General features: G+C 37.8%; 4 protein-coding genes across 13 annotated transcripts in view; 2 read left to right on the top strand and 2 right to left on the bottom strand.

The window, feature by feature from the left end:
• ATP7A (ATPase copper transporting alpha) overlaps window positions 1–9,722 on the bottom strand; it is a 153,915-nt gene extending 144,193 nt beyond the window's left edge. For both annotated transcript variants that reach the window (XM_025882227.2, XM_025882296.2), the window contains exon 1: window positions 9,589–9,722. The gene's annotated coding sequence lies outside the window, so the exon portion shown is untranslated. The remainder of the gene's footprint in view (window positions 1–9,588) is intronic.
• Window positions 9,723–13,460: 3,738 nt separating this feature from the next.
• On the bottom strand, window positions 13,461–19,491 carry COX7B (cytochrome c oxidase subunit 7B). Its single transcript, XM_025882556.2, has 3 exons — window positions 19,336–19,491; window positions 16,251–16,375; window positions 13,461–14,987 (listed from the first exon to the last, which is right to left on the bottom strand). The coding sequence occupies exons 1-3, from the start codon at window positions 19,373–19,375 to the stop codon at window positions 14,910–14,912; spliced, it is 243 nt and encodes an 80-aa protein (XP_025738341.1). The 5' UTR covers window positions 19,376–19,491; the 3' UTR covers window positions 13,461–14,909.
• A 5,122-nt stretch (window positions 19,492–24,613) lies between these two features.
• Window positions 24,614–74,970, top strand: MAGT1 (magnesium transporter 1). 2 transcript variants are annotated; one of them, XM_025882786.2, is made up of 11 exons: window positions 24,643–24,776; window positions 30,221–30,351; window positions 35,798–35,967; window positions 39,410–39,527; window positions 56,550–56,690; window positions 57,297–57,437; window positions 58,499–58,588; window positions 59,228–59,291; window positions 67,637–67,711; window positions 70,522–70,612; window positions 72,933–74,970. In XM_025882786.2, exons 3-11 carry the CDS (start codon window positions 35,798–35,800, stop codon window positions 72,946–72,948), a joined length of 906 nt encoding a protein of 301 aa, XP_025738571.1. In that variant the 5' UTR covers window positions 24,643–24,776; window positions 30,221–30,351; the 3' UTR covers window positions 72,949–74,970. The 2 variants fall into 2 exon arrangements, with proteins under 2 accessions (XP_025738427.1, XP_025738571.1); XM_025882642.2 differs by lacking the exon at window positions 30,221–30,351 and having other exon boundaries at window positions 24,614–24,776.
• Window positions 74,971–95,543: 20,573 nt separating this feature from the next.
• Window positions 95,544–132,500, top strand: part of ATRX (ATRX chromatin remodeler) — a 297,464-nt gene continuing 260,507 nt past the window's right edge. For 6 of the 8 annotated variants that reach the window (XM_073880898.1, XM_073880897.1, XM_073880894.1 and 3 more), the window contains exons 1-2: window positions 95,544–95,790; window positions 103,558–103,619. In XM_073880898.1, the coding sequence (XP_073736999.1) occupies window positions 103,564–103,619 (56 nt within the window). In that variant the 5' untranslated portion in view covers window positions 95,544–95,790; window positions 103,558–103,563. Of the gene's footprint in view, window positions 95,791–103,531; window positions 103,620–132,500 lie in introns of all 8 variants that reach the window. The other 2 variants (XM_025882907.2, XM_025883129.2) reach the window with 2 other exon arrangements.

Here is a 132,500-nt window from a genome sequence, read left to right as displayed (position 1 = left end):
AAGAAAACTGATAGAACTCCTTAAAATCCTCAAAGATCTAAATTTCATCTGTTGTTATACAAAAGAACCTTAAGTGGGAAGTGAGATTCAAGTGATGAACTTGGGACTACCATGGCTGCTGAATGTTGTAGGTATTGAGAAGAGAAAGGGGCTAGAAACAGAAGTGGTTTGGGTAGGTTTCAGGATGGCCATATTGTATAACTGCACATCATAAAACATTTACAGACTTATATATATAATTATAATATTTATAGACTAACAATGTGACTGCTGCCCCCTGGAGTTGTGTAAGACAAGAGCCCTAGATGAAATAAAGTAGAAGTCTCCAACCTGCAGATCAGGATCTACTGGCAGGTCCAGAAACCTTGCTTCATGGAGCTCCAAGATGGTTTCCAATAATGTTTTCTCCACTCTGCTATATCCCCTTTCTGCCACACATCCCAGCTAACATTCCCAGAGTGAAAGCGAGAACAGTACAGCCAGCAACTACTTCTCAGGAACTACAATGACTGTATCTGCCCTGATCTCAAGACTCAGATTAAAAGAAGGTCCTCCAGGGGCACCTGGCTGGATCAGTCGGTAGAGCACGTGACTCTTGATCTCAAGGTTGTGAGTTCAAGCCCTATGTTGGGTGTGGAGCCTACTTAAAAAAAAAAAGCAAGCAAAAGAAGGTCCTCCGTATAATTAGGTTGGAGATCACCCTCATAAAGGATTGGGATGAGACAAAAATGGTCTTGTGTGATCATTTCTACTTACCTAGTAGGAAAAAAATTCTAGAAAGTGCCAGAATAATACTGTTAAACCTTCTTAGAACATGATCGTACTTACATTAAATCCAAAGGTAACAAGAAACAAAAGGCAGGTCATAACAGGCATTCATTTGGCAATCCACTCATGCCTTGAGAGAATACTAACACAGATTATATACAAAACTCACTATATAAGCTTTTGACCAAGTTGTGAGTAGGTAAATAAAATACAAAACTAGGACACAATGGTATAGTCAGATGCTTCAAATATAGAAGATAAGCTGAAACTGAACAGATGCTTCAAATGTAGAACAAAACCTAAAATGACCACTGGAAGTCTTCAAGTGGCCGAGTCAAATAACTGCAGTTAAGTTTCTTTTCCTCATATTTGAACAAAGGAAACACACTATTCATAAAAAAAACAACTGAAAACAAAGGCTAGGCAAATGTACTCTATTTTGCTTGAAGATATTTCTGATGGCATTCTACCAACCATCACAGAATGTATTTCTTTCTCTTTCCTTGCCTAACCTCCTTCTACTTCTGACTTCTTGGACTTCCCACTGGCACTTCATGTACACATTGCTCTCTAGGGCTACTTAGTGCTACTAGGGTTACTGATCCCAGCAGCTCTGTGTAAATATCATTTTATTGCTTACATAGCTGTGTCACTAAGAAAACTTAATACAAAATTCTAAACTCGGGGGGCATCTGAGTGACTCAGTCAGTTAAGCGTCGGATTCTTGATTTTGGTTCAGGTCATGATCTCAGGGTCATGAGACTGAGCCCCGCATGCAAGCCTGTTTAAGATTCTTTCTCTCTCCCTCTCCCTCTGCCCTGTCCCCCACGTGCGAGCTCTCTCTCTCTCAAAAAATAAAAAATTCTAAACTCAGGGAACAAATTAGAATGAAAATGGGATCAAATCGAGGCCTATGACTCCAAAGCCCATGCATGCTAACTCTCTCCAAAACACGGTATCCAAGGAATTTACCACAGATTAAATAGCTGCTCAAAACATTCAAAGGATGGCTGTATCAGAAAAACCGAGTCTTCCTTTTCATATTTCTCCTTAACTCTCATACTACTACCATATTCACAACACTTCTGGCACCAGATATGTGGCAGTTTTCTCCTACCAAGCAATTCTCTGTGACACCAGCTAGATGTCTTAAAATTTAACTCAATTCTGAGTTACTCTACCTGGAGATGGGGTCAGATCCTACAAGTAAAGGGCTTAATCCCACTCCACTTTCCACAGACTTAAATAGCTATTCAAAGGATTCAAAAGATGGCCCTCATCAATATTCTTCCCCAACATAAAATCTTTACTACAATCAGGCAAGTACCCTCACTGCCATATAGTCCATGCTTGCCATTTCTTTCTATGATTTTGTTTAGACTGGTCCCCTCACCTGGAATGCTCTCTTCCACATATTTAAATCCTGTCACCTCACTCATCTGTAAGTCCAGAAAAGCAAGACCATATCTGTTATATACACAATTATATCCCCAGTACCTTGCAAATGGTAGCTACTCAAATAATTGCTGAGTTAGTAAATGAACCCACCTCCTCTATGAAAAACATGTCAAGGGCGCCCGGGTGGCTCAGTCGGTTAAGCAACTGCCTTCGGCTCAGGTCATGATCCTGGAGTCCCGGGATCGAGTCCCGCATCGGGCTCCCTCCTCGGCAGGGAGTCTGCTTCTCCCTCTGACCCTCTTCCCTCTTGTGCTCTCTGTCTCTCATTCTCTCTCTCTCAAATAAATAAATAAAATCTTATAAAAAAAAGTCAAATACTCATAGCCACTTTCTTTCTGAATACCCTTGGAATCAGTTTCATAGCTGAGTACCTAATTTCTCTGCAACTGTTTGGTATTAGATTTCTTTCTCTGGTTAGACATTGCAGCATACGCCTTATGCTTCTTTGCATATCTTACAGAACCCACATAAACACTAGATATACAACAAGCACACAATAAACATGTATTCATTGGCGTGCTGATGTAATTTATAAAAACTTGACTTACATACAACTTTGTAAGAATGCAGCTATTTTGGGCGCCTGGGTGGCTCAGTTGGTTGAGCAGCTGCCTTAGGCTCAGCTCATGATCCCGGAGTCCTGGGATCGAGTCCCACATCGGGCTCCCTGGTCGGCGGGGAGTCTGCTTCTCCCTCTGACCCTACCCCCTCTTGGGCTCTCTCTCTCACTCTCTCTCTCAAATAAATAAATAAAATCTCTAAAAAAAAAAAAAAGAATGCAGCTATTTTGCAGAGTAGGTCAGACCTACATAAAGCCTTTCCCTCTGCCTATATTTTATATTTCAGAAATCATTCAAAAGTATGTTTCAATATTTGGCAATTAGAGAAATAATCCAGAAATGCTCAATGGCCCAGAGTCTGCAGCTCACTAATTATACAAGTAGACTGAGTTTTCTCAGTGCTGAAGCAGAAAGAGTATGTACATCAGGGTGATCTGACTTGCTAGCTGTCAAAATGAGTTTTGAGATGGGATGTTAGCATACTGTAGGTGTAATGTAGGCTACTGTGCCCTCCCAATCTGAGTTTTCCATTTTCTGTGCTGTAATTTGGAAACTAAATATTGCTTGCAGGTACTGAGTGATTAGTATATTCCTCCTACAGTCCACCCAATTTATAGTACTGCAAAACTATAATTTATAATTTTATTATATGGGTTGCTAACATTACTTTTACAGTAAATAATTTTTAAAAGAATAATGGTGGGGCGCCTGGGTGGCTCAGTTGGTTAAGCATCTGCCTTCGGCTCAGGTCATGATCTCCGGATCCCAGGATCAAGCCCCACATAGGGTTCCCTGCTCAGCGGGGAGTAGGCTTCTCTCTCTCTCTCTCTCTCTCCCTCTTTCCCTCTACCCCTCCCCACTGCTCATTCTCTCTCTCAAATAAATATTTAAAAAAACAAAAAATAAAAGAATAATGGTAACTAAACTTTATTGTGTGTTCATTATCTGCCAGGCACTGCTCTTAGGGCTTCATTACATGTATTAACTCATTGATAATCCTCTAAGGTAGGTACTGTTAAATCGTTTTGTATTTACCTAATGTCTGAAATACATGTATTGAATAAACATTTTTTTTTTTTGGAACATTCTCTCTTTTACAAAAAAAGATAGAAATACACACACAGATCATTTCTTTTCTCTTCCTGGGAGACTTAGAAAATACAAACAAAATAAGACTAACACCATTTTAAACATTAGGTCTTTTAGCATATCTTTAAATAATGTAATCAGCTAAAAACAAAACTATGAGACCTTACTTATGAATTTAGTTTGAATGTACCAAGGAAATTTTGAGCTACCAATACTTTAATTTTTTAATCATCAAATCTATTTGCCCATTCATACTTTCAAAGAAGATTAGTGAGTATTTTTCCCTTTAGGACAAACCAGGAACTTAATTCCAGTAGAGCTAATTTTGCTCAAATGCCTATGTACTTTAAAAAAATACAGTTCCTTTAAGTAAGGTAACACAGGTTCTAAAACCAGACGGACTGGCTTTAAATCTCAGCTTAGCCACTTGCTAGGTCTAGAAATAAAATTTGGCCCTATGAAGGAATATGTCAACTCCTACCAAAGTGCAAACTATAGACAAAGTACCAGATTTATTTTTTCATACCAGAGGAAGGATCAGTTCTAGTCTCCTTCATTTACATGCACCCAAAAAAAGAAAAAAAGATTCAAAATCCCATGACTTAACACTTCCCCTAAAGTTAAGAAACAGGCAATTGTGGGTTATTTTTGTAATAAACACCATGGACACACTCTTATGCAATCCTAATCATACCCTAAATTCAAGGTCAAATAATATACTGCACTAAATACTTTTTTCCACTATCATACAACGAATTTAAGGCTACTAAAATTCATCCTACTAGCACCTAGCTAGAAAAAGAGGAGCCAGATAAAACACTTTGATTTAGATGGACAATACTTGGAGACAATTTGATTACTAATACATAAAAACCCGCTTACAGGTGTGATTAGAAATTAATACCAAGGGTGCCTGGGTGGCTCAGTCAGTTAAGCGTCTGCTTCGGCTCAGGTCATGATCCCAGGGTCCTAGGATAATTCCCAAGTCGGGCTCCCTGCTCCACAGGGAGTCCACTTCTCCCTCTGACCATCCTCCCACTTGTTCCCTCAATCTCTCTAATAAATAAATTTCTTAAAAAAATTAATACCAAAATATTGTGGCTATAAGTCTGAACTAAAAACTGATATTTAGAAATAACAGTGAAATGGCATAGTAAAAGAAGAGAAAAAGAATTTACTGGCCAAAACGAAACCGGTTGTATACAAATAACTTAATATTAATAGTAATGTTTTAATAATATATTTATTAATAATCAATACAATATACTTTATATTAATAGCCTTATTATTTTATTTTTTTCTATTTTTCCATTTTTCTGTTAGGTTGTTAATCTTTCTTTTTTTTTTTAAATAGGCTCCATGCTGGGCATGGAGCCCGACACAAGGCTTGAAATCACAACCCTGAGATCAAGACCTGAGCTGAGATCAAGAGTTGGACGTTTAGGGGTGCCTGGGTGGCTCTGTTGCTGAAGCGACTGATTTCGGCTCAGGTCATGATCCCAGGGTCCTGGGATCAAGCCCCGCATCGGGTTCCCTGATCCTTGGGGAGTAAAAAAAAAAAAAAGAGTTGGATATTTAACCGAGTGAGCCACCCAGGAACCCCTTAATGGCATTATTATTGATTGATTTAATAACTCAATTAGAATTCTTAGAGCAAAAAAATCTTATTATCACCAAAAAAATAGATACCTCCTTTCTTTTCTTACCATTTTAAGTGCAAGGATCAACAAAAGAGATAACACTTCAACAAAAGAGATAACACTTGGAACTCCTTTACAACCAAGCTCTTTGTAACCTTTTGTTAGCTCAAGGATCAGCTCTTAAATATCCTCATGACACTAGAAGTCAGCTACAATTTTATCCTAAACAATCCCACGAATTTTCTTTAAAGGGCTCTCCACTGTGGAATTCTTTCTCTCTGTTCTTATATCTCTGATGACAGTTTTTCAGGTCTTCAGGTGAACACTCAAGAGAGCAAAAACCATCTTCTTCATAATTCCAGAAATATACAATGCCCTGCAAACTTGCAGGTCAGAGTAGAGGAGGGAAGTAATTCCAGTATTATTCCCTCCCAATCTTTGGCTGGGATACCAAATGCACAAGCAGGATCACCAACAATTACAACAGCATAAAGCAAAAAACTTTTTTAAAACAAAACAAAATCAACTAAGGTTAAATGGCCAAGTTAAAATAATTTCCCTAAAATGTGAAATAATCCATTAATTTCAATTAGTAAATTACAAAAATGTACTCCTGAGTATAGGTCTGAAAAATTGGACTTTTGCACTAGAGAATTATAGAGTAGAAAGAGGTTTTAAAAAACATAGCTGTGTAATTCTAAATGTGGACAGAAAACATGAAACAAAGTGCAACTAACTGGCTCAAAATGGGGATATTTTATCCTCATTTCCTTCAAGGAAAGAAATATCTGTGAAAACTAGTGTAATCTACCAATATCCCACACATTTAATCCCACAAAGATAAGAAAATCACTTCAATTTTCTAACAGTGCTGGAGAAACTAGGAACATATTTATGAAACCAGAAACATCCTACCCTTTCACTTTAATGAAACACATTCTAGAAGTATTGTGATAATTTTCTTGCCATACTACTTCAGCAAATAAGTTATATCACATTAAATCAACCTGAAGACTGAGATTTATAAGTAAAAATCATGATCGCTGGGATGGTAAATTGAACCAAAACAGGCCTGTTGCCTGTCTCTCCCACCCACCTCCCCCCTCCATCCACATTTTGATTTATGTCCTAAGAAAGATCACCGTTTAAAAACAAAACTCTGTAAAACCTTTAACAAAGATGAGTAGAGGGAATTTTAAGACAAAACTCCCAAATATTCTCACCTCTTCCAGGGCCTGTATCACCTCAGACAAATCTCTCCTCACAATTTAATTTCCCAACTGGCAAATAAACATTATTTTCACTCACTGGGATGTTTCAAAAGTCTTGATTAAAGTTTGTCAAGTATTTTTAAATATATAGATAAAAGAAACTATAATGAGGAATTTACAAAAGGAATGTGTTGCCTTTTTTTTTTTAAAGATTTTATTTATTTATTCATGAGAGACAGAGAGAGACATAGAGAGAGAGAGAGAAGCAGAGGGAGAAGCATGCTCCCAAGGAGCAGGGAGTGCAATGTGGGACTCGATCCCAGGACCCTGGGATCATGACCTGAGCCGAAGGCAGACGCTTAACCATCTGAGCCACCCAGGCACCTGGAATGTGTTGCCTTAAAGCCCTCACAGAAGTAAAGATTGTAGTGTGTTAGTTGGGGTTATTTTTGCTCATCACTCCCTCCCATTTTCAAATAAATTCTACTACTTCTCCATGCATTTTTCAAAGAAAAACAACCTTCTGCATTAGAGATCAGAGATGTTAACCTATCCTTTGAGGGATTAGTGTTTAATCTAACCCTACCTAGAGGCCAAGAATCAAGATCTTTCTAAGACTAAGATTGGAAAAGAATAGTTTCTATCAGGTTAAGAAGCCTAGTTGAGAAATCAATTTGGAGGAGAAAAGGAAATGCAAAAATTCCTTGAGGAAATTCTGTAACAGCTTCTGGTTTCAGACAGTGATGTTATTCATTCCCAGCAATTTAAAAATTGATTCCAAATTACATTTAAGTCATAACAATCAATCAGAATTCAAATATAGCAAGATTTAAAAGGAAAAAATAGGGGCAACTGTGTGGCTCAGTCGTTAAGTGTCTGCCTTCGGCTCAGGTCATGATCCCAGGGTCCTGTGATGGAGCCCCACATCCAGCTCCCTGCTCAGTGGGAGGCCTGCTTCTCCCTCTCCCTCCCCCTGCTTGTGTGTGTTCCCTCTCTCGCTGTCTCTCTCTCTGTCAAATAAAATCTTTAATAAAAATAAACAAAAGGAAAAAAGAGAGAGAGAGAGACAAATCAAGAAACAGACTCTTAATTATAGAGAACCGATGGTAACCAGAGGGGAGAAGGTGAGGGGATGGGGTAAATAGACAAGGGGGATTAAGGAGTGCACTTGTCTTGATGATGTATGGAAGTGTTGGATCACTATATTGTACACCTGAAACTAATACACTACTGTATGTTAACTAACTGGAATTAAAAGCTTAAATTAAAATATAGCAAGCTTTATTTTTTTCTCTTTTAAATTTGAGTTTACACCAGAATTAAATCTCATACATTAACATTGTTGTCATTTCATGTATTTTTTCTATATATAAACTTTTTTGTTGGCTGGAGGGTAGCTGGATATGGTTGTAAGCTTACCAGTTTTATATTCTTTATTTTTTTTTCCTTTAATAGTAATATCTTAGAGGCTGTGGGTGTGTTAGAAATAGGGATGTTGATGTACAGTGTGTTGTTGCTTGTCCTGCATCTTTCCAGGCCCCCAAGCCTTTGCTCATATTTTTTCTGCTACGTGGGCTGCCCTCCCCTACCTCCATTCCTGCAAAGTTAAATCCTATCCATTTTCAAGGCCCACCTCAAATGCTCCCTTCCCTGAACTCTCATAACAAGTTCTCTAATATACAATGTTACTGAGATTGGAAGGGTGTATCTGTCTTTCCTACTACATTGTGAGACCCTCTAGTCAAAAAACACCCTCTCGTATCATGAATGTAGACACAAGAAAGTTTTAAAAATAAAATCTCAGTTCAAAATATCCTTTAAAAAGGATGAGAGGGGCACCTGGGTGGCTCACTTGGTTAAGTGGTGGACTCTTGATTTCGGCTCAGGTCAGGATCTCAGGGTCGCAAATGGAGCCCCACCTGCGGGTGGCTCTGCACCCAGCACGGAATCTGCTTGTCTCTCCCCCTTTACTCCTCTCCCTGCTTGCACGTTTGCTCAATCTCCCTCTCTCTCAAATAAATAAATTAAATCTTTTAAAAAATTAATAAATAAAAAGGATGAGATAAGCAGTCTATTTATTCATTAGTGGGGCTGCTAGAACCCACTGTCTTCATAACTGAACTCAACTAACTTGATTGCAAACTCATTTGAGGCCAGGGACTCTGTCCTGTTTCTTGTGTATACCCCCTACCACCCGCACACCTCAATATCACCCTATTCAATGTCCTGCACACATTAAGACTCAATACAAAACCATATTAGTGCAGATGAACAGACTATAAAACAAAAACCAGATGCTAAAAATACGAATTTGTGAAACAATGAAAGAGTTGTTGGTGCTTAGGATAACCTCAACGTCTACAACAAAGTGTCAAAGATACAGATACCACAGGGATGGAGAAAAACTTTACTGGGACTGGGGCAGAATGAACAAAATGAAATGGAAACAAGAGTGTTCCCTCAGTTTAGTTTATGCTCCAAGAGAAAGCAAGAAGCAAAAAAAAAAAAAAAAATTTTTTTTTACATCATTTCATTAATGGTCATCAATCCATATGACTTCCAATACCGGGCACGGACCTTCTTGTACCTTCAACTAATTAGGTAACATAGGCCACTGGATGATCAGGACACTTTCCCAGAAGGGTACAAGAAAAGTGACATGGGTCAGGGCTCAATCTCCCCTCTATTATCCCCTGCTGGGAAGGTAAAACATAAGTGTGGTAAATACCAGAGTTGTGAAGTAGTGAGAGTTTGGAGACTGCCCCTGATTAAAATGACCCCGCTACACTCGGTAGTAGAGACTGACAGTGCAGAACACCTCTCCAATAGAAGGGGACGACAGGAAGCCTATATAGGACTTACCTGGTTTTTTTCCTATGGTTAAACCTCGCGAGCTACGCAGCCCGTGGCAGCGGCAAATCCACGCGCAGGTTCCAATCTCACACACACGGAGAAGACACAGTAGTGGTGGCGTGGGGGTGGGGGGGCGGCGTCGGGGACAGCGGCAGCGGCGGCGGCGGCGGCGGCACTCCCACGGCTTCTCTTCCTCCACTCACCGCCGCCCGGGCCTGCGGCCTTTACCCGTCCTTTCCTCACTCCCCCCACTTCCGGGTGACGCCCAGGCCGGAAGCAGGGCCTGAGATGCAAAGAGAGGGACGCGTCACGTGAAGAGGGACGCGAGCCCCAGAGTTGAGCTTCTCCCGCCCCCTGCTGCCCCTGGGTTGACACGCACCCTCGGGTGGAAGTTTTGGCGCCGCAGAGAACCGTCCTTCCTCCCATGACCAAAAACAAAACAAAATCCCACCAAAACCTGTGTCATCTGTAGTTTCCTAACCTCCAACCATGGAGTTCCATAGACCTCTTTGTAAATCATCTGCTTAATTCAGCCCTTCCCAGCATGAAATTAACGTGGTTCTGTTACTGTGTAGCCTAACTCCAGATACAAATGCCATAACTATGAACTTGCACTCGTCCCTCCATTCAAAAATTATCTCAAAAAAAATTTTTTATTCATGCTTTTAAATTCATAATCTTTATGCATGTGTTGGAGTTGGGGCAGGCATCTCACCTCACACTACCTTCATATCGCCAATCTAAAACTTTGAACTACTTGACCATTTATCCATTCACTTGTCCATCATCTTAAAAACCTAGCGGATTTCAAGGATGCAAAGAATATTAGAGTATCTACCACCATGAGTTTAGAAAGAAATGAGATGCATAAAATGTATACGATGCAATAAATGATACAGAAAGCATTTGAGAAAAGTGTATTTTTAATCCTGTTTCCCCATTTTCATTTTAAAAAAATAGCAAAATCCTAAGATTTTTAAAACAATATTAACAGTAAGAGGAACAGGCTCCATCTCACTAAATTCAAAGTGAGGTGTGGTCTTTTCATATTTCCTTTCATTGAATATCTGTCATGAGATGTATGGGGAAATTAATTAACTATATTTCCAGCTGGAACCGGTTGAACCCAGTTCCCATCAGAAAAGTATCAAGTCGGGGCGCCTGGGTGGCTCAGTCGTTAAGAGTCGGCCTTTGGCTCAGGTCATGATCCTAGGGTCCTGAGTTCGAGCCCCACATTGGACTCCTGCTCGGCGGGAAGCCTGCTTCTCCCTCTCCCACTCCCTCTGCTTGTGTTCCCTCTTTCACTGTCTCTGTCAAATAAGTAAAAATTTTTTTTAAAGATTTTATTTATTTGAGAGAGAGAGAGAATGAGAGTTAGAAAGCACGAGAGGGAAGGGGGTCAGAGGGAGAAGCAGACTCCCCGCTGAGCAGGGAGCCTGATGCGGGACTCGATCCCGGGACTCCAGGATCATGACCTGAGCCAAAGGCAGTCGCTTAACCAACTGAGCCACCCAGGCGCCCCAAATAAGTAAAATCTTTAAAAATAAAGTATCAAGTCTTTTTTATGTAGATTTTGAGAGAGGGAGAACGCGCGTGCACGAGCAGGGGGAAGGGCAGAGGGAGAGGGAGGAGAAGCCGACTCCCCGCTGAGCAGGGCTGGATCCCAGGACCCTGAAGTCGTGACCTGAGCCTAAGGCAGACGCCCCAGGCGCCCCCAAGTCTAATAATGTTGCCAAACTAAAATAATACACGAAGTATAAATATTAAATATTTGTAAAAGGCTTAGAGAAGTGGCACACGCTAACCATATTTTTTAAGTATTTTATTTATTTGATTTTTTTAAGATTTATTTTTTATTTTGAGAGTGAGAATGAGAGAGAGAGAGTACACGAGAGGGGGGAGGGTCAGAGGGAGAAGCAGACTCCCCGCTCAGCAGGGAGCCCGATGTGGGACCCGATCCCGGGACTCCAGGATCATGACCTGAGCCGAAGGCAGCCGCTCAACCAACTGAGCCACCCAGGCACCCCACACTAACCATATTTAAGTGTTAAGTAAACCAATTATATCCCACCTGTTGTCAAATTCCTATTAAGCCTTGACAGGCAACTTTTAAAATTGACCACAGATCTAGATTTTAGGCCTATAATTATTTCAGAAAGAATTATTCCTTCCCCATCTATTCTCATCCACATAAGTATCAAGACTACTAAACTTCCCAGCCATTAAGTTAACTGTCAATCAATGTGCACAAACTTAAGTCACAAATTCAACCCCAAATTTAAAATCTTTTAAAAATCACATCACACGGGTACACCTGGGTGGCTCAGTCAGTTAAACATATGCCTTCAGCTCAGGTCATGATCTCAGGGTCCTGGGATCCAGCCCCACGTTGGGCTTCTCTACTCAACAAGGAGCATGCCTCTCCCTATCCCTCTGCCCCACTCCCTGCTTGTGCACGCGCGCACGCTAATAAATATAATCTTTTTAAAAATCACATCACATGAAATTAAGATGGCTTTTAAGTGGGCTTCCAATTATTAGCAAGTTGACAGTGACTTGTTTTCATTATTTTAGTTTTTTACATCTTACATTTAACAATCTTCTTACAATATTAAGCTTTCAAAGAAATTCACTAAGTCAGAAACCATAAACCTTCGTCAGTTTCAAATTTACCAGCTAAATTTTTATGTAGATTATGAGCTGCAAGACTATTTATTACATACATCCTTAGTCATTGAAACTTTCCCTCACTCTGAAACACTTCACATCTCTAAATGCATCATCCCTAAACCCCCTTATCAATGCACAAGCATACCAAGAGTTGTGTATACTCTATTACCTAAAGGGCTTTCAAATAGAAGGGAATGTCAAGTAATCAGGTTTTCTGGTGTTGAGCATAGTAGGTGCCCCCAAAATGCTTATAAAGTGGTATTAATATCCCCAATAAAGTCACAAGGGTGAGAACTCATTATCTGTGCCTCTACAATTACTATAGTACCTAGTTCTAAGTAAGTTTAATGAATTTATTTTTTTAAAATATGAGAGAGTGAGCACACAAGCGAGCCTGAGGAGGGGCAGAGGGGAGAGAATCCTCAAGCTTACCACTGAGCACAGAGCACGACTTGGCGCTTAATCTCACAACCCTGAGATCACGACCCAAGTGGAAACTAAGAGCCAGATGCCCAACCGACTGAGCCATCCAGGCGCCCCAGTTTAATGAATTTAAAAGAAAAGAAAACACATAGTAACATAACTTACATTTAAGTAAGAATGGGATTTATGACATTCACCCTAATTTTAAAAAAATACTTCATAGCCCTCCAACAAATAACATTTCAAGGACTGGCTATGCTTCTGAAGTCACTTACCTAAATTCTTCAAATGTACGTATTTTTGATAGGAAGACTAACTTGACAACCTTCCCACTCTAGATATTAAAACACTCGATGTGTTTTGGGATAAATTGAGTGCATTTGTAAAAGGATAAAACTTTGACTCTCAGTACATTAGGAAAGCTGCAAGGTCAGAACACTGATGAAACTAATTTAGACTTACACTACTGCTTCATTTCTGGTAGTGGCTGAGGTAGTTTTAGAATTACTCATCAGGTAACTACAAAATTAAGCTTTAAAAGCCTGTTCAAAAATGCCAACCACCACCACCAGGTTTTATCACACAAAGCAATATATATGCTGGCAAATGGACAAATAGACATTTTTAAAGGTCCTATTTTATTGCCTATAATAGCTGACAATTATCACTTACCTGACAGAAGTGGTACAAATCATATTGAAAATTACCTGTAGTCGTCAGGAATGCCAATTCAAAAATAAAAAGGTAAATAATCTAATGGAACATTGAAACTTCCTTAAAGACAAGTGTTTATTTTGCTTAATCACATCTCAGGGTTACATGCATTTGTACACTTCACTATTTTAACATGCTTTCTAAGTATGATACAAAGTGTTCATTCAAATTTTATCAAATACGGGCACTCATGTAGTTACTAATCTTGCAACAGACTTATTTTGCAGGGACATTGAACTTACTTTTCCTACTCAATGAAATTACTTACTAGCTTTGATGCATTTAATGAGAAAACAGGACATAATGCCATGAGAGCATTCCTCTAGTATTTCATGTAATAAGTAAAAATTTTTCAAATGTTTGGTTATGCATAAATCCTTATCTGCATCAGGTAAATTTGGAGTCCTAAAACCCATTTACCTGAAAACTTACTGTATAGGTAAGTGAATTTAGGAATCTCTAATTTAGCTAACAGATTACTCCACTGAAATTTCATTTTCTGCTTATTTGAGCACTATCAACAAATGAGCCTTTTTACACCTTTAGCCAAGGAAGTACTGAAGTACATGGTGTAGATGTTTTCTTCAGTTAGCATCTTACATATAAAATCCAAAGTCATATTGAATTCAGGATAATACATGCATCAAAAAGTTGGTATAATTACAGAAAGTCAACAGCAGAGGTCACCACCGATAGCTGGATAAGTGAAAATAAAACTATTTTTGACAGATCCTTTCGTTAATACATCCTAAATAAATATAATGAAAAGACCCAAAGCTCTAAGATTAATATGCCAAAGGAGCCAAGGAGCTAGCTAATCTTCAGACATCCTAAGAGTTCATTTGATAGGACCACTCTTCCCTTGGGTCTGGTGACACCCCAAGTTCTCTTAGAAGGAGTAAAAACAACTTAATACCAATTACAAATATAAACATAAATTAGAAATGAAATGTAGTAGGCATAATCAATATCTGGATACTCAAAAGATGATCTAGAATAACTCTGTGATTAGTTATTTATGAACTGTAATTTTAGCTTACTATAAAGTTGACTTCCAGGTGACAGCCAAATTTTACTTTCATACTACCTCAGAAAGAAAAATTATTTAAGGGGCACCTGGGTGGCTCAGTCGTTAAGCACCTGCCTTCGGCTCAGGTCATGATTCCAGGGTCCTGGCATCGAGCCCCGCAGCGGGCTCCCTGCTCCACAGGAAGCCTGCTTCTCCCTCTCCCACTCCCCCTGCTTGTGTTCCCTCTCTTGCTGGTCTGTCAAATAAATAAAATCTTTAAAAAAGAAAAATCATTTAAGAAATTATAAAGCATCTCACTTAAATAGTAACACTAAGATTAAATGAAAAGTGATCAAGCTTGGTTTCATTACAAAAGAAATAAACCGACAACGAAGGTTTCAAATGTACTTTATTTCTTCAACCATGCCATACTTTAATGGGTGCACAGTGCTTTTACTTGGCATCAATTATGAGTTGGTTTTGCAACAATTCAGTATTACACCAACTGGGATGTTTACTGATCTCTCCATTCCTTTGGGGTGACTCTGCCAACAGGGGACAGGTTCCACTCTATTCCAATTTGTGTTGCTGTCTGTAAAAATTAAAATGCTATTAGTTATAAATGTTTAAACCAGAGTCCACTCTCCCTTGGAGACTATTTCTTAAAAGTGACAAAGGTATTCTACTCTACAGGTTAAAAACACACAGAAATCCAGCTGGGATATAGTGCCACCTCCACGTAGGCCAAAGCTAATTGCTGTCCTAATTCTCTAGACCAGTACTGTTCAACAGAACTTCCTGAGATGCAAGAAATGTCTAGATCTTCACTAACACAATAGCCACATATGGCTATTGAGCAACTGAAATGTGGCTAGTATGACTGAGCAATTTTCATTAATTCAAATTTTTACTTCACATTTCTCTAGTACCTCCTCAAACACTGCTTCACTCAACCACAACTACCTAAGTACTGCCAAAGAGCACTTTCATAATATCCTTTCATCAAGGAACACCACCTCCAAAAGTGCCCCTGATCACACATTTGTTCAACATCTAATTACTCTTCTAATTAAGTACACACACCTATTTTGACAGTATATTTCAGGTTAAAACAAGAATGAAAAGCCCCACTAATAAATATTTTTGTTTATTAAGGCAAGGTTAATAGGTATCTTTTAAGAACAACTTATATATTTATCCTTTTAACCAATAAGTACATCAACTGGTAAGAAGATTGTTAAATGTAAGATGTAAAAAACTAGAATAATGAAATCAAGTCACTGTACATCTCAACCATCAGAAATGTTGTACTCCGTTCTGGGAGAATTTTAGAAAAGAAACTGATTAAGTGAAGGAATGTGACCCAAGATGGTGAAAACCCTGGAAACCATGTAACAAAAAGTGATTAACAGAACTAAGGATGTTTAATCTGAAAGAGAAGATCCAGGAAACTAGTATCTAATTTTTCTAGTATCTTTGGTTTCTAGTATCTAATGGTTGATACATGGAAATGGGATCAGAATTTCTTGTTGCAAGAAAATGATGGGTAGTGCACCTGGCTTGCTCAGTTGGTGGAGCGTGTAACTCCTGATTTCAGGGTTGGGAGTTCAAACCCGTGTTGGGTGTACAGATTACTTAAAAAAAAAAAGAAAGAAAGAAAGAAAATGATGGGTAGAATGTGAATGCTTAAAGCTATGGAAGAAATTCCTGCACTGGGTGGGTAATTACATCAGAAAATCTCTGAAGTCCCTCCTAACTAAAAATGTATACTACTCTGTGAAATCATTTTGAATACATAAAATAAGTAGGAATGGAAAACATCTAATATAGAAAATTATCAGTCAACAGTACTTACATATGCCCATACAGCAATACAGAAAGTGGCTCCACTAGCTAGTACGGCATTACCATATTTGTCATGGAAATCAGGTGTCCTTTTCTGGTGGCTCTGCCTTGCCATTGTTTGTGGAATGCTTTGAACTTAAAGAAAAAAAAGGAATACAGAAGCATATCAATTATAAGGAAAAAAGAACATGTAATTGATACTGCTAATCAGGAAAGCAACGGATGTTAACTTTATAGTACTTTGCGGTTCAATACAATGTTAAAACATTGTAGCAGAAAGCAAAGTAGTATACTTTAAATGCATCAAAAATAATATAATTTGACACATATATAGATATGTGAGAAAACAAATATATCAAAATGTTAATTGTATCTATGCAGTGCAGTTGTGTGTTTATCATACAATTCTTCCAAATTTTCTCTATGTCTTAAAGTTTTCATAATAATATCTTGGGGGATAAAACAGAACAGGTGATGCCAGTAACATTCACTACAAACCTCTGGAACTTGGCTCCTATTCATTAATTTGAATATCTAGGACTTAAATTTTCACTAGTTTACTCTGTAGTGCTCAGCAACTTACAACATAAAAGGGTAAACTCAAAATGAATTTCAAATTAAAGCATACCAAATGTTTATGACCTTAAAATTACAAAAAAAAAAACCCTCCAAAAACTAGAGTAATGTTGATTTTTTTTTTTTGAAAATTATTAATGAGGGCGCCTGGGTGGCTCGGTCGGTTAAGTGTCTGCCTTCAGCTCAGGTCATGGTCCTAGGACTCAGTCCCAGGTCGGGCTCCCTGCTCAGCGGGGAGTCTGCTTCTCTCTCTCTCTAATAAATAAAATCTTTTAAAAAATAAATAATTACTAATGAGTACAACATTATGCTAAAAGAAATACAGTACACGAAAATGTGTAAGACACAGACCCCGTCTTCAAGTAACCTCCAATCTAGAGAAGGATATGAGACATGTATACACAAATCGCTGTAATACAAAAAGTAGATTAAGCACTCTGAACAGCAGGTAGGATTTGGTTATGTAGATGTAGGAAAGGGAAATCTGAAAAAAAGCAGAGAAAAAAAAGCCCCGTGTTCTAGAAAACAAATTATGTTTGGTTTAAGGATGAGGTGTACAGACAAGCAATAGGGACAAAACTAGACAGGATAATGGAGGGCCACTTTTTTGGTAGAGGCAAAGGTTTTTGAGCAGAATAACATTAAAACTTTGCTTTACTATAACTTTAGTAGAATGAGTTCCCAAACTGCTCTAGAGGCGCTTAAGAGAGCTCGGCAAAGAGCCAAGACTGCAAAATGCGTATTTCCAAATTTTTTTTTCCTTCCTAAGTAACAGATCCTGTTTTATTTTTTTTAAAGATTTTATTTGAGAGAGAGAGAAGGCATGGGGGGCACAGAGGGAGAAGGAGAGTACCCCCACTGAGCAAGGAACGGGGAACCAGACGCGTATGACCTGAGCCGAAAGCACATGCTTAACCCACTGAGCCACCCAGGCGCCCCAATCCTTATTGTTTTAGAGCCTCAAATGGTATTTATGTAATGGAAAGCATGTATCTTTTTAAGATTTATTTATCTGAGAGAAAGAGCAGGGAGAGAAACAGACTCCCCACTGAGTAAGATCCCAAGACCCTTGAGATCACATCCCTAGCTGAAACCACAGATTGGAAGCTTAACGGACTGAGCCACCCAGGCGCCCCTGTAATGGAAGCCATATTTAAAAAACAAAAAAAAAGAAACAGCAACGCTGCCCATTCACTGGCATTTAAGAATATAATGGCTTCTATGTGATACAATGGGTTATTTCCTGCTAGTTATTTGACCATTAATGATTTCTCTTAATTGCCTTACAGGTTTTCTTTTCACCCTTAGACACACTTGGGATGAGCAAATTTACAAACATTTCACAATATATTCTGCTCTAGAGCAGTTAAAAAGTAAAAGTGTGAATTCCACATTAAAAAAAAAAACAAAAAATTCCCTTTCCTAGGGTACAAGGCCCTACCTGCTCAAAGAGCAAATAAATTAAAATTACCAAACAATTCTGCAACATCTCATGACCTCAAAATTCAGGTCACCCAAGTGGATTTCTTTAGACTTCTCTTCTGTAACAAGAAATGGTTTAGTTACCACCTATTGGTAATCTCATATAATCCTCAACAATTGTTTGAGGTAGTAATTATTTGCTAAGCCCCTGTTTTACAAAGCAGGAAAGTGTGGTTCAGAGAAAAATCATTTGCCCAAAGTGAAAGAGATAACAGATGTGGCTTTCGGAATATTAAAAAACCAGTTGGGCAACTATTTTTTTGGTGACTGTCAAAGCTGTTCTGAGTGTTTAGAACACAATCTAGTAATACTACTACTGACTCTGTAAACTGAAAATAAAAAGATGGCTAAAGAAGCTAAATGGTAACTGCTTAAGGTCACTTTCAATGTAAAACAACTGCTCACATTACTCAAGGTCACCTTCACTGCAAATCAAGTACGGAAATGAATTTTCTCTTTCCAATCTAGTGTATTCTCAATACATAAGGCTGGTCTCAAAATTCCCTTGTACCTGCCAAACTTTTAGATAAGAAAAAATTACAATTGTTTTCGAAGAAGCTAATATTTATTTAATAACCAACAAACAACATGAAAGCTGCAGGGCCACCACTTGGGTTGTCTCCTTGCAATGAAACCAAAGAAAGAGCTAGATTTCCAGTTTCCTTCCGTTACAGTTACAGGAATCGGAGAGAAGTTCTTTGGGAGTAAACGTACTCAAAGCTAAAATTTACGAAATTAGAAGGAATGAGCAGTGTCCACCAAGAACCTCCTTCCCTGAAATCATAAGTCAGTGAATTTAAAAAAGCAAAAACAAAAAACAGGGCTATGCTATGACTCTGGTAACAGAAAGTGAGCTGGGAACCAAAACAGAATTAAGTAAATGCTAAGGATGGCTTCCCAATTACTTGGGGCGAGGCGGGAGACTGCGCATTCAGGATTAGAAATAGGGATGCAGGTGGAGGGAAAGGGCAGGAGAGACCACTAAGATAAATAGGTAAAAGGCGGTTGGAAATAATTTGCTCACAATTTTTGCTTACCTCGGAGACGACTTAGAGCGGTTCTGACTATGGGAAACATTCTGAAGCTGAAGATACAACGGTGCAACCGTAGCTGCTTCTTTGCTACAACTTCCTCCCAAGTCTCCTTGCAAAGAGCCCTGAAAAACAAAATGGCTTTCGGCTGGGCTCTTTAATGAGAATTAATGAAATCTCGCGAGACCTGTAAAAAAACCACCCCATAGAAATTGTAATTCTCTTTAGGGACAGGAAAGATAAAGGCTTTTTGGGAAATGTAGTTTCACGCTTTGTAAATGGGGTGTGCTGGTATTTAGTGAAGAATGAGAGAAACTCTCCCCATCCCACCCGCGCCTTGGAGCCAGGTTTAGGGCTCTACAGGAGAGAGCTGATACACTGATCGTAGACTGAATCATCAAAGGCACTAGCTTCAAGTTGGTGTTTCAGAGGCTTGCAGGTTCTTTTGAGCCCCGTGAACTTCCTTCACTTCTCTAATTTTTGTCTCCTATTACTGTATACTAATTTGTTTAACTTTTAATTTTGAAATGATTTCAAATTTATTTTTTTAAAGATTTTTTTTACTTATTTATTTTTGAGAGAGAGAGAATGAGAGAGAGAGAAATCACGTGAGGCGGGGGGAGGGTCAGAGGGAGAAGCAGACTACCTGCCGAGCAGGGAGCCCGGCGCGGGACTCGATCCTGGGACTCCAGGATCATGACCTGAGCCGAAGGCAGTCGCTTAACCAACTGAGCCACTCAGGCGCCCCTGAAATGATTTCAAATTTAGAGAAAAGTTGCAAGAATAGCAAAAAACTTCGTAATATGTGGGTAAATACGTGATGAGTGTAAGTGGAAGAACGGGTAATGGACCTTCTGACTCCACCGGTCTGTGTTCTGTAACATTTTTGAAGAGTATAGGCCACAACATAGGATCACAGCCTGAAGAGTATAGGCTAGTTATTTTATAAAAATTCCCACAAATTGTGTGTGCTTGATATTTTCTCATAATTAAATTCAGTTTATGCACTTCTGGCAAGAACACTACATAACAGATGTGTCTTTTTAGGGTATCTTGTCAGGAAGCACACAATGTCCAATTATTGTCTCATTATTGCAACTTTAATCCTTTGATCCAAAGAGTGGCTTCCAAGTTCCTAAAGTTACTGTTTTTTTCCCTTTGTAATAAAATAAGTAACGTGAAAAGTACATCGACTTATGTGAACATCCTGTTCTTCATCAAAATTTCACCCACTAGTTTTTGTATCCATTGATGATTTTTGCCCAAATTAATTATTAGTATGAAAGTTTCATATGGTGATTTTCTAATTCTATCATTCCTTCTATATATAATAGTGGGTGTTCTACTGTAGGGAGGAATTTTATTCCCTCTCCAATTTATTTGTTCATTATCAATATGGATTTGTGGATTCAGTAGTTATAATCCATTACTATCATGATTTATTTTAGTAATCAAGAGTCCCAGATGTGATCAGTAGGATTCCCTTCAAATTTTTATCTATTTATTTTTTTAACTAAGCTCTATACCCAATGTGGGGCTCAAACTCACAACCCTGAGATCAAAAGTTGCATGCTCTACCAACTAAGCCAGCCAGGTACCCCTCTAATTTATTTTAAAAATTGTACATAACATAGTATTTACCATTAATAATTATTAAGTGTACAATTTAGTAGCATTAAGTACATCTACATTTTTGTACAATCATCACCACTATTCATCTTATTCATCTTTAGAATTTTTTCATCTTGAAAAACCAAATGATTTGGTTTTATATTTGGATTATTTTAGAAATGTTTACATCATTACAAAAGTAAAAACTAGGGCACCTGGGTGGCTCAGTTGGTTGAGCGACTGCCTTCGGCTCGGGTCATGACCCTGGAGTCCCGGGATCGAGTCCCACATCTTCTCCCTCTGACCCACTTCCCTCTCGTGCTCTCTATCTCTCATTCTCTCTCTCTCAAATAAATAAATAAAATCTTAAAAAAAAAAGTAAAAACTATAAAAACTTGTATACTTAGAGAAGTGTCATTCCCTCCCATAACTGTTCCACTCCATTTCCTCCACCTCCTGTAGATAACCAACTTTGTTAGTTTTTGGTTTAACTTTTTCTATGTTTCCTTTTGCAGGTCAACTGGCAGTCAAGTCCTCTTTATTACCTCCTCCAACATACATAAAATGGGCAAATATGTGTATATTTTCCTAATTCCTCTTCTGTTTTACACAAATGTAGCATAATATGTATATTCTTTTGTACTTTGTTTTTTTTTCACTGAAAAATCGATCTTAAAAACCCATATCATTTACACAACTCTTCCTCATTCCTTTTTTTTTTATAGCTGTGAAATACTCCATGGTATTTACGTATGTTGGAGGAGGTAATAAAGAGGACTCGACTGCCAGTTGACCTGCCAGCTGGATCCAGGCAATCATATACTCCTCACCCAAACCCCATTCTGGGAATGTACATTCTTCCTACTTTTCCCAAGTGGGAGCTATTCCAACCACATAGCCTTGGGAAAGTAAGTTATTATTGAGACCACCTGGACAGCATACATGACTGAATCCAGTTAAGGCCTCTATATAAACTTTTGAGATTCTGGTGGGCAGGTGGGAATCTCTAGTCATTTTGCAGCTCCCCAAGACAAGCCTCATGAGTTCCCTTGTTTATTAAAAACACAACCTAAGTGTCCATAGATAGATAAATGGGTAAAGTGTGTTATACACAGTGGAATATCACTTAGCCATAAAAAGAATGAAGTCTTGATACTTGTGACAACATGGATGGGCCTAGAGGGTATATACTAAGTAAAAGAAGTCAGATAGAGAAAGACAAATACCATATGATTTCACTTATATGTGGAATCTAAAAAAAAAAACAAAATAAATTAACAAATAAAAAACAGAAACAGGCTCATAAATACAAGCTGGTGGTTGCCAGAGGGAGGGAGGATGGGTGAAATAGGTGGAGTGGATTAAGAGGTACAACTTTCCAGTTGTAAAATAAATAAGTCATGGAGATAAGGACAGCACAGGGAATTTAGTCAATAATATTTTTATAATGTGGTATGGTGATTACACTCATTGTGGTGAGCAGTGCATAATGTATAGAATTGTAAAATCACTATGTCGTACGCTTGAAACTAATGTAACATTGTATGTCAACTATACTTCAAGAAAAAAAATAAAAATTTTAGGGGCTCCTGGGTGGTTTAGTCTGTTAAGCATCTGACTTTGGCTCAGGTCATGATCTCGGGGTCCTGGGATTGAGCCCCAGGTCAGACTCCGCACTCAGTGGGGAACCTGCTTCTCCCTCTCCCTCTCCCTCTCCCTCTGCCCCTACTCCGCTCATGCTCATGCATGCGCTCTCTCACACAAATAAATAAATAAAATCTTTAAAAGTAAAAAATAAATAAAAATTTAGAAAAACTATCAACTTAGAATGGTCTGCCTCAGTCTCTCCTTGGTCTCTCCTTGCCCTGCATATACAGTGTCCAGTTTGTAAACCAACAATGTACCATAGTATATTCAATCAGTCTCCTGTATTTGAACATTTGGGTATTTTTGAGAATATTTCAATTATAAATAGTGCTAAAATGAATAATTTTGTGCACATATATTCTTATTTTTTGGATTAGATTCCTAGAAGTGGGATTGCTAGATCAGAGGATAAATGCTTATGTAGTTTTGCTGGATATTTTCAGCTTAACCTCCGTAGATATGCCATTTTGCATTTCCACCAGCATTGTATAAGGGTGCATGTTTCCCCACAGCCTTGATGATGGCATGTATTGAATTTTTTGCCAATATGATAGGTGAGATTTCTGTGTTCTTTAAAAATTTACCTTAATTTTTATTCACTCAATTTACATGCAGTAAAATTCATTCTTTTTTGGTGTACCAGTCTGTGAGTTTTGACAAGTGCCTAGGACAATAAAGGACATAACAGTTACATCACCACAAAAATTTCCTTTATGTGGCTCCTCTCTCCCCACATCCAGCCCCAGATAGCCACTGATCTATTCTCTGTCCCTTTGACTTTGTCTTTTCCAGAATGTCATATAAATAGAATCAAACAGCATGTCTCCATATACTTTTATTTTGTATTATTATTATGAGTGTCTGTAAATGTCTTAAAATGTTTTTCATATCTCCAGATCACATATTTTCACTTCAGAACCAGCTATTTTCCCTTCCATACACATATCCTTATCTCTCCAACATAATGAAATTCTTTTTCTCTGTGCATGTGTGTGCATGTGTTTCCCAGCAAGGCCTAAAAGAGTAGTCATATGATGTTTCACACCATGGAAATAAATCCAATTATAGACAACTGATTTTATTTTGTTGGTGTTTTTCCTCTTGAGTATATTATTCTTCTCTAAATTATCCCAGTTTTACAACCCACTATGATAAAACTGGACCAAATAAATGGAAACTTCTTCAGCTATGTAGGATTTTTATTATGTTTTACATAGGGGAATTGAGGTTTAATGAATATGGACTATGACACAAAAACTAAAAAGACAGAAATGCTTCCTTACAACCTTAGCTTCATGCTCATCCTCCAAACAAAATAATAAAAAGTCGGTATTTGCTGTCTATAACCAGAAATTTAAGTCCTTGTCTTAAAGTAATAAATTAATAAGTTTAACTTTAAAAATGTCATAAAAAAACTTTAAAAAATCACTTTTGATGTCCGCTCTGTGCATCGCACATGGCACAGTTCCTGGGACACAGAAGGTATTCAACAAGCTCTAGCTCATTTACTTTTTAAAAAGTCTTCAGTGCTATTAAGTCTGTAACTGTTTTCCTGCTTTTACTTTATTCATCTTGATTTGAAAAACTTTAGAGGCAGAATGAGGGAATAAGATAGCTAACAATCACGTGGCTAGGTCCGAATTTTCTAGAATATTACACAAACGAGGCGGATTACAAGGTACTTCTAAACGAATGGGGAAAATATTCCATTTTAACAACCTGAAGCCATTTTGGACTAGGGGAAAAAAAAAAAAACGCAACGCTTCACAACTACGCATGCGCCTGTGCAAACGCATTACACGCCTCATCTTTGCGTAAATGAAAGGGGCAGTTAATCATCCTTAGCGGACCAATGAAAAACCACCAGATTATCCTTTTTTTATTGGCTAACGGAGACCAATGAGAAGTGAACCGTCTTTCAGCGTGCAACTAGCGGTAGAGCGTCGTGACGTAATGTGAAGGGTCGCCCAGAAGGCCTGAGCTGGACCAATGAGGCGGGACAGGGGGCTGGTTTGTCTGTTCTCACGCCCCGCGCTCAGACCCAGCCCGAGGAAAGTTTGGCTTCTCCGAGAGAGAGAGAAGCGAACATGGCAGCACGTTGGTGGCTTTGGTGTGTTTCCGCGAACATGGCGGTGGCGCTGCTGCTCAGTTACGGGGTTCCCTCAGTCTCTGCCCAAAGAAAGAAGGAGGTGAGGACGCTGTTTGCAGCAACACGGGATTTTCCCAAAGAATGGGGTTTGAGAGGGTCTGTACTCCTTGCCATCCCCTTTCCCCATCGGTTCTGTGTCTTTTGGTGGCTCCAGTTTCACCATTTTTAAGAGTTAGGAGGTTCGCGAGAGAAGAAACTGTAACTCCTTGTCTTCTAGGGATGTAGAGCCTGAGAGGGGTGGGGTAGATGACAACCTGGCTTCTCTAGGCCTGTGCGTGTACATAGCTGAGAGTTTTGACACTACTTTGAGTATGGGCCCCATCAGGTGGTAGGGGAAGTTTGACTCTAGGTCCAGGGGTAGAATTTCTTGAATCTTTCTGCTGTCAGTAGTTGTAACTCCTCTATAGACGTCTGAGAGCTATACATTTGTAGCATTTTCGCTTCAGGAATGTGAGAATTAAACTGAAAAGCTAAACTATGCCAGGTTTATGACATTGTCCAAATAATTGATTCAAAGCAATTTGCTGGGATGGAAGCTCTTAAACCATTTTCAATCATTTACAAATATCAAACATGCCAAGTACTGTTGTAGAAGCTTGGTATGCATAAGTGAACAAAACAAAGATTCTCTCTTTGTGGAATTTACTGACTGTGGCAAGTAGAGGAGATACAATATTCTTTCCTTACCATTAAGCAATCCAAGCAAAGAAATTTTAACATTGTGTTTTGAAACATTTATGACTTAGAGCCGTATGCTCTTAGAGCTTTCAGGATTACTCACAATTATTTATATTATTTATGCTCCCTGATTTTATGGATGAAGAAAACTGAGACCTAAGCTTACACAGTTACTTGTTGAACAAGGACTAAAATTCTAGGTCAGTCAGTCTTATGCTAGTTCCTGTACATTTTGTGCTTCTTCTAGTACACAACACCTGTACACGCACGTTAAAAATACCATTTAGATATTTCAGATGCTTGTCAACTTGAGCTGAATTTAAAGGAACCTATCTTTTCTGTTTCTGAATATTTGAACTATTTGATAAGAAAAAAATAAGCCAGCAAATTAAGATGAGTTCCTTGTTAGGTTGGCAGAAAATAAAATAAAAACATATAGTTTTCAAAGTTATAGCAAACAGAGGATTCCAAGACGTTTTTACATGAATAACAAGATATAGAGCAATACTTTATATTTTAGATGCCTTTTATGCAAAAACACAAAACCACCCATATATAAGTGCATATGTATGTATAGAGCAATTTTTGTAAGGATACACAACAATCTTAAGAGTGGCTTTCTCTGGGTAGTTGGGATTGTTCATTAGGGTAACACTTTCACTTTTTACCTTATGTACTGGTATTGTCTGAATTTCTACAGTAACCACTTTTTTTCTTTAAATTTTTTATTGTTATGTTAATCACCATACATTACATCATTAGTTTTTGATGTAGTGATCCATGATTCATTGTTTGTGTATAACACCCAGTGCTCCATGCAGAACGTGCCCTCTTTAATACCCTACAGTAACCACTTTTTATAAATAAGAAAAGTGAAGATTTTTTAAAACTGCTGTTTTGTCCAGTTTAATTATATTTATTTAATCTTTCACTGGAGTAGAAGCAGAAGGGCCTAGCAGGAGATAGATTATTTTAAAAAGGAATCAGCAATAAATTATATGCTTTAAAATGATTAACATGGTGGATTTTATGTTATGTAAATTTTTTCTCAATAAAATAGTTTAAAAAGAAATCAGATTCCAACTCCTTTCCTATGATGCCCACTTTTCAGACCCTTATTGCTCTTAGAGATCTATTGCAATACTGCCTAACTGGTCTTCCTTGAACCCATCCTTCATAGTATTGCCAGAGATGCTAACATGAAAATCTGAAAACCTTTTAACCTATTTTGCAAAGTATAAAAGGGCTTCTGTAGCCTGACCCTTGTCTGCTTCTTCCAGGCTTATCTCAGTCCAAGCTCCTTCCAATAGGAGTCATACTGAATTACCTGCCTTCCTTGATCTTTCTATATTCTCTTGCAAGTGTCTGTATTTTGTGGGACTTCTGCTGGAGTATTTTCCTTCTCTCTCACCCCACCCTCTCATTCACCTGAGGATTCCTACTCTTTTTAAGATTTTATTTATTTATTTATTTGAGAGAGAGGGAGCACGAGCAGGGGGAGAGGCAGAGGGAGAGAGAAGGGAGAAGCAGACTCTCCGCTGAGCAGGGAGCCTGACAAGGGGCTCAATCCCGGGGCCCTGAGATCATGACCTCAAATGAAGGCAGACGCTTAACTGGCTGAGCCACCCAGGCACCCCTGAGGATTCCTACTCTTCAAGTCTTAGCTCAAACATCATCTTCTTCCTCAACCAAGCTTTTCCTCGTCCCCCGGGTGAACTGAGAGGAATTCAGCACATAATACTATCATTGTTCATTTATCAGTCTTCCCCATTAGACTGTGAGTATCTTGAATATACTTTTTTTTTTTAAGATTTTATTTATTTGACAGAGACACAGTGAGAGAGGGAACACCAGCAGGGGGAGTGGGAGAGGGAAAAGCAGGCTCCCCGCTGAGCAGGGAGCCCGATGCAGGGCTCGATCTCAGGACCCTGAGATCATGACCTGAGCTGAAGGCAGATGCTTAACGACTGAGCCACCCAGGTGCCCCTTGAATATACTTTTTTTAAAATACAGGTACCTTTAAATTCATTTTTGTTTTCCTGGCACCTAGCAGTGTCAAAAAGGTCCTTGATAAACATGAAATTAATTAAATAAATGTGTGAATGTAGGGTCAGGAATCTGTTCTTTCACTTGCAGTTTGTTTAGGTTTCAGAACCTAAAATGGGATTTTCTCATCAGTAAACAAGGAATTAATATAGGATGGTAAACATGGCTTAGTTTTTATCCCTTTCCTCTGTAACTGTGGATGTTTTAGGCTGTTTAAAAAGGATTGCTGTGAGCCACCTAGGTTGCTCAGCCAGTTAAACGTCCAACTCTTGGTTTAGGCTCAGGTCATGATGTCAGGGTCCTGGGATCAAACACTGCTTCAGGCTTCCTCTCAGCAGGGAGTCTGTTTCAGGATCCTCTCTCTCCCACCCCCTCTGCTTCTTCCCCATTCCCCCACCCTGCTTGCACGCACATTCTCTCTTTCTCAAATAAAAATAAATCTTTAAGGGGCACCTGGGTTGCCCAGTCAGTTGAGCGTCTGCCTTTGGCTCCGGTCATGATCCCAGGGTCCTGGGATCAAACACCACGTCCTGCTCCCTGCTCAGCAGGAGAGCCTGCTTCTCCGCTCCCCTCTGTACCTTACCCCAGCTCCTGCTCTCTCTTTCACTCACTCTTTCTCTCAAATAAATAAAATCTTTAAAAAAAAAAATAAATCTTTAAAAAAAAGATTACTGTGAACCCGAAGGCGCCAGAAAACTTTTTTTTTTTTTAAATCCCAGGTCTATCCACCATAGTAGATGTGGCTCTAAATAGGTTGATGCCTGGGCTTATAATCTTTAAGTATTCCTTTTAAAAAGACACTTTTCGAGATGCTTGGGTGGCTCAGTTGGTTAAGTGTCTGCCTTCAGCTCAGGTCATGATCTCAGGGTCCTGGGATCTAGTCTCGCATCAGGCTCCCTGCTCAGCGGGAAGCCTGCTTCTCCCTCTCCCTCTCCCCCCGCCTCCGCTTGTGCGCTCTCTCTCTCTCTCTCTCTCTCTCTCTCTCTCTGACAAATAAATAAAAAAAATTAAAAAGACACTATTCTTAAAATAATATAATTAAAAATCACTCCAGTTCCTCCTGGTTGTCTATTGTTAAATGTAATGCTATTCTACTTACCTGATTATTTATATCTATAATAGTGTTTTCTCGGGAACATTGACTTATTCTCTAATATTTATTCAATACCTTCTACATGCCAGGAACAATGGTTTATATGTATTATCTATAATCCTCACAATAACCCTGCAGAGTATTAACCCCTTAAGAAAGATGAGGGAAGAGGGGACTGATGTTGAACAAGAGGGATTATTGGGGGCTTGCCCAAAGAAGACAGCTCTAGAGACAGCTGGGATTCTGCCCCTGGTCCAACTCCAAACCCAAAGCTCTTTGCTAGGTCACAAAGACTTCTTTTGCAATGACTTGTTTTATTTTTATGATGAATTATATCCCCTGTGGTAGAAGGGAAGTTGTTTGTCCTTGCATCTGGTGTCGTTTTAGGAAGGCAGCATGATAAAAATGAAAAAACAGGGCCTTTGATAAAATGATCTATATATCTTGGTCTACTTCTGGGAATCTGTAATAGAGAAATAAAATGAAATATGGAAAACAGTGAGTGCACATAGAATACTGAAACCTAATAAAAATGATCATAATAATGCTAGGATGATAGATTTCCACCCCTTTCTCAGTTTTCAAAAAAATTTTGTAAAATTTTAAAGAGCATATATGTTAATGCAACCCTAATGATCCTTAGCCAGTTGCTGAGTTTCATTTTATCAGTAGAATGCAAAAATGCCTGTTTGCATATTGTGAAAATTAAATGAGGACTGTAAAGTGTCTAATGCCACCCCTTGCATGTAGAAGACATTAGATGAATATTAGAAGATAAGATTGTGTTCCTCTGTGGTAGTAAAGTATTTTTTGGTTGATCTTTTTGTGATGTTTTTATGGATATTCAGAAAGTAGAATTACTGCATATTTTGACAAGGCAGGTTATTGTTGGAAAAACTTCTACATTTTCTGACATTGCTTTGAAAACTGACAAATGAAATTGTCACATGTACAAAAAAGTCTCTGTGATTCTTTAGAAAATACCTTATTACTAAGAATCAAAGGCCCAGGAACAGTTGCAAAACAAATGAGGTACCCCCTAAAACTAAAACATCAAGGAGAGGGGAGAGAGTGTATTTTATCCCTGTCCAGAAAGTAGGTACACTGAGAATGGAGCAGATAACATTTAAGGATTAAAAATGCTCTCTTCTCTGCTCTCTGTCTCCTTCAGTCGGTATCTGCCAGATATGTTTCCAGACCTGTTCAGTGTCACTCTTAATTTAAGAATGGAGTTGGAAATGGTATTGCTTAACCAGGACTCTTATTTTACTAATGTCTGAAAACTAGTGGATGATTAAGGAAGCTAAAAATACCAAGAATTTTTATAAATAAACCCTGATGGTGTAGAACACAGATACAGTCAAATAAGTTTGGGGAAAGGGGAAGGAGGTGCATTTCAGAGGAATTCATACTGGTGATGTTTAGCTTTATTACTTCTGAAATTCATAAGAAATCTTAATGGCAGGATCAGATTTTCGCTTTAAATGATAATGGATTCCTGTATGCTATTTTTCATGAGAGATATTCAGGGGCAGTAGGAGAATTTGTAGTTGTTAAGACTTAATCTAGTTTACTAGAGCTAATTTAGATAAATATTATGCAAGCAGGTAGAGTGAAATTAAACTATTGTGTCACTGCCTTTTCTTGGCCCTCTTAATCCTTTATAGGCCTAAAATGTTCATCATACTTGATTATTGCTAACAAGATTAGAGATATTAATTGGCTTCCTGTTGGGATTATTTTGTGGTCATACTAATTAAAATGTTTCAAGAGCACAGAGTTCAAGCTTACTTTGCTGGTAAGTATTTTAATTGTGAATAATATTGCTTTTTTTGTTTTGTTTTATTTGAGTCGAAAATAAATAATGTAGTCCGGAAAGGGGGGAAATTGATTATAAAAGTCCTTCCTTATGCATTTAATGTTTTTCCATAGCAAGCCTATATTTTGTTTTGAATTAATATATCTAATGCAAATTAAAAACTGGATGGATATATTTTCATCAATGTTTAGTAAAGCCGTTAGTGGAAAAAGTATTTGCAATAGGAGTTGTTTCCAAATCAATTGCTTTTTTTAGTTGCTGAATAATTCATTTGATAAACCTCTTACTTTTCTCTACTGTAGTCCTTTGTGGTTCTTAACTTTAAAGTACTAAATAGAAGGACGCAAAGGCTATGGGCAACATTTTAATCCTTTACTTTTGAAGGTTATGTCTTTGGAAGATAAAGGGATATCTGGGGAGTGCATAGTGTGACTTAGTGAAGATGCTGTAGAAAAACAAAATTTTTATTTCTGAGCCATAGCTTTCAGTACTCAGACAATGGGCTCCTGACAAAGAATGAAAGGCACCCTAAGGAAGAAGATTCTTCAGTACTAGAGATTTACTCCAATCAGGAAAGCTTTCAACTCAAATGTGAAGAAAAGAGAAATTCCTTTATAAAACCATATACTAGAGAAGACAGAGGACTAGTGAAAGAAGTGGCTAGGACCTGTACTCTAAATAACTATAAAACATTGATGAATGAGATTGGAGATGACACAAACAGATGGAAAGATATTCCATGCTCATGGATTGAAAGAACAAATAATGTTAAAATGTCCATGCTACCCAAAGCAATCTAATGTAATCCCCATCTAAGTACCAACAGCATTTAACACAGAACTAGAATAAACAATCTTAAAATTTGTATGGAGCCACAAAAGACCCTGAATAGAAAAAGCAATCTTGAAAAAGAAAAATAAAGCTGGAGGTATCACAGTTCCAGGCTTCGAGTTGTACTGCAAAGCTATAATAATCAAAACAGTATGGCACTGGCACAAAAATAGACACATTGATCATTGGAACAGTATAGGAACCCCAGAAACAAACCCACAATTATATGGTCAATTAATCTTCGACAAAGGATGCAAGAATGTGCAAGGGGAAAAAGACAGTTTCTTCAATAAATGGTGTTGGAAAAACTAGACCATATTCTTACATAGCATACAAAAATAAACTCAAAATGGATTAAGGACCTAAATGTAAGACCTGAAACTATTAAACCCTAGAAGAACACAGACAGTAAAGTCTCTGACATTGGCCTTTTTTCCTAGATATGTCTAGAAAATGTGTCTGACATTTGGCAACATTTTTCTAGATACGTCTCCTGAGGCAAGGGAAACAAAAGCAAAAATAAACTATTCAGAATTCATTAAGATAAAAAGCTTCTGCCCAGCGAAGGAAACAATCAGCAAACTAAAGGCAACCTATGGAGTGGGAGAAGATTATTTGCAAATTATATATCCAATAAAGGGTTAGTATCCAGAATATATAAAGAATTTCTATAACTCAACACCAGAAAAACACAAATAATCCAATTAAAAGTAGACATCTCTCCATGGAAAGATGCTCAGTATCACTGATCCTCAGGGAAATGCATATCAAAGCATCAATGAGATGTCACCTCACACCTGTCAGAATGGCTAAAATGAAAAACACAAGAAACAAAAGGTGTTGGTGAGGATGTGGGAAAAAAGGAACCCTTGTGCACTGTTGATGGAAATGCAGACTGGTGCAGCCACTGTGGCAGTATGGTGGTTCCTCAAAAAATTAAAAATAGAATTACCATATGATCCAGTAATTGCACTACTGGGTATTTACACAAAGAATACAAAAACACTAATTCAGAAGGATATATGCACCCCTATGTTTATCACAGCATTATTTACAATAGCCAAATTATGGGAGCATCCCAAGTGTCTATTGATAGATGAATGGATAAATATGGATATTTATATACATACAATAGAATATTATTCAGCCATAAAAAAGAATGAACTCTTGCCATTTGCAACAACTTGGATGGAACTAGAGAGTATAATGCTATGTGAAGTAAGTTGGAGAAAGGCAAATACCATATGATTTCATTCATATGTGGAATTTAATAAGCACAACAAACAAAGGAAAAAAAGGTAAACCAAAAAGCAGACTCTTAACTATAGAGAATAAACAGGTGGTTACCAAAGGGGAGGTGGATGGGGGGATGGGTGAAATAAGTGAAGCGGATTAAGAGTACACTTAATTTGCTGAGCACTGAGTAATGTATAGAATTGTTGAATCCCCCCCCCCCAAAAATTGTTGAATCAGTATATTGTACACCTGAAACTAATATAGCACTGTATATTAACTCTACTGGAATTTTTTAAAAGTGTCTCAATTATTAAGATGTTATATTTGAGTTATCTAAAATATGTCACATTCCTCAGTCATTCCAGGAAGATCAAGTAGTGGTTTATTATTAGGAATGAAATATTTTTCCCTCTTATTTATCATTTGAATAGCTTAATGTTTATTTAATTTCCCTGTGTTACACATATTTATATAACATGTAGTCTGTACCCATAAGAATGAGAATGTATAGCAGTAGTTCTGAAACTTCAGTGTATATAAAGAATCACTTGGGTTACCTCTTAAAATTTCATATTCTCGGAACTTACTGTAGACCTACTGAATCAAATTTACTAGAGGATGAAACCTGGCAGTCTTTTTTTTTATAAGTTTTTTTTTAAAGATTTTTTATTTATTTGAGAGAGAGAATGAGATAGAGAGAGAGCATGAGAGGGGAGAGGGCCAGAGGGAGAAGCAGACTCCCTGCTGAGCAGGGAGCCCGATGTGGGACTCGATCCCGGGACTCCAGAATCATGACCTGAGCCGAAGGCAGTCACTTAACCAACTGAGCCACCCAGGCGCCCAAAACCTGGAAGTCTTAACATCTAACAAGCTCCTTTATACCAACCACACTTGGAGAAACACTGGTCTAGAAAGTTTATTACCCATTATGCTGAGGGCTTGCTCTGGAAAGTTTTGGTTTACTTTATCACCACATTCTTCTTTTATATTGTGTTCTGATCAGTAATGAATTAAAAAATTAGATACATAATAAGATGATAAAAACTTAAATCATACTGTGAAAATTCTTTTCAGTTTAAACAGTGGTTCTCAATGAGGGAGGAGGGGAATTTTGCTCCCAGGGGTTATCTGGCAATGTCTGGAGACATTTTTGGTTGTGGCAGCTGAAGGTAGGGGTACTACTGGCATCTGGTGCATGAAGATCAGGGGTGCCACTCAGCATCCTACAATGTGCAGGACACCTCCAGACAACAAAGAATTATCTGGCTCAAGATGTCAGTATTGCCACTGTTGTAAAACCCTGGTTTAGAGTGATCTGTTTCCTCAGTATCATTGTTCCACAAATCTTGTTAATTATTTGTTATACTAATCTTTTGAGAGTGTATATATTTCTCTATGGGCTTAGAGTGTATATTTGGTTTTCCATTTGTGACATATTTATTTTATGGCTCTTACCAGAATTATTTTGAATCTGCCACAAAACTAATTTTTGTGCATTCTTTCTATGTTGTTCATAGGTATACTCAGGAAATATTTTTTTTTCAGTATTGGCTGAATTCAGCCATGCTTTAAAGGTAAATCATGCATTTTTAGAATCGATGTTACTGTTCCCTTCCTGGAAAAACAAGTTCCATTTCTTTTTTTTTTTAAGATTTTATTTACTTATGGGCGCCCGGGTGGCTCAGTTGGTTAAGCGACTGCCTTTGGCTCAGGTCACGATCCTGGAGTCCCAGGATCGAGTCCCATATTGGGCTCCCTGCTCAGCAGAGAGTCTGCTTCTCCCTCTGACCCTCCCCCCCCCGTGCTTTCTCTCTCTCTTGCTCTCATTCTCTCTCTCTCAAATAAAATCTTTTTTTAAAGATTTTATTTACTTATTTATTTAGAGAGAGCAAGCACGTGCATATGAACAGGGACAGAGGAAGAGGGAGAGAATCTCAAGCAGACTCCCCACTGAGCACAGAGCCCAACATGGGGCTCGATCCCATGACTGTGAGATCATGACTTGAGCTGAAATCAAAAGTCAGATGCCTAACCAACTGAACCACCCAGGCATCCTGAGTTTTGATAGTTTTTGAAAGTATAACTACTAATCTTTTGTCGGATATGTGGTTTGAAAATATTTTCTCCCACTCTAGCTTTTCTTTTCCTCTTTTTTTAAGATTTTATTTATTTATTTGAGAGACAGAATGAGAGAGAAAGCACATGAGATGGGGGGAGGGTCAGAGGGAGAAGCAGACTCCCCGCCGAGCAGGGAGTCCGATGCAGGACTCGATCCAGGGACTCCAGGATCATGACCTGAGCCGAAGGCAGTCGCTTAACCAACTGAGCCACCCAGGCGCCCTGTCTTTTCCTCCTCTTAAGATGCTCTTTCCTAGAGAAAAAAATTTAATTTTGGTGAGTTTATCTTTTTATTTTCTTTTTTATGAGTCATGCTTTTTGGCTTCAGGTCTAAGAACTCTTTCCCTACCCCAGGATCCTAAATGTTCTCTCTTAATCTTTTTCCTAAACAAAAATTTTTTTAAGTAAGCTGTATGCCCAGTGTGGGGCTTGAACTCACAACCCCAAGATCAAGAGTAACATGTTCCACTGACTGAGCGAGCCAGGTGCCCCTTTTTTCTTTTTTTTTTCTAAAATTTTCATAGTTTTCATTTTTATGTTTATGTGATCCAGTTTGAGTTAATTTTTGTATAAAGTGTGAAGTTTAGTTCAAGATTCCTATTTTTGACTATGGATGTCCCGTTGCTCCAGCACTATTTGTTGAAAACCTAGCCTTGCTTTACTGAGTTTTTCACCTTTGTGAAAAATCAGTTGGCTATACTTAATGTAGGTCTGTTTCTGTGCCATTGATCTGAGTCTGTTCTGTCATCAGTACCACTCTGCCTTGCTTATTATAGCTATATAGTAAACCTTAAAATCAGGTAGAGTGATCCTCCCATTTTATTCTTTGTTTTCAAGATTGTTTTAACTACTCCAGTTTCTTTATAGGTATGTTTTGTTTTTATTTTGTTTTGGTTTTGAGAAGCAAAATCGTGTACAAAACTAACTGGTTTAACTCAACGTTCTTTGGAATCTTTGGCAAATGAAAAGTTTTATGATTTTATATTTTATTTGTTAGTATAAATAAGTAATTCACATCAACAGGGCAGTATCTGATTAAATCTCATCATGGAATAATAGAATTTTAAGAATAATTATCATTATCAGGCCCAATTATCAGATTTTATTTCTAGGTTTCTCACATTTTCTGTGTACCTCTGCATGTTAGTCTTGGTTTTAGGTAAGTTGCCTAGTTTAAAGGAACTTCAAATGCCATGCTGAGAGCATTAACACCACGTTCCTTCCTTTTTTTTTTTTTTAGATGGTGTTATCAGAAAAGGTTAGTCAACTGATGGAATGGACCAATAAAAGACCTGTAATAAGAATGAATGGAGACAAGTTCCGTCGCCTTGTTAAAGCCCCACCAAGAAACTACTCCGTTATTGTCATGTTCACTGCTCTCCAACTTCACAGACAGTGTGTCGTGTGCAAGTATGAACTTTCAACTACACTTTAAAATTAAATAACATTAGATTTTAACTGTTTCTCAATCCCAGAAGAACCAAATTAGTTCAGTGGGCACATAAACAATTATTGAATATATCTTACTTAGGATGTCTGTAGTAACACATACTGCCCTTTTTTACAGTCATTCTTGGTTTCCCACATTAGTCGGGGTATTGTGGTAGCCATGATAGGAATAACTTAAAAACTGAATAATCATCATGTAAATTGGTATCAATTTATATAAATGTATGCCAATAGGATTAATGTAGTATTTTATCATTTGTAAGTGCTTTCAGTTTCATACTCTTATTTTATACAACCCCAGAAGGTAAGTAAAGCAAATATTCTCTCATTTATGAAGAAATAGGTTCCAAAATCTTTTAACTGGTCTTTGCAAAGCTAGAGATAATTATTAATGCAATAATGGTAGCTACATCCAAATTTGGAATTACAGGAGAACATTTTTAGAAAATAAAGATGTATGATTTAGAGATGTTTTCTTTTTTCTAGATTATTTTGTAGTGATTGAAAACCTTGGAAATGGAGACTAATCTCAAACTTTCATCGAACAATGGTTTGATTTTATTTTACTGTTTCTGAGTAATCTTAGGAACAAAGATTGATATTTCTTTAAACAAAAGGACTATATTTCTTTATTTTATTTTATTTTTTAAAGATTTTTTTTTTTATTCGTCAGAGTGCAAGAGTGAGCACAAGCAGAGGAAGCGGCAGGCAGAGGGAGAAGAGGCAGGCAGAGGGAGAAGTGGCAGGCAGAGGGAGAAGCAGGCTCCCCACTGAGCAAGGAGCCCAATATGGGACTCGATCCCAGGACTCTGGGATCATGACCTGAGCCGAAGGCAGATGCTTAACCAACTGAGCCACCCACGTGTCCCAGGACTATATTTCTTTAAAACAAAATTTAAAATAGTGGGTACTAAAAAACAGAATAGCTTTTCCTTTTTGGTATTTTTTTAACTTACATATTTTTTTAAAGATTTTATTTATTTATTTGAGAGAGAGAATGAGAGATAGAGAGCACGAGAGGGAAGAGGGTAAGAGGGAGAAGCAGACTCCGTGCTGAGCAGGGAACCTGATGCAGGACTCGATCCCGGGACTCCAGGATCATGACCTGAGCCGAAGGCAGTTGCTTAACCAACCGAGCCACCCAGGCGCCCCATTAACTTATATTTTTAGATCAATATGTGTGATCTGGGAATTCACATTAAATAAAATGACAGAGCTACCCAATGAAGAACTAATTTAGTAAAATCTTGAAGGCTTTCCAAGTTCTGACAGCCTGTGGGTCCATGTGAAGGATTAGACAATTTTTTTTTTAGAATATGCATTACGTTACCCCAAGACTTACTAACTTTTCTTAAAGGATTTTCCCCTCAGAGGTAGGAAATAGTCAAGGTATTTGATCCCAGAGTACTTATTTTTGAGTACATATGCTGGATAGTAGGTATTAATTATGCATAAACTTAAAATCTAGAATCACTTTTAATTTAGTCATTTCACTCAGCAATCAGGAGTATACAAAAATGTTAAGGAACAAACACAAACTCCTTCATAATTCTGTACTAAATGCAAATTAAATACATTCTTATTAACCTAAGTTTTTATTAGTATCTTACTTTCTATAAGACCGAATTTAAAATTAGCTTGCATTTTCCTAAGCTCATTCAAAAAATAAAAATTAACAGCAATGTGTATAATACTATATATTTGGTGCTATCAGGATGAGAAGTATAAGATGGCCTACCCTTATCATATGGCTAGGGAAATGAGTTCCACACATGAAAATTTACCTGGCAATATAAGACAATTTATAACTAAGTACCAAGTGGGTTATGTGCATAATAAATACTATAAAATTTCAGGGAGGACATATAACAGGAAGATTAGGGTTGGTCTAATGGAGAAGAAAGGATTTGTATTAGGGCTGGACAGATGGATCAGATTTAGATAGAAGTAGGATATTTTGGTTAGAAGTAAAGATGTGTGCAAGGGTACAGAGATGGTGGTAAATAAAATGCCGGAATTAAGAGATCCTGTTCTATATTTTTTTTAAAGATTTTATTTATTTATTTGAGAGAGAGAGAGAATGAGAGATAGAAAGCACGAGAGGGAAGAGGGTCAGAGAGAGAAGCAGACTCCCTGCTGAGCAGGGAGCCCGATGTGGGACTCGATCCCGGGACTCCAGGATCATGACCTGAGCCGAAGGCAGTCGCTCAACCAACTGAGCCACCCAGGCGCCCGAGATCCTGTTTTATATTGATTCGTAGTAAGGCTACGTAAAAGTTAGATGCCTTATTGGAACTGGATGATAAAGAACCTTGAATAACCAGTGAAAAAGGGTGGAGACTGTTCCAAAGGTAGTAGAAAAACAACAATGGCTTCAGAGAAGAGTAGAAGTTTCAGAAAAGTAATGATTTAAGAAGACATGTATATTGCAGCATAAGAATGATTGGAAGAGGAGAAACTAGAGTCAGTATTTTAATATTCTAATGTCAGATATTAAACATCTGCCTTTAGCTGATAGCAATAAAAATAAATGGAAAGGGTTGGAGTTAAAAGATAATCACAAATGAAGAATTATTACATCTTGGAAACTGAAAGCATATGGGCAATAAGGGAAAAGTCAAACATGACTTGAGGTTTCAGTTAATCTCAATTCCCTAGATTCTTCTTATCTTTCACCCTAATAATTCATCTGACTGTATTTTTATTTACTAAATAATAGCATGTTATATGTTAGATTTATAAAATGGGTTACTGTTATAGTCTACTTTCTCTGAAAATACTTCAACCTTGTCTTTGAACGCTTAAAAGAAATTTAGGGTATTAAAAATTGTTGTACAGACAGTTAGCTGGATTTTTCCAATGACTACTTAAAGAGCTTTGAGATAAGAAACAAGCACAAAGTGTGAAACTGAGTCAAGTAACTACTTTCTGTTGAAATCCCCAACACTTAGGATAAGGCTTCTTTTATGCCAAAACAATGGCAGTATTTTCCAAGGTTCTGTCAGCAGAACCTGACTGGTGTTTCTTTCTCTCTCTCTCTCTCCCTCTCTGTCTCTATCTCTCTATCTCTCAAAATATTTCCCCCATTGGAAAAACTGCTATTGCTTCTTTGTTTCTGTTTTTTTTTTTAAAGATTTTTATTTATTTATTGAGAGACAGAGAGAATGATAGAGAGAGAGCATGAGAGGGAGGAGGGTCAGAGGGAGAAGCAGACTTCTGCTGAGCAGGGAGCCTGATGTGGGACTCAATCCTGGGACTCCAGGATCATGACCTGAGCCGAAGGCAGTCGCTTAACCAACTGAGCCACCCAGGTGCCCCTCTTTGGCTCTGTTTTACTGCTGATAAATTAGATTGCTTTTAAAAGTGTTTTATATGTTATCTTCACAAATCTGATTGTATCCAGGCAAGCTGATGAAGAATTCCAGATCCTGGCAAACTCCTGGAGATACTCCAGTGCATTTACCAACAGGATATTTTTTGCTATGGTGGATTTTGATGAAGGCTCTGATGTATTTCAGATGGTAAGATCTTTGGCTTATTTTATTAAGTAAGGATAAGTTAACTATAGATAAAATGGAATATATCTTTTTCAATAGCCACAAGAAGTTTTATTTATATATTCATTGTTATCTAAGTATACTGGGTATATAATGTTATATTGCTTTCAGGTGTACAACAGTGATTTGACAGTTCCATACATTACTTAGTGCTCAACATGATAAGGGTAGTCACCATCCATTACCACACAAGGTTATTACAATATTATTGACTGTATACCCTGTGCTATAGTTTACATTTCTGTGACTTACTTATTTTATAACCAGAAGTTTATTCCTCTTAATCCCCTTCACCTATTTTGCATATCCGCCCTTCCCTCTGGCAACTACCCACGTTTGTTCTCTGTATTTCTGGGTCTGTTTGTGGGTGTGTTTTTTAGATTCCACATATAAGTGATATCATATGGTATTTGTCCTCTGTCTGAACTTACTTCGCTTAGCATAATACCCTCTAGGTCCACCCATGTTGTCATAAATGGCAAAATTTCATTATTTTTTATGGCTGAGTAGTGTGTGTGTGTGTGTGTGTGTGTGTGTGTGTGTGTGTGTGTGTACATACATGCATACATGTCATATCTTTTCTATCCATTAATCTATCGATGGACATGTGGGTTGCTTTTATATTTTGGCTATTATAGATGTCTCTGCAATTAATAGGAATGCATATATCCTTTCTAGCTAGTGTTTTCATTTTCTTTAGGTAAATACTCAATAGTGCAATTCCTGGATCATGTGATATTTCCATTTTTAATGTTTTGAGGAAGCTTCATACTGTTTTCCATACTGGTTGCACCAATTTACATTTCCACCAACATTGCACAAGGGTTCTCTTTTATCCACATCTTCACCAACACTTGTTATTTCTTGTCTTTTTTATTTGAGCCATCCTGACAGGTGTGAGGTGATATCTCATTATGGTTTTGATTTGCCTTTCTCTGATGATTAGTGATGTTGAGCATCTTTTCATGTATCTATTGGCCATCTGTATGTCTTCTTTGGAAAAATGTCTATTCAGGTTCTCTGCCCATTTTTATTTATTTTTTTAAAAGATTTTATTTATTTGACAGAGAGACAGCGAGAGTGGGGCACAAGCAGGGGGAGTGGGAGAGGGAGAAGCAGGCTTCCCGCGGAGCAGGGAGCCTGATGTGGGACTCCATCCCAGGACCCTAGGATCATGACCTGAGCCAAAGGCAGACGTTTAACGACTGAGCCACCCAGGTGCCACCGTATTGATCTATTTTTATTGATTTTTGAGGGGTGTTCTCTGTGCCTCCTGGACTTGAATGCTTGTTTCCTTCCCCAGATTAGGGAAGTTCTCAGCTATAATTTGTTCAAATAAACCTTCTGCCCCCCTCTCTTTCCCTGCCTCCCTCCCTCCCTCTCCCTCCCCTCTCTCCCTCCACTCTCTCCCTCCCTCTCTCCCTCCCTCCCTCTTTCTCTCTCTCTCTCCCCCCCCTTCCTCTCTCCCCTCTTCTGGGACCCCTGTTACTTTGCTTTATGGTATCGCTGATTTCTCGAATCCTCCCTTTGTGATCCAGTAGTTGTTTTTTCTCTCTTTTTCTCAGGTTCCTTATTTTCCATCATTTTGTCTTCTATATCACTGACTCTTCTGCCTTGTTTATCCTTTGCAGTTAGAGCTTCCATTTTTGACTGCATCTCAGGAATAGCATTTTTATTTTGGCCTGATTAGATTTTAGTTCTTTTATTTCTTCAGTAAGGGATTCTCCTACGCTTTTTTCAAGCCCAACTAGTATCATTATAATCGTTATGCATTCTAGTTCTGACATCTTACTTATATCCGTACTGATTAAATCCCTGATAGTGAGTACTGCCTCATGTTCTTTCTTTTGGGGTGAGTTTCTCTGTCTTGTCATTATGTCCAGAAAAGGTTAGATGAAAGAGAGAGCAAAGTCAAAAATAGCAAAAACAACACCAGAAAAATACAAACAAAACAAATCAGAGGGCGCCTGGGTGGCTCAGTTGGTTGAGCAGCTGCCTTCGGCTCGGGTCATGGTCCTGGAGTCCTGGGATCGAGTCCCGCATCAGGCTCCCTGCTCGGCGAGGAGTCTGCTTCTCCCTCTGACCCTCTTGAATCTCGTGCTCTCTCTCTCTCTATCTCATTCTCTCTCTCAAATAAATAAATAAATAAAATCTTAAAAAAAAAGAAGTAAACAGAAACAAAACAAAATAAGAAAAAATGAAATGAAGTAAAACAGAACAAAACAATAAATTAGATCCTGGGTGTATTTTGGTTTGTGTATTAAAAAAAAAAAAAAACTAGATCCCAAATTAGGAAAGAAAGAAAAACATATATATACAAAAATAAAATACAATGAAAGGAAACCAAAAATAAAATATATATGTATATATAATGTAAATATAAACATAAAAATTAAAGACTTAAAAAAGAATTGATTAAAAAAGGAAATAGCTGAAAACAATAATAGAACTGAAAGACTAAAGAATTAAAAAAAAAAACCCACTAATGCTATATACTGTTTTCTCTAGAGCTGAAGTTTTGCAATTCTCTATGATCGGTAACCTTGGTGTTAGCTGGTTGTTCTTGTTGGTCTTCTGGGGGAGGGGCTTGTTGCACTGATTCTCAGGTGTTCTTGTGTTGGAAGTGTCCCTCCCTTGCGAGGGGGCCTGTCTCAATGTAAGCGGCTCCCAGATTGTACTATGTGGCGCTGTTTTGCTCCCTGAAGGCTTTCATCACCGATGGGGGGATAAAAATTGCAGCACCCCGATCTGTAGCCCTGGAGTTGAACGTTCGCACCTCCCATTCTTCAGTGAGCCCTCACAGAAAATCAGTCAATCACTCTTGTTTCCCTGGTTCTGTCTGAACTCTGTATTCATTCAGCTTATGACTGAGTGTTTTACTCTCAGGTACACGACCCTGTTTTGAGTCTCCAAACTTTACAGACTCCTGTGGTGCAGATCCGTGCCGTTCCTCCCAGGGGAAGGAGGGACATCTTGGCATGCTTCTGCCTTTTGCTGGGCCCTTTCCTGGAGAGCAGTTACCCGACCGTGCAGTGGTTCTGCAGTGGTTCGTGGTTTATGGCAACATCGAGCAGAAAGCCGCCTCCTTGGGATACCTGGGTGGCTCAGTCCCTTAGGAATCTGCCTTCGGCTCAGGTCATGATCCCAGGGTCCTGGGATCAAGTGCTGCATCGGGCTCCTTGCTCAGTGGGGAGCCTGCTTCTCCCTCTGCCTGCAGCTGCCTCTGCTTGTGCGGTCTCTCTCTCTCTCTCTTTCTCAAATAAATAAATAAAATCTTAGAATAAAAAAAAGAAAAGAAAAGAAAGCCGACTCCTAGGCTTGCTGTTTGCAGCCGGCTTCCTTGCTCTGATGCCTGGGAACTCTGTCACAGTCAGGCACCCCCATTCTTTTTGTGACCCTAGGAATCCTGAGACCACCCTTTCCCATCTGGGATTCTGCCCCGCTTCACCATTTGAGCACCTTTAAGGCAGGGATGTTCCCCACTGGAGCAAACTTCTAAAAGTTCCGATTTTGCCCTCCTCTTCTTATAATACTTTCTGGTAGCTGGATTAAGGCAGCTCCCTCCTCTCCTTGGTTTTATCTTCCAATATATCGCCCTGGATTCACGTCTCCTCATCTGCCTTACAAAAAGTGGTCTCTTTCCTATTTGTAGAATTACAGCAATTTTTTTCTCAATTCTCTGGTTGATTTCTCTGGTGTTTAGAATGATTTGTTAACTATTGAGCTGAATTCCAGGAACCAGATGAAATTAGGGTTCCCTACTCCTCTGTCATCTTAACTTCTGGCCACATGAAGTTTTTTCTTTTTCTTTTCTAAAGATTTTATTTATTTATTTGACAGAGAGAGACAGCGAGAGAGGGAATACAAGCAGGGGGAGTGGGAGAGGGAGAAGTAGGCTTCCCACAGAGCAGGGAGCCCGACGCAGGGCTCGATCCCAGAACTCTGGGATCATGACCTGAGCTGAAGGCAGACGCTTAACGACTGAGCCACCCAGGCGCCCCTGGCAACAAGAAGTTTTAAATAGGACTTATATGAGATCTAGAGTAGTTAGTGAAATAAATCTGAACTTGAGCTAGCTATGAAATGTAATGGTCAATGCTAACCTATTAGAATATAGAAGATGGGTAGTAATCAAGTAGGTTTTATATTTTTTTATTATTTTAAACAACGTATAATACAAATGTTACCATTTTAACCAGTTTTAACTCTACAGTTTATCAAGTAACTTTATTTATTTTTATTTTTTTAATTTTATTATGTTAGTCACCATACAATACATCATTAGTCAAGTAAATTTTTAAATCACAGTGTGAATCCCACCATTATGCCACATTGTAGTTCTTAGTAGAACTAGGTACCTGTCTGCCCTCTTGTTTCCTGACTTGGTGGAAAATCTCGTTCAAAGCTTAACCTTTTCCTGTGTTCTGCATCCCATACCCATTGGCTCTATCAGTCATGACTTCTCACACCTGTATTTTTTTTTTACAGCTTTTTAAAAAGATTTTATTTATTTGACAGAGAGAGAGAGAGAGAGAGAGAGAGCACAAACAGGGGGAGTGGCAGGCAGAGGGAGAGGGAGAAGCAGGCTCCCCGCTGAGCAGGGAACCCGATGCAGGGCTCCATTCCAGGACCCTGAGATCACAACCCGAGCCAAAGGCAGATGCTTAACTGACTGAGCCACCCAGGTGTCCCTTGCACCTGTATTTTTTAAAATTAAGATTTTTTTAGAGCAACTAAGGTTCATGGAAGAATTCCGGGACAGATGTGGAGATTTCCCTTGTACCCCTTGCCCCCACACATGGGTAGCCTTTCCCATTATCAGCATTCCCCACCAGAGTAGTACATTTGTTACAGTTGATGAACTTGTATTGACACATCATAATGACCAAAAGTGTATAGTTTATATCAGTATTCACTCTTGTTCTTGTATATTCTCTTGGCTTAGACAAATATGTAATGATAAGTATCCATCAGTATGGTATCATAAAGAGTATTTTCACTGTCCTAATAATCCTCCATACTCTGCCAATTCATCCCTCCCCCAACCCTTGGTAACCACTGAAGTTTTTACCATTTACATGTTTTGCCTTTTCCAGAATGTCGTATAGTTAGAATCATACAGTATGTAGAATTTTCAGGTTGACTTCTTTCACTTACTAATAGTACTTAAAGTTTCTCCATGTCTTTTCATGACTTGATAGCTCATTTCTTTGTAGTGCTGAATAATATTCTATTGTCTGGATGTACCACAGTTTCTTTATACATTTCATGTATTGAAAGACATCTTGATTGCCTCCACATTTTAGCAATTATGAATACAACTCCTCATAAACATCCATATGTTGATTTTTGTGCAGACATAAGTTTCCAGCTCCTTTGGGTAAATATCAAGGAGTGTGATTGCTGGATCATAAGGTAAGAGTATGTTTAGTTTTGTTAAGAACCTGCCAAATAATCTTCCAACCTGGCTGTATCATTTTTCATTTCCAAGAGCAATAAATGAGGGTCTCCGTTACTTCACATATTCATCAGTATTTGGTGTTGTCAGTATTCTGCATTTTGGCCATTGTAATAGTCATGTAGTGGTATCTTACTATTGTTTTAATTTGCATTTCCCTGATGACACATCATGTAGAGCATCTTCTCTTTTTTTTTTTAAATAGGTAAAGAAGACTTTTTTTTTTTTCAAATTTCTAATTTCTACTTAACATACAGTGAAATATTGGTTTCAGGCGTAGAATTCAGTGATTCATCACTTATATACAATACCTAATGCTGCTCATAACAAGTGCCCTCCTTAATGCCCATCACCCATCCAGCCCATCCCCCACCCTCCTCCCTCCATCAACCCTCAGTTTATTTTCTATCATTAAGAGTCTCTTATGGTTTGTTTCACTCTTTTTCCCCCTTCCCATATGTTCATGTGTTTTGTTTCTTAAACTCCATATAGGAGGGAAATCATATGGTATTTGTCTTTCTCTGACTTATTTTGTTTAGCATAATACAGCCCTAGCTTTATCCACATTATTGCAAATGACAAGATTTCATGCTTTTTGATGGCTGAGTAATATTCCATTGTGTATATACCACGTCTTCTTTATCTATTCATCAGTTGATGGACATTTGGGTTCTTTGCATGTTTTGCTATTGTTGGTAATGCTGCTCTAAACATCGGGGTGCATGTACCCCTTCAAATCTGTACTTTGTATCCTTTGAGTAAATCTGGTAGTGCAATTGCTGGGTCATAGGGTAGTTCTATTTTTAAGTTTTTGATGAACCCCCATGCTGTTTTCCAGAGTGGCTGCACCAGTTTGCATTCCCACCAACAGTGTAAGAGGGTTCCCCTTTCTCCACATCCTTGCCAACACCTGTTTTTCTTGTGATGTTAATATTAGCCATTCTGACGGGTATAAGGTGGTAATCTCATCATGGTTTTGATTTGTATTTCCCTGATGATGAGTGATGTTCAACATTTTTTCATCTGGATGTCTTCTGTGGGAAAATGTCTATTCATTTCTTAACTGGATTATTTGTTTTTTGGGGTGTTGAGTTTGAGAAGTTCTTTATCAATTTTGGATACTAACCCTTTATCAGATAATGTTATTTGCAAGTATCTTCTCTTACTCCATAGGCTGCCTCTTAATTTTATTGATTGTTTCCTTCTTAGGGAACATTTTCAAAAGCTTATTTACCATTCGTACATCTTCTTTAATGAGATGTTTGTTAGGTCTTTGGCCCATTTTTTAATCAGCTCATTTGTTCTCTTATTGTTGAATTTTAAGAGTTATTTGCATATCTTAGAGAACAGTCATTTATCAGATGTGTGTATTGCAAATTTTTTCTCTTTGTCTGTGGCTTGTCATCTCACTGTCTTGACTTTGTTTTTCACCAAGCAGAAGTTTTTAATTTTAAGGAAGTACTACTTATCAGTTATTTCTATCATGGATCAAGTCTTTGGTATTGTATCTAAGAAGTCATCAGTATATCCATGGTCATCTAGGTTTTCTCCTATGTTTCCTCCTAGGAGTTTTATATTTTTTCCTTTTACATTTAGGTCTGTGATCCATTTTGAATTAATTTTTGTGAAAAGTATAAGGTCTGTGTCTAGGTTAGGCGGGTTATTTATTTATTTATTTTAGCTCATGGGTGTCCAGTTGTTTTAACACCATTTGTTGAAAAGACTGTCCTTTCTCCATTTATTTTTATTTTTTTATTTTTTTTTATTTTATTTTATTTATTTATTTTTTAAGATTTTATTTATTTATTTGACAGAGAGAGAGAGAGCGAGCACAAGTAGGCAGGCAGGCAGAGGCAGAGGGAGAAGCAGGCTCCCCGCTGAGCAGGGAGCCCGATGTGGGGCTCGATCCCAGGACCCTGGGATCATGACCTGAGCCGAAGGCAGACGCTTAACCGACTGAGCCACCCAGGCGCCCCTATTTTTATTTTTTTAATTTATTTATTTTTAGAGAAGAGAGAGAGTGAGTGAGTGGGGGGAAGGGCAGAGGGAGAGAATCTTCAAGCAGTCTCCCCACTGAGTGTGGAACCTGACATGGGGCTCATTCTCATGACCCGTGAGATCATGACCTAAGCCAAAACCAAGAGTCCAATGCTTAACTGACTGAGCCACCAAGGCGCCCCCCTTTCTCCATTAATTGCCTTTTCTTTTTTTGTCAAAGATCAGTTGACTATATTTATGTGGGTTATTTCTGGGTTTTCTGTTTGTGCCGTTAATATATTTGTCTGTTTTTTGGCCAATACCACACTCTCTTGATTACCATAGCTTGAACCTGGGTAGTGACAGTTATCCAGTTTTGCTGTCCTTCAATATTGTGTTGGTTATTCTGAGTCTTTTTCCTCTCAGTGTAAACATTAGAATCAGTTTGTCAATATCCATAAAATTACTTGCTGGGATTTTGACTGGGCTGCATTGAAACTACAGATGAAGCTGGGAGGACATCGTGACAGTATTGAGTCTTCCTATCCTTGAACATGAAATATCTCTCCATTTCACTAGTTCTTTTTTTTTAATATTTTATTTATTTGTCAGAGAGAGAGAGAGAGCACAAGCAGGGGGAGTGGCAGGCAAAGTAGGCAGAGGGAGAAGCAGGCTCCCCGGTGAGCAAGGAGCCCAGTGCAGGACTTGATCCCAGGACCAATGGGGTCATGACCTGAGCCCAAGGCAGCCACTTAACCAACTGAGCCACCCAGGCGTCCCTCGCTAGTTCTTTGATTTCTTTCATCGGAGTTTTGTTAGTTTTCCTCATATTGATCTTGTACTTATTTTGTTAGATTTATACTTAAATATTTCACTGGGGGGGATGCTAATGTCAGTGGTATTGTTTTTTATTTCAGATTTCTCTTGTTCAGTGCTGGTATGTATGAAAGCAATTGACTTTTGTATATTGAATTTGTATCCTGCCACCTTGGTATAATTGCTTCTTAGTTACAGGAGTTATTTTGGTTAATTCTTTTGGATCTTTTACATAGATAATTATGTCATCCATGAACAAAGACAGTTTTTTTTTCCCTTCCTTCCCAATGTATATGCCTTTTATTTCCTTTTTATTTTATTGCATTAGCTAGAACTTCTAGGATGATATTGAAAAGGATTGGTGACAAAGACCATTCTTGTACCTGATCTTAGTAGGAAACCTTTGAGTTTCTCATCATTAAGTGTAATGTTAGCTGTAGGATTTTTGTAGACATTCTTTATCAAGTTGAGGAAGCTCGCCTCTAATCCTAGTTTACTGAGAGATTTTATCATGGATAGGTTTGGATTTTGTCAAATGCTTTTCCTGTATCTATTGATAAGATAATATGATTCTTTTTTTAGCCTATTGTTATGATAGATTGCATTAATTGATTTTTAAATTTTATTTTAATTCTAATATAGTTAACATACAGTGTTATATTAGTTTCAGGTGTACAGTATAGTGATTCAGCAATTCCTTACATCATACAATGCTCACCACAAGTGTACTCCTTAATCACCATCACCTGTTTCACCCATCCCCCCACCCACCTCCCCTTTGGCAACCATCAGTTTGTTCTCTACTGTTAAGAGTCTGTTTCTTGGTCTGTCTCTCTCTTTTTTCCTCTGCTTATTTGTTTTGTTTTTCAGATTCCACATATGGCTGAATCATATCCTTCTCTGGCTGACTTATTTCACTTAGCATTATGCTCTCTAGCTCCATCCATGTCATTGCAAATGACAAGATATCATACTTTTTTATGGCTGAATTATATTCCAGTGCATACATATACCACATACATGTACTACACCTTCTTTATCCATTTGTCTATTGATGGATACTTAGGCTGTTTCTATACCTTGGTTATTGTAAATAGTGCTGCTGTAGACATAGGGGTGCATGTATCCATTTGAATTAGTGTTTTTGTATTTTTTCGGTAAATACCCAGTAGTGCAATTACTGGATGATAGGGTAGTTCTGTTTTTAACTTTTTGAAAATATCCATAGTGTTTTCCACAGTGGCTGCACCAGTTTGCACTCCCACTAACAGTGCAGGAGCGTTCCTTTTTCTCCACTTCCTCACTAAGACTTGTTGTTTCTTTGCATTAATTGAGTTTTAATATTGAACCACCTTTGCATGCTTGGAATAAATCCTCATTGGTTGTGGTGTATAATTCTTTTTGTACATTAATGATTTAATTTGATGATATTTTGTTTAGAATTTTTGCATCTGTGTTCATGAGAGACATCAATCTATAGTTTTCTTATGTCTTTGTCTATTTTGGGTATGAGGATGTGCTGGCCTCGTAGATTGAACTGCATGTATTCTCTCTGCTTTATCCTCTTTTTTTTTTTTTAAAGATTTACTTACTTAATTTTAGAGAGAGAGAGCTGGGGGAGAGGGGAGGTTCAGAGGGAGAAGCAGACTCCCTGCTGAGCAGGGAGCCCGATGCGGGACTCGATCCCAGGACTCCAGGATCATGACCTGAGCCGAAGGCAGTCGCTTAACCAACTGAGCCACCCAGGTGCCCCTTTTTGGATTTTTTATTTATTTATTTGACAGAGAGAGACACAGTGAAAGAGGGCACACAAGCTGGGGTAGTGGGAGAGGGAGAAGCAGGCTTCCTGCCGAGCAGGGAGCCCGATGCGGGGCTTGATCCCAGGACCCTGGGATCATGACCTGAGCCGAAGGCAGATGCTTAACAACTGAGCCACCCAGGCGCCCCTGTCTGAGACAGTCTTTATTTCTCCTTCACTTTTGAAGAATAATTTCTCAGGGTGCAGAATTCTAAGTTGGTGGTGTTTTTTTCTCTTCACACTTCAAATATTTCACTCTCTTCTTGCTTGCATGGTTTCTAAAGAGAAGTTGTAAGTAATTCTTATCTCTCTTCCTCTATGAGTAAGGTGTTTTATTTCTCTGGCTTCTTTCAGGGTTTTTTTTAATCTTTGACTTTCTATAGTTCAAAGATGATATGCCTGAGTATCTTTTTTTTTGGAATTTATTCTGCTTGATGTTCTTGGAGCTTCCTGAATCTATGGTGTGGAGTCAGATGTTAATTTGGGGAATTCTCAATCATTACTGTTTTAAATATTTCTTCTATTCCTTTCTCTCTTTTCCTTCTGGTATTCCCATTATGTGTATGTTACATCTTTTATGGTAGTTGACCTATAGTCCTTGGATATTCTGTTCTTTTCTTTTTAGTCTTTATTCTCTGCTTTTCAGTTTTTGAGGATTCTGTTAATATATCCTCTAGCTCAGAGATTTTTTTCCTCAGCCATGTCTAGTGTACTAATAAGCCCATCAAAGGCATTTTTCTTTCTGTTACAGTGTTTTTCATCTCCAGCATTTCTTTTTGGTTCTTTTTTAGGATTTCTTTCTCTCTTTCTACAGTGCCCATTTGTATTTGCATGCTGTATAATTTATCCATTAGAGCCATTAGCATATTAACTATAGATTTAAAAAATTCCCTGTCTGATAATTCCAACATCCTTGTCATATCTAGTTATGATACTTGCTCTGTGTCTTCAAATCGTGTTTTTTTTTTTTACTTTTGGTATGCCTTGTAATTTTTTTTTCATAGCCAGACATGATGTACTGGTTAAAATGAACTTCAGTAAATTGGCCTTTAGTAATGTGGTGGTAAGGGGGAAGTGGGTATGTTCTATGGTCCTATGATTAGGTCTCAGTCTTTTAGACTATACCCCTGGACTATGAACTTCACAAGAGTTTCTCAGCTTTTTTCTCCCCCTTTAGGGGACAGGATAGCATCTTCTTTCATTTGAACTAATAGAGTAGCCTTTCAACTGGTTCACTTACCACCATCCATATAGTACACTCTCCCTATTACCTCTATAACAGTTTCCAGGGTTTTTTTTGGAGAGTATTTTTTTAAGATTTATTTATTCATTTAAGAGAGGGAGAGAGAGTGTGCATGTGAGTTGGGGGAGGGGGCAGAGGGAGAGGGAGAGAATCTCCAGCAGACTCCCCACTGAGTGCAGAGCCTGACACACAGTTCAATCCCAGGACCATGAGATTATGACCTGAGCTGAAATCAAGAGTCGGATGCTTAACCAACTGAGCCACCCAGGCATCTCTCTGTAGAGTATTAATAAGAATAATTGGGGAAAATTAAATTTGGGAAACTTGAGAGTAAACAAAATTAAATTTTATTTTTTACATCAGGGTATCATGATCTATGAAGGATCTGAGAGTTTTATTCTACTTATAAACTAATGAGTTAGCCTGCCATGGTTTCCTAGATACTGGCAGAAGAAATGATATTCCTGGGTCAGAGTTAAAGGACTTTATTATTCACAGCAACAACGGTATCCAAAGTATCAGCACTTTCTTGCACCAGTTCCTTAAGCCCCACTTTCCATAGGACGATGCAATGAAGGCCAATGGTTTGCATTATGGGAGAGTATCTCCAAGCTTTGGGAAATCCTTCTATAAAGGGTTGTAAGCATGCATGCCCTTTGGTTTGGAGGGGGTATATTTCTATTTTCTAAGGCTGTACAAACACCCTTGAGAAAATCATCCAGAACAAAGGTAGTCAATTCCTCGGCACGCAGCATGTGCAGAAACACAAGAAACCTATGGAGAATTGTCTCCCAACACAGGACTTCTCATAGACTTTAACATGCTGGTATATGTTATCTTTCAAATCCAGTAGTGGGCTGTGATATGCAGAATTTCCCAAATTATTGTACTATTTAATGGAGGATTTTGCTTATATTCTATGGAACATACTTTTGAAAATAGTGGCATATAGACTAAAGCCAAAATTCCTTAGTTTTCCATTCATTCACTCTTTACTACAGACACATAACCACCTTTCTCGTATTTATATTACATCATACACTGTCTTATTTCAGCACCGTTGCTTGTTTCCTACAACATGAAATATCCTTACTCCCTTTCTCTCCTCTCTTAAAATTCTACGTACCTTTAAGCCTCATTTCAGATACTCCCTTGCAGCCTTTTCAGATCCTCTAGATGAAATGTGAGTCATCCCTTTTCTTGTGTTGCCATACTATTTTCCTTATATTTCTATTATACATGTATCCACATTCTACCTTATAGTAGAATTAGCCCTATAGTTATTTGACAGTTCCTCTTAGAATGTAGTCACTTAATTAAGAGCAGAGTCAACATCCTGTAGCTGTCAGTGTTGAGTACATAATGGATGTTCAGTAAATATCAAACAGCTTAATGTTCCCATTTTACAGTATGTCATTGTGCCAGTCATATTCCAGTCACAGCCCCATAAATCAAAACCAGTACATTTGTAAAACATGCTACAACCCAAAAGATTAGTGCATTTAGCCTTTATTAGACCACAGGAAACAATTTCTAGAGTTTAAGAGATTGCTTTCTCATTGTCTATTATTCAAGTTGGGATTGTTTTAGAAATTAAAAACTGTAATTCCACTTATTTTAACAATATACACAAAGAATTTCTGTTAGTGATTTATAAAAGTACAAAACTAGTTTTCTTCTACATCAAATAGCTTTTTATAATTGATGCCCATTTTAGAACTATATTTAGAGTTAGTGGTATAAGGATGGTAGTATGTCCATTTGTGGAAGAAATTCAAATCTTGGGACGCCTAGGTGGCTCAGTTGGTAAGCGTCTGCTTTCGGCTCAGGTCATGATCCCAGGGTCCTGGGATCGAGTCCTGCATGGGGCTCCCTGCTCTGCGGGAAGCCTGCTTCTCCCTCTCCCTCTGCCTGCCACTCCCTGTGCTTGTGCATGCGTGTGTGCATTCTCTCCCTCTCTCTCTTTCTTTCTCTCTCTGACAAATAAATAAATCTTAAAAAAAAAAAGAAATTAAAATCTTTCTCCAAATAGTAGTGTCATATGCCACAGTATATGTGGGAAAATATATATAGCATGTAATGTGCTGTCTTTGCCAACCTTAAATATAAAATTCACTAGTGTTGAGTACACTCACATTGTTGTGCAACCAATCTCCAGAACTCTTTTCATTTTGTAAAACTGAAACTCATTACACATTAAATAATTCCCCATTCCCCCTTCTCACAGCACCTGGCAACTACTATTCTACTTTCAGTCTCTATGAATTTGACTACTGTTAAGTACCTCATATAAATGTAATTGTATGGGGCGCCTGGGTGACTCAATCAGTTAAGAGTCTGCCTTCGGCTCAGGTCATCATCCCAGGGTCCTGGGATCGAGCCCCACATCGGGCTCCCTGCTCAGCGGGGAGTCTGCTTCTCTGTCTTCGTCTGCCTGCCACTCCCCCTGTTTGTGCTCTCTCTTGCTCTCTCTCTGTCAAATAAATAATAAAATCTTAAAAAAATAAATGTAATTATACAATATTGGTCTTTTTGTGACATTTGTATTATGTCCTCAAAGTTTATCCATGTTGTAGCATGTGTCAGAATTTTTTTTCTTTTTTGAGGCTGAATAATGTTCCATTGTATGTATAATAGCACATTTTATTTATCCATTCATCTATTGATATAGACACTTGAGTTGCTTCCATCTTTTGGCTATTGTGAGTAATGCTACTGTGAACGTAAGTGTACAAATATTTCTTGGAGACCCTGCTTTGAATCCTTTTAGGTATATACACCCAGAATTGAAATTCCTAGATCATGTAATAGTTCTATTTTTAGTTTTTTAAGGAACCTCCATCTTGTTTTCCATAGTGGCTGCACCAATTCATATTCCCACCACCTGTACACACAGGAGTACCATTTTCTTTACATCCTCATGTAAAGTTGTTTTATTTTGTTTTGTTTGATAGTAGCCATTCTAATGGGAATAAGGTGGTATTTCATTATAGTTTTGATTTGTATTTTCCTAATGATTAGTGATGTAGAGCATCCTTTCGTGTGCTTGTTGCCCAGTTTATCTTTTTTTTTTTTGAGAAACATCTATTCACATCCCTGCCCAGTTTTTAGTCTGTTTTAGGGTTTTTTGGTTGTTGTTGGGTTTTTTTGTTGTTGTTATATTGTGGATATTAACCCTTTATCAGATATATGATTTGGAGATATTTTCTCCCATTCCATAGATTGCCTTTTCACTCTGTTGATTGTATCTTTAGTCTACAAAATATTTTTAAAGGGCTGATTTGGTATAAAGTTGTTATACTAGTAATTATGAAAATACAAGTTACAAGAATGGTGATGTACAATATTTACCCATTATATGAACTTTTTGTAAGAATGTAGAGAAATAGATACCTTCCTAATTGATGGGTAGAAGTATAAATTGGTACAGCCACTTTGGAAGGCAAGTCGACTCTATCCATTTTAATAAAACGTTTCTACTCTATGACCTAACAAGTCCATTTTTTGGAGAAAAACTCTCACCAGGTATACAGGAAGATATATATGTGGCTGTTCATTGCAACATTAATTGGAAAAAACTAAAGTCCAACAATAGCATAGTTACTTGGTAATCTATAAGAGTGAGGTTAATACACACACACACACACACACACACACACACAAAATCAGGGATAGATCCCTCACACATGGCTGCATATAAAAAGCAATTTGTAGAATATTATAGTTAATATGATACCATTTGTGTTAAAGCAGACGCAAAGCAATATGGTGTTTTCTGTTGGTATACACATATGTATATGAATAAATTCAGAAAGGTCTAGAAATAATAGTGGCTACTAGAATTGACTGCAGTTGGTCCTTATAATCCTGTAACTTTTTTTTATTTCATAAGGGAAATGGATTCGTATATTACCTAGATTTTTATACATTTTTTAAAAAATCCAAAAGTGGTATAGTTAAATATTGAGGATTTTGTCCTAAGGGCACCTGGCTGGCTCAGTTGGAAGAACATGAGACTTTTGATCTCAAGATCGTGAGCTCAAGCACCCCCACATTGGGTGTAGAGATTACATACATACATACAAATAAAAAAAAAAGTTATCGACCTAAAATTTGGGTAGCAGTTTGGTGGAGTGAACACTGTCCAGGGTCCGGTTCTTAGCTTTTCAAACTCAGAAATTGAATTTTTAACAATGTAGCCAGAATTTATCTAGTTCTGGAGACTTTGTGCACACTCACCAAACTAAAAATCTGTCAATGAATTGTGGATCACCACATCAAACACTAATGATGTATAGTGACTAACATAACATAATAAAATAAAATTTAAAAAAATAAAAATCTGTGGACATTGGTAACTAAAGGACTCATCTATTAATTCATTAATTTGCTATATTATACTGCCAAAGAGACCAAAATAATCATATCCATTAATCACTATACCCTCCTTCCTTATGGGAAAGTCTAAAAATTTACTGTTAGAGGGTTCTACTGTGAGTATAGAATCAAAGCAAGGGAGTTGGATTGTTTTATTGTCTGATGTCCTTAAATTATAAATGTCTTATACAAGCTAATCTCCCTTATAGGGTTACCTGTTGAGGGGACTTGAATGTTTACGTCTGTTGGTCAGAATCTTTTCCCTGGACTTAGACTTTCTCTTTTCTACAAATACAGTTTCATATCATATCAGGAAAGATATAATGCAGATGAGTCAGATATGGTTTCTTTACCTAAATAATTCCAATGTTGTCTTCTTCAAGCATACCATGGTCACATTATAGAGAATGTGATGCTTATCAGTAAACATTTATGAAACTTTTAGAATTAACTATTTCTGCATATGACTACTATTTTGTATTTTTTTTTTAAGATTTTATTTATTTATTTGACAGAGACACACAGCGAGAGAGGGAACACAAGCAGGGGGAGTGGGAGAGGGAGAAGCAGGCTTCCTGCGGAGCAGGGAGCCTGATGCGGGGCTCGATCCCAGGACCCTGGGATCATGACCTGAGCCAAAGGCAGACGCTCAATGACTGAGCCACCTAGGCGCCCCTTGTATTGGTTTTCACTGCAGTTTTAGAGCACTATCTTGTTTACTCCAGATTGAGAATGTACTCTATTTGGAGCTTACTTCAGCTACAAAAGGCAGTTTTAGTTCTTGCAAATGTATTTTTTTACATAATTTTTGAACAGATTAAAATGTTTGTGATATGGGAGATTTTCCATTCTAAAGGAGTAGAGTGTACATTTTTAGCCAGGAATTAATATTTGGTCAGTAAAGTGTACTAATTAAGGTCACAGGCAGTCTTGGGTTTGAATCCTGACTCCACCACTTTTCATTTTCCTTAGACAAATCACTTGACCTACCTAAATCTGGGCTTCCTCGTCTTTGTAAAATGCCTAAATTTCTTTCTTTTTTTTTTTTTTTTTTAAAGATTTTATTTATTTGACAGACACAGCGAGAGAGGGAACACAAGCAGGGGGAGTGGGAGAGGGAGAAGCAGGCTTCTGCGGAGCAGGGAGCCTGATGCGGGGCTCGATCCCAGGACCCTGGGATCATGACCTGAGCCGAAGGCAGACGCTCAACCATCTGAACCACCCAGGCGCCCTAAAATGCCTAAATTTCAAGGTCATATTTCCTGTTAAGATTATTTTCTTGATAACTTATATTTTCATGGACTTCCTTTTATTCAGCTAAACATGAATTCAGCTCCAACTTTCATCAACTTTCCTGCAAAAGGGAAACCCAAGCGAGGTGATACATATGAGTTGCAGGTGCGTGGTTTTTCAGCTGAACAGATTGCCCGGTGGATTGCTGACAGAACTGACGTCAACGTAAGTTTCCCTACTTTGTAGAAAGTTACTTTTCCATTATCCACTTCCAGTCTTAGTGGGAGGTCCTAATTGGTCTCATCCCCATTTCACTGAGGTGGTAATGGTCTGGCAGCCCCTTCATAAATAGCATTTAATAGAATCATCCTGATGAAAGAGTGAAATTATAAAACATTTTCTATTACCTTATTGCATTCAGCATGAAAACCACTCTTTTGACCTTATTAAGTCCATGGACTATCTAGTGGTACTTGGCAAATACTTCTTAATCTAAAAGGTGTTATGTTGTAGTTAAACAGAATATTGTACCTATCCCGTCCCATTTTGGGATACATTGTAGACTATTTTGATTAGGATGAAAAGAAAAAAGTATGATTTTTCCTGAAAATATAACCACACTAATTTTTTTAAAGTTTTTATTTAAATTCCAGTTAACATACAGTGAAATATTAGTTTCAGGTATAAAATATAATGATTTAACATTTCCATACAGCACCCGGTGCTCATCACAACAATAACCACACTATTGCTTTCATTTTGAATTAGTTTGACTTATATAATTAACAAGTAAATTCCATGCTTAAAACATTTTTCTTTCCTTTCCATTAGATTAGAGTAATTAGACCCCCAAATTATGCTGGTCCTCTTATGTTGGGATTGCTTTTAGCTGTTATTGGTGGACTTGTGTATCTTCGAAGAAGCAATATGGAATTTCTCTTTAATAAAACTGGATGGGCTTTTGCAGCTTTGGTAAGTGAATTTTAGAACAAAAATTGTTTGCATATATACAATATTGTATGTCATATATAAATTAAAATTTTTGTAAGCTTAAAATGAGACTAATAAGATGTATTTTATTTTTTTAAGATTTTATTCATTTATTTGAGAGAGAGAGAGAGCACAAGTAGGGAGAGGGACAGAGGGGGAGTAGCAGAGGGAGAGGGAGAAGCAGGATCCCTATTGAGCAGGGAGCCCGATGCGGGGCTCGATTCCAGGACCTGAGCCGAAGGCAGCTGCTTAACCGACTGAGCCACCCAGGCGCCCCTAATAAGATGTATTTTAGATAACAGCATCCGTATATTTGATTTTTTTCAGTAGAATTTACACATTTCTCAGGAGTACTGTCTTGTGTAAATGAAGACAAAAGTGTTTCAAATACTGATAACAGTAAACTATTTAGGAGATAATGAATTATTTAAAGAACTATGATAATTTAAATAATTCTGTATTTAGATAAGTAGTAAAAAACAATGATTTTTAAATACTTTGAATGTAACAAATATATCTAGAAGGGTAACAACCTCAGAAAATAAACCACCTCAAAACTTTTTAAAAAAATTGTTTGCATATAATATTGTATTGTTAGGTAGCATTTTGTTTTATTTCTTACCTGTGAGAGGGATTTTATATGTTTTTATTTCATGCCTTAAAATCAGTTTGTTTCCTCCAATATCTTATTAGCATGGCTAGAGTTTGGAGGAACTTGTTGTACTGCTTTTTTGTTCAACCTAAATGATAAAATGTTACCCCTAAGAAAATACGCAGTTCTTTTGAAAATATTCTCATAAAAGGCTCTTCAGTTTTCAATTTTTAAACATCTGTCAGCTTATTTATAGTTTTAAAATAGGGGTTTCCTTTCGGAGTATTATTGATTCTTATGAAATATAAGCCTTACTCAAAAATTATTCATCTAAAAATATTTGTTCATGTATTAGTTGAGCAGACATGCTTTTCATAAACCTATTAATCTGATCAGTATAGGAGGAGCTGCACCATGTTATATGAGTATTTCCTTATTTTTTGTTTTCTAGTGTTTTGTGCTTGCTATGACATCTGGTCAGATGTGGAACCATATAAGAGGACCACCATATGCTCATAAAAATCCGCACACAGGACATGTGGTAAGGGAAGTTCAGAATTTCTTTCCATTATATACCAAAGTTAACCTTAATAATTATTATCTTGTGACACCATTGACGAGATGTGAAGGAACTAGGTTTAGTTTTGACTTTTCAGTCTCTCTTGGATGATGGGCTTCAATTACTGAAACGTGCTCTTAAAAGTGGAAAGTTCTTTATCCTTATCACATTTGGTGAGTCCTTTTGACTAAGCTGGCTAAGAAGGAAAGTCAGCTTTCAACTAAATAGAGTTGAAATGCTCAAGTACTTGCACATCTACCGTTTCTAGCCACTGTGCTAAGTATTATTAGATACAGTGATAAACAGGAAAAACAATCTGTCTTCATGGAGTTTACATTATTGTACCTCAAGGTCTTGTACACTGAAATATTAGGTTTCTCATATATTTTGTTGTTGAGAACATAGTATAAGTACAATGAAAAGACAAATGAATAATAAATAACACAAATAATGTTTATTTTTGTCCAGTTTATTTATTGATGAATGCCACAGACTCAGTGCTTATATACATCAGGTGAATTAATAATTTCATAGGGCTCAAAAATAGCCCATTTTAGGATTAAAATACCAAAAGTTAATGTATATTTAAATACTTAATTTTGTCTTTTTTCCTCCCGCCAGAATTATATCCATGGAAGCAGCCAAGCCCAGTTTGTAGCTGAAACACATATCGTTCTTCTGTTTAGTATCCTCTTTTTATAATAAGTCCTTGGTGCTGCATTTTAATTTATCTGTTTTCTCACATTCTCGTATTTTCTCTACAGTGTTTGCTTGACGCTGCTCTCTTATTAATGCAAGTTTCAGTATCTTTGGAATCCTATTTCTATGTCATTTATCTTAGTCCAGTCAGCTAAACACCACCAGAGACAAACCTGCAGTCTAATAAAGACAGGTTTATTGATCATTGCTACAAGGGAGACTGCACACCAGAAGAACCATGGGACATCTTACCTAAGGAAAGATAGAGTTATTATACAATTTGGAGGAAGGGTGAAGCTTAGGTGAAATGTAAATGAAGCAATGTTTTGATAAACTTAAAGCAAAACCAGGCTAAGTGAAAAGGGATCAGCATCAGGTCTGGACTGTGAAGTGGACGACACAGGGTTCTGTCTCCTGGAAACTCTACAGAATTCAGATAAATGTGGGATTTTGTCTTCACAAACTCTTTATTTGAAGCTCTATACTTTAGTTGTAAATCGAGGCTTAGAAATTGTACTTGTATGTTGAATGACTTAGATCTTCCAGGCAAGAATGGATTGTTTCCTTCTTAGTGATAAAATTTGAATCAGTCTACAATTTTCGACATCTTACTCATCGTTGAGTAAGGAAACAGTAGTTACTCAAAGACAGGGGTTATTTTTGTTGTTGTTGTTGTTGTTAAAGATTTTATTTATTCATTAGAGACAGAGCATGAGCACGGCGGTGGTGTGGGGGTGGTGGGCAGGCAGAGGGAGAAGCAGACTCCCCACTAAGCCAGGAGTCTGACATGAGGCTTGATCCCAGGACCCCAGGATCACAACCTGAGCTGAACGCAGATGCCCGACCATCTGAGCCACCCAGGCGCCAAGACAGGAGTTATTTTGACGTTTTACAGCCAGCATGTCCTAGGTAGAAATATTTTTTTTTAAAGATTTTATTTATCTATTTGAGAGAGAGAGAATGAGAGATAGAGAGCACGAGAGGGAAGAGGGTCAGAGGGAGAAGCAGACTCCCTGCTGAGCAGGGAGCCCGATGTGGGACTCGATCCCGGGACTCCAGGATCATGACCTGAGCCGAAGGCAGTCGCTTAACCAACTGAGCCACCCAGGCGCCCCCTAGGTAGAAATATTATCTCCTGGGAACTTTGTAGTTGCTTTTTATATGTTGTCCCATTCTCTTGAATGGCAGGGCAGATTGTTACTTTCTCACATCTGAAAATTGATGCCTGTATAAGCTGCAAGGATAGTTACCAGTGACATCAGATAGGTAAGAGTCTAAATTTCACAGTATTACTGAGCACAGTTTACCCCCCGCCCCGAGTATATAAGCAGTGACTCTGTAGAACAAATCAACAAGGTAAACAAATGTAATGTTTCTAGAGCTGTGCTGCTCAGCCACGGGGTCCTGACACTGACATATTGGAATCAGTTGTAGCCCAGGCTGTTAGAGAATCTGCCCAGTGGTTTGATGGTAAAGTCATTTGCCTTGCCTTCTCATCTCATCATCTAAGGAATTTAGAGGTCATCTAGTTCAACATTTAACTCTATTGAAAATGGGTTGTACTATGTAAGAATTGGCTAAGAAATTTGAAGGTGATTACAATCAATATGAGTAATTTAATCCCTTAAAATGTTTTTTCTGATGATAAAAGCAATATAAGTTAATTAAAGGAAATTTAGAAAATACAAGTACATATAGACAAAAATCAGAACCCCTGGAAATATCATCCTTAGTAAATCTTTGTGTATGTTTCCCCGTTTTATTTTACTATGTCAGTGATTTAATAGAGATAATTGAAGGGAAAGATTCTGAAAAAAAATTAAGCTTTTGGTTTAAATGAAAGACATTTGGGAAAATGATATTTTCTCAAAACAGTGCTCATGTATAATATGGAAAACAGATTTACTGCTTAAAAGCCAGCTCAGAGCCAGGGGAGTTCATCTATTCAGCCATGGAATGGTGAGCTAAAAAATTAATAATAAATACCTATTGGGCGCCTGGGTGGCTCAGTTGGTTAAGCGACTGCCTTTGGCTCAGGTCATGATCCTGGAGTCCCTGGATCGAGTCCCGCATCGGGCTCCCTGCTCAGCAGGGAGTCTGCTTCTCCCTCTGACCCTCTTCCCTCTCGTGCTCTCTATTTCTCATTCTCTCTCTCTCAAATAAATAAATAAAATCTTTAAAAAAAATAATAAATACCTATTCCCAATGATGAGAAAGAAGACTGCAAGAAAAATATCCAACCATATGTTCTTTCAAATCCTAAAATTTATTTTTTATTCGGTTAATTTAAACTAAATAAAGTTCACCCACTTCTTCCCCTTACTGCCCTACTCTGCAGAGCAACCACCAATCTGTTCTCTGTATCTATGAACCTGTGTGTGAGTGTGTGTATAAAATTTGTTTATTTGGGGACGCCTGGGTGGCTCGGTTGGTTGGGCGTCTGCCTTCAGCTCAGGTCATGATCTCAGGGTCCTGGGATCGAGTCCCGCATCGGGCTCCTGGCTCAGCGGGGAGCCTGCTTCTCCCTCTGCCTGCCGCTCCCCTTGCTTGTGCTTTCTCTCTCTCTCTCTCTCTCTCTCTGACGAATAAAATCTTAAAAAAATAAAATAAAATTTGTTTATTTTTAGATTCCACATGTAAGAGAGATCATACAAATTTGTCTTTCTTTGTCTTATTTCAGATTATTTCAAAATTTAAATTGAAAATGCTCATTTATGGTTTGGTGTATTAACAAATTTATTATGCCTAGGAAATTTTTCAGTGTCTGGAAATGGTCTCAATTAGTGGTATTTTGACATTGAACAATGTAGCAAAAGGGCAGATACAGTTATTAAGTGATTTGTGGTTTGTTAGTTTTCTAGCTTTGTCCTAATTTTTTCCAAAAAAATCCTTTTATTTCTCCTTCATTTTTTAAGGATATTTTACCAGGTATAGATTTCTAGATTTCTTTAAGCACTTTGGAAATGTTATCCCATTGTCTTTTAATTCCATAGTTTCTGGGAAAAATCAGATTTAATTCTTACTACTGTTCTTTGAAGGCAGTGTGTCTTTTTCTCTGATGGATTTTAAGACTTTTCTCCTAATGTTTTTGTTTATATTGCTCCTGTTTTCTGGATTGCAGGACTTCCTAAATCTGTGGGTCAGTACCCTTAGTTCATTTTAGAAAATGTTTGGGCTGCTGTCTCTTCAGGATTGTTTTTCTCCCATTTTCTCCATCCTCTCCATCCATGGCTTTCAACTGAGAGCCTGGTGTATGAACCTTGTCATTCTTTCTGGTAGAACCTGAACTTTAATCATGGTCTCTGTAACACTGGAGGACTACCAAAATTCTTCTCTCCTAAGCCTTGTCCTAACTTTGTGAATATAATTATATAAAATGTTTAGGAAATTGGAATAGTCTTACTTTTTCCTTCTGCCTAAAGGTTAAACATTACTTAAGGCTTCACATACATTTGGAGCAGATTGCAAGCCTATTGAAATACAGCATTTTTTTCTTTTCCAAGTTTTAATTTAGATTCCAGTTAGTTAACATACAATGTAAATTTATTTTCAGGTGTAGAATTTAGTGATTCAACACTTAAATACAACACCCAGTGCTCATCACAAGTACCCTGCTTAATCCCCATCACCTATTTCACCCATCCCCCTCACCCACTTCCCCTCTGGTAACCATCAGTTTGTTCTCTATAGTTAAGAGTCTGTTTCTTGGTTTATCTCTCTTCCCCCCCGCTGCCATTTTTGTTTCTTAAATTCTGCACATGAGTGAAATCATATGGTATTTGTCTTTCTCTGACTGACTTATTTTGCTTGGCATAATAGTCTTTAGCTCCATCCACCTCATTGCAAATGGCAAGGTTTCATTCTTTTTATGGCTGAATAATATTCCATTATATATATACTACTTCTTTATTCATTCATTAGTCAATGGACATTTGGGCTCTTTGTGTAATTTGGCTATTGTTGCTATAAACATCGGGTACATGTATCCTTTCGAATAAATATTTTTGTATCCTTTGGGTAAATAGTAGTGCAATTGCTGCACCGTAGGGTAGTTCTATTTTTAACTTTTTGAGGACCCTCCATACTGTTTTCCAGAGTGGCTGCACCAGTTTGCATTCCCACTAACAGTGTAGGAGGGTTCCCTTTACTCCACATCCTCGCCAACATCTGTTGTTTCCTGGGTTGTTAATGGTAGCCATTCTGACTGGTGTGAGGTGATATCTCGTTGGAGTTTTAATGTACATTTCCCTGATGATGAGTGATATTGAGCATTTTTTCATATGTCTGCTGGCCATCTGTGTCTTCTTTGGAAAAATGTCTATTCATGTCTTCTGCCCATTTTTTAACTGGATTGTTTTTTGGGGGGTGTTGTGTTTTATAAGTTATTTATATATTTTGGGTGCTAACCCTTTATCAGATATGTCATTTGCAAATATCTTCTCCCACTCCATAATTTGCCCTCTTTTAAAAAAGTTATTTATTTATTTTTAGAGAGAGAATATGAGTGAAGGGGAGGGTGGGGGAGAGAGGGAGAGAGAAAGAGAGAGAGAGAAAGTGGAAGACAAGCAGACTCCCTGCTGAGTGCAGAGCCTGACGTGGGGCTTGATCCCACAACTTTGAGATCATGACCTGAGCGGAAATCAAGAGTTGGATGCCTAACTGACTGAGCCACCCAGCCACCCCCATAGGTTGCCTTTTAATTTTGTTGATTGTTTCTTTCACTGTGTAGAAGCTTTTTTTCTTGATGAAGTCCCAGTAGGTTTTTTTGGAAATAAAGCATATCTTTAAATTTGGTTAATTGGATACAAAATGGGAATTTTTTTCAGGGTGATATTTTTTCCCTTATTTTGTTTTTGCTTTTTTGGTAGTGGTTAGGAAGATTTGGGTGATACTTTCTGAGCAGTTATTTTGCTAGTTGCTGTGAATGCATGATTTGTCTAAGGAGTTTATAGTATTGGGATAAACAAAGGTTTACAAATTATAAGAAAGGCCCTAAATGCTGTTTATCACTAGGTGTGAGACAATGAATAAAGCTATTTAACTTTGTTAGAGGTAGGAAACTTTATGGAAGACTAAAAATCCCTTTTTTTTTAGTGGTCACAAAGCCTAAAAACTCAAAACTCAAAAGTTACCATGTTAAAAAAAAAAAGTTACTGTGTTGATAAGAACTAATAGAATGAGACTACTACTAACTAGTAGTTACGAGTTTAGAAAATATCCACATATTTATCATTATTTTAATATTGTATAATTTAATACATGATTAATAAAGCAAACTATATGAGTTGCCTGGTCCACTAAGCAACTTTTAAAATTGTATTTTAAACTTTTTATGTGAATTACTATATTCGTGCAGAAATGTTCACAATTCATAAGTGCAGTGTACAGTTTGATAAATTTTCACAAAATGAACACAACTGTGTAACCACCCAGTTGATGAAATAAAACTTCACTCATATCCCAAAGCATCCCCAATCTCATCACCCCCTCCTGATTGCTACCTTCCTACCCAGAATTAACTACTCTCCTGACTCCTCTAACAATATGGATTAGTTTTACTTATTTTTTAACTTTACACAGATGGAATTATACTTTAAATATATTTAAATTAAAAAAATAAAACAGTAGATTAGAAAATTTTCACCCATGATCTGAAACCCTAATATTAAAATCTAGGTTTGGGCGCCTGGGTGGCTCAGTTGGTTAAGCGACTGCCTTCGGCTCAGGTCATGATCCTGGAGTCCCGGGATCGAGTCCCACATCAGGCTCCCTGCTCAGCAGGGAGTCTGCTTCTCCCTCTGACCCTCTCCCCTCTCATGCTCTCTCTCTCATTCTCTCTCTCAAATAAATAAATAAAATCTTTAAAAAAAATCTAGGTTTATTTTTGCATATTCTCTTGCATTCTTTGCTTAGTTGTATCTTTTTGGGGGGAAGCTCCTTTTTTTGTAGTTACAGACGTGTGCAATTTGGTTTCCTAATATAAGCATTTTCTCTATGGTTGTATGGCCTTTATAGTTACAAAAGGTGCATGAGAATTACAGATAAATAAGAAAATATGGGCAAGGAAAAGGAAAAATAGTGATCATTCTTAATGTTTATATAATGGGTATATCATAAATATCATAATTCAATTATTCTTCTATTGAATGTTGCAAGGAATGTTTACTTGAATATAAAAATAATTTGGTGGGACACTTGGGTGGCTCAGTAGGTTAATCATCTGCCTTCAGTTCAGGTCATGATCTCCTGGTCCTCTGATCAAGCCCCACATTGGGCTCCCTGCTGAGTAGGGAGCCTGCTTCTCCCTCTCTCCCACCCCTGCTCATGCTCTCGTTCTCTCTCCCTCAAATAACTAAATAAAATCTTTTTAAAAAGTACCCTGTAACAAAAGCCTATAGAAATAATCAATCTTTACGTGTATCTGGATATAAAGAACCTCAGTAAGAAAAAGTTGTCATTGGAGAAAACTTGTCTAAGCAACTAAGAGCATGATGAATGGGCATCATCCCTAAAAAGAGGCTATTGACGACAGTACAAGGTGGTAGTGAAGGGATGAATAGACAAACTATAGAGCCAGTTATAAATTCAGGCCTTATCCGAACACCTGTTTTTCCCTTTCTGCTTAATCATACCCACGTGTGGTAGCCTACAATGTGCATGTGTGTATGCATAATTGATTTGGGCATTTTTAACTGCTGTTTGTATTCACCAAACTGCAGGGTAAATCTCTTTTTTAAAAATATTTTATTTATTTATTTGACAGATAGAAACATAGCGAGAGAGGGAACACAAGCAGGGGGAGTGGGAGAGGGAGAAGCAGGCTTCCTGCCAAGCAGGGAGCCTGATATGGGGCTCGATCCTAGGACCCTGTGATCAGACCTGAGCAGAAGGCAGACGCTTAATGACTGAGCCACCCAGGCGCCCCCCTTTTCTACTAGAACATACTGTATTTGCTTTAAAATTCAACTTTGCTTATTTTAGCATTCAACCATGCCACGTGTAACCTATTTGCATGAGTAGGTATATTTTTGTATTTATGTAGTTTCCGTAGTAAGGTGAATAAAAGTGAGGTGATGACATATAGAATTCTCTTTTGTTATTAGAATAGGACAAACTTGGTAGTTGAGTAGTAATTTGCGCTTTAGAGGTTGATTGTTGAAATTCTGGAGAATTTTTGAAAAGTTATTTTTCAAATAAAAATGAGTTGCTGTTCTCTTCAAATGGTGCACAGTTCAAGTGTATTCATTTTTGGAGGGTGGTTAAATATGCAAAAAGGCTATTTAATGTCTTAAAATATATCAGAGCACCTGGGTGGCTCAGTCGGTTAAGCATCCGACTCTTGATCTCAGCTCAGGTCTTGATCTCAGGGTTGTGAGTTCAAGCCCCCCCAAAACAAAACAAAATAAAATATATACAAGGTTGGAGCAATAGTTGCAAGCATGTCCAGGAAGGTTATTTCAAAATACATGTCAGGAAAACTCATACTTCATCTGTAAGTTATAGTGGGATGGACATTTGTTTAACATACTAATTTTCATTTGTACAGATGAAGTAATTTTCCAACTTTAATATTTGTTATACCTTCATAGTAAATAATTATGCTGCATAGATACAAGATTCCTTATTTTATTTTATTTTATATTTTAATCACCCATCTTTTTTATTAAAGTGAAATTCACCTAACATAAAATTAAACTATTTTGAAGAGAACAATCCAGTGACGTTTATTTTTATTTATTTTAAAAAAATATTTTATTTATTTATTTGACAGAGAGAGAGAGAGGTTTGACAGAGAGTACAAGCAGGGGGAGCAGCAGACAGAGGGAAGGGGAGAAGCAGGCTCCCTGCTCAGCAGGGAGCCCGATGCGGGGCTCGATCCCAGAACCCTGGGATCATGGCCTGAGCCGAAGGCAGATGCTTAACCGACTGAGCCACCCAGGCACCCCTCCAGTGATGTTTATTTTTTTTTTTTAAGATTTTATTTATTTATTTATTTGAGAGAGAGAGAATGAGAGAGACACGAGAGGAAAGAGGGTCAGAGGGAGAAGCAGACTTCCTGCTGAGCAGGGAGCCCGATGTGGGACTCGATCCTGGGACTCCAGGATCATGACCTGAGCCGAAGGCAGTCGCTCAACCAACTGAGCCACCCAGGCGCCCCTCCAGTGATGTTTAATACATTCATAAGGATTCCCTACTTTAGTAACAGTTTTTTTTTTAAATTGAAAGTTGGAGATTTATATATTTGTTGTAATTTTCTTCATGAAAGAGTAGGAATATTAAAGTGGTATGTCTTGTGTCTGTATGAATTTCTCCTTAAACAGTTTTTCTAAGATGGTGGGGTTACCTTAGGGATGGTGCTGTTATGTGAAGCTGCTACATCTGACATGGATATTGGAAAGCGAAAAAGTAAGTTCTATCTTATGCCAGAATGTAACAATTCTACCTTTTTTTTTTAGAATGTATATATATATATATTTTTTTTTGTTAGTCACCATACAGTACATCATTAATTTTTAATGTAGTGTTCCATGATTCATTGTTTGCGTGTAACACCCAGTGCTCCATGCAATACATGTCCTCCTTAATACTACCTTTTTAATTTAAATTTTTATTTTTCATTATTGAAGTATAGTTGACATACAATGTTACATAACAGTTCTGTGTTTAACACAGGAAAAAAAATGTCCTCTTAATCACTTCCCCCTACTACTTTATTATTTTAAAGGTAGCATATACTTATTGTAAAAAATGGGGGAAATCAGAGTGTGAAACATTTGGGGGGAGAGTTACCCATTATTCCATCATTGAGAAGCTAAAAATTTTAATGTTTTAATATAGTTTCTTCCATTTGTAAAAACATATTTAAAACTGTATAAAATTTTGAATCTTGTACCTCCCCTTTTAATTGGAGTTAAATGATTCACTAATATTTTCCTACACATAATTTTAAATTTGTACCCTATGCCGTAATTTAACCATTCTGATTCTGTTAAACATTTAAGGGTTTTTTTTAACTTACATTATAATAAATATTTACTTAGTGACTATTGCAGTATATTAAGCTTCTCATTTCATATTAATTCCCTAAGATAGATTCCTAAAAGTAGAATGACTGTATAGTCCTCTGTATTAGTATTTTTAATTCCCTTGATGTTTTAAACTGATGATGCTAAATTGTTTCCTCAGATGTTATGATAGTTTAGATTCCTACTAGTGGTATTTAAGAATGCTTGTTTAAAAAAAAAAAACAAAAAACGCTCGTTTCACAGTAACTTTGTCAGCATTAGCTAAGCTCATTAAAATTGTGTGTGTGTGTGTGTGTGTGTGTGTGTACACTTGCTAATCAGATAAGGGGCAAATGTTAGAGTATTTTCTACTTCTTTGGTTGTTAATGAAGTTGAATATTTTTCTAAGTGTTTATCAGCTGTTTGTGTTTTCCCTTCTATAAAGTCTTTTTGTCTTTTGCCATTTATCTATTATTCTTAGTACTTTTTCTATTGGTTTGTATAGACTTTTTATATATTAAAATATTCACACATTGGTATTTGTTGCAAGTAAATGCTAACAATGTAATTTTATTTTACTTACATAAAAGACGTTTAAGTCAGACTTTTCCTTGTATGGCTAAAAAGGTAAATGTCATCGAATTAACCTAGCTAAGTATAGTCTACTTTTTCATTTGAAAAAAAGATGATGACATTGGATTTCAAATTTCGGGATTCTTATTTTGCTGAATTGAAATGAATTTTTGCATATTGCAAAAATAGAGCTAATGTATCAATTTTTTTATCCAGTCAATATACATCCTTTCATTACCTGACTTTTAAAACTTGCCTATTTCAGTATTCATTATTGGGAAAAGACCCTCTGGGTACTACACTGGTAGTATGAATTTAAATTATAAAACATCTTGGTGACATATATTAAAATAATCACAAATAATAATAACAAATACTTATTTAACATTTATTATGTACCAGAAACTGCCCTAAAGACTTTTAGATATATTATGTGAAAAAAGTAGAAGACAAACATAAATACACCGATACTATATATATATATATATATATATATATACACACACACAAGTGTGTGTATGTTTGTATTTAATTAGATAAGAAAGACTTCTATAATGGTCCTGTGTTAATACTCATTAAATGATATATTTAACATTTACATTTTAGCCCCTAATTATATTTTGTGAAAATTTAAGAAGGAAAAGGAATTGCTCCCTAAGTATAACAAGACTACAAGTAGTTTTTAGTGTCGGCCAATAAGTATGTTTCCCTAGAACTTCCACTGCCATAGCACACATGCTTTCCCACATCCCCACCTCTATGCTTTTTAGCCAGTCTTAGTCTGAAGACTTGAAGAGCCTCAAGTTATGAGAAGCATGGCTGAGCATTGTGGGGTCAGCATCCAGGGGTAAGATTAACTGCTATGCTAAACCAGAGCATATGAGATTAATGGATAGAGCTATGAATTTAGGACTAGGATTCGTGGTATTTTCGCCTCATTATTCAAAGGAGGAATCCATGTTGAATGAGTTCCTTACATAGGCAGTGTAGTTACCTGTAAATGAATAAAGTACTTTCAAGTGAGGGTGTCACAATGATGTTGTTAGATGTCTTTAAATCAATATCAATACAATAAGGCCACGTTTAAGGCTTTAGAAGAAATTTAATAAGTGACTGAGTGATTTTCTTGTTAGTAGTAGAATTTTCTAACACTAAATTCTTTTTTTGTTTAAAAATTTATTAGCATGAGCATGCTCACATGAGTGGAGGGAGGGGCAGAGGGAGAGGGAAAGAAGCAGGCTCTGCTGAGCATGGAGCCTGACTCGAGGCTCGATCTCACAATCCTGAGATCATGACCTGGGCTGAAATCAAGAGTCAGATGCTTAACCTGCTGAGCCACCTTTGCACCCCTCTAACACTAAATTCTTGACTGTAATGACTTTAAAGGAATTTATTATTTCATACAATTAAATTGCACAAGTGTATAAATGGAACTACTCTATTATATTGTAATGGGTCAAGTTAATTGGGAAGGCAGAATCCTAAAGATTTAAGAATGGGCATGAAAATTTTTGGAAAGTTGAGGTTTACCACTAAATTATGTCCCTTGCTTTTCACTCTTGGAAATGTGACTAAAATTTATGCCCTAGTTCTTTATTATACTTAACATGCTCATTTTACACTTTTGTTTTTCTGCAGTAATGTGTGTGGCTGGTATTGGACTTGTTGTATTATTCTTCAGTTGGATGCTCTCTATTTTCAGATCTAAATATCATGGATATCCATATAGGTATGATTATTTTACACTATTATATAGTGATTACCTATACTTACAATGATTAGAGTTGATGTTGCTTTATAATATTTTTTTTTGCTTTACGTCCAAACTATTCTAGCTTCTAAAGCAGACATAGACTTTAACTTAGGTATGTTGCATGTAAAAGTTAACTTAAGATAATTATGATATAGTGGACAATAGTTTGTGATTTCTCAGGAACATCTTTGAGGGTTATTCTGACATCACCTAAATTAATCTAGAAATCTAAAAAACACTTAATGATTAGAATATTTTATATCTTGTCTGCATACTCTACTTTCTCTTGAGCAAATTATTTTTTAATGTTTTTTAAAACTTCTCACACCTCTTCTTTTCAGGGCTCTTTAGATGGCATAAACAGAACATTTGATTAGAATCCAGTTTATAGAGTATAGGAAAGAGTGTTTAAGAAGATCTAAGTGTCTTGAAATGTTCATAGAGATCTCTAAGGCTCAGGGAAGAAATAACTCTCCTGATCCTAAGTTCTTGATTTTATTCTGTTAATAGCCATGAGAAATGTACCTACATAATGGGGGATGTTGTGAGTTAGTTTTATAATATGAGTGCCAGGTACCATAATTCATGTTCTTTTAATACAACATTGTCCTGTTGTATAAAGGATTGTGAACAACTAAAGATAAAGTGTATCAAGTGATATTTTTGAGAGATAAATTCATTCTTCATATTACCTTTAATTTTTTAGCATTTTTAGTAGATAAGTTTTTAAAACATTTTATTTACTTATTTAGAGAGAGAGAGAACGTGCACACAAGGGGAGGGGCAGAGGGAGAGAGAGAATCTCAAGTGGGCTCCATGCCCAGTGCAGAGCCTGACACGGGGCTGGATCTCACCACCCTGAGATGATGACCTGAGCTGAAATCGGACGCTTAACCAAATGAGCCATGCAGGCGTCCCTTTAGTAGACAGTTTTTTTTTTTAAAGATTTTATTTATTTGACAGAGACACAGAGAGAGAGGGAACACAAGCAGGGGGAGCGGGAGAGGGAGAAGCAGGCTTCCCGCCAAGCAGGGAGCCCAATGCGGGGCTCGATCCCCCAGGACCCTGGGATCATGACCTGAGCCGAAGGCAGACGCTTAACGACTGAGCCACCCAGGCACCCCTAGTAGACAGTTTTGAATAACTCCCTGGTTGATTCATTATATTGTGACATTCCTGGAGGCCTTCTGATCAATGAACAACATAAATTAATCTTCTTTTGCATTTTTTTCTTCCAAACTTACTTAATTTTATTTCTTTTTAAGTTTTTACTTAAATTCTAGTTAGTTCTAGCTAGTTATGGTGTAATACTAGTTTCAGGTGTACAATATAGTGATTCAACACTTCCATACAATACCCGGTGCTCATCACAAGTACACTCCTTAATTCCCATCACCTATTTAACCCATCCCTCCACTCACCTCCATTCTGGTAACCCTACGTTTGTTCTCTATAGTTAAGTCTTTTTCTTGGTTTGCCTCTCTTTTTTTTCCTTTTGCTTGTTTTATTTCTTAAGTTCCACATATGAGTGAAATCATATGGTATTTGTCTTTCTCCAACTGACTTATTTCACTTAGCAGAATACTCTCTGGCTCATCCATGTCATTGCAAATGGCAAGAATTCCTTCTTTTTTATGGCTGAGTAATATTCTATTGTGTATGTATGCCACATCTTCTTTATCCATTCATCAGTTGATGGACACTTGGGCTGGCAAATGGAAATTAATTTAAGAACAAAACCTACCAGAACTTTGATTCTTGATTTATTCTTCTGTGTATTTATATTTTGAAATAATTTCTCCTCTATAGAATACTAACTGGGATGCAAGGGTAATCCTGCTGGGATTTCTATTGCTTATTTCATCACCATGGTTGATCCAATTATTAATCAGTGTCTCTCTTCATGAGATTTTTTAACAAGTTTATGTCTATTTCCTTCTCTCCTAAGACTATCTTTAAGATCTTGGTGTTTATCACTTTTTGTTACTAATACTCAAAGTTTATTATACATGCACCCAAATGGTCTTTTGTCTAAAGTCAAGATATTTATTAGAAGTAAGGCTTGTTTTTTTTTAAATGTTTTATTTATTCATGAGAATGAGAGAGAGAGAGAGGCAGAGGCAGAGGGAGAAGCAGGCTCCCCATCCAGCAGAGAGCCCGATGCGGGACCCGATCTCAGGACCCTGGGATCATGACCTGAGCCGAAGGCAGACGCTTAACCATCTGAGCCACCCAGGTGCCCCAAGGCTTGTTGTTTTTTCAGAGACTAATAGATGCTTTAATATTTTTGTTTCAGCTTTCTGATGAGTTAAAAAGGATCCTGGAGATATGTAGACACTGGAGTAATGGAAATTGAAAAATGAAAATAGTGTGTGTGTTTGAAAAGAAGAATGAAATTTGTGTATTTTGTATTACCTCTTTTTTTCAAGCGATTTAAATAGTTAATCATTTAACCAAAGAAGATTTGTAGTGCCTTAACAAGCAATTTCTTGTTGAAATCATGAAGTATTTGGATACAGTTCTTTTAACCTTCCCTTCCCAATGAACTGTATGTAACACTTAATTTAGTAGAATTAAGTACATTATAAAAATTTTATAACTACATTTTAATTAGAACAAGGTTCAGAACTGCTTTAGTTAACTATTGGCCATCTGATTTTATATTATCTTATCCAAAGGTAGGGGAAAAAAGTCCTGACCAGGTGTTCCTACATATGCCTATTACAGACAGATGCATCAGGAATGCATTCTTAGCTGTTCCATCTTTGCATGGATGTGTATACTGTGCACATCTTTCCTTTGGGCAGAGAAATCATTATGTGCTATGTGATCTTCTGACACATCTAGCCTTTAGAAAAGATTAGCCAGTCCTCCCCCTCCTTCATGTTTCCTACTGAAATACAGTGCTAGCTATGCTTCTTGGTCACTGTAGACATTAAAAAGTCTAAATACAGGATTATGATTTCTGCATGAGTGTGGTGTTAACTACTTTTGTTTGGAAAGATTTCAAGTTCATTCTGTCTCCTTAATTTATTTAAGGTAGGTCCCTCTCTAATAAAAATGTAGCTTAGTGCTAAAATCAATGTAACTTAAAAATGGCCTAAACTGTTTCTACAAATTAGAGATTGTCACTTACTTCATTTGTACCCCACAGAAAAAAAATAGGTTCATCTAGTTAAGTCTATTTCTGTATTACAGTTACAACATATTTCATTAACCCTTGTATTTAGGAAAAGGACTCCCCTAGATTGGGAAAAGCATATCCTGATATATTGAGTTGTTGCTTATGAATAGAAAGTAAATTGTTTCTTGAAAGTTGTTATGTTTTTGCTATTATTTTAGCCTTCATTCTTTCACTTTCAGTGGAGAAACAGTAAACATTTGAAGAGGTTTTATTTGAATTTTGTCCTTTTTTTCTGTCAGTGGAAATAACCATATATGCTAACCAAATTTTTGTGAAGAATGAAAGTTGATGGTTATCATTAGATCTAGCCATAATTATCATTAGATCTAGCCATAACCTCCCCCATAGTTACAAAAGGTATCCTGAAATTTCACTTTTATGGAAATATAATACTTATGACTGTGAAAAAATTTTAAAGAAATCTTAGAAGTATTACATTAAAAAAAAACTTTGCCTACTACTATTTACCATCTAATAACTTTCCCATGTGGTCTAGAAGTCTTATATAATAGAGATTTGCAGAAAAGATGAATATAATTGCCTAAGAAGAAATGTTTTATGTGGGTTTTTTGTTTTTGTTCCAAGATTTGTCAGGTCAGGGCATATAGTTGACCTTTTACTCTTCAGTGGATCCACTTTTTGTTAATTACTTCCCTATAAATTGTGTGTTTCTGGATTTCTTGTAATTGCCTTGTAATTGTCTCAGGCCAAATAAATTTATGCTGTGATTCTTATGAGATTTGTATGAAGATGCCCTGGTTTGTACAGACTGACCAGGGTAATACTACTGCCATGTAATCTGTATAGCTCCAGATAATGTGCCATGAGCATTGAAAGAATGACACTTTTTTGTATTTGTTTTGTCTCCCTTAAGAGCACATTCTTCTTGTGCAAGGAGAAGAGTTGCATTCTGGCCAAAATCTGTAGAAAGCAGATTTACTAAACTTAGAGTTACTTTTGTGGAAATTTTGAAATTCGCTTTCATCTGAAGTGCCTTAAGTAGACTCTTAATTTACTTTTCTAGTAATGTTTTAAATATTTGTTATGCATTTTAGAAATACTATTCAAAATGACACATTGTAGTAGCAAAGATAACCAAATGTCTGGCTGTTTGCTTTTTGACCATATCAATAAACTTTTACAATCTAAACTCTTAGTTTTTTTATTAACATGTAAAGAGGGGTGAATTTAAAACACTAAGTTAGGATTGTAATATTAGGTTATTTCATTTTTTAGAAAAGATTATTTGAGAGAGAGAGAGAGAGCACGCTCATGAGCAGGGAGAGGGGCAGAGGGAGAGGGAGAGAATCTCAAGGAGATTCCCTGCTAAGTGTGGAGCCTGATGCAGGGCTCTGTCTCACAACCCTTAGATCATGACCTGAGCTGAATTCAAGAGTCAGTCACTTAACAGACTGAGCCACCCAAATGCCTCTAGGTTATTTCATTTTGAGAATATAATTAAATTTCTTACTGTCCTAATGACAGTAAATTTGATAGGTCAATTTCCTTAAGTATTTCTAAATTGAGATACATTCTTCCAGGATTCCATATGTTATCTTTCATTAATGTCACCCAATATGTTAGTCAAAACAGCCAAGATAAGTAGATGAATGGCTGTCTTCAATGGTTGATCTAGTTTTGTCCCAGTTGGTGAACATTGTGACTAGGTAATTAGCTTTTTGTACTAAATAATTGAAACAGTTACCCAGACAGATTATCAAGTTATATGAGACTGGACAATAGTACATTTGCAAACATGGGATGGGAACACTGGACACAAAGTAGAGAGATCCAGCTTTTAAACAGCTTTTAGTTCTTATTCTCTGTCTATGTGACCAGAGGCAAGTCACTTGAAATAGGTTCTCTCAGGATCTATTTTTTTATTCTAATGTGAGTGCATTTGGACTAAATTACTTCAGTGTTCCTTCCAGCACCACTGTTTTAGGTGCAAATATTAAAGATATATTTAAATTTGAATACATATGATTTGTGATATTCAGGTTTGGTATTGAGTTAAATCAGTTGAAATATAGGAGGTTTTGTAATCAGATTTCTGAAGAAGCTGTGAAATGCTTGTGGAGGCCATTATAACTGCAAGTTGTTTAATATGCATTGAAATATTTTTTAGAAAGGATATACTTGAAACTAAAATGTTAATATCAGATCTTGATTTAAATTCCCAAGTATAAGCAAGAATGAAATCAACTGTATGTAGCAGTGTGCTACTATTGTAGAAAATCAAAGCCAAAGGAACCCTTAGATACCATTTAATCAGTCCCTTCATTTTAACTGCTAAAGAAAATCTGCCTTAGATAGGTGACGCAGTTCACTGGAGGTTATTCCAAGGAAAGGCCTACAGGTTTCCAGTTTTGCTGCGAATTTCCTTTGGATTAGGTTTCAGTGAGAGATGTAAATTACTCCCTGGAGACATGGAAATCATAGTCTACCTTGATTGTTTCCCGACATCTAGATCCTGAGAAAAAGTCCTAATGAGAGAGGCATTTCTCTAGAATGGCTGATGTAGGCTTAAGAAGGGAGGAATTTCAGTGAACTCCCTTTAATTTGTGAAAGTAGAATTTAGGGGCACCTGGCTGGCTCAGTCAGTAGAACATGCAACTCTTCAGTTCAAGCCCCACATTGGGCCTAGAGCTTACTGTAAAAAAAATGGTAAAGATGGCAAATTGTATGCATATTTTAGCACACTTCAAAACTAAAACACTAATGCCTTGGCCCCAACCCCATATTGGCATTTACTCACTAACACCACTTTGTATTTCATCATTGTCCTGAAAATACGAGTACAGTTGGCTGAAGTCTGACTTACGGTTAAAATGTTGAAGCATGGTCTTCAGGCTTTTTTGGGGGATGATTTAAGGCCATTCAGATAAACCTTGCCTGCACAGGCAGTGATGATTAGTATATTCCAATAAATGCTTTGTAAATAATAACTTACAGCTGGGAGAAACTCACGGAGATGTGTGGGCATCATCGAATATCCAGACTCAGAAATGATCCATTTGGTTTGAGCCTTCCAGTTTATGATGCCTGGCCATGGCCCTGCAGCCAGCAGTTGCAGCTGGAGAACTTCAGGTGTGAAGTTCTTTTTGTGACCTTCAAATAAAATTAATAAAATGGTTTTTCCCCCCTCCAACACATCTCAAACATAATTTCTGGGAAGTTTTCCTGACCTCCCACTTTGGGTTCTATACTCCTCCTCTCTTGTTTAGTGCATGCTGATCTCTGTTACTCTATCTTGTAATTACCTGTTTTCTCCCCTAACCTGTAATTTCCTTGAGAACAGGAGTACTGTCTTACTCATCTTTGTATGCTCATTTTCCTAAAATCCCTGCCTAGTACATGCTCAGTAAATTTTCAGATTGAATACAGAGAAAAAGGTCTTTGCTCTTGAGTTGTTCACAATCTTGTGATGGAAATAAACGTGAACAAATGCAGTCCCATGTGCTGGTGGGAGAATATGTGTTATGGGTACAGAGAAAGGTTTCATTACTTTCTTGGGGTTGGGATGGGAGGCAAAGGGAGAGGTTTCTGGGACAGAAACAAATTTTAAAAGATGATTAGTCCACAAGATAGATTTTTAAGGTCCTAAAATGCCAAAATATTCTTTTGTTTTGGTCCCTGCCCCCACCTAAATGCCAAAATATTCCTGCAAATATAGTATCATATCACTTCAGTACTTAAAATCTGAAGTCAGAGTCATTTACATCTTGAGTCATGCCCAAAGAGTTACATGGTACTTGAAAACTTCTAAATGAACAAAATGCACACTTTAAAGATATTCTTACCACCCTTATCCCTTTTCTTGTTTCAAAATTCAACATACCTCGTTTTAATTACCCATTCCCAAGTTACTAGTAACTCCAAACATCTTTTCTTATATTTATTAGTCATTTGTATTTCTCTTACAGTTTGGGCCTCTATCTAATTCTCATGGAGTCTTCTTAGAACTGAGGTGGAGAAACATTAGGGAAACAGGATAGTAGGGAAATCTGAGGCAAAAAGGAAAAAGAGGGAGGGAGGTTTCTAGGACCAATTCCAGGACCCCTGAAAACCCAACTTCTCTCTCTCCATGGTTAGATTTCCTCCTCTTTCCTCCTCCTTTTGCCCTCTTAAATGTCAAATCCACTCTCATAAGACTGACCTCTCTTTACTTCTTTTAATCAAGATTTTCTTTCTTTAAAAAAAAGATTTTATTTATTAGAGAGAGCGGGGGGTGGGTGGGCAGAAGGAGAAGAGAGTCTTAAGCAGACTCCCTGCTGAGCATGGAGCCCACCGCAGGGGTTGATAGCACCACCCTGAGATCACAACCCGAGCCCAAAACGAGTCAGAACCTTAACCGACTGCACCACCCAGGCGCCCTGAGCTTTTCTTTCTTAATCATGCTATTTGGAAAGATGCAAGCCAGAAGTATAAAGAACCCTTAATCTTTCTTTCTGGCCCATTTTCAGGTGTAACATCTGAGGACAACATGTAGATGACTGTGTTTTATCTCAGATTTATATAAAATACCAATGTCTTGGTAATATAAAAAAACATATAAAATTATCGGTATTACCATTTTGCTATAGCATCATACACAGTAGGTTCAAATCCCAACAGCTCAGCAGAAGAAAGGAAGATAGAATTCCTTAATAGTCATTAGCTAGCTAGTCCTGTCAAATATTAACTCAGATTAAGATATTATTAGGAATAAATGGCCAGAGGAGTTAAGATAGTGGAGGAAGAGGAGGACCCTAAGCTTGTCTCATCCCTCAAACACAGCTACATAGTTATCAAATCATTCTGAACACCCAAGAAATCAATCAGAGGTCTGAGAGAACAAAAACTGCAAATCAAGAAGTACAAAAGCGACCACCTTTTGGAAGGTAGGAGGTGCAGAGAATTGACCTGGGGGAGATAGAGTTGTGGGTATCGGGGCAGGGAGGGAGCCTGCTTATGGAGGCCACTGCAAGGTATTATAAGCAGAAGAGCACCAAATCTGAACTTTTAGAAGTCTGTTACCATCAGGAACATGCCTGGCTTAAAGGTGCTCAGGTGGCAAAGCGGGGCAGAATCCCAGGAGTGACAGCAGGGTCTGAGGATCCCCTGAGTTGCAGGAACAGTGGCGCCAATGTGCTGCACTATTTCCAGGCAGAGGAGCGGGGAAGACAGCTGAGAGCAGCAGGTCTTGGTACTGGTTTTCTGCTCTGTTTTGCCATAAACTGTGAACCATTGTGTAGTTGTTCAACTGCTTTCTTGGGATTGGCTGGAAAATAGCAAAAGGGCGGCAAGACCCTCCACCAGAGGAAAAGCGTGAGTCTATGCCATGGGAGTCCCCAAAATTTGGAGTTTTGAAACTCAGTTGTGTGCCTGAGATAAAAAACCTTGGTCACAGGAAGGGTGAATGCAGGGTTCAGATGGAAACGAGGGACACGAGAAGGGCGATTCAAGGCTCTCCCGTGCGGGCTCACTGAAAAGTGGGGTGACATGAAATTTCGGTGCTGGGGCTAGAGAGCAGGGTGGTGGCATATTCATCCCTCGCATCAGCACTGAAACCCTTTGGGGAGCAAAACAACGCCACCTGGTGGAGGCTGGAGAAGCTTACAAGCCCCGCCCCCCAGTGCCCTAGAGGCACATTTCCCCTGAAAAAAGTCGAAGAATCAGCACAGCAGGCTCTTATGCCAGAAGACCAGCACAAACAACACACACACCAAGTCATAGAGTGCTGCTAAGCTTCAGCTCTAGAAGAGTGGGGGGGATGGGCAGAAGCTCTAGAAGAAATGGGATCTAGCGTCCTTTTTACATTTATTCTTTCTTTTTCTATTATGTTTTCATTTCTTATTTTTTTTAAAGATTTTATTTATTCATGAGAGACAAAGAGAGAGAGAGGCAGAGGGAGAAGCAGGCTCCCAAGGAGCAGGGAGCCCGATGCGGGACTTGATCCCAGGACCCTGGGATCATGACCTGAGCTGAAGGCAGACACTTAACCATCTGAGCCACCCAGGAGCCCCATCTTTTCTTATTTTTTCAATTCCTTTTATTTTTATTATATGCATTTATATTTTTTTGTCTATTTTTATTTTATTTTTTATTTTGGGATCTACTTTCTTTTAACAAGCAGACCAAATCACACCCAGAATCTAGTTGTGGGTTTTTTTGTTTTTTTCTGGTGTCTTTTGTTTTGTTTTCTTTCTTCTTTTGTTTTCTAGACAGAATGACGAGATGGAGAAATTCACCCCAACAGAAAGAACAGGAAGTAGAACTCATTTACAGGGCTTTAACCAATACAGATATAAGAAAAATGTCTGAACTAGAATTTATTTATTTATTTATTTTTAAAAGATTTTATTTATTTATTTGACAGAGAGAGAGACAGCGAGAGCAGGAACACAAGCAGGGGGAGTGGGAGAGGGAGAAGCAGGCTTCCTGCCGAGCAGGGAGCCCGATGTGGGGCTCAATCCCAGGACCCTGAGATCATGACCTGAGCCGAAGGCAGACACTTAACAACTGAGCCACCCAGGTGCCCTGAACTAGAATTTAAAACAACGATTATAAGGACACAATCTGGGGTTGAAAAAGCATAAAAGACACTAGAGAATCCCTTACTGACGAGATAAAAGATCTAAAATCTAGTCCAGCCACAATTAAAAATGCTATAACCAAGATGCAAACCCAAATGGAGACCATAAAAATGAGGATGGACAAAACAGGAGTGAATCAGTGATACAGAAGATAAAATTATGGAAAATAAGCTGAAAAGAAGAGGGGAAAAGGTAATGGATCAAGAAGGTAGACTTAGGGAACTTAGCGACTTATTGAAATGGAATAGCATTTTTATCATAGGAGTCACAGAAGATGAAGAGAGAGAAAAAGGGGCAGAAGGTTTATTTGAATAAATTATAGCTGAAAACTTCCCTAATCTGGGGAAGAACACAGACATCAAAATCCAAGAAACACAGAGAATCCTCATTACATTCAACAAAACCTAACCATTGCCAAGGTGCATCATTGTCAAATTCACAAAATACACAGACAAGAAAAGAATCCTGAAAGCAGCAAGGGGAAAAAAAGTCCTTAACCTACAAAGGAAGAGAGATCAGGTTTGCAGCAGATGTGTCTACAGAAACATGGCAGACCAGAGGACAGTGGCAGGAAATATTCAACATGCTGAATGGGAAAAATATGCAGCCAAGAATTAATTATCCAGCAAGGCTGCCATTCAGGATAGAAGGAAAGATAAAGAGTTGCCCAGACAAACAAAAACTAGAGTTTGTGACCACTAAATCATCCTTGGAAGAAGTTTTCGGGGGGGACTCTTTTTTTTTTTAGATTTTATTTATTTGAGGGAGAGAGAGAGAATGGGGGGAAGGGCAGAGGGAGAAAGAGAATCCCAAGCAGACTACCCCCTGAGTACAGAACCCAACACAGACCTCGATCTCATGACCCTGAGATCATGACCTGAGCTGAAATGAAGAGTAGGACACTTAACCAACTGTGCAACCCAGGCACCCTGGGGACTCCATGAGTGAAGAAAAAAAACCCCAAAGCAACAAAGACTAGAAAGGAACAGAGAACATCACCAGAAACACCAACTCTACAGGTAACACAATGGCATTAAATTCATACCTTTCAATAATCACTCTGAATGTAAATGGACTAAATGCTCCAATCAAAAGATATAGGGTATCAGAATGGATAAAAAAACCACAACCCATCTATATGCTGCTTACAAGAGACTCACTTTAGACCTAAAGACACCTGCAGATGGAAAGTGAGGGGATGGAGAACCACCTATCCATGCTAATGGACGTAAAAATAAAGTCGGAGTAGCCATAATTATGTCAGAAAAACTAGATTTTAAAACATAGAGTCTAACAAGAGATAAAGAAGGGCATTATATCATAATGAAGGGGTCTATCCATCAGGAAGATCTATAACAATTGTAAATATGGCCCCAACTTGGGAGCCCCCTAATATATAAATCAATTAATAACAAACATAAACTCTTGGATAATAATACAATAATAATAGGGGACTTTTAACATCCCACTAACAGCAATGGACACATTATCTAAGCAGAAAATTAACAAGGAGGGCGCCTGGGTGGCTCAGTCGTTAAGCGTCTGCCTTCGGCTCAGGTCATGATCCCAGGGTCCTGGGATCGAGTCCCACATCAGGCTCCCTGCTCAGCAGGAAGCCTGCTTCTCCCTCTCCCACTCCCCCTGCTTGTGTTCCTGCTCTCGCTGTCTCTCTCTGTCAAATAAATAAATAAAATCTTAAAAAAAAAAAAAGAAAATTAACAAGGAAACAATGCCTTTGAATGACACACTGGGCCAGAAGAACAGATATATTCACAACATTCCATCCTAAAGCAGCAGAATACATATTCTTTTCAAGTGCACATGGCACATTCTCAAGAATAGATCACATACTGGGTTATAAATCAGGCCTCAACTGGTACAAAAAGATTGAGATCATACTATGCATATTTTCAGACCATAACACTGTGAACCTTGAAGTCAACCACAAGAAAAATTTAGAAAGACCTCAAATACATGGAGGTTAAATAACATCCTACTAAAAAATTAATGGGTTCACCAGTATATTAAAGAATTTTTTTAAGATTTTGTTTATTTATTTGAGAGAGAGAGAGAGAGAGAGTGAGAGAGAGGATGAGAGTGGGGTGAGGAGCAGAGGGGGAAGCAGACTCCCCACTGAGCAGGGAACCCAATGCAGTGTTCGATCCCAGCACTCCAGGATCATGACCCGAGCCGAAGGCAGCCACTTAACTGACTGAACAACCCAGGTACCCCTAAGGAAGAAATTTTTAAAAATACATGGAAGCAAATAAAATTGAAAACAGGACAGTCCAAAACCTTTGGGATGGAGCAAAGGCAGTCCTAAGAGGGATGTATATAGCAATACAGGCCTACCTCAAGAAGCAAGGAAAATCTCAAATACACAAACTAAACTTCACCTAAAGGAGCTAGAAAAAAAACAGCAAATGAAGCTTAAAGCCAACAGAAGATGGGAAATAATAATGATTAGAGCAGAAGTAAATGATATAGAAACAAACAAAAAAACCCCGGTAGAACAGATTAACAAAACTAAGAGCTGGTTCATGGGGCACCCGGGTGGCTGGCTCAGTTGGTTAAGCATCCAACTGTTGATTTTGGCTCAGGTAATGATCTCAGAGTTGTGAGATCGAGCTCCGTGTTGGGTTCTGTACTCAGCTGGAAGTCTCTCTGAGATTCTCTCCCTCTCCTTCATCCTCTACCACCCACTTCCCGTGCTCTCTCTCTCAAGTAAATAAATAAATAAATAAATAAATAAATAAATAAATAAATAAATACATCCTTAAAAAAGTAAGAGCTAGTTCTTCAAAGGAATTAATAAAATTGATAAACCCCTAGCCAGACTTATAAAAAAGAAAAGAGGCAGGACCCAATTAGATAAAATCATGAATTCTGAGGAGAGATCATGATCAACACCACAGAAATACAAACAATTATAACAGAACATTTTGAAAGTTATATGCTAACAAACTGGGCAACCTAGAAGGAATAGACAAATTCCTGGAAATTTACAAACTACCAAAACTGAAACAGGAAGACATAGAAATTTGAACAGACCCATAGCCAGCAAAACACTGAATCACTAATCAAAATACTCCCAACGAACAAAGTTCCTGGGCCACTTGGCCCAGTGGAATTCTACCAGACATTTAAAGAAGAGTTAATACTGATTCTTCTCAAACTGTTCCAAAAAATAGAAATGGAAGGAAAACTTGAAAACTCATTCTATGAAGCCAGCATTACTTTGATTCCAAAACCAAAGACCCCACTAAAAAGGAGAATTAGAGGCCAATATGCCTGATGAACACAGATGCAAAAATTCTCAATAAAATACTATCAAAGCAAGAGGCACCTGGGTGGCTCTGTTGGGTGAGCATCCAACTCTTGATTTCGGCTCAGGTCATGAGCCAAAATGATCTCAGGGTCATGATCTCAGGGTCATGAGATTGAGCCCCATGTGGGGCTCCACACTCAGTGGGGAGTACGCTTCTCTTTCTCCTTCTCCCTATGCCCTGCACCCTGCTCCCACTCTCTCCCTCTCTCTAAAATAAATAAATAAATCTTAATAAAATAAAATACTAGCAAATCAAATTCAAAGGTACATTTAAAAAATTATTCACCACAATCAAGTGGGATTTGTTCCTGGGCTGTAGAGGTAGTCCAATATCTGCAAATCAATCAAGGTGATACACCACATTAAAAAATGAAAGCATAAGGACCATATGATCCTCTCAATAAATGCAAAAAAATCATTTGACAAAATACAGCATCCTTTCTCAATAAAATCCCTCATCAAAGTAAGGATAGATGGAACAAAACTCAACATCATAAAGGCCATATACGAAAGACACACAGATAATATTATCTTCAGTGGTAAAAAACTGAGAGACTTTCCCTATAGTCAGGAACAAGACAAAGATGTCCACTCTCACCATTACTATTTAACATAGTACTGGGAATCTTCTCCTCAGTAATCAGAAAACAAAAAGAAAGAAAATGCATCCAAATTGGCAAGGAAGGAGCCAAACTTTCACTTTTTGCAGATGACATGATATTCTATGTATAAAACTAGAAAGACTCCACCAAAAAATTGCTAGAAGTAACATATGAATTCAGGAAAGTTGGAGGATATAAAATCAATGTGTAGAAATCTGTTGCATTTCTATACACCAATAATGAAGGAGCAGAAAAAGAAATCAAGGAACTGTTCCCATTTACAATTGCACCAAAAATAATGAGATACCTAGGAATAAGCCTAACCAAAGAGGTAAAAGATCTGTCCTCTGAAAACTATAGAAGACTCATGAAAGATATTGAAGAGGACACAAAGAAATGGAAAAATATTCCATGCTCACAGGTTGGAAGAACACTGTCAAAATGTACTAACCAAAGCAATCTACACATTTAATGCAATCTCTACCAAAATACCACCTGCACAGAGCTAGAACAAACTATCCTCAAATTTGTATGGGACCACAAAAGACCCCAAATAACCAAAGCAATTCTGAAAAAGAAAAACAAAACTAGAAGCATCATGATTCCATATTTCAAGCTACATGACAAAGCTGTAGTCATCATGACAGTATCCTACTGTCACAAAAACAGACGCATAGATCAATGGAACAAAATAGAGAGTCCAGAAATGGACCCACAACTTATATGGTCAACTAATCTTCAACAAAGCAGGAAAGAATATCCAATGGAAAAAAAAGTCTCTTCAAATGGTGTAGGGAATACTGGACAGCCACATGCAGAAGAATGAAACTGGACCACTTTCTTACAGCATACAAAAATAAATTCAAAATGGATGAAAGACCTAAATGTGAGACAGGAAACCATCAAAATCCTAGTGGAGAACACAGGCAGAAACCTCTTTGACCTCGGCTGTAGCAACTTCTTACAAGGCAAGGGAAATTAAAGCAAACATGAACTACTGGGAATACATTAAGACAAAAGCTTCTGCACAAATCAACAAAACTAAAAAGCAGCCTATGGAATGGGAGACGATATTTTCAAATGACATATATGATAAAGGGTTAGTATCCAAGATCTATAAAGAACATGTGAAACTGAATGCCCAAAGAATAAATAATCCAGTTAAGAAATGGGCAGAAGACATGAATAGACATTTTCCCAAAGAAGACATACAAATGGCCAACAGACACATGAAAAAATGCTCAATATCACTCGGCATCAGGGAAATCCAAATCAGAACCACAGTGAGATACCACCCCACAGCCATCAGAATAGCTAACATTAACAACACAAGAAACAACAGATGTTGGTGAAGATGTGGAGAAATGGGAACTCTCTTACACTATTGGTGGGAATGCAAACTGGTGCTGCCACTCTGGAGACACTGAGATCATGACCTGAGCCGAAATCAAGAGTCTGACGCTTAACCATCCGAGCCACCCCGGTGCCCCTGCACTGAATTCTACTCCATAATCCAATATTGCACTGTATATTAGATAAAATAAAATAAAATTACGACATGAAAAAAAGGAATAATATAATAAAAGATGTGCAAGACATGTACTGAAAAGTAAAAACATTATTTCAAGAAATTAACACCTAAATAAAGGATATGCCCTCTTCATAGATGTCAGCATTCAATATTACAAAGCCCCCAATTTTCATAACAATTCCAACAAAAATTTCTGCAGATTTTTTTAGGGTGTGAAGATTGAAATGCTGATTTTAAATTTTATATGGAATTGTGAAGGGCCAAAAATAACCAAAACAGAAAATGGCAAACACCTTGGAGGACCCATCCCTCCATAGAAACACTGAAAAAATGAGCAAAAACTGTCAGTATCAACGTTTCCCGAACTCTGGAAAATAGTCAAAGGTTGAAAGCAACCAAGTGAATGCTGAATCAGGAAAAGGCAACTTAGGCATGGTAAGAGAGCTTCATGCTGTTTTAGCCTTGCCCTATTTTCCCACTTTGGTGTGGCAGCGTCTTGAACTCAGGCGTCTGTGTTCTCAGTGTAGGTAGCTGGTCCCAGAGAGAGCAGAGCAGAGCAGACTTTGTTCCCAAAACATTGTGTTTATCTATTTTGACCTGTCTGTGGGTTCCCAGAAGGAATGGCACGAGGGGCTTTCCTTAGTTTCGCCTAATTCAGAAGTCTCTCAAAGCAGAAAAGGAACTAGGAACAGGGTGTTCCTCGAAAATAATGAAAGACAAATGAGCAAGCAACTGCTGCCTGGGGCAAAACGTTGCAGTTGTGACAAACAATAGGTCACCAAAAATCTAGGAAGAAAAGCTGAGAAGACACTTGTTTTGAGAAAGAAAAAAGTTTTATATACCCCAAACAAGATACATACTCAGAAAAGACTTAAGAATTCTCTCAGCTTTCACCCTTGGCTGATCTTTATGCTCAGTATGAGCAGGAATTGAAGGCTAAGGCAGAGTTGTAAACAGACTGGCTAAGCATGCTCCAGTGGCACAATTGGGTCACACATACCTCTTATACAAAAATAGTTTAGGGCGCCTGGGTGGCTCAGTTGGTTAAGCGACTGCCTTCGGCTCAGGTCATGATCCTGGAGTCCCTGGATCGAGTCCCGCATCGGGCTCCCTGCTCAGCAGGGAGTCTGCTTCTCCCTCTGACCCTACCCCCATCTCATGTGCTTTCTCTCTCATTCTCTCTGTCTCTCAAATAAATAAATAAAATCTTTAAAAAAAAAATAGTTTAGAGGGCTCATTAAGCAAAAACTACAACCTACAATGAGCAACAACAAACCCCGGGAAAGGAAGAGAATCTGGTTTCCAAAGTTACCACATTATGATATTCAAAATGTTGTTTTCAGAAAAAAAAATTTATGAGACATGTAAAGAAATAAAAAAATATGGCCCATTGACAGGGAAAGAATAAATTAACAGAAATTATACCTCAGGAAGCCTATATATTTTACTTACTAGAAAAAGACTTTAAATCACCTATTTAAATTATGTTCAGAGAGCTAAAGGAAACCATGTTCAAAGAACTAAAGAAAATCAGGTAAGCAATGTCTCACCAAACAGAGAATATCAATAAAGAGATAGATCATAACAACAACAAAATAGTTATTACGTGAGTAAAGGATGATGTGTTAAGTAACCTAATTGTGGTAAATATTTCACAATGTGTATCAGAGCATCGTATTGTATGTTTTACACATATACAATGTTATATGCCAATTAGATCTCAGTAAAGCTGGTAAAATAAAACACATTAGTCTTGAGAAAAAAAATAAAGAAACAGATATCACAAAAAGGAACCAAATAGAAATACTTGAGCTGAAAGATACAGTAATGAAAAAAATTTACTACCTCAAAAACACATTTGAGCAGGCAGAAGAAAGAAATAGTAATCAGGAAGATAAGCCAATTACAGTTATCCAGCTGGAGAAGCACAAAGAAAAAAAGAATAAAGAAAATTAACAGAATCTAAGAGACATGTGTGACAGCATCAAGCACACCAATATACACATAATAAGAGTCCCAGAAGAAGAGGACAGATAGAAAAGGCAGAAAGAATATATGCAGAAATAATGGCTGAAAAATGTACCAAACTTGATGGAAGACATGAATCTACATAAGCTCACCAAACTCCAAGTAAAGCTTGGAGCTCTAAGAAGCTCACCAAACTCCAAATAAGACAATAATAAAATAAATACACATAAATAAAATAAAAAATAATGAAATAACACAAAGAGATCCATACCAAGATAGGCAGGCAGACAGAGTATCTTCAAAGTGCCAAGAGAAAACTGATTTGTCACTTATAAGAGATCCTCAATAAGATCAACAGGCAATTTCTCATTAGAAACCAAGGAGGTCAAAAAGTAGTGGGATGACATATATAAAGTACTGAGTGAAAAAAATATATGAACCAAGAATTTTATTTTATTTTATTTTTAATATTTTATTTATTTGACACAGAGACAGCGAGCACAAGCAGGGGGAGCTGCCGGCAGAGGGAGAGGAAGAAGCAGGCTCCCCCACAGAGCAGGGAGCCCAATGCGGGGCCCGATCCCAAGACCCCGGGATCATGACCTGAGCCAAAGGCAGTTGCTTTAACCAACTGAGCCATCTAGGGGCCCCTGAACCAAGAATTTTAGATCTGGCAAAACAATCTTTCAAAAATGAAGGAAAAATTAAGACATTCCCAGATAAACAAAAGTAGAGAGCCTTTGTTTCTAGTAGCTCTGTCCAACAAGAAATATTAAAGGAAGTTCTTTAGGTTGAAATTAAAGTACACCATACAGTACTCAAAACCATATGAAGAAATAAAGATCGCTAATAAATGTAACTACATGGGGAAATATAAAAGCCAGTATTATTGCATTTTTGGTTCACATTTCCTTTTTATTTTCCTATATGATTTATTTTTATTTATTTATTTATTTATTTATTTATTTATTTATTTTAAAGTGAAACTTTTTTTTTTAAAGATTTTATTTGACACACACAGAGAGACAGCACAGGCAGGGGGAGTGGCAGGCAGAGGGAGAGAGAGAAGCAGGCTCCCCGAGGAGCAGGGAGCCTGATGTGGGGCTCGATCCCAGGACTCCAGGATCATGACCTGAGCCGAAGGTGGTCGCTTAACCAACTGAGCCACCCAGGCGCCTCCTCCCATATGATTTAAAATAATATACATAAAGCAATAATTATAAATGTATGTTAAAAGCACACAATGCATAAAGATATATTCGATGATAACAACATAAAAGGGGAAGGATGGAGCTGTATAGTCACTGTTTTATATACTATTGAAGTTAAGTTGGCATTAACTCACACTACATTTTTTTTAAGATGTTATTTATTTATTTGACAGAGAGAGACACAGCAAGAGAGGGGACACAAGCAGGGGGAGTGGGAGAGGGAGAAGCAGGCTTCCCGTGGAGCAGGGAGCCCGATGCAGGGCTCGATCCCAGGACCCTGGGATCATGACCTGAGCCGCTTAATGACTGAGCCACCCAGGCGCCCCCTCACACTACATTGTTGCAAGTTTAGGATATTTATTGTAGTTCTCAGGATAGCCACCAAGAAAATAATGTAAAAATATACAGAAAAGGAAATGAGAAGGGAATCAAAATGATACAGTCCAAAAAAAATCAATTAAACACAAAAGTGAGTAGTACTAGAGGAAATGAAGAAGAAAGTATATATGACATATAGAAAATAAATAGCAAAATAGTAGAAGTAAGCTCTTCCTTATCACCAGTTATTTAAATATAAATGTATTATTTCTCCACTTAGAAGGCAGAGAATAGCAAAATGGGTTTAAAAAAGCTCACACTCCAACTATAGGCTGTCTATAAGAGACACACTGTAAATTCAAAGACACAAATAGGTCAAGAATAAAAGAATAGATAGAAAAACTTATTCCATGCAAATAGAACCAAAGAGAGCTGGGGTAGCTGTCCTAATATCTGACTTTAGGTCAAAAATTGTTGTAAGTGACAAAAAAGACATTATGTACTGATAAAGTATCAATTCCTTAAAAGAATGTAATAATTATAAACATATATTGATAGAATTGAAGGAAGAAACAGACAGTTCTACAATAATAGTTGGAAACTTCAGTATTCCACTTTCAATAATTAATAAAACAAGAAGGAAGATCTCTAAGGAAATAGAGGGCTTGAACAACACTATAAACTGACTACAATGACAGACTTATACAGAACACTCCACCCAACAATATCTTCTCTGACTACAATGGGACAAAAGAGGAAATCAATAAAAGAAGGACATTTGGAAAATTCATAAGTATGTGGAAATTAAACAGCATACTCTAATTAAACAATTATGGGTCAAAGAAGAAATCACAAGGGAAGTTAGAAAATAATTTGAGATGAATGAAAACAAGAACATAAAGTACAAAAACATGGGATGTACTGAAATTATTGCTCAGAGGGAGAGTTATATCTGTAAATTTCCAAATTAAAAAGAAGAAAGAGCTCAAATCAATAACCTAATTTTATAACTTAAGTAACTAGAGAATAAGAAATTATAGATATAAAATAACATAAATACAGAAAATATATAGACGTAGTTATACGAAAATCTAGCAGAAGGAATACTAAAGATTAGATTAGAATGAAGACACACAAAATAGAGAATAGGAAAAAAAAGAATTCAAAAACAATAGAGAAAATTAACAAACTCAAATGTTAGTTTTTTGAAAAGATCAACATAATTGACAAATGTTTAGTTACACTAAGAAAATGAGAGAAGACTTAAATTGCTAAAATTACAAATAAAACTGAGGATATCACTACTAACATCACAGAAGTAAAAAGGATTATAATGGGATATTATGAATAATTGTATGCCAAGTAACTACATAATCTAAATGAAATGGACAAACTTCTGAAAACAGACACACTACCAAAGCAGCCTTGAAAAGAAATAGAAAATCTAGGAGTGTCTTGGTGGTGCAGTCTGTTAAGCATCCAACTCTAACCCTAACTCCTGGATGCTTAACAGACTGCACCACCAAGACAGGTCGTGATCTCAGGGTCCTGAGATCAAGCCTCACATTGGGCTCCACCTATGGAGTCTGCTTAAGACTCTCTCTCCCTCTGCCCCTCCCCTCTCTGCATGTGTGTCTCTCTCTCTCCCTCAAATAAATAAATAAATCTTAAAAAAAAAGAAAATCTGAACATACCTATAAAAAGTAAGATTGAGGGGCGCCTGGGTGGCTCAGTTGGTTAAGCGGCTGCCTTCGGCTCAGGTCATGATCCTGGAGTCCTGGGATCCAGTCCCGCATCGGGCTCCCTGCTCAGCAGGGAGTCTGCTTCTCCCTCTGACCCTCTTCCCTCTCATGCTCTCTGTCTCTCATTCTCTCTCTCTCAAATAAATAAATAAAATCTTTAAAAAAAAAAGTAAGATTGAGTCAGTAATCAAAAACCTTTTGGGTATTTTGATAGATGGATGGGTCAGTCGGTTAAATGTCTGCCTTCGGTTCAGGTCATGATCCCAGGGTCCTGGGATGGAGCCCCACATCTGGCTCCCTGCTCAGTGGGGAGCCTGCTTCTCCCTCTCCCCAACCCCCTGCTTGTGCTCTCTCTCTCTCTCTCTCAAATAAATAAATAAAATCTTTTAAAAAATAAAATAAAATAATATTGAGCTAAGGTTTATGTTGGCATAATTGCTACTTGAATTCATATTTGCTAGCAGAAAATGGATAGTTCTTTTGTTGCTTCCAACAAATAAAATTATTTAACTTTCTCCCATCAACTTTAATATATTTTTATTGTGGGAAATTCAGAGAAAATGGAAAAATAGAAAACAGGAAAAAAAAATCACTCAGACATATCACCTGAAGATAATTAATCTTCATGTCTTTGGATGTATCATCCAGGGCTTTTTGCCCTACTAACACCTTTTCTTTAAAATGGAATTTTAGGGGGTGCCTGGGTGACTCAGTTGGTTAATCATCCAACTCTTGTTTTTGGCTCAGGTTATGATCTCATGGGTCGTGGGATTGAGCCCTGCATTGGGGGGGCTCTGCGCTCAGCTGGGAGTCTGCTTGAGATTCTCTGCCTCTGGCCCTCCCCCCATCACACATGCCTCTCTTTCTTATAAATAAAAAAATCTTTAAAAAGATAAAATGGGATTTAAAAAATATTCAATGTAAATGCTGTGTTTCTGTAACTGAAGGTAATATTTTAACGATTTGTATCATTCACATTGTAAGTGGTCACTGACTTTGCCCATTTTTAAATGAAGGTATTTGTTTGTTGTTGTTGAGTTATAGATGTTCCTTACATTTTCTGATATTAACTTCTTATCAGATATATAATTTGCAAATATTTTCTTCCATTCCATAGGTTGCCTTTTCACTCTGTTTATAGTCTCCTTCGAAGTGCAGAAATTTTTAAATTTGATATAGTCTCCTTTGTCTGTTTTACTTTTGTTGCCTATGCTTTTGGTGTCTCATCCAAGAAATTATTGCCAAATCCAATGTCCTGAAGTGTTTCCTTTATGTTTTCTTCTAGGAATTTTATAGGTTTAGCTCTTTAATATATTTTAGGTAATTTTTGTTCATGCTGTGAGTTAAGGGTCCCACTTCACTCTTTTGAAAGTGGATATCCGATTTTCCCAGCACCATTTGTTGAAAAGACTGTCCTTTCCTCATTGCGTTGTCTTGGCAACCTTGTTGAAAATCATTTGGCCTTATCTGCAAGAGTTTATTTCTGGGCTCTTTTTTTCTGTTATATTGGAATATATATATATATCTTTACAATAGCACACTGTCTTGATTACTGTTGCTTTATAGTATGTTTTGAAATCAGGAAATATGTGTTCCCCAACTTTGCTCCCCTTTTTCAAGATTGTGCTGATTATTCATGGCCCCTTGAATTTCCATGTGAATTTTAGGATTTTTTTTTTTTTTTTGTCTAATTCTTCAGAAAGTACCATTGGGATTTTGATAGGGGTTTTATTGAATCTGTAGGTCCTTTTGGCTAGTAGAAACATTTTAACATTAAGTTTTCCAGCAATACATGGGAATGAGATGTCTTTCCACTCATTTGTATTTTCTTTGATTGCTGTTAGCAATATTTTGTAGATTTCAGAGAACAAGTCTTTCACCTACTTGGTTAAGTTTATTTTTAAGTATTTTATCCTTTTTGATGCTATAGTAAATGGGATTTTTTAAAAGATTATTTATTTATTTGACAGAGAGAAGACACAGTGAGAGAGGGAACACAAGCAGGGGGAGTGGGAGAGGGAGAAGTGGGCTTCCCGCTGAGCAGGGCCCCGATACGGGGCTCGATTCCAGGACCCTGGGATCATGACCTGAGCCGAAGGCAGACGCTTAACGACTGAGCCACCCAGGCGCCCCGAGTAAACAGGATTATCTTACTTTACTTTTTAGATTAGTCATTTTTAGAAACAGCTGATTTTTGAAAATGTTTTTATTTTAAGGAGCTATATGGTATTCTGTTGTATGGATAACATAATTCATTTAACTATAGTCTTGTGGATATCTCATTTTTCCCACATAGGATATAACTGTTGGATAAGTTCCTACAAGTTAAATTCCTGGATTACAGGAATATGCATTTAAAAATTTAATTGATATTGCCAAAGCACTGTGATTTTGACATAAAATAGAATTTGCTATAATTTTCAATAAAAAAATTTCAATTTTTTAATTGAAAATTATGAGGGTATCTGTTCTCTCATTCAACTTGCTCTCTTAAAGGTAATCTACTTTGTCTTTCTTCCAAGCAAATTCACAAATTACACATTTGTGGTTGAGTCCAAGAAAGGGTTCTATGTTTATTTCTGTGGCAATGTGACAAAAAAATGTGAGAGATGTGTTCCACTGGATTTCTTCTAAAATACGGCTGAAGGTAACTCATTGAAAATCAGCTACAGACAGTGATACAACTATGATATATCAGTAAAACTTTGTTAGTCATCTTTTAATAGCAAAGGCATGCTCTTATGATTCATGAATAGCGTGAGTTGTGTATTTTAGAAATTCTGTGATTATAATTTTATTAAGATATTTCTCTGTGGAATTTGTCATGTTATAGCTGCTTAGTGTTAAGAAGTCTTGTCACCAAGAGCTAGTTTAAAAGTTGTGTGCTGTCTTGTAATGGAGTGTATCTCCTTTCAAATTAACTGCATTTACCAAGGAGGAAAATACAGCTTCTTTAAATTGTATGTTTAAGTGATATTTAACATATGGAAGACAAGAAGAAAATCAGTATACCAGATATAGAAGGTGGTTTCTACACTTGCCAATAGTATTTGAATATTTGAAAGATGACTTGAAATGTGTATAAACTTCTTTCTTTAATTTTTTTTTTAATTTAAGTAATCTCTACATCCAACTTTGGGCTCAAACTCACGACCCAGAGATCAAGAACAGCATACTCTTCTTACTGAGTCACCCAGGCGCCCCAAACTACTCCTGATTAAAAATTTGCCTGTGTCGGGGCACCTGGGTGGCTCAGTCCTTAAGGGTCTGCCTTCGGCTCAGGTCATGATCCCCGGGTCCTGGGATCGAGCCCCGCATCGCATCGGGCTCCCTGCTCAGCGGGAAGCCCAATTCTCAACCTCTCCCACTCCCCCTGCTTGTGTTCCCTCTCTCGCTATGTCTCTCTCTATCAAATAAATAAATAAAAATCTTTAAAAAATTTGCCTGTGTCTATTAGATTATCAAAGTGTTCCATTCAACAAAGACTCACCATTTGAAATTCCAGTAGAAAGCAGCACCTAAATACAACAGGAGTAATTATTTCAGGAAAAGCAAATAAAATGAACTAAAACATGTATGTCAGAATAAATTTGGAAATAAAATTAGAAACTATTTGACTTTAGAGATCTAATTTGTGACTTGCAGGGATTACCAGTGGACAATTAGAGAACATAAAAGCTGGAAAGGCTTTTAGAGATCATCCAGCCGAACCTCTGTAATAAAGAGGAAATAGACCTTGATTGGTTGGTTTGTGAGCTAAACTTCACATCACATCCTGTGTGTGTGTGCGTGCGTGTTTCAGGTGGCAGTTTAGAGTTTATTCGGTATTGAAAGAATTACATGAAGATTTCAAGTTGGTCTTATATATATATTTGTAAGCATGCTGGCATGCAGAACAGTCTATATAAAACATCTAGAAAAGTAAAGAACTTGATCATAACCTGGAATATGGGAAAGAAGACATACAGGATGGTCATATAGATTAGTGTTTAAGAGTGTGGTGTCTGGTCTGAATCTTGTCTCCACTACTATGAGACTTTGTGTTTTGGTTTCCTCATCTGGAAAACATAGTTAACAAGCGTCCGTCTGCCCTCAAAGAGAATAGGGATTACATGAGATAATCCGGATAAAGGATTAGTACAGTGCCGGGTATATAGTAAACACTCAATAAATGTAAATTGCTGTTATTGTTTTGTCAATATGTCAAGGAAAAGAGGATGAATCAAAAAGCATTTTCAGAATAAAGTCAAAATACGTCACTAGAACTTTCAGGTCATTGGAACTGAATTGGAACCCCTATGAAAAGGTGGAGGGGATCAAATGACGTAGACCGCCTTAGCAACAGGCCCCCAAAGAAGGTGAATTTCAGTAACCAATAAGAGTCTGAGCTGTGGAGGAGGTAGCCAATCGGTAACGGAAAGAGGAAGAGGGAGGACGCGCCAATTCTTCTGCCTGAGCCTCGGCCCAACAAAATGGCGGCGGCGGCGGCGTCGCTTTGTTTCCGCGGCTCCTGCGGCGGGGGCAGTGGTAGCGGCCTTTGAGCTGTGGGGAGGATCCTGCACCAGCTATAGTGACGACTAAGAGTCCATTGCATTTGTGTCGTAACCCCGTGCCGGAGAGCGCAAAGCGGCGCCCTAGGGTCGTTGAAGCTACAAGGCGTTGAAGCGAAAACATGACTGCTGAGCCCATGAGGTAAAATACAGCCCCGTCTCACGGGTCCTAGCGGTCTCGGTCTCTGCGCCTTTTGAGTAGGGTGTTTGGGAAAGCTTTGGCTTGGTGGGTTAGGCCTCTCTGTTGGTTAGCGGAAAGAGACATCGTTTTCTCTTTCAGTGAGAAGGGTTTTGGAGTTTCGGCGGTAGGCTTCAGCCCGGGGTGGGGGTGGGGGTGCGGGTGCGGGTGCGGGTGCGGGTGGGGGTGGGGGGGCGCGGCCTGGCGTGTTGGGCGCTTCCTCCAACCTCCCCTAACCGGTGAAGCTTAGTTGGCCTCGTCTAGTTTATTCTTTGGTGCCTGTGGAATTGAGACCCCCTAAGTCGGAGGCGTTTTTGGTATCCCGGTCGTTCTTCCTAATTTTTGGGCCTGGAAACTGCGTGGGGAAGGAGAGAAGGGGGGGTAGAGGGGGAGGGGCGGGCGGGAGGGAGGATGTGAGATCCTGGGACGAGTTAGTGGCGTTTGGATAGCAGGAGACGGGAAATACCCCAGCTTTGCGGATTTTATTTTTCTGCAGCCCCTGGGGACAAGCTCTTCTTTGGGGGGTGAACGGGTGGGTCTTGCTAGGTTTTTACATTCCTTCTCTACTCCAGATCCTGAAGGGTATCCTTGGATTTATCTCTAGGCAAGGGGGTACTAACGCAGGGTATACCCCAGGATACTTTTTGTGAAGTCAAGCTTTAATGGGTGGTAAGGCAGACCTCAAATGTTTCTCCACTTTCTGAGCAAATTTCGAGCAAGAGTAATTAGACCCTACTTTTAAAAAATTTATTCCGTGAGGGATGAGGAGCAGGTTAATGTGGGTCGATGGGAAGTAAGATTTATTGCAAGGGAAGCTGTGCCTGGTAGGCCTCCTCTTACCAATCATGCACGTTTATTAGGTTGAGGTTGTTTTTCTCTTGTGCTTCTGATTTGCCTCTTGATAGTGTCTAAAAATATGGGTTGTTAATATGAAATGTATACTACTTTTACACAGGTGGCAGGTTTGCTTTTCAGGCTGTTTGACATCTGACTTTTCATCCCTTGTGAATTAAGTAATTTTTCGGCTCTGAAATGTATCCTTGGCGCCTAGTGGCAAAATAAAGAAAACTACAGGGAGCATGGATCAGAATTGCATTGGTAGTTGGCAAAATGTGCCTTTGAGTAAGTATTATGATGATGGTTGACGCTTTTAGAGCACTTTACCTAGCATGTAGAGTCTGGGAATGAGCCTGTGATACCTATTATGCCTATTTTTCTACATTAATAAGCAGTAGATCGATCTTTTCCTTTCCTTGAGGGAAAAAAACACTTTAGTTCTTAGATTATAGATCCGTAGCTATGTAAAGATTGTAGTGTCCGTTTCTGAATTTATGTTAATTGGTCCAGCTACAATAAACCTCTATTTATAGGGTATTGGGCATGTAAGAGGTACCCAGTACAACTTGTTGGCTGGTTATTAGGTGCTCATGTTCGTGTACATGAAGGGTGTACCTTACAGGTAAATATAACCTCTAGATTTTACTGAAAGTCTCACAAAAAGGAGACTTCATTCATTTTATGCCGAGGTCAGTTTTTTTGTATTGGTCTTGAAAAGTGCTTATTGTTGACCTTCACCTGTATGATCTGAATTCTCAAAACAGCCCTATGGGGTAGGTACTTAGTGTTCCTCATTTTACAGCTGAGGAGGAAACAGGCATAGGGAGATCAAAGAGCTTGACTAGAGCTATAGAGCTTGTAACTGGTGGAGCTGAAATTGAACCCAGTTTTGACTCCAGAACTTATGTTCTTAACCACAAGGCATTAATGCCTCCTTGAGCTGCCATGTCTAATGTGGTTATGATCATTTTAATTTAGCCCAAGTGTTACAATGAAGAAGTTTGTGTTAGCTACTATTGTGGTTATTTGTTGTAGGTCTTAGAGCTTGTAGCTGTTACGGTATTTTGCCTTTTATATACAGATGAGATAATGAGAAAAACTGAAACATTTAGTTACAGGAGAGTTTTTTTTTTTAAAGATTTTATTTATTTATTTGAGAGAGAGAATGAGAGAGAGAGAGAGAGAGAGAGCACATGAGAGAGGGGAAGGTCAGAGGGAGAAGCAGACTCCCCGCCGAGCAGGGAGCCCGATGTGGGACTCGATTCCGGGACTCCAGGATCATGACCCGAGCCGAAGGCAGTCGCCCAACCAACTGAGCCACCCAGGCGCCCAGTTACAGGAGAGTCTTAAGCTGCATGAAAAACGCCTTGTAAAGAACCACATATATAAATGTTAATTTAAAAATGTATGATGCTCCCTGATTATTTACTGTGAAGGAGCACCAAGTGGGTGTTCAGAACTGTCTCAGGCTGAAGTGTCATTCATCTCAAGTCATAATCATAGTCAAAGGATAATCTGACAGGTAGTGCTTGAATGAGTAGAACCCACAATACTGAATCACTCTTGATTCTCTCCTAATGTGAGGTAGAAATAATAGAGCAATTCTATACATTATCATTAATTTTATTTTACACAATAGTTACACATTTTTTTTGTATCAGAACTTTGGTTGAGCACTTAAAAATAGGAACAAAAAATAGTTCTGATTTTTACTAGTGTTTATAAAAAAAGATATTTTCTATGATTCTGTGGTGAAAAAATAGCCAGAAGGCAAGAAGGGGGGGAAATAAACTGATGACTTGGCTAAATCATACACTGAAAAATGAGTGGCTCAGTCTTTAAAAGGTTTTGTTTTGTATTTTATTTTAAATAAGATTGGCTTGTTGAAATATCATTATGATTGACAGATAAACTTTTTTTGTATAAAGGTCAGAGATTTGATGGGACTTGTCATTCTTTTTTTTTAAGATTTTATTTATTTATTTGAGATAGAGCATGAGCAGGGGGGAGGAACAGAGGGAGAGGGATAAGTAGGCTCCCCACTAAAGCAGGGAGCCGGACGCAGGGCTTGATACCAGGAGCCCAAGATCATGACCTGAGCCGAAGGCAGACACTTAACTGACTGAGCCACCCAGGCTCCCTGACTTGTCATTCTAATAGTTATGGCAGTTGATTACTTGAAAACTGACAGCAGTATAACTTGTTATTGGTCTTAAATTTTATTTTTAAATTTATTTATTTGTTTTTAAGTAAGCTCTGTGCCCAGTGTAGGGCTTAAACTGATAACCCTGAGATCAAGAGTCACGTGCTCTGTCGACTGAGACAGGTGCCCCATGGTCTTAAATTTTAAAAGGCAGAAGTGATCTAAGTGGAGAGATGCTGGGAAAATGTCTTAGAAATATCTGTTAGGGTAGTAATTCACAATCATTGCCTACTAACCTAATTTTCAAAAATGTTATCTGTGAAATATTTGCATTCCCACCAAGTGGGAAGTATTAAGCCAGGCTGTGGAGGGGGAGTAAATGCAATTTTTATAAAGGGTTTTGAAAGCATTTAAATACCAGTTGTTTGTTTATGTTGCTGATTGGGTGAAAAGAAAGACCTTTGTGACTTTAATTTTGATCATATCAGTTCTCATTGGCAACCCTTGGTATAGTTGTCCATAAGCTTTCAGTTGTATTTCTAGAGATAAGATACATGTAGTACTTAAAGAAATTTCTGTATAGATACAGGTGTGTAAGATAATTTTTTCTGTAAGAAATTGTGTGTATTTATGTGTCTATTTCACTCTTGGAGTCTGAATAAATTTATGGATTATATCAGACAAATCTTAGGTTTACATGAAGTCCTTTCCTCCAGAGCTTGAATGTTCTCTTGAACATTGGCAAAAGCTGTTCAAATGGTTTAAGCCATTGGAAAATGATGTTTAGATCTTCTCTTAGGAATGTTGAATATAGTAGGACAGTAAAAGGAGCATCCAAGTAGGATTTCTCTGTACCTGTATGCTAATGTTTGTCTTATGATTGGCTTGATAGCTGACATGCAAGGTATCATCCTCCGTTTCTCCATCTGTAAAATGGGAGTAAGTTTAATAGATATTGATAAAGCCTGCAGTTCTGGAGGAAGTAACATGGTTATAACAGTGGTTCTTAAAAGGCAATAAACTAAAGCTCTTTGTGGTCTTTGCTAATTCCTAACTGTTTTAAGCATGTAAAGAGGTCCTGAGATTAAAAGTTTGAGAACTGCTGGCTACAAGGCATGAACACTGAACTCTGAGCCAAACCAGGGTTTTCTAGGTATAGCTCTGTTGCTTAACTGATTGTAGGACCTTGGACAGATTTATCCTTTCCAGGCTTCTGCTTTGTCATTTGCAAAATGAACCTGTATTTGATGTTCTATAAGGTTATTAAAAAAAAATGGGGGCACCTGGTTGGCTCAGTCGGTAGAGTAGGTGACTCTTGATCTCAGGGCTGTGAGTTTGAGCCCCACATTGGGCATAGAGTTTTAAAAAAATAAAAAAATAGTTCTGCTTATGTGAATGTTGATCATTTTTTGATTTTACTTTGGAGGTAGGAAGAAGGGTAGTGCTGAAGGGAAGTTTCTTTAGCCACGTATGCGTATCTTTTTTTTTTTTTAAACTTACATTGTTAGGATACAGGTGTTTTGTTGATGATATCATCTGTCATCAGTGTACATGTATTTGTGCAAACATTGGAAAGGAAACACTTTGTTGAGTAGTTAATATTGTGGCTCAGGATATGTTCTATTTTGAAAGATTATTATATCCAGGATATTATATTTCTGCCCTTTTTTAAAGATTTATTTATTTATTTATTTATTTTAGAGAGTGAGAGAGTGCAGTGGGGAGGGGCAGAAGGAGAGGGGGAGAGAGTTTCAAGCAGGCTCCGTGCTGAGCACAGAGCCCAACGTGGGGCTCCATCTCATGACCCTGAGATCACAACCTGAGCTGAAACCAAGAATTGGATGTTCAACCTACTGCGCCACTTAGGTGCCCCATTTCTGCTTTTTTTTTTTTTTTAAGGTTTTATTTATTTATTTGTCAGAGAGACAGAGACGGAGAGAGCACAAGCAGGGGGAGCAGCAGGCAGAGGGAGAAGCAGGCTCCCCGCTGAGCACGGAGCCCTGTGCGGAACTCGATCCCAGGACCCTGGGATCATGACCTGAGCCGAAGGCAGACGCTTAACCGACTGAGCCACCCAGGTGTCTCGATTTCTGCCCTTTTATGTTTAGGGATGATACTTATGAAAAGACCTTTATTCTGGCCAGTTGTGCTTTTTGCCCTGGGAAAAGGTTCTGTGAATTGTGTGCTATAGTCACTATTTTGAGATCCTGTTTCTTGAGACTTTGTCTTTCAGTTTTGGTTTGAAGTAGCCATTCTTGGTTTCTATAGTTCAGCTTTCTTGTTGACTGTTATATACAATATTGTTTAAGAAATTATTGGTATGGCAGGGGTGTTCATGTGTTTATATCCTGTACTTCATATTTTGGGAGAATGCTTTATTAGTTGATCAAATACTTGAGTATCAACTAGGGGCCAGGCACTGTGCTATGGTATGCAAAGTTTAATACAAAATTCTCACCTCCTTAAGGCATTCTTAACCTAGTGAGGGAGATATTAAGTACATAAGCAGGTATAAAACAGTGCTAAAATAGAGGTATATTGGTTTTACTGGGTACCAGAAATGAAGGGAAGCCTAATTTGGGGGACATCTAGGGAAGTTTTACAGAGGAGATGGTATCTGTATTCGGTCTTTTTTTAAATTTTTTTTAAAGATTTTATTTATTTATTTTGAGAGAGAGAGAATGAGAGCACGAGAGGGAAGAGGGTCAGAGGGAGAAGCAGACCCCCCGCTGAGCAGGGAGCCCGATGCGGGACTCGATCCCGGGACTCCAGGATCATGACCTGTGCCAAAGGCAGTCGCTTAACCAACTGAGCCACCCAGGCGCCCTGTATTGGGTCTTGAAGATGAGTTAGCAATTGAGGGTTGACTATGAAAAAGGGCTGCCCATGCATCGGGATTAGTATGGCTAAAGATTAGTCTTATTTTCCGTATGGCAGAGGAAATTATAGACATGTACACAAATAATTTTGAAGCAGGATATAAAGTAATAAGTGCTGCAGTAGGTAAAAACTAAATTTAGAGTAGGAAGGTATTTCTGATGGGGTCCAGGGAAGGCCCTTGGAGGATAGGTATGGTTTGACAAAACTGGGGGAGAGTCCAGATGTGAGATATATAGCAGCTTGAGCAAAGGATTGTGGTATATATTAGTGTTTTCTCTTTGGAAGCAGGTCAACTTAGAATTTTTAACTCAGTTCCTGGACAAGTATTGTATAACTATTGTGCAATTAGTATGTTTTTTCCCCAGCTTTATTGATATATAGTTGACATACAACACTGTAAGTTTAAGATGTACAACGTGATGATTTGATATATGTATATATTTTGAAATGTTTACCACGATAAGATTAGTTAACACATCCCTCACCTCACATAACCATTTTTTTGTTCTTATAGTGAGAACATTTTTTTTCAGATAATTTATTTATTTGTGTCTATATTTATCTCCACCATTGTACTGTAAATTCATTTAGGGCAGGAACTATGGCCCCTTCATTTTACCATTCCCCCCCCCAAAATAGTGCCTGGTTAATATCAGGGCCCAATTACTGCTTGGCAAACTGAACTAAATTAAATTTAAATTAAAATCTACTGAAGGAGACAGCTGTATATAGAAGTGCACAAAATCATGAGCTAAGAGTTTGATAATTATGGTACAACAAGAACCTCTCTTTGGTGAGAACATTTTAAAATCTACTCTCTAGCAACTTTGATGTAATAGAGTATAGTTAATTATAGTCACCATGCTATGTATTAGATGTCCAGAACTTATTCATCTTCTAGTGCAGTTTGTATGTTAACTTTTGTGGCTTGATGATCTTGAAAAAGCCATATGTGCCCTTTGTAAATGAGCCTGATAATTTCAGTTCAGAAGAACTGTCAAAAGTATTTTCCACTTTTCTTAAAGATTGTGTAGAATTTAATGCATGGATTTTGATTGACTATGATTGTTCAAAATCTATCCTTAGTTGTTTTTATTTTGGTCATTTGAAGTGGTCAGTTGACTTTATAAATCACTGATTTATAATAAATTACTGTTTATTTTAAATTACTGTTTATTACTATTATAATAAATTACTAAATTTATAATAAATAAATAAATAACTTTGATTTTGGACTTTATAAATAAAGTCCAAAATCAAAGTAATTTATTTTCATGTAATACTAGATTTGTTATTTTGCTTATTTGAATTATCTTAACTGTTTTTTGATTTATATGATAGGATTCCAAACCTAGTTATGCTATAATGCTTGTTTTGAATATGCATATTTGTCCCAATAAGATTGATCCATCAGGGAACAATTTGGGCATAAGACAAAATTTGCATTTTCTTATGCAGGATTTTGTCTGCAAGTTCAGGGATCAGCAAATTATGACCACCAACCAGTGGCCTGTTTTTGTAAATAAAGTTCTGTTGGAACACACCCAAGCCCATTTGTCTATATTGTCGGTGGCTGCTTTTGTACCACAATCTCAGAGTTGAATAGTTCTAACAAAGACTTAACGGCCCACAAAGCCTAAAATACTTACTATCTGGTCCTTTATAGAAAGTTTTCCCTGGGTGAAAACAGGAAGCTACACCCAGCTGAACTGAACTGCATTAAATACATGCATATACATGCACACACCTCACACCTCAAACATCTGTTGGCTAGTTCAGTGCACCCCTTGTGTTGTAAGCCACTCCCATCCATATCTGTTGTTACAATTTTCCATCCGATTTCAGATAACCCTCCTTCCATCATTTCACAGTAATTCATGAGCTGCAGCCCTTCTGATGTACTTCCACAAGCAAACTTCAGGTCTTTTTCAAGGTAAAGTGCTGTATTTGTTGTGTTTGTGTATTTTTTAATTACCTCGTATAAACTGTAAAATTGTGCTATTATTTTTATTAGGTTTCTGTCTTTTTAAAAAATGTATCACTGATGAAGTTTTTTGAGTGTTGTAGTTCTAACCCCATTTTCCCTATGAATCCTTTGGTGTTCATTGCACAATTTTGCATAACCTGGTGATTTTTAGGAACTCATGTGATTTCAGAACTGACTGTAATTGTCATCCTGCAAAAAGTACTAATTCATTCACCAAATATTTCTTGGACTACGTGAAGATTAAATGAGTTAAAGGACACAAAGCACTTAGATTAGTGTCTGGGACATACTAATTACTCAAATACTAGTTATTACTATTGCCATGTGCCAAGAACTGTTCAAAGTACTGCTTAGGTGAACAAGACAAATTAAAGCCTTGTCCCCGTGGAGCTTACGTTATACTTCAAAAAAATCTGTATTAATACACATTTTGGCTAGTAACTTAGTCCTACTCCCATAAAAGACATTTGGTGTTTTTATAAATAACATTTTAAAAATATCCAGAGATCAAAGACGTTTACTTAAAACAACTTTCTCGTCAATGTCTCATTGATCTCATGCAATATTTTATTGAATGATTTTTAAAAATGTTTTTAATAAATGTACCCTTGGAAGATGAATCTGATCTACCTTCAAGGAAATAAAGAAAATCATCTCCTTTTTACTATATTTCAAAATAAAAATTAAAAAATACAAATTTAGACTTAATTTGCAAAAATAGTATGCAGATTCTCATAGGCCCTCCACCCAGATTCAGCAAATAGTAATTTTTTACATTTGCTTTATCATTCTGTCTATATTGTTTTTGAGCCATTTGAGAGTAAATTGCAGACATGATGCTCCTTTCCCCCCGAATACTTCAATATGTATTTCCCCCAAATAGGAATATTCTCTTATGTAGCCTCAGTATAGTTAGCCAAATTAGAAATTAACATTGATACTATTTCTTTTTTTTAAGATTTTGTTTGTGTATTTGAGAGAGGGAGGGAGAGAGCACAAGCAGGGGGAGCAGCAGAGGCAGAGGGAGAAGCAGACTCTCTGCAGAGCAGAGAGCCAGATGTGGGGCTCGATCCCAGGACCCTGGGATCATGACCTGAGCCGAAGGCAGCCACTTAACTGACTGAGCCACCCAGGTGCCCCACTATTTCTTTATTTAAAAGATTTTTTTAAAAGATTTTATTTATTTGAGAGAGTGCACGCACACATGTACACACGAGAGGGAGGCAGGGGCAGAGGGAGACGGAGAAGCAGCCTCCCCATTGAGCAGGGAGCCTGAAGTGGGATCCCAGGACCCCGATATCATGACCTGAGCTGAAGGCAGATGCTTAACAGACTGAGCCACTCAGGTGCCCTAAGATTTTATTTTATTTTATATATTATTTATTTATTTGACAGAGACACAGTGAGAGGGAACACAAGCAGGGGGGGCGTGGGAGAGGGAGAGGCAGGCTTCCCGCTGAGCAGGGAGCCCAGTGCGGGGCTTGATCCCAGGACCCCGATGTGGGGCTTGAAACCAGGACCCTGAGATCATGACCTGAGCCAAAGGCAGATGCTTAACGACTGAGCCACCCAGGCGCCCCCTTAAGATTTTATTTTTAAGCAATCTCTGCACTCAGTGTGGGGCTTTAACTCACAACCCTGAGATCAAGAATTGCGTGCTCCACTGACTGAGCCAGCCAGGCGCCCCCATACAATACTGTTCCTAATCTACAGACCTTATTCATGTTTTGCCAGTTGCTTCATAATGTCCTTGATAGTGAAAGAAAAAATTTTTTTTCTGGTCTAGCATCCAATTTTGGAGCATGCATTGCAATTCATTGTCATGTCTCTTTAATCTTTACTCTTGAGCACTGTACCTTGCTGTTTTTTTTCCCTTACATATTTTTGAAGAACAGGGTAGTTAATTTGGGTTTGTCTGATATTTCCTTGTGATCACGTATTTTGCTAGAAATACTATGATGTGTCTTTCTCAGCACATTTTATTTTATTTTATTTTTTATTTTTATTTTTTTAAAGATTTTATTTGACAGAGAGAGAGAGAGACAGCGAGAGAGGGAACACAAGCGGGGGGAGTGGGAGAGGGAGAAGCAGGCTTCCCGCTGAGCAGGGAGCCTGTTGCAGGGCTCTCAATCCCAGGACACTGGGATCATGACTGGAGCCGAAGGCAGACGCTTAACGACTGAGCCACCCAGGGGCCCCTTTCTCAGCACATTTTATCAGGAGGCAAATGATAATTTGCTTTTACTATATTTTAAAATGTATTTTCTTTTAATACTAAGATTATCAATCACCTCATTCTCTGCCATTTAATTTAGGTATTTGAAGCTAGGTTTGGTTAATTTCTATAGAGTTGGGAAGAATTTGCCCACCTCTTATTGGTGGGGTTTTGTTTTTTTTTTTTTTGCTTTTTCCCTTTTCACCTTCTTCATATACATATCCCCAACATTCAAAACCACAAAACACCCTATTTATGAATTTGCATTGTATATTCTAAGTGTCTGCTAAAAGTAGAGAATCAAGAGTGAATGTTTCATGTTAAAGTGACCGCACCTGTTACTTCTTAAGTATATGAAATAATACATTTCTTTCAAAGGCTGACTATCATGCATCCAACACAGCTTACTGAATATCTCAGTTTATTTTTTTAAAGATTTTATTTATTTATTTGAGAGAGAGAGGGAATGAGAGCCAGAGAGCACGAGAGGGAAGAGGGTCAGAGGGAGAAGCAGACTCCCTGCCGAGCAGGGAGCCCGATGCGGGACTCGATCCTGGGACTCCAGGATCATGACCTGAGCCGAAAGCAGTTGCTTAACCAGCTGAGCCACCCAGGCGCCCCTGAATATCTCAGTTTAGACACAGAAGAGAAGATACTGGAGGGTACTAAATGACTTCAGGGTTGTTTTGTGGTTTTTTTTCAGGGTTTTTTTTTTTAATGCTCAACAAATCACTCTTCTTTTAAGGAATGCCTGAGCAGACATTATCTTCATTTTAATAAGCATTTATTATTCCTCTGTAAAGGCAATATGTTATTTCCCACATGGGAAAAAGATGAACCCTGACCAGTTTCCTCCTTTGAGGAGCTTACACTCCAGTAGAGAGTATTCTGAGTTTTAAACAAGGAACTCTAAGCAGAATGTGTTGCTTATTAATAAGAGAAGTAAAACAAAATTCAGTAGAAGAGGGGGAAGGGAACCTTCTTTGAGCTGAGTTGTGGTACGATTGGAAAGTCATGTGTGAATTATCTTGCAGAGAGCTTCGAATGCTATGCTTAGGAATTTCATACTTTATAAACATGGGGAGCCTTTTTTTTAAAAAAAGAATTTATTTATTTGACAGAGAGAGAGACAGCTAGAGAGGGAACACAAGCAGGGGGAGTGGGAGAGGGAGAAGCAGGCTCCCCACTGAGCAGGGAGCCCTACGTGTGGCTCGATCCTAGGACCCTGGGATCATGACCTGAGCCAAAGGCAGGTGCTTAACGACTGAGCCACTCAGGCACCCCAGCATGGGGAGCCTTTGAATATTTTGAGCATGGGGTTACATTTGAGTTTACTCTATGCCAATCATTGGAAATACTGAGAAGATAGAACAGTCCTTTAGACGAGGAATATATTTAGGAGAATATAGACATATATGTTCTGTTCCCATTTCCCCTAAAAGTATAGTAGCAGATGCTAAGTACTAGCTGAGTACTAATGACACATATGGTATTAGAACACAGTAGTTTAGAACTTGAATCGGGTAGAATGAACTTGGATGAAAAATGGAATTTACAGCCAGGAAAGGATGACTTTTGGGACCTTCTTCCTCCTTCATCCCCATTCCAGTAGATATTAAAAAAATTTAAATGACTTGTGTTCCTGAATACTGCCACCCACTTACTAGTGTATTCCATGATTTGTCTCTGACATCTGAATTCTAAACAATAACCTGATTATTCTGGATGGGAGCTAGGGTTACTTGCCTAACTTGAAGGATGAATTGTGGAAACAGGTGCTGTTTTTTGTCTCTAAAATCTAAATGTCTTAAATTTGTATTTTTTTTTCTGCAGAGAAATAGAACCACAGTTCTCACCTAAAGACCCTTTTCTTATAACTCCTTAAAACAGGAATAAAACTTTCTGCTTTGCTTTCTTGCTCTTGCCACATTGTTTGCCTCTTTTCTCCATTTGCAGACTGTCTTTGGGTGGGGTGTGGTATATCATTGGAATGAGCTGTATTTGTTAAAGCAGAAATCAGTGTATGAGGTGAGATGAAACATTTCTTGAAGGTTTTAGTAATTAGGCCCACATGAACATGGTGACCTTTATTGCAATTTAATTTTTATTTAGAGTATTACACAGAGACTGCTGTTTAAACATAATAAGGCAGAATGCTGACCTTATTCAAATATTGCTGCTTTATTACAAATTTGTAATTTCTTACCTCCATTAGAGCATGTATACTTTTATATTTAAAAAAATAGACTGGAATGTTTTTAGTCCTCCATTGTGTCTTTTTCTTTTTTTTTCAAATATTATTTAAATTCTAGTTAACATACAGTACAATATTGGTTTCAGGAAGTCTTCATTTTTAAAAAAAGTATTTTATTTGAGAAAGAGAGAGAGCACAAGTAGGGGGAGGGACGGAGGGAGAGGGGGAGGGAGAAGCAGACTCCCTGCTGAGCAGGGGCCCTGATGTGGGGTTTGATTCTAGGATCCTGAGATCGTGACTGAAGTCAAACACTTAACCGAATGAGCCACCCAGGTGCCCCCTTCATGGTTTCTTAAATGTTTTGGAAAGGTTGACATTTTTTTAAAGATTTTATTTATTTATTTGACAGAGAGAACACAAGCAGGGGGGAGTAGCAGACAGAGGCAGAGGGAGAAGCAGGTTCCTTGCTGAGTAGGGACCTGATGCAGGGCTCAGTCCCAGGACCCTGCGATCATGACCTGAGCTGAAGGTAGCCGCTTAACCGACTGAGCCACCCAGGCACCTGGGAAAGGTTGACATTTTCATACCAATTCTGAATAGTGTTTATTTGCCCAAGTAGTACTATTGGTACTGAGCCTGATTAAACCAGAAAAATTTAGGCTCTGCCCTTAAGTGCTTTTAGACTAAAAATAAATAACACAAGACAAGAAGATAATTAATAAATCACAGAGATATATTTCCCAGATAACAAATATGGCACATATGGAGATAGCTTATATGCATACCTATGAACTTTCAAAACAGATTTTAAGAGATTTTTCTTGTGCTGGAAGGGAGAATGGTAATGGACAAATATTACTGCTACCAACCTTGTTTGTATATTTTTTGTTATTTTTTAGTTGCAATAAAATATAAAATTTAGCATTTTAACCACTTTAAAGTGTACAATTCAGTGGCATTAAGGTACATTAAATATATTCAGTGTTGTGCAACCACAATTTTCTCAAATTCTGGAACATTTCCTTTACCTCCAAAAGAATCCCTGTATCTCCCAATATTCTGCATCATTGTGCATCCATTACCTCTGTCCAACTCCAGAACTTTTTTGTCATCTCAAACTGAAACTCTGTACCCATTAAACAGTAAGTTTCATTCCCCTCTCCCCTAATCCCCTGGTAACTACCTTTTCACTTTCTGTCTCTGATTTTAACTATTCTAGATACTTATATATAAATGGAATTGCACAATATTTGTCCTTTTGTGTTTGGCTTATTTCATTATTTAGCATAATGTCCTCAAGTTTCACCCATTTTGTAGCATGTATCAGAATTTCATTCCTTTTTTTAAAAGATTGTATTTATTTATTAGAGAGAGAGATAGTGAGAGAGGGAACACAAGCAGCGGGAGTGGGAGAGGGAGAGCAGGCTTCCCGCAGAGCAGGGAGCCTGACGCAGGGTTCGATCCCAGGACTCTGGGATCGTGACCTGAGTCAAAGGCAGAGGCCCAGCGACTGAGCCACCCAGGCACCCCTAGAATTTCATTCCTTTTTAAGGCTAAATAATATTCCATTCATTATGTATGTACCATACATATTTAGTTTATCCATTCATCTGTTGATGGACATTTGTGTTTTTATCTTGGCTGTTGTGCATAGTGCTTCTGTAAACATTGGTGAACAAATGTCTGTTCAAGTCTGTATTTTCAGTTCTTTTGGGTATGTACCTAGAAGTGGAATTCTAGCTTTAATTTTTTGATGAACCACTAAACTGTTTTCCATGGTGGCTGTACTGTTTTACATTCCCACTTGCATTGTATAAGGGTAAGAATTTCTCTGCATTCTTGGTCAACAATGCTTTTTGTTTTGTTTTGTCTTTTAGAAAAATGAGCTTATACAGTTTATTTTAGAATTAAATTAACTTAAAAAATTTAGTTGAATATGTCAATTATACTCAAAATATAAAACAAATGAGTTGACAAATAAGAAACTAAAATGAAATAAAAGAGGATTAAGAGGTACAAATTTCCAGTTATAAAATAAATAAGTCATGGAGATGCAAAGTACAGCATAGAGAATATAGTCAATAAGATTGTAATAATGTTTGGTACAGATAGTGACTACACTTATGGTGAGCACTGAGTAATGTGTAGAATTGTTGAGTCATTATGTGTGTACCTGAAATTAAGATAACACTGTATATTATTTATACTTCAGTATTTTTTTTAAGATTTTATTTATTCATGAGAGAGAGAGAGAGAGAAGCAGAGGGAGAACCAGGCTCCCCGCTGAGCAGGGAGCCCGATGGTGGACTCGATCCTAGGACCCTGGGATCATGACCTGAGCCGAAGGCAGACGCTTAACCATCTGAGCCACCCAGGCGCCCTATATTTCAGTATTTTGTTGTTTTTTAATAATAGCTATACTAACAGGTGTGAAGTGTTATTGTAGTTTTTATTTGCATTTCCCTAATGACTAGTGATAGAAAGCCTCTTTTCATGTGTTTATTGGCTGTTGGTATATCTTTGGAAAAATGTCTCTTGAAGTCTTTTGCCCAATTAAAAATTTTGTTGTTGTTGTTGTAGGAGTCATTTAAAAATTGTATGGGGCGCCTGGGTGGCTCAGTCTTTAAAGCATCTGCCTTCGGCTCAGGTCATGATCCCACGGTCCTGGGATCGAGCCCCGCATCAGGCTCCCTGCTCGGCGGAGAGCCTGCTTCACCTTCTCCCACTTTCCCTGCTTGTGTTCCCTCTCTTGCTGTGTCTCTCTCTGTCAAATAAATAAAATCTTTTTTTTAAAAGATTTTATTTATTTATTTGCGAGAGAGAGAATGAGAGATAGCACAAGAGGGAAGAGGGTCAGAGGGAGAAGCAGACTCCCCGCTGAGCAGGGAGCCCGATGCGGGACTCAATCCAGGGACTCCAGGATCATGACCTGAGCCGAAGGCAGTCACTTAACCAACTGAGCCACCCAGGTGCCCAAAATAAATAAAATCTTTAAAAAAATAAAAAATAAAAATTCTGGATATTGGGGTGCCTCAGTCAGTTAGGTGTCTTAACTCTTGATCTTACCTCAGGTCTTGATCTCAGGGTTGTGAGTTCAAGTTCTGGATAGGGCTCCATGCTGCGTTTGGAACCTACTGAAAAAAATTTTTGGTTATTAATCCCTTATCAAATACATGATTTGTGAATATCTTTTCCATTCTGTGGGTTGTCTTTTCACTCTTTTGGTAGTGTTCTTTGATGCATGAAAGTTTTCAGTTTGGATGAAGTCCAAGTTATCGATTTTTCTTTTGTTGTATGAGTGGTGCCATCTAAGGAATTATTGCCAGATCTAAAGTCATGAAGATTTATCCCTCTATTTTCTTCTTCTTTTTCTTTTTAAAAGATTTTTATTTGTCAGAGAGAGAGAGCACAAGCAGGAGGGAGCAGCAGGCAGAGGGAGAAGCAGGCTCCCTGCTGAGCAAGGAGCCTGATGATGCGGGACTTGATCCCAGGACCCTGGGATCATGACCTGAGCCGAAGGCAGATGCTTAACTGAGTCACCCAGGCGTCCCTATTTTCTTCTAAGAATTTATAGTTTTAGTTCATATGTAGATCTTTGATCCAGTTTGATTTAGTTTTTTAAAAAGATTTAAAAAATTTTATTTATTTATGTATTTTATTTATTTATTTTTAAAGATTTTATTTATTTGACAGAGAGAGAGACAGCGAGAGAGGGAACACAAGCAGGGGGAGGGGGAGAGGGAGAAGCAGGCTACCCACTGAGCAGGGAGCCCGATGCGGGGCTCGATCCCTGGACCCTGGGATCATGACCTGAGCCGAAGGCAGACGCTAAACGACTGAGCCACCCAGGCACCCCTATGTATTTAGGTATTTTAGAGAGGGAGCAGGGAGGGGCAGAGGTATAAGGAGAGAGAGAATCTTACACAGGCTCCACGCTCAGTGTGGAGCCCTACGTGGGGCTTGATCTCACAACCCTGAGATCATGATCTGAGCCAAAATCAAGAGTTGGACGTTTAACCGACTGAGCCACCGAGGCGCCCCAAGATTTTATTTTTAAGTAATTTCTACACCCATCGTGGGGCTTGAATTCACAACCCTGAGATCGAGTCACATGCTCTACTGACTGAGCCAGCCAGGTGCCCCTTGAATTAATTTTTGTATATGGTGTAAGATAGGGGTCCAACTTCATTCTTTTGCTTATGGATATCCAGTTCTCCTAGCACCATTTGCTGAAGAGACTGTTCTTTCTCCATTCAGTGGTCTTGGCTTCGTTGTCTAATATCAGTTGACAATAGATGTATGGATATATTTCTGTTTTTTTTGTTCTATTTGTCTAACCTTATGCCAGTACCACACTCATTACTTGAGCTTTGTAACAAGTTTTGAAATTGGGAAGTGAGAGTATTCCAACTTTGTCCTCTTTCAAGATTGGTTTAGCTATTTGGGGTTCCTTGAATTTGCATGTGAATTTTAGGATTGACTTTTCAATTTTTGCAGTAGTGGCTGTTGCGGTTTCAATAGAGAATTACATTGAATCTGTATATTTTGGGGAGTATTGCTCTCAACAATATTAGATCTTTTGGAACATAAGATGTCATTCCATTTAATTGGAATTGTTTATTTTCTTTCTTTTTTTCATTTATTTTTTGTAGCAATCTTTACACCCTACGTGGGGCTTGAACTCATGAACCTGAAATCAAGAATTGTAAGCTCTTCTGACTGAGCCAGCCAGGCTCCCCTTGAATTAATTTCTTTTAAGCAATATTTTGTAGTGTTCATTGTATAAGTTTTAACCTCTTTGATTAAATTCATTCCTATATATTCTTTTTGATGCTGTTGTAAATGGAAGTGTTTTCTCAACATCCTCTTTGGATTGTTTATTGCCAGTGTATAGGAATATAACTGCTCTCTGTTTGTTGATCTTATATCCTCCAACTGTGCTGAATTCATTTATTATCTCTAGTTTTTTATGGATTCTTTAGGATTTTCTATATGTAAGATCATGTCCTCTACAAACTACTTCATCCTTTACTGTTTGGATTGTTTTTTTCTTTTTAAATTTCTGTTGAATAGAAATGGCAAAAACAACCATACTTGTTTCTGATCTTAGGTTGTAAGTTTTTAGTCTTTTCACTATTAAGTATGATGTTATCCAATTGAGGAAGTTCCTTTCTCTTCCTAGTTCTCTGAGTGTTTTTATTGTGAAAAGGTGTTGAATTTTGTCAGATGATTTTTCTGTGTCAACTTAGATGATTATGTGATTTTCCCTCTTTTTCTATTTATGTGGTATTTTACATTGATTTATTTTTGCTACACTTTGCATTCCTGGGATAAATCCCACTTGGTCATGGTGTATGATTCTTTGAATTCTACTTGCTAGCATTCTGTTTAGGATTTTGTATCAGTAGCTAGTATTTTTTTTTAAAGTTTTTATTTATTTGCCAGAGAGAGACACAGTGAGAGAGGGAACACAAGCAGGGGGAGTGGGAGAGGGAGAAGCAGGCTTCCTGCGGAGCAGGGAGCCCGATGTGGGGCTGGATCCCAGGACCCCAGGATCATGACCTGAGCTGAAGACAGACGCTTAATGACTGAGCCACCCAGGCGCCCCAGTAGCTAGTATTTTGTTTAGGACTTTTGCATCAGTATTCATAAGAGATATCGGCCTGTATTTTTCTTTTTTTGTGATGTCTTTGTCTGTGGTATCAGGGTAATGCTGGCCTTGTAGAATGAGTTAAGTGTTCCCTTCTCTTCTGTTTTTGGGAAGAATTAGAGAGATGATAATTCATTAAATGTTTGGTAGAATTTACTGGTGAAGCCACTGATTCTGGGTTTTTCTTTTTTGGGATGTTTTTGATTATTAACCCAAGAGATTGAATAGTTACAAATCAAAAAAAGAAAAGAAAGAAAAAAGTGGCATTGGTATTTACCTAATGTGGTTGCTTTTACCATTGTTCTTTATTTTATAATATAGCTCCAGGTTACACTGTGGTGGTGTTTCATTTCAGCTTGATTGCTCCCTTTAGCATTTCTTTCAGGGCAAGTATACTAGCAGTGCATTTTCCTCAACTTTTGATTTTTTTGGCCTATTTATTCATTTTTCAGGGATACAGAATTCTTGTTTTTTTTTGCAGCAGTTTACTCAATTTTTAAAAATTTATTTGAGAGAGAGAGCACAGGGGGAGGGGCAAAGGGAGAAGGGAGAGTCCTAAACAGACTCCACCAGGACTTGATCTCAGGGCCCTGAGATCATAACCTGAGCTGAAACCAAGAGTTAGATGCTTAACCAACTGCACTACCCAGGTGCCCTTTTTTGCAACACTTTAAATATGTCATCTCACTTTATTGGTTTCCATGGTGTTCAACTGTTAATGAGGATCCATTGTACTTGTCAATTCTCATTGATTTTGAGATTTTCTTTGGCTTTGACAGTTTAATTATATTTTGTCTCACTGTGGAACTCTGTTTATTCTTCTCGGAATTCATTGACCTTGGATATGTAGATTCATGTATTTCATGAATTTGGGCTGCTTTGACTATTACTTAAATATTCTTATGGCTCCTTTTTCTTCTCTTCTGTGACTGTCATTATGCATGTGTTATGCTTGATGGTTATCTCACAAGTTTCTGATGCTCTGTTCATTTTTCCTCATTCTTTTTTCTTTCTCTTTCTCATACTGGGTACTCTCAATTGGTGCTATCTTTTTTTTTTAAGATTTTATTTATTTATTTGACAGACAGCAAGAGCAGGAACACAAGCAGGGGGAGTGGGAGAGGGAGAAGCAGGCTTCCTGCCGAGCAGGGAGCCCGATGTGGGGCTCGATCCCAGGACTCTGGAATCATGACCTGAGCGAAAGGCAGACACTTAACAACTGAGCCACCCAGGCGCCCTCAATTGGTGCTATCTTTAAATTCACATATTCTTTCTTATCCTTGGTCAGATCTTCTCTTGAACCTCTGTAGTGAATTTTTCATGTCTGCTATTGTATTTTTCAACTCCAAAACTTTATTTGGTTCCTTTTTATAATTTCTTTGTGTATTTTTACTTTGGTAAGACATGCTGGTTTCTTTAGCTCTTCGTATTTAAAACAGTTTATTTAAAGTCCTTGCCTATTAAAAAAAAAAAAAGTCCTTGCCTATTAATTCCAACATCTGGGCCTCCTCAGGGACAGTTCTGTTAATTTCTTCTTTTTTCCCTGGGAGTGGGCCATACATTCTTATTTCTTGGCATGCTTCTACGTTTTTGTTGAAAACAGATACTTTGAATATTGTAATATGGCAATTCTGGAAAACATTTTTCCCCCTCCCCAGGGTTTGTTGTTGCTTCTTGTTGTGGTTTTTGCTTAGTGCATTGTGTATTTTTTTTTAAGATTTTATTTATTTGAGAGAGAGCGAGAGAGCACAAGCAGCGGGAAGGGGAAGACGGAGAGAGAAGCAGGCTCCTGGCTGAGCAGGGAGCCCCATGTGGGGTTCGATGCCAGGACTCCGGGATCATGACCTGAGCTGAAGACAGGCGTTTAACCGACTGAGCCACCCAGGCGCCCCTGCTTAGTGAACTTTCTTACCTATTTTCACAAAGGCTATATTTGTCATGTCTGGATACTGAAGTGTTTGTTCTGGTAGCTTATTGGTCAGTTAGTGGTTTGACAAAACTTTCCTTAAATACATACAGGCAAAAAAAAAAACAAAACAGTTCAAAAACAAACAAAAACCCAAACCAAACCAAAACAACTCTCTCTCTCTTTGCAGATTGGCTCAGTGTTGGGGTACTTCTCAGTGCTTTGCCAGGCCATTTAAAACTCTTTTGTAACTCTCACTTCCTGATTGGGTGGAGGCTAAAGGTCAGCTAAAGTTGAAAGTTTATGGTCTTTTGTCTTTTCTGAGCATGTGTACAGCCTTGGGCATAGATGTGGCCTTCCAAATTCCTTGGTATGTGCTGGAGCTTTTTGGAGCTCTTTGGAGCTCTTATTTTCTCGTGTTATCTCTATCTGGCTTCTTTCTTCCCATCCTTTTATGTCTGTCAAGTGCCTGGCCCACTTGTTACCCCTTGCCCTGGTGGCTGTGGATAGTATATTTGCCTTTAAATGCTTTGGACAAATCCTGTTTGTTTTAGGAACTTGCTCCTCCTCAGAAAGTTCTGAGGTGCGTGAAAGAAAGACAGCCCCCATCCCAGTCTGTTAGATAATGTCCAAACAGGTCAAAACACACAACCACAATTTTTTAAGAATAGGATCCACATCACTACCTTTGGCATCTGCAAGTTCACTAGGAATGTGGGCCACCATCTTCATGGCTGCCATCTAGCTGGGAGTGGGACATGGTAGGTGCATAAAGTTAAAACACCACAGTGCTCTCATACTGATGTTCAGCAGCTTTTTCTATTAACTGTTCCCTGTTAGTTGTAGGTTTTTGATTAGATTCTAGATTTCCAAAAATGTAGATTTAGAAATTTTTTACTAGTGTAATTGTTGCCTTAGTGGAGGGACAGAATTTTGGAGTTACTTGCTCCACCATTGTATATGATGTCATTCCTGGTGTGTTTGTTGTAATCACTATGCCAGTGCCACATATTCTTAATAACTGTAGCTTTTTATGAAATCTGCTAGGGCATGAACACCCACATTGCTCTTCTTTGTACTATCTTGGCAATTCTTGAGCTTGTACTGTTCCATATTATATATCCCTTTTTATGTTTCCAAATTCTTTGATTAGTGTTTTATTCTATTTTCATAAACATTTTTAAGGCCTAACATGAGCCAGGGATTGTTTTAGGTCAGGGCTTTTCAGTCTTGGCATTATAGACATTTGGTCCAGATAATTCTTTGCTGTGGGAGGCTGTCTGTGTATGCATTGTATCCCTGGCCTCTGCCCAGTAGATAATAGTAACAACCCCCACCACCACCAGTTTTGAGAACTGAAAATGTTTAAAGACACTGTCAGATGGTCCCTGTGGGTGGTGAGGGTGTGGGAGTGGCACAGTCCTCCTGTTTGATAACCACAGTTCTAGGTGATTGGGATTCATAGATAATTAATATTGAGCTAAGTGGAGGAATAAATGACTGAAATACACCGTGATGTGGTTAAGTACAGTTACAAAGATATGAACCAAGAAATGTGGAAGAACAGCAAAAAATTCCCTTGGAGAGTTAATGGCAGTATTTTCCAAAGAGAGGGATGGCAGTTTTGAGTTGGGACTTAAGGCAAGGTGGTAGTGTTGACAAGGAGGGGAGATGTTCTAGGTGATGCAAAGATCATGTCTAGGGACTTGATAGAGGGGCCCTTGTGTGCCTTGAGAACAGTGAGACATTGCGATTGGAGAGGATATGGGAGGTAGAGGTGAAAAAAGGAAGGTTATTTGGGTTAGATCTGAAAAGGCTTTTTTAAAGATTTGAAAAGGCTCTCTATGCTAGTTCATTTTATGCCTTCTTATATCATAGAAAATCGAATAATATGTCTTTAGAGTAATATAAACTTTTTAAAATTAACAATGATAAAGTGAAATGATTAAAATTACATGGTAAATACTACACTCAAGAAAATAGCTCTAGTCTATAAGTATGAAAATAGGAAGGGGTGGAGATTTATATAAAACTAAAAGTAGATGTCCGATACTATTCTTCAATCATACCATCCTTCGTGTGGACTGTTTTCATCCTGTATTTGGCAAATTCTTAAATGTTATCATCCTCGATGATGATTCTTGGTATTTAAGTAGAGGAGTGAAGTGGGCAAATGTACAAAGTTGTATGTTTTTTCTAGCAGATTATCAGAGTGATATATTTTAAACTGTTCTCTGTTTTCTCAGATTAGACATGGAGTCAGATTAACTGGAACTGGTCTCCTATAATAGTTCCATGTCCTTAGAAAAGGAAGATACTTGAAAAGTTAAAATACTACAAAATTTTTTGTAACTTTTATCTTAATATTATTTCAAATTTAAGAAGCGTTATGAGTACAAAGAACTCCTGTTTACCCTTTTTCTGGAGTCACTATTGTTAGCATTTTGTTTCAACTACATTATCATTTGTATATTCTCTGGTTATATTCTTTAACTTGGAAGTTCTACCTCTTACTGTCTTCTTGACCTTGACAGGTTTTTTAAGTTTTTATTTAAATTCCCGTTAGTTAACATACAGTGTAATATTAGTTTCAGGTGTATAATATATTGTGATTCAACACTTCTGTACAACACCCAGTGCTCATCACAAGTACACTTCTTAATCCCTATTAACTATTTTATTTTTTAAAGATTTATTTATTTTAGAGAGAGAGAGTGCGCACGAGTGGGAGGGGGAGAGGGAACCTCAAGCAGACTCTGTGCTGAGCACAGAGCCTGACATAGGGCTCATATCATGACCTTGAGATCACGACTCACGCTGAAACCAAGAGTTGAAAAAAAAAAAGAAGACAACAAAAATGAAACCAAGAATTTGATGCTCAACCAACTGTACCACCCAGGCGCCCCGCCCTATCAGCTCCTTAACGCATAGCCCCACACACCTCTCCTCTGGTAATCATCAGGTTGTTCTCTATAGTTAAGAGTTTGTTTCTTGGTTTGCCTCTCTCTCTTCTTCCCCCCCTGCTTGTTTGTTTTGTTTCTTAAATTCCACATATGAGTGAAATTGTACGGTATTTCTCTTCTAACTTTGATATTTTGTGTTTTTTTTTTTTGAGGGAGAGAGGGACAGAGAGAATCTCAAGCAGGCTCCATGCCCAGCAAGGAGCCCAGTGTGGGGCTCGATCTCACAACCCTGAGATCATACCTGAGCCGAAATCAAGAGTCAGACACTTAACTGACTGAATCACCCAGGCACCCTTGACCTTGACATTTTTGAAGAGTACAGTCTAGTTCTTTTTTTAGAATACCCCTCAATTTGGGTTTGTATGATGCTTCTTTATGAATAGATAAGTTATGGATTTGGGCAGAAAAACAGGAGTGATGGTGTGTTCTTTTTAAGTGCCTCTTACCTGGAGACACATGATGTCAGTTGGTCCCATTACTGGTGATAATAATTTTGATCACTTGGTTAAAGTGGTATCCACCGGATTTTTTTTCAAAAAAATTTATTTATTTATTTGACAGAGAGAGAGACAGCGAGAGAGGGAACACAAGCAAGGGGAGTGTGAAAGGGAGAAGCAGGCTTACTGCTGACCTGGGAGCCTGATGCAGGGCCTGTCTTGACCTGAGCCAAAGGCAGACACTTAACGACTGAGCCACCCAGGCGCCCCCCACCAGATTTTTCTATGTGAAGTTAATTTTTTTCCATTTTTAACAAATGATTCTTGGGGAGATACCTTGTAAATATCTTGTTCTTCAGTAAACCTTCACTTACTAATTTTAGCATCCATTTATTACTGTGATTTTTTTAAAAAATTGGTGATTTTTCTTCATTTATTAGTTTGCATTTACAAAGCTGTGTTTGAGGAATATTTTTTAAAGTTATAATATCATGGAGAAATAATGATATAAGACAGTAATAGGTCTCAAATTTGAAAATAAACGGCTATAATGAAACAAATGAGTGAGAAGTAATAAAATAGAGAATAAAAAAACCACCATATGGACAGGGCCATGGAAATTGTGTTAAAGCCTATCAGTCCCAGATTTGTTGTTTGTTGTAATCCATTGAGGAACAGTTTGCAGAAAAATAATCCATGTGTGACAGTTTGCTGTTTTCCCCATTTTTGTCCTTTGGTTCCCTACCTCTCTCTGTCTTTGGGGTAAAAATTATGGATTGTGATGGAAGTTTGTAGGGGAAAGAAAAAGAGCCCAAAACTCTGAGCCTTTAATGCATTTTTATATTTACCATATAACCTTTAAAAATATAGACACATTGAATAGGGAAGAACTCTGAATCATATTACTTTAAACCAGTATTTCTGAATAGAATCGCTGTTGACATCTTGGACTAGATAAATTATTTGTTGTGAGGGGGATTCTTGTGTGTATCATAAAATGTTTAGCAGTATCCTTTGTCCTTTATCCACTAGAAGCCAGCGATAATCCCATCCGCAGTTGTGACAACCAAAATTGTTTCCAGACATTGTCATATGTACCTGGGGGCAAAATTGCCCCCATTGGGAACTGCTGCCTTACAGCTAGTGGTTTGTCTCATCTCTCCCACAAAGGTTCTTTTAATTCCTTGTACATGTGCATATATAATGTTCACATAGTTATAAATAGTTGTGATTAAATTTGGGAATCAGTTTTTTACTTAAAATGCTTTTTTGTAGTTATTTTTTTATTTTAGTATATGGAATAAAATTTACCATTTAATCATTTTTAGATCTACAATTCATAAAATTTACCATTTAACCATTTTTAAATGTACAGTTTTATGGCATTAAGTATATTGTGTTGTGTAACTTTTACCACAATCAATTTGCAGAACTTTTAAAAAAAATTTTTTATTTTTATGTATTTTTTAAATTTTATTTTATGTTAATCACCATACATTACATCATTAGTTTTTGATGTAGTGTTCCACGATTCATTGTTTGTATATAACACCCAGTGCTCCATTCAGTACGTGCTTTCTTTAATACCCATCACCAGGTTAACCCCTCCCCCCACCCCCAATTTGCAGACCTTTTTGATCATCCCAAAGAAAAACTGTTTACCCATTAAACAGCAGTTCCCCATTCCTTCCTCCCCCAGTTCCCTGGTAATTTCTATTTTGCTTTCTGTTCTTTCATAGTTAATTTTTAAAAAATTTAAAAAAATTTATTTATTTGTTTATGTATTTGAGAGAGAGAGTGTGCGCATGCGTGAGGGAGGGGGTGGTAGAGGGGGAGCAAGAGGGACAAGTAGACTGAGTGCTGACACCAATGTGGGCCTTGATCTCATGATGCTGAGATCATGACCTGAGCCAAAATCAAGAGTTGGACACTCAACTGACTGAACCACCCAGGTTGCCCCTCTTTCGTAGTTGTTTTTAATCCATTTAGTTGCATCTCCTCTTACTGATTAAAATTCTAAAATTCTAATTTTTATAATGTGACAACTTTACACTTAAAATGCTTTTTAAAAGATCACCTTACAAACTGGAGGGTGTTATTCTGAGTGAAATAAGTCAATCAGAGAAAGACATGTGTCATATGACCTCACTGATATGAGGAATTATTAATCTCAGGAAACAAACTGAGGGTTGCTGGAGTGGTGGGAGGGTGGGAGGGATGGGGTGGCTGGGTGATAGACATTGGGGAGGGTATGTGCTATGGCGAGTGCTGTGAATTGTGCAAGACTGTTGAATCGCAGATCTGTACCTCTGAAACAAATAATGCAGTATATGTTAAGAAAAAAGAAGAAGATAGCGGGAAGGGAAGAATGAAGGGGGGAATCGGAGGGGGAGACCAACCATGAGAGATGATGGACTCTGAAAAACAAACATGGTTCTAGAGGGGAGGGGGATGGGGGATGGGTTAGCCTGGTGATGGGTATTAAAGAGGGCACGTTCTGCATGGAGCACTGGGTGTTATGCACAAACCATGAATCATGGAACACTACATCCAAAACTAATGATGTAATGTATGGTGATTAACATAACAATAAAAAATTAAAAAAAGATCACCTTAGATTATATTCCTAAGAGAGGGATTAGTGAATATAATGTTATGAATGTTTATGATTCTTTGATCATTTACCAGTTGCTTTCTAAAGGGTTTGCAATTATTTGCACTGTTAACAGAATGTGATTACCCATTTCACTGTACCTTGGACAGTGGACATTATTGCTATTTCAGTTATAGGGTATAAAGTAGTACCTTGCTATAAAGAGGTTAAAGGTAGTTTAACACGTTTTACTGATTGCATCTTTTTTTTTAAGATTTTATTTATTTATTTGACAGAGAGAGACACAGTGAGAGAGGGAACACAAGCAGGGTTAGTGCAAGAGGGAGAAGCAGGCTTCCCGCTGAGCAGGTAGCCCAGTGCAGGGCTCTATCCTAGGACCCTGGGATCATGACCTGAGCTGAAGGCAGATGTTTAACCGACTGAGGCACCCAGGCTTCCCCGATGACAAGATTTTTAAAAATATGTTTAATAGAATATGGATTTTTTTTTTTGAGAGAGAGCATGAGTGGGGAGGAGCAGAAGGGAGAGGGAGAGAATCTTAAGCAGGCTCCATGCCTGGGGCGGAGCCTGACGTGGGGCTCAATCTTACAACCTGAGATCAAGAGCTGAGCTGAAATCAAGAGTCGGACACTTAACCGACTGAGCCACCCAGGCACCCCCAGATGCTAGTCTTTTATTATATTTGCTGGAAGTGTTTTTCCTGGTTTTCCTTTCTTTAAATTGTTACAGTCACACCTGGGTGGTTCAGTTGGTTGGGCTTCTTTCTGCCTTTGGCTCAGGTCATGGTTCCGGCCTGTGTCAGGTTCCCTGCTCAGCAGGGAGCCTGCTTCTCCCTCTCCTCCCCAGTGGTGCTTTCTCTGCTATCTCTGTCTCTCTCAAATAAATAAATAAGATCTTTAAAAATATAAATTTTTATGGTCTTGAAACTTAAATATAACTTTCTTGGCTTAGGTTTTCCAACATAAAAGAAAGATTGTAGTGGGAAGAGATAATAGCATTCAGTGAAAACCAGAAGTAGTATTTATGTCACTGTAAATGTTCTTTTTAAATAGTCATAGTTGTAATCTAAGAATATACTGTTTATACTGTTTAGCTTAATCTTTAATATTTGAGATTTTTCTCATTTGCTTTATTTCTGCTGTTATATTTAATTTGCTATTTCTTTCTCTAAAACATAGCTCTGAAAAAATCTTTAAAGATTTTATTTTATAGAGAGAGTGTGAGTAGGGTAAGAGCAGAGGGAGACAGAGAGAGAATGTCACGCAAACTCCTTTCTGACTGCAGAATTCAACGTGGGGTTTATCCCACTATCCTGAGATCATGACCTGAGTCGAAACCAAGAGTCGGATGCTTAACCGACTGAGCCACCCAGGGGCCCCTGAAAATTTTTATGTAAGAATGATTTCAGAAGGGCGCCTGGGTGGCTCAGATGGTTAAGCGTCTGCCTTCGGCTCAGGTCATGATCCCAGGGTCCTGGGATCAAGTCCCACATCGGGCTCCCTGCTCCTTGGGAGCCTGCTTCTCCCTCTGCCTCTCTCTCTCTCTCTGTCTCTCATGAATAAATAAATAAAATCTTTAAAAAAAAAAAAAAGAATGATTTCAGAAGAGAGGTTGTCATGGTTTTGAGTGCTATTATGATAATGGTATGTATAGTGTTTTGCCTTCTAAGAAATGGCTAGGACTATATAGGTAAGCAAGAGATAGGAGTTAAAATAAATGTATCTCAGTTTTTCAGGAAAATTGCTGAAGGACAATTTTTTCTATTTGTGGATACTATTCATATTTAATGATATCCTTCTAAGGAAGCATGGATATGGTTCTTATTTCCTTAGTTGTCAGTAGTGTGGCCAAGGCGTGATCAATTTTAAAAGTGAGGAGTTCAAAACATTTCCTTTTATTCATAAGTTTGTTTTATTAAAGTTATTGTTAAAATTAACATTTATTTGTGTAATGATAGATAATAAATCTTTGTTATTTGTGTGTGGTTTTCTAAAAATTAGGAAACGTGACGGAGGAAGTCTGTTCTTACTTTTATGCTAGATATTTGTGAGGATTGTTCAGTTTCCTGGTTTTGACAGGATGCTAAGTTAACAAAGATAAACAGCAGGATGATTGGCACAGTAGATTTATTATATGACATACCTCCCATTTAGTGATGATAGCTAGCTTGATTTCTGTTTATACTTAAATAGTTTGTAGGGGAATGAAATGACTTTGAACCTTTGGGTAGTGTAAAATAAATCAAGGTACTTTCAGGTCATGGAACATAGTGTTACTAATAGAATGAAATATTGAGAAAGCACTGGACTAAGACCATGCTTTCTGTAACTTTTAGTTCTGGGTCTTCTGATAACTGTATGACCCTGGGTCTTAATTTTTTCCTTTTTATCTAGTCCAGTCCCTCATTTTAAAACGCTTTTAGCCCTAAAATTCTATCCCTATGTTGGGTTATATAACAATCCTACGAGATAACCTAGATTAAGAGAGGAAGGCAGTAGCATTTCAGAAATATGGTTTGGGGTTAAGTCTCAAGTGAGCTAGAGTTTTCCTTAAGTCTGAGGAGGGTATGAATTAAAATGGAGGGATGTTGTGATCTTTACATTGCAGAGGGGAAGGGATTTGCTGATTGGTAATTATTTCCAGGAGTGGACATGGAGCTGATTTACTCTTTTTTTTTCTTTCTTTTTTTAAGTCATCTCTTTGCCCAGCATGGGGCTCAAACTCATGACCTCAAGATCAAGAGTTGCATGCTCTACTGACTGAGCCAGCTAGGCACCTCTCAGCTGATTTAGTTTTTTTTTTTTTTTTTTAAGTAGGCTCCACGGCGTGGAGCCAAATGCAGGGCTTGAACTCATGACCCTGAGATCAAGACCTGAGCTGAGAGCTGAGATCAAGAGTCGGATGCTCAACTGACTGAGCCACCCAGGTGTCCTGCTGAATGACTCTTAAAATCAAAGATGAGGATGGATTGGTGATCCCTTTAGGCAATTTAATAACTGGAAGGTATTTTAATAGTCATCTAGTAAAATTCTAGTTAGTTCTAGGACTATACCGAAGATTATTTCACTTCCAGTTCAGGGTTCTTGGTGTAATACTATGTTTTTAATAGTCCATTAGGATGTTTCTATGTATTTTCTAACAATAAAGTAAGAATATTTTTATATGCTGTGTGTCAGATCTCTGTTCAAGAAAGTAAAGGACACTTCTTATGTTTTAAAGTGATTTTTACATTTTTTAATCACTGCCACAGTCTCAAGGAAGTAAATTAGCCACAATTCTATTGTTGTGATACTGAATTATTTGGAATATTCTTGATTTCCTGTATACTAGTTCACATGCTTCAGGTTGGTTCCTTAGTATTTAAATTAAGATGAGGTAGTTATTAACTGAAATCACTACAGTTTAGCTCAGAGGGGCTAAGGGAGCTTTCCAAGAATGTGCAGTTGGTTAAATAGTTTTGATCAGAAAAGTTTTTTTTTTTTAAAGATTTTATTTATTTGACAGAGAGCGAGAGGTTTGACAGAGAGAGAGCACAAGCAGGGGAAACAGCAGGCTGAGGGAGAGGGAGAAGCAGGCTCCCTGCTTAGTAGAGAGCCCGACTTGGGGCTCAATCCCAGGACCCTGGGATCATGACCTGAGCTGGAGCAGATGAGATGCTTAAATGACTGAGCCACCCAGGCAGCCCGAAAAGTTTCTTTCTTTTTTGATTTTTTAAAAGATTTTATTTATTTGTCAGAGAGAGAGCACAAGCAGGGGGGAGAGGCAGGCAGAGGGAGAAGCAAGCTCCCCACTGAACAAGGAGCCTGATGCAGGACTCGATCCCAGGACTCTGGGATCATGACCTGAGCCAAAGGCACATGCTTAACTGACTGAGCCACCCAGGCGTCCTGAAAAGTTTCTTTTTCTAATCGCAAAGTTGTTTGTTGCAATGTGTAGTTTCTCCTTTGGATTTGCATAGTCCATAGTTTTGACCCTTTTTAAATTTCAATAACCAGTTTAACAATAAGACCTTTAGAGGTCAGAGAAGATTCCATTTGCTAGGAATAGTCCTGATGCCTTCTGGAGCATGAGGAAAAAGTGAGAAGAGTAAACCATTTCTGGTCTTTCATAAAATTTCAATAATTTTTACTTACCTGTCTTTTGTGAAACATTCCTTATTTGACTTTTCCATCATGTGTCTTTTATGTGTCGGAACTTGTCTCTCCATTTCTTTATTACCTGTGTGATTTTATTACAGTGAAAAATGTGGAATAAGTTAGAAGTTGGCCATAAAACAGTTTACTTCTGTTACCTTCTTTGATCAGAGTGGGCAGAAGTCCAGAAGCTTGGATCAGATTTATGGAATTCAGGTCATGTCTTGGTAACTCTTAATACTTTCCTAAATGCAGGGAATATGGGAATATGGAGGTACCCTTCAGATTTAGAAATGTCCATAAAATCCAGGATCAGTACCTTTTTACAAGATTATGGTTTAAGGTTGAGCCAGGATTAGTTATATCTTTAATATTATAAAAAATTGAGAGAAGATGGAGGACTAGGAGGACCCTAGGCTTGTCTCATCCCATGTACACAACTAGATAACTGTTAAATCATTCTAAATAACCCAGAAATCAACCTGAAGACTGACATAACAAACTCCATAACTAAAGGGAGAGAAGAAGTCATACTGAAGAAGGTAGGAAGTATGGAGACATGGTTTGGGGGAGAAGTGGATTGTGGGTTCTGCAAAGGGGAGGGAGCTGTGGTCACAGAGAAAGGCAAGACAGGAGGGCACAGGGGCACTGACAAGGAGAGTGTGCACATGCGCTTGTACACACACACACACACACACTGGAATATTACTCAGCCATAAAAAATAAAATTTTGCCTTTTGCATCAGTGGGGATGGAGCAAGACAGTATTTCTGTAAGCAAAAATGTCAGAGAAAGACAAATACCATATAATTTCACTCATATGCAGAATTTAAGAAACAAATGATCATAGAATTAAAAAAAAAACACCAAGAAACAGACTCTTACCTACAAAGAACAAACTGATGCTTACTAGAGAGGAGGTGGGTAGGGAATGGGTGAAGTAGGTGATGTGCATTAAAGAGTGCACTTATTGCGATGAGCACCAGGTGTTGTATCACTAAATTTTACACCTGAAACTAATATTACACTATATGTTAAGTAGAATTTATATAAAAACATAAATTTAGTCTTCCATACAATAATATGATGTCTGGAATTTGTTTTAAAATAAATCAGTGAGGACATTGTATTTTTTCCTTCATACTTTATATTGCTCTTTCTATCCTGGATTTATTAAGGAGGATGTGGAGAAGAGTCCTTAGCAACAATAAGCTAAAAGTTCCATACCTAGAGTATTATAGAGAAGAGATGTGAGTAAATGAGCTGTAATTCTTTTCTTTTATTTTTTTTTAAAGGTTATTATTTATTTATTTCACAGAGAGATAGCCAGAGCAGGAACACAAGCAGGGGGAGTAGGAGAGGGAGAAGCAGGCTTCCTGCTGAGCAGGGAGCCCAATGTGGGGCTTGATCCCAGGACCCTGGGATCATGACCTGAGCTGAAGGCAGACGCCCAATGACTGAGCCACCCAGGCGCCCCGAGCTGTAATTATTTTCATTTTAAAAGAGAAGTTAATACTTTTTTTTCTTTTAAATATCAGGCTTTCTTTAAGATACAAATGGAACCAAACTATAGTATAGTGTGCCCATTATTTGGCCAGTATTAGAGGAATGTTTCAAAGAATGTCTCAAATTATTTAGTGATTTCCATTTAACTTCATTAAGAGCTCTATTTGCATTTGATGTTTTCTAGTCTTGGGAAAAGGAAATAGTGGAAAATGGGTTCATCCCCAATCCTTTGGAATAAAATTCAGGTAGTTTGAGCTTAACTTGCTTTTATTTTGTTTTGAAGGTTTTTTTTTTTTTTAATTTTAAGTATAATCTACCCTCCAACATTGGGTTTCAAACAACCCCAAGATCAGGAGTTGCATGCTCTCCCGACTGAGTCAGCCAGATGGCCCAAGCCCAGTTTGCTTTTAGTCTCAACTTACTTTCATTTGGAATTATATGATATAGTGATAGGTTTGGGTTCAAATTCGGTTCTCTTGCTTTGTAAGTAACCTTTGGAAAGTTCCCCAATTTCCGAGTTTTTCATCTGTGCAATAGAGAGAGTACTTAAATGAAAATTTTTATGATATGTCTACTCGACAGCATAGTGTAAGCCCTTAACAAAACTGAGTTGCTTTCCCTCCTTCCTGTTTTTCAAAGTGGATGCATTTAATAGCTGGAGACAAAATTTCATGAAAGAGCTATGATTAGCTCTGATGTACATAACAAAAAATATAGAAGTTACCATATAAGTTGATTCTGATTTTTCATACTCCCCGCCCCTCAGTTGTATCTATCTCCTGGAATTTTCTAAAGATAAACTAAAAACTGTAGTTTCAAAGATTATCTAATTAATCTGTTTATATATCTTTTGCCTCTAGCATGATGATTTTATTGCTTGTGTGAAAAAGTTAATATATTTCAAGCCTTAATTAGCATTTGTCAAAACTCTTTTAATTAGTGCTTGCACTGAGCAAAATTTTATCTGATTCATTTTTTTTGTTGATTAGGAAATAAACTTTATTTTTATCTGGAGAGATTTGCTTTTTCGAACTTCTTCAGAATTGAATAGTGATCCACAAATTAAATGATAACCCTAATGGTGTATAGATGGGCTTAGTTAAATCATTGAACATTTAGCTATATAGAAATATATGACTTTGTCTTATTTCAGAAAACCTAGATTTTGTTTTTCTCCCATTTTCTTTTCACCAAAAGAGAAAAGAGTCTTATTTAAACTGAGTTCTAGTACTCTTTGCACTACAATATATAGGGATATAGATTCATTCTGAATCAAGTTCTAGAGGAAGATAGGTTTTTAAAAAATTTATTATTATTAATTTTTACAATGGGCAAAGTAAAATTGCATTTCTACTTCCCTTGAGGGTAGTCTTTTTTTTTTTTACCTATGACTTTTTAAAAAAAATTTAAATTCCAGTTAGTCAACATGCAGTGTACTATTGGTTTCTGGTATAGAATTCAGTGATTCATCACTTACATACATCACCCAGTGCTCATCACAAGTGCCCTTGGAGGGCAGTATTTTTACTTACTTAAATCTAAATTCATTCCTTTTGAGCTAAAATGTACTTCTTCTTGATAAAAACCTTCCAAAGCTTTCTTTTCTAAAAAGAATTTTGTGTACTTTTCTTACAAAATAAAAGCAGTAATACTTGTACTTACTTTTTTTTTTAAGCAGTAATACTTGTACTTACTTTTTACGTTAAAGTGAATAGAGTATATTGAATTTAGATAGATGTGCCTCAAATGGAACAAAGTAAATCTAAGCTTTTCACATAGTTACACATATTACTCACCCTCAAGTGATCTTTATTTTCTCTTTATTCTATATAAAATAATTACATCTTTTCCTCTTTATTTTAAGTAAGCACTGTGCCCAACGTGGGGCTTGAACTCACTATCAAGAGTCACATGTTCAACCGAGAGCCATGATAAGTCTAGTTACGTCACCATATAAAGTTACTATAATATTACTGTATTCCCTATGTCGTACATTACATCTTCATGACTTATTATTTTATAACTGTGAGAAGAGTTTAAATGGAAGTTTTTCAGGCGGGAGATATTTGTGAAGATGACCTGAATTGCTTTTGCTTTGACATTTTATTTTTTTTTAAAGATTTTATTTATTTATTTGAGAGAGAGAGACACACAGTGAGAGAGGGAACACAAGCAGGGGGAGTGGGAGAGGGAGAAGCAGGCTCCCCACTGAGCAGAGAGCCCTATGTGGGGCTTGATCCCAGGACCCTGGGATCATGATCTGAGCTGAAGGCAGACGCTTAACGACTGAGCCACCCAGGTGCCCCTGCTTTGACATTTTAATGCTGTACACATGCTTTAGAGGATTTTCAAAAAAGCTTGAACAATTAGGAAGTTTTATCTTTCAGTTCTATTCACTTATTTATTACTCCTAGATTACAACTTATCTTTCCACTGAGGCTTCAGCTCATTGAAAGAAACAGACTTATATGACTTTTTCAGATGTTAAGGCTAGACCTGAAAATTAGAAACTCAGGATTTTGGCCATTTCTGAATATCTTTTATTTAGTCATTGTGAAATGATAAGAAAACCATTTAATAGTTAAAGAACATACAACATTTGCATTCTGATATTGATTTAAATTCTCCAGGATTGGAGCCATCAGCTAAAAGAACTGAATGAGGAAGTTTAACCAGAGAAACAATTATTTGTAGCTTTTGGTGGTAAAACTGTCATGGAGTTAGGTTACACATGTAGGACAAGATTCTCAAATATCAGTATGATACAGAGTAGGAACTTTAGTTGTGTTGAGGTAGGATTAGGGATGGATAGGTTTGTTGTATTATTTTCCACTCTTCTATCAGAGTGCAGAATTTACTGATTTTCTCTTGTTTCTTTTTAGTTGAGTCCTCGTAATGCTAATCTTCATGTAACTTTAATTTTTAGGCGTGGATTACATAGTTTGCTTCTGACCAACTCCTTTTGAGTGCTTCAGTTTACTTATAAGGTCTTATAAAAGACTTAAAAAGACTTATCAGTCTTAAGATGGCTTCCACAAAATTTAGAACCACTATTTTGCTTATTAACTCAGATGAATTTGATCCAAGTTTTTGTGAAAAAGGAGATTTCCCCCTTTTTGTTTTTAGGGAAATATTCAATGATACTCAGGAGATTTTTCAGTGGCTCTTTGTATTCAGGATACTTATTTATGAGGGACTGCCTTTTTTTTTAAAGATTTTATTTATTTATTTGACAGAGAGAGAGAGCGAGAGCAGGAACACAAGCAGGGGGAGTGGGAGAGGGAGAAGCAGACTTCCTGCCGAGCAGGGAGCCCGATGCGGGGCTCGATCCCAGGACCCTGGGATCATGACCTGAGCTGAAGGCAGATGCTTAACGACTGAGCCACCCAGGCACCCCGAGGGACTGCCTTTTAATATGTCTTATTTTAGGACTTGAGAAGGTTTAGATTTTAGTAATGCCTTGTTTTTTGTTGTAAATTTTGGATTCTGCCCTCAGAAAAATAAAATTTATCTTCTATGATGATGATTCTATGGTGCTCATGCTGGATGTGACTTGTCATCTGATATATTTAATTTTCATGGTTTTAGATGGCTGAGAGGCCTCAGTGATTTTTAAAATTTTTTTTAAAGATTATTTATTTATATGACAGAGAGAGACACACAGCAAGAGAGGGAACACAAGCAGGGGGAGTGGGAGAGGGAGCAGCAGGCTTCCTGCTGAGCAGGGAGCCCGATGCGGGGCTCGATCCCAGGACCCTGGGACCATGAGCCAAGCTGAAGGCAGATGCTTAACTACTGAGCTACCCAGGAGCCCCTCAGTGATTTTTTTTAAAGATATGTAAAATAGATACCTGTGTTCTTTATTTCCTGTTTCAGTATTTTTGTTCCCTTCCCTCTTTTCCTTTTTGTAAAGGAACAAATGTATATTATTTCCCCTCAAATTCTTCAAATAAAAGATGTTAATATTTCACAAGGGCCAAAAGAGGCATGTGGGCTTAAAAAGTTTTCATCTTTTAGAAGATAACCTAGAGAGATCTCTGAAGAATTAAAAGGGAAGATACCTTTTAACTTCCCTTATTTGTGGCACAAACTTTCTACCAGACAGGTCTATTGGTCCCACTATAAAAAAATGTTAAACAGTATTAAATAGAAAGAGTAATACAATAATAAGATTCAGGTTGAGTTAAAGGCCAAAAAATCTTATCAGAGAGAATAGAAATTATAAAACCACGTTGTAAAACCTTGTGCCCTGGATGCACATAAATGTGGGTACTGATTTTTTTTTAATACTGAACGTGGAATTTTTTTTCAGGAAACAGAGCTTCTTGTAAAGCTATGATATCCTAGGATGAGATCCTGGGTAGAAGAAACTTGTGCTTTTTCTATCTCATTCTTAATATATTAGTCAATAACGTTTACTGCTTTTTGGTCTCATAAGCCAACAAAGTAATCATCTAGGTTGACAGGTAAGTTCAAAACAAATATAGATAATATTATTTTAATTTCTGTTTGTATTCCATAGCTTTATAATCTCTGCTGAACCAAAAAAAAAAATTCAAGCAGTTACAGATTACTTCCTAATTACTACTTTTAAAACTAAAGATGTTCAGATGTCCTCAGATCATGTTAAATCTTTTTTTATTTTTAAAGATTTTATTTATTTATTTGACAGAGAGAGACACAGTGAGAGAGGGAACACAAGCAGGGGGAGTGGGAGAGGGAGAAGCAGGCTTCCTGCTGAGCAGGGAGCCCGATGCGGGGCTCGATCCCAGGACCCTGGGACCATGACCTGAGCCGAATGCAGATGCTTAACAGCTGAGCCACCCAGGTGCCCTCATGTTAAATCTTTTAGTTTGAGTCCGTTTTTTCCTAATTGAAAAACATTTTTTAAATTTGATTATAGTTGACACATTCTAATTCTTGTTTGGAGGAGAAATTGTATGAAAGATCAAAATTCAGGGATGCCTGGGTTGCTCAGTCGGTTAAGCGTCTGCCCTTGGCTCAGGTCATGATCCCAGGGTGCTGGGATCGAGTCCCGCATCGGGCTCCTTGCTCAGCAGGGAGCCTGCTTCTCCCTCTGCTACTCTTCCTGCTTGTGCTCTCTCTTGCTATGTCAAGTAAATAAATAAAATCTTAAAAAAAAGGAAAGATCAAAATTCCAGTGCAGTTACTGTCAAAAGATCTATTAATAATTCAGTTAATGACCAAA

This window comes from Callorhinus ursinus, unplaced genomic scaffold, assembly GCF_003265705.2.
Source record: "Callorhinus ursinus isolate GAN/ISIS: 27379988/994484 unplaced genomic scaffold, GSC_fseal_2.0 scaffold40, whole genome shotgun sequence".
NCBI lineage: Eukaryota > Metazoa > Chordata > Mammalia > Carnivora > Otariidae > Callorhinus > Callorhinus ursinus.
This window is presented reverse-complemented; position numbering and strand designations above follow the sequence as displayed.

What these genes read in the sequence shown, in the direction of transcription:
- COX7B (XM_025882556.2), bottom strand. Translation starts at nt 19,375, where the DNA reads ATGTTTCCCATAGTCAGAACCGCTCTAAGTCGTCTCCGAG. An exon ending in CGCTCTAAGTCGTCTCCGAG is followed by an intron (nt 16,376 to 19,335) that starts GTAAGCAAAAAT and finishes TTTTTCTTTAAG; the next exon opens with TTCAAAGCATTCCACAAACA. An exon ending in GTATTGCTGTATGGGCATAT is followed by an intron (nt 14,988 to 16,250) that starts GTAAGTACTGTT and finishes TAATTTTTACAG; the next exon opens with ACAGCAACACAAATTGGAAT.
- MAGT1 (XM_025882642.2), top strand. Translation starts at nt 24,675, where the DNA reads ATGGCAGCACGTTGGTGGCTTTGGTGTGTTTCCGCGAACATGGCGGTG. An exon ending in CTGCCCAAAGAAAGAAGGAG is followed by an intron (nt 24,777 to 35,797) that starts GTGAGGACGCTG and finishes TTTTTTTTTTAG; the next exon opens with ATGGTGTTATCAGAAAAGGT. An exon ending in GCTCTGATGTATTTCAGATG is followed by an intron (nt 39,528 to 56,549) that starts GTAAGATCTTTG and finishes CCTTTTATTCAG; the next exon opens with CTAAACATGAATTCAGCTCC.